This window comes from Oncorhynchus mykiss, chromosome 3 (assembly GCF_057628025.1).
Source record: "Oncorhynchus mykiss isolate SJ-2025 chromosome 3, ASM5762802v1, whole genome shotgun sequence".
In the NCBI taxonomy this organism is placed as follows: Eukaryota; Metazoa; Chordata; class Actinopteri; order Salmoniformes; family Salmonidae; genus Oncorhynchus; species Oncorhynchus mykiss.
Window position 1 is genome coordinate 2,507,446 of NC_143024.1, and position 144,179 is coordinate 2,651,624.

Below are 144,179 nucleotides of genomic sequence, written 5' to 3' on the forward strand. Positions count from 1 at the left end.
TCAGCTATAGAACCAGCTATAGAACCAGCTATAGAGTCAGCTATAGAACCAGCTATAGAACCAGCTATAGAACCAGCTATAGAACCAGCTATAGAGCCAGCTATGTAGTGATGTGTCAAATCAAATACAGAAAAAGTCTTAAATAAATCATATCTAAGGTTTTTGTGTTTTTTTTATTATTATTTATGATTTATTTTAAATACAATTCTCAAGTATTTTCCTTTTACTGCATCACTTGAATGTTGTATTAGGGAGTAATTAGCGATCGTATATGTGGGCAATAACAGAGCTGTAGTGTGTAGACCCCCCCCAAAAAAAAAACATTTTAATTAGCAAAAACTGAACTCTGGCTATGGTTTCATTAGTATGATCGACATTAATCAATTGTTTAGGGGATAGACTACAATATATGGGATCATTTGGGTTAATGTAAATTAATGGATTAATGGATTAATGGAATAATGGAATATCATCCGTATTTATTTATTTGTAAATCCAGAACACATTAAGAGCATCCTGTTTATCTGTAAATCCAGAACACATTATGAGCATCCTGTTTATCTGTAAATCCAGAACACATTATGAGCATCCTGTTTATCTGTAAATCCAGAACACATTTTGAGCATCCTGTTTATCTGTAAATCTAGAACACATTATGAGCATCCTGTTTATCTGTAAATCCAGAACACATTATGAGCATCCTGTTTATCTGTAAATCCAGAACACATTATGAGCATCCTGTTTATCTGTAAATCCAGAACACATTATGAGCATCCTGTTTATCTGTAAATCCAGAACACATTATGAGCATCCTGTTTATCTGTAAATCCAGAACACATTATGAGCATCCTGTTTATCTGTAAATCCAGAACACATTATGAGCATCCTGTTTATCTGTAAATCCAGAACACATTATGAGCATCCTGTTTATCTGTAAATCCAGAACACATTATGAGCATCCTGTTTATCTGTAAATCCAGAACACATTATGAGCATCCTGTTTATCTGTAAATCCAGAACACATTATGAGCATCCTGTGCTGCTTCTATTTATTCCGTGTCCAGGATTTTCTTCAAATAAAAACTATAATCTGTATTCATAATGCTGTTTCATTGCGTTTCCTACGTCCTTAATAAAACTCCCTTCAGACCGTTCCCAGAGACCCACATCGTGAGATAAGACGTACGGTATTGTGTGGATGTTTTGGAGTCTAGTTCATCCTATATGAGTACGAAGGTAGGTGAATATCAGGTGCATAATCAGTGGTGGCTAGTGGGAGGGGCTATAGGAGGACGGGTTCATTGAAATGTCTGGAATGGAATGAATGTAACAGATCAAACATGTGGTTTCCATATGCTGGATGTGCTAATTACCATCCAGTGAGCACTTCCTCCTATAGCTTCCCCCACCAGCCTCCTCTGATGCATATCGCGTTATAATCTTTGGTACCGATCGTTAGAGAAAGTAGCATAGCACTTTATCACCGCCAGCTGGTCAAAGAAAATACCAATCTGTAGTGTATTATATTATCCGCTAGAGGGAAGCAGACACCATTAAATCACAGAGAGAGCCGTCAGCACCTCGCGACATATTGACAAGGAACTGCCACCTGCGTCATAGTAGCCCGGAAGTAAAACCGCACCGGGAGTCAGATTTGAAATGGTGTATATTGAATACATGTAGCAGGGTGTTTTTGTTGTTGTTGTTGTGGCGGTGAAGTAAAATGATGTTGTTGCTCACCAGTGTTCTCTAAAGAAGAAACAACGATACAATGGAGTCTAACAACACAGCTTGCAAACTGCACAGACGTGAGGTTTGTTTCTCTATAGAAACACTGGTCCTCTAAACATTTTTATTCCAGGTTTCATATCATATTTATGGGCATATCGGATGGTCTGCTCCTCCTCTAATAGTAACGCCAAACCAGGGTCACTATAAGATTGAAATGGGGGGAAACTATGAAATAGCTCCCAATAGCGTCTGATGTATATGTTTAGTTGTATTAAATGAATGGTGGCCACGAACCTTCCCGGAAGTACATTTAAATGCGATTTTATCCACGTATTCAAATGTATTTCGTTTAAAATGTGGCTTCCAGTGTGGTTCAACTTTCTGGGTTATAGTGACGCATCTGGCAATGCCTTCTCTGCATGTTCTCAAGCTCATCGTGCTTTCTGGAAAACCGGGGAACTCGGAAACATACGACGTGCAATCGTGACGTCAGTGAGTTCCCGATTTAGAATTGGACGACGGTTTGAAAAGATTTTCCCTTGTCTGGAGATTTTTTTCTTATTTTCTCCCGGAGTTCCCATTTTGTCGCGAACGTCGGAATTCGGAGATTTTCGAGTTCCCAGTTGATGTGAACGCGGCATCAAAGTACAAACCCTCCGATGTGACGTCACCAATACGAGGCGTCCAACTTTTTTTCATGGCCATGCAAACTAACACGAGTTGGCAACACTCAAATGTGTCACTTTTGTGAAGCCACATGTTTTATGTCCTGTTGAAGTGTGTTTCCCCTCCCAGTTTCCGAAGAATTGGCTCTTTTGACGAAGACGTGTCGCGTTCAAGCCACAGTGACGTTTCGTAAGTTTTCAGAATTTCAACTGGTGAGTCTGGATTTTAGTTTTCTCCGACCGAGCTAACATTAGCACGCTCTTTTCATTTGAACATTTGTCAACAAGCTATTTTATTTGTCAACAATCAAAACACAGGTAACTGAAGTTATTTTATTTCCATGATAACTCACAATTTTGAGTAACGTTATTGATTTCTAAAGATCCATAACATCTGGCTACTTGCTAACGGTACTAGCTGGCTGGCTAACTAAATACTGTAAACGTTAGCCAGCTATGCTTATTATGTCCAACACGTTGTTCCAAGCCGCTCTGTTCAGTATGTGATATGGGTAAGTTAGAGCAGAGTTAGTTAACAGGTTGAGTAGTGGAGACACATTCACATCGGTAAATAACAGGCTGTTAAGGCCAGTGTTGACAGTGAGTCTGCAGACTGTCCAAACACACATCCAGTCACCAACAGGTTGAGTAGTGGAGACACATGGGTAAATAACAGGCTGTTAAGGCCAGTGTTGACAGTGAGTCTGCAGACTGTCCAAACACACATCCAGTCACCAACAGGTTGAGTAGTGGAGACACATGGGTAAATAACAGGCTGTTAAGGCCAGTGTTGACAGTGAGTCTGCAGACTGTCCAAACACACATCCAGTCACCAACAGGTTGAGTAGTGGAGACACATGGGTAAATAACAGGCTGTTAAGGCCAGTGTTGACAGTGAGTCTGCAGACTGTCCAAACACACATCCAGTCACCAACAGGTTGAGTAGTGGAGACACATGGGTAAATAACAGGCTGTTAAGGCCAGTGTTGACGGTGAGTCTGCAGACTGTCCAAACACACATCCAGTCACCAACAGGTTGAGTAGTGGAGACACATGGGTAAATAACAGGCTGTTAAGGCCAGTGTTGACAGTGAGTCTGCAGACTGTCCAAACACACATCCAGTCACCAACAGGTTGAGTAGTGGAGACACATGGGTAAATAACAGGCTGTTAAGGCCAGTGTTGACAGTGAGTCTGCAGACTGTCCAAACACACATCCAGTCACCAACAGGTTGAGTAGTGGAGACACATGGGTAAATAACAGGCTGTTAAGGCCAGTGTTGACGGTGAGTCTGCAGACTGTCCAAACACACATCCAGTCACCAACAGGTTGAGTAGTGGAGACACATGGGTAAATAACAGGCTGTTAAGGCCAGTGTTGACAGTGAGTCTGCAGACTGTCCAACCACACATCCAGTCACCAACAGGTTGAGTAGTGGAGACACATGGGTAAATAACAGGCTGTTAAGGCCAGTGTTGACAGTGAGTCTGCAGACTGTCCAACCACACATCCAGTCACCAACAGGTGGTTGTGACTGAACAGTTCAGATAGCGTTATTTATTACCAAGTTGGCAGTGTTATAAAGTACTTAACTAACAATACTTTAAAGTACAAGTACTTCTTGGCTAAGTAGTTTTTTGCGCGCGGGGGGGGGGGATATCTGTACTTTAATTGTATATTTTTTTACAACTTTTACTCCACTAACGTTACATTCCTAAAGAAATTAATGTACTTTTTACTACTTTTTACTCCGTCATTTTTGAGTGCTTATTAGCAGGACAAGAAAACGGTCCATTTCCTGCAGTTATCAGGAAAACGTCCCTGGTCATCCTGTCTCTGATCTGGAGGACTCACTAAACATTTGTAAATGATGTTGGACTGGGCTCCTGGATATCTGTAAATAACTTCGGACCGTCCGGTTTGTTTAATATAAGGAACGTTTTTATTTATCCTTAAACCAGTTAAGAACAAATTCTTATTTTCAATGACGGTCTAGGAACAGTGGGTTAACTGGTCTAGGAACAGTGGGTTAACTGGTCTCTAGGAACAGTGGGGTTAACTGGTCTAGGAACAGTGGGTTAACTGGTCTAGGAACAGTGGGTTAACTGGTCTCTAGGAACAGTGGGTTAACTGGTCTAGGAACAGTGGGGTTAACTGGTCTAGGAACAGTGGGTTAACTGGTCTAGGAACAGTGGGTTAACTGGTCTCTAGGAACAGTGGGTTAACTGGTCTAGGAACAGTGGGTTAACTGGTCTAGGAACAGTGGGTTAACTGGTCTAGGAACAGTGGGTTAACTGGTCTAGGAACAGTGGGTTAACTGGTCTAGGAACAGTGGGTTAACTGGTCTAGGAACAGTGGGTTAACTGGTCTAGGAACAGTGGGTTAACTGGTCTAGGAACAGTGGGTTAACTGGTCTAGGAACAGTGGGTTAACTGGTCTAGGAACAGTGGGTTAACTGGTCTAGGAACAGTGGGGTTAACTGGTCTAGGAACAGTGGGTTAACTGGTCTAGGAACAGTGGGTTAACTGGTCTGTTCAGGGGCAGAACGACAGATTTTTACATTGTCAGCTCTGGGGTTTGAACTTGCAACCTTCCGGTTACTAGTCCAACGCTCTAACCATCAGGCTACCCTGCAGCCTCTACACTCTAACCACTAGGCTACCCTGCCGCCTCTACACTCTAACCATCAGGCTACCCTGCAGCCTCTACACTCTAACCACTAGGCTACCCTGCCTCCTCTACACTCTAACCACTAGGCTACCCTGCCTCCTCTACACTCTAACCACTAGGCTACCCTGCCTCCTCTACACTCTAACCACTAGGCTACCCTGCCCCCTCTACACTCTAACCACTAGGCTACCCTGCCGCCTCTACACTCTAACCACTAGGCTACCCTGCCACCTCTACACTCTAACCACTAGGCTACCCTGCCACCTCTACACTCTAACCACTAGGCTACCCTGCCTCCTCTACACTCTAACCACTAGGCTACCCTGCCCCCTCTACACTCTAACCACTAGGCTACCCTGCCACCTCTACACTCTAACCACTAGGCTACCCTGCCGCCTCTACACTCTAACCACTAGGCTACCCTGCCTCCTCTACACTCTAACCACTAGGCTACCCTGCCTCCTCTACACTCTAACCACTAGGCTGCCCTGCCGCCCCTACACTCTAACCACTAGGCTACCCTGCCTCCTCTACACTCTAACCACTAGGCCGCCCTGCCACCTCTACACTCTAACCACTAGGCTACCCTGCCACCTCTACACTCTAACCACTAGGCTGCCCTGCCCCCTCTACACTCTAACCACTAGGCTACCCTGCCTCCTCTACACTCTAACCACTAGGCTACCCTGCCACCTCTACACTCTAACCACTAGGCTGCCCTGCCCCCTCTACACTCTAACCACTAGGCTACCCTGCCTCCTCTACACTCTAACCACTAGGCTACCCTGCCTCCTCTACACTCTAACCACTAGGCTGCCCTGCCTCCTCTACACTCTAACCACTAGGCTGCCCTGCCTCCTCTACACTCTAACCACTAGGCTACCCTGCCACCTCTACATTCTAACCACTAGGCTGCCCTGCCTCCTCTACACTCTAACCACTAGGCTGCCCTGCCTCCTCTACACTCTAACCACTAGGCTACCCTGCCTCCTCTACACTCTAACCACTAGGCTGCCCTGCCTCCTCTACACTCTAACCACTAGGCTACCCTGCCGTCCCAGGGTAGTCTAATACCTCTCTTCCTGATACTTAAGTATATTTTAAAACAAATACTTTTTGGACATTTACTCAATTAGTTTTTTACTGAGTGACTTTTAATTGAGACATTTTCTATTAAGGTTACTGTTACTCAAGGACGTGTTCCACCACGGCAGGTTGTTGTTAGAGGGTTGACACATGATTTGATGATAACCTGTTAAAAGTCAAACTGGGGTTGTCTGCAAAGATGTCAACCACTTGGGCCTTTTAATTTGGGCTAGTCTCGTTCCCAGACACTTCCGCCCAGGCGCAGTTAGCCCTGGGGGACAAGGTTATAGTCAATATAATAGATAGTCTTTGGTTCTAGCTAGCTAAATGCTTAATATGCCATGTTGTTCTCATAGCAGAGTGTACTGTAGTGGTGTCCCACCTGGTTGTCTAAGCAGATGGAGACAGTAGGTACTGGGATGGGTCATTATCCACCTGGTTGTTTAACTCTAAGCAGATGGAGACAGTAGGTACTGGGATGGGTCATTATCCACCTGGTTGTCTAAGCAGATGGAGACAGTAGGTACTGGGATGGGTCATTATCCACCTGGTTGTTTAACTCTAAGCAGAGGGAGACAGTAGGGGCTGGGATGGGTCATTATCCACCTGGTTGTTTAACTCTAAGCAGATGGAGACAGTAGGTACTGGGATGGGTCATTATCCACCTGGTTGTTTAACTCTAAGCAGAGGGAGACAGTAGGGGCTGGGATGGGTCATTATCCACCTGGTTGTTTAACTCTAAGCAGATGGAGACAGTAGGTACTGGGATGGGTCATTATCCACCTGGTTGTTTAACTCTAAGCAGATGGAGACAGTAGAGACTGGGATGGGTCATTATCCACCTGGTTGTCTAAGCAGAGGGAGACAGTAGGTACTGGGATGGTTCGTTATCCACCTGGTTGTTTAACTCTAAGCAGATGGAGACAGTAGGGGCTGGGATGGGTCATTATCCACCTGGTTGTTTAACTCTAAGCAGAGGGAGACAGTAGGGGCTGGGATGGTTCGTTATCCACCTGGTTGTTTAACTCTAAGCAGAGGGAGACAGTAGGGGCTGGGATGGGTCATTATCCACCTGGTTGTCTAAGCAGATGGAGACAGTAGGGGCTGGGATGGGTCATTATCCACCTGGTTGTTTAACTCTAAGCAGATGGAGACAGTAGGTACTGGGATGGTTCGTTATCCACCTGGTTGTTTAACTCTAAGCAGAGGGAGACAGTAGGGGCTGGGATGGTTCATTATCCACCTGGTTGTCTAAGCAGAGGGAGACAGTAGGGACTGGGATGGGTCATTATCCACCTGGTTGTCTAAGCAGAGGGAGACAGTAGGGACTGGGATGGGTCATTATCCACCTGGTTGTCTAAGAAGATGGAGACAGTAGGGACTGGGATGGTTCGTTATCCACCTGGTTGTCTAAGCAGAGGGAGACAGTAGGGACTGGGATGGGTCATTATCCACCTGGTTGTCTAAGCAGAGGGAGACAGTAGGGACTGGGATGGGTCATTATCCACCTGGTTGTCTAAGCAGATGGAGACAGTAGGGACTGGGATGGGTCATTATCCACCTGGTTGTCTAAGCAGATGGAGACAGTAGGTACTGGGATGGTTAGTTATCCACCTGGTTGTCTAACTCTAAGCAGAGGGAGACAGTAGGGACTGGGATGGGTCGTTATCCACCTGGTTGTTTAACTCTAAGCAGATGGAGACAGTAGGGGCTGGGATGGGTCATTATCCACCTGGTTGTCTAACTCTAAGCAGAGGGAGACAGTAGGGACTGGGATGGGTCATTATCCACCTGGTTGTCTAAGCAGAGGGAGACAGTAGGGACTGGGATGGGTCATTATCCACCTGGTTGTCTAAGCAGATGGAGACAGTAGGGGCTGGGATGGTTCATTATTTAACAGGAGTGTTTTAAAAGGGTGACATCCCAAATGCACACTATTCCCTATGTAGTGCACTACTTTTGGCCAGGCTCAGGTCAGTAGTGCTCTATTTATAATAGGGTGCCACCTGGGACACAGGCAGGGTGTCACCTCGGATTGTATGCTGCCAGATCTCATCTGTTTCTCTGTTTCATTAGACACACAGGTGTCCAGCCATCTGCTCCTCAACACCAGTCAGCTACAGTGATACCTCTCTGCCTGTCACCTCTAAGCAGTGTCACCACAGGGCATCAGTCAGCTACAGTGATACCTCTCTTCCTGTCACCTCTAAGCAGTGTCACCACAGGGCACCAGTCAGCTACAGTGATACCTCTAAGCAGTGTCACCACAGGGCATCAGTCAGCTACAAACTAGTATAGGCTCACCTATCTTTTCTTGCCGTTGCTGTGATTTTTGACTGGGGTTGGTTGGTTAATGAAAACATTCTTGGCAACTGCTTTCGTCCGTCTTGCGCCGGTCCAAGAATTTCACCTCTAGCGGCACAATATGAATGCCCCCGGCTGTCCCTGTCCTCCTGTCTTCCTGTCCTCCTGTCCACAATACGAATGCCCCTGGCCGTCCCTGTCCTCCTGTCCACAATACGAATGTCCCCGGCCGTCCCTGTCCTCCTGAATTTCACCTCTAGCGGCACAATACGAATGCCCCTGGCCGTCCCTGTCCTCCTGTCCTCCTGTCGTAGCCTGACCCGGCCTGACGGGGTTATTGGTAACTTATCATTATCAGTCTGCCTGACAGGGTTATTGGTAACTTATCAGTCTGCCTGACGGGGTTATTGGTAACTTATCATTATCAGTCTGCCTGACAGGGTTATTGGTAACTTATCAGTCTGCCTGACAGGGTTATTGGTAACTTATCATTATCAGTCTGCCTGACAGGGTTATTGGTAACTTATCAGTCTGCCTGACGGGGTTATTGGTAACTTATCATTATCAGTCTGCCTGACAGGGTCATTAGTAACTTACCAGTCTGCCTGACAGGGTTATTGGTAACTTATCATTATCGGTCTGCCTGGCAGGGTTATTGGTAACTTATCATTATCAGTCTGCCTGACGAGGATCAGTGGTAACTTATCAGTCTGCCCGACGAGGGTCATTGGTAACTTATCAGTCTGCCTGACAGGGTTATTGGTAACTTATCATTATCGGTCTGCCTGACAGGGTTATTGGTAACTTATCAGTCTGCCTGACAGGGTCATTGGTAACTTAGTCTGCCTGACAGGGTTATTGGTAGTTTATCAGTCTGCCTCACAGGGTTATTGGTAACTTATCAGTCTGCCTGACAGGGTTATTGGTAACTTATCAGTCTGCCTGACAGGGTTATTGGTAGCTTATCAGTCTGCCTGACAGGGTTATTGGTAGCTTATCAGTCTGCCTGACAGGGTCATTGGTATCTTATCAGTCTGCCTGACAGGATTATTGGTAACTTATCAGTCTGCCTGACAGGGTTATTGGTAGTTTATCAGTCTGCCTGACAGGGTTATTGGTAGCTTATCAGTCTGCCTGACAGGGTCATTGGTATCTTATCAGTCTGCCTGACAGGATTATTGGTAACTTATCAGTCTGCCTGACAGGGTCATTATCATCTCCCCTGCAGTCCCAGAGAAGACCCATCTCTCCTGCAGTCCCAGAGAAGACCCGTCTCTCCTGCAGTCCCAGAGAGAAGACCCATCTCCCCTGAAGACCCATCTCCCCTGCAGTCCCAGAGAGAAGACCCATCTCCCCTGAAGACCCATCTCCCCTGCAGTCCCAGAGAGAAGACCCATCTCCCCTGCAGTCCCAGAGAGAAGACCCATCTCCCCTGCAGTCCCAGAGAGAAGACCCATCTCTCCTGCAGTCCCAGAGAGAAGACCCATCTCCCCTGAAGACCCATCTCCCCTGCAGTCCCAGAGAGAAGACCCATCTCCCCTGCAGTCCCAGAGAGAAGACCCATCTCCCCTGCAGTCCCAGAGAGAAGACCCATCTCCCCTGCAGTCCCAGAGAGAAGACCCATCTCCCCTGCAGTCCCAGAGAGAAGACCCATCTCCCCTGCAGTCCTGACGGTATCCCAGAGTTCCACCAGGTAAGGAGAAGACCCAGATCTGTTGACCACCAAGCTGTGGGTTTGGCCCGTCTCTCCTCTGAGACTCTACGACTTCGCTGTTAGAAATATATTCTGATACTGTGTGTTGTTCTGCTGCGGAGGCTGGACATTTCTAGTCCACTGTGTTCTTCAAACCGCACATCTGTCATTTAGGTTCCCCATCAGCCTGTTGTCCTGATCTATAACCAGCAGACTGTAGACTTCATCATTTAGGTTCCCCATCAGCCTGTTGTCCTGATCTATAACCAGCAGACTGTAGACTTCATCATTTAGGTTACCCATCAGCCTGTTGTCCTGATCTATAACCAGCAGACTGTAGACTTCATCATTTAGGTTACCCATCAGCCTGTTGTCCTGATCTATAACCAGCAGACTGTAGACTTCATCATTTAGGTTCCCCATCAGCCTGTTGTCCTGATCTATAACCAGCAGACTGTAGACTTCATCATTTAGGTTACCCATCAGCTTGTTGTCCTGATCTATAACCAGCAGACTGTAGACTTCATCATTTAGGTTCCCCATCAGCCTGTTGTCCTGATCTATAACCAGCAGACTGTAGACTTCATCATTTAGGTTCCCCATCAGCATGTTGTCCTGATCTATAACCAGCAGACTGTAGACTTCATCATTTAGGTTACCCATCAGCCTGTTGTCCTGATCTATAACCAGCAGACTGTAGACTTCATCATTTAGGTTACCCATCAGCCTGATCTATAACCAGCAGACTGTAGACTTCATCATTTAGGTTACTCATCAGCCTGTTGTCCTGATCTATAACCAGCAGACTGTAGACTTCATCATTTAGGTTACCCATCAGCCTGTTGTCCTGATCTATAACCAGCAGACTGTAGACTTCATCATTTAGGTTACTCATCAGCATGTTGTCCTGATCTATAACCAGCAGACTGTAGACTTCATCATTTAGGTTCCCCATCAGCATGTTGTCCTGATCTATAACCAGCAGACTGTAGACTTCATCATTTAGGTTACTCATCAGCCTGTTGTCCTGATCTATAACCAGCAGACTGTAGACTTAATCATTTAGGTTACCCATCAGCCTGATCTATAAACAGCAGACTGTAGACTTCATCATTTAGGTTACTCATCAATCAGCCTGTTGTCCTGATCTATAACCAGCAGACTGTAGACTCCCGACTCTGTGTGAGACACCGGGTCACTGGGCCTCTTAGCTGAACAGTGTGAGAGACCGGGTCACTGGGCCTCTTAGCTGAACGGTGTGAGAGACAGGGACACTGGGCCTCTTAGCTGAATGGTGTGAGAGACTGGGCCTCTTAGCTGAACGGTGTGAGACACCGGGACACTGGGCCTCTTAGCTGAATGGTGTGAGAGACCGGGTCACTGGGCCTCTTAGCTGAACGGTGTGAGAGACGGGGACACTGGGCCTCTTAGCCTAACGGTGTGAGAGACCGGGACACTGGGCCTCTTAGCTAAACGGTGTGAGAGACCGGGTCACTGGGCCTCTTAGCTAAACGGTGTGAGAGACCGGGACACTGGGCCTCTTAGCTGAACGGTGTAAGAGACCGGGACACTGGGCCTCTTAGCTGAACGGTGTGAGAGACCGGGACACTGGGCCTCTTAGCTGAACGGTGTGAGAGACCGGGTCACTGGGCCTCTTAGCTGAACGGTGTGAGAGACCGGGTCACTGGGCCTCTTAGCTGAACGGTGTGAGAGACCGGGTCACTGGGCCTCTTAGCTAAACGGTGTGAGAGGCAGGGACACTGGGCCTCTTCGCTGAACGGTGTGAGACACCGGGACACTGGGCCTCTTAGCTGAATGGTGTGAGAGACCGGGTCACTGGGCCTCTTAGCTGAACGGTGTGAGAGGCGGGGACACTGGGCCTCTTAGCCTAACGGTGTGAGAGACCGGGACACTGGGCCTCTTAGCTAAACGGTGTGAGAGACCGGGTCACTGGGCCTCTTAGCTAAACGGTGTGAGAGACCGGGACACTGGGCCTCTTAGCTGAACGGTGTAAGAGACCGGGACACTGGGCCTCTTAGCTGAACGGTGTGAGAGACCGGGACACTGGGCCTCTTAGCTAAACGGTGTGAGAGACCGGGACACTGGGCCTCTTAGCTAAACGGTGTCAGAGACCGGGTCACTGGGCCTCTTAGCTGAACGGTGTGAGAGACCGGGACACTGGGCCTCTTAGCTAAACGGTGTGAGAGACCGGGTCACTGGGCCTCTTAGCTAAACGGTGTGAGAGACCGGGACACTGGGCCTCTTAGCCTAACGGTGTGAGAGACCGGGACACTGGGCCTCTTAGCTAAACGGTGTGAGAGACCGGGTCACTGGGCCTCTTAGCTAAACGGTGTGAGAGACCGGGTCACTGGGCCTCTTAGCTAAACGGTGTGAGAGACCGGGACACTGGGCCTCTTAGCTGAACGGTGTGAGAGACCGGGACACTGGGCCTCTTAGCTGAACGGTGTGAGAGACCGGGTCACTGGGCCTCTTAGCTAAACGGTGTGAGAGACCGGGTCACTGGGGCCTCTTAGCTGAACGGTGTGAGAGACCGGGACACTGGGCCTCTTAGCTAAACGGTGTCAGAGACCGGGACACTGGGCCTCTTAGCTGAACGGTGTCAGAGACCGGGTCACTGGGCCTCTTAGCTGAACGGTGTCAGAGACCGGGACACTGGGCCTCTTAGCTGAACGGTGTGAGAGACCGGGACACTGGGCCTCTTAGCTAAACGGTGTGAGAGACCGGGACACTGGGCCTCTTAGCTAAACGGTGTGAGAGACCGGGACACTGACGTCAAAACACCGGCTAGCGGAAGGATAACTGCCAACACACTCTACTTTTCCACTGCGTCTTTTGGTTGTTTGTTAGTTGTCTCATAAACAGATACATTTATAGTGTTAGAGAGGGTATCGTTCTCATAGATCCATCCCTGTTGTGTGGGAGGAGCTGGGGAGGATTACAGCTGCTCTAGTGACTGGTGTAACAAGGAGCTGGGGAGGATTACAGCAGCTCTAGTGACTGGTGTAACAAGGAGCTGGGGAGGATTACAGCTGCTCTAGTGACTGGTGTAACAAGGAGCTGGGGAGGATTACAGCTGCTCTAGTGACTGGTGTAACAAGGAGCTGGGGAGGATTACAGCTGCTCTAGTGACTGGTGTAACAAGGAGCTGGGGAGGATTACAGCTGCTCTAGTGACTGGTGTAACAAGGAGCTGGGGAGGATTACAGCTGCTCTAGTGACTGGTGTAACAAGGAGCTGGGGAGGATTACAGCTGCTCTAGTGACTGGTGTAACAAGGAGCTGGGGAGGATTACAGCTGCTCTAGTGACTGGTGTAACAAGGAGCTGGGGAGGATTACAGCTGCTTTAGTGACTGGTGTAACAAGGAGCTGGGGAGGACAAATAGCTGGGGAGGATTACAGCTGCTCTAGTGACTGGTGTAACAAGGAGCTGGGGAGGACAAAGAGCTGGGGAGGATTACAGCTGCTCTAGTGACTGGTGTAACAAGGAGCTGGGAGGATTACAGCTGCTCTAGTGACTGGTGTAACGAGGAGCTGGGAGGATTACAGCTGCTCTAGTGACTGGTGTAACAAGGAGCTGGGGAGGATTACAGCCGCTGTAGTGACTGGTGTAACAAGGAGCTGGGGAGGATTATAGCTGCTCTAGTGACTGGTGTAACAAGGAGCTGGGGAGGATTACAGCTGCTCTAGTGACTGGTGTAACAAGGAGCTGGGGAGGATTACAGCTGCTCTAGTGACTGGTGTAACAAGGAGCTGGGGAGGATTACAGCTGCTCTAGTGACTGGTGTAACAAGGAGCTGGGGAGGATTACAGCTGCTCTAGTGACTGGTGTAACAAGGAGCTGGGGAGGATTATAGCTGCTCTAGTGGCTGGTGTAACAAGGAGCTGGGGAGGACAAAGAGCTGGGGAGGATTACAGCTGCTTTAGTGACTGGTGTAACAAGGAGCTGGGGAGGACAAAGAGCTGGGGAGGATTACAGCTGCTCTAGTGACTGGTGTAACAAGGAGCTGGGGAGGACAAAGAGCTGGGGAGGATTACAGCTGCTCTAGTGACTGGTGTAACAAGGAGCTGGGGAGGATTACAGCTGCTCTAGTGACTGGTTGTAACAAGGAGCTGGGGAGGATTACAGCCGCTCTAGTGACTGGTGTAACAATGAGCTGGGGAGGATTACAGCTGCTCTAGTGACTGGTGTAACAAGGAGCTGGGGAGGACAAAGAGCTGGGGAGGATTACAGCTGCTCTAGTGACTGGTTGTAACAAGGAGCTGGGGCGGGTTACAGCTGCTCTAGTGACTGGTGTAACAAGGAGCTGGGAGGATTACAGCTGCTCTAGTGACTGGTGTAACAAGGAGCTGGGGAGGATTACAGCTGCTCTAGTGACTGGTGTAACAAGGAGCTGGGGAGGATTATAGCTGCTCTAGTGACGGGTGTAACAAGGAGCTGGGGAGGATTACAGCTGCTCTAGTGACTGGTTGTAACAAGGAGCTGGGGAGGATTACAGCTGCTCTAGTGACTGGTGTAACAAGGAGCTGGGGAGGATTATAGCTGCTCTAGTGACTGGTGTAACAAGGAGCTGGGGAGGATTACAGCTGCTCTAGTGACTGGTGTAACAAGGAGCTGGGGAGGATTACAGCTGCTCTAGTGACTGGTGTAACAAGGAGCTGGGGAGGATTACAGCTGCTCTAGTGACTGGTGTAACAAGGAGCTGGGGAGGATTATAGCTGCTCTAGTGACTGGTGTAACAAGGAGCTGGGGAGGATTACAGCTGCTCTAGTGACTGGTTGTAACAAGGAGCTGGGGAGGATTACAGCTGCTCTAGTGACTGGTGTAACAAGGAGCTGGGGAGGATTACAGCTGCTCTAGTGACTGGTGTAACAAGGAGCTGGGGAGGATTACAGCTGCTCTAGTGACTGGTGTAACAAGGAGCTGGGGAGGATTACAGCTGCTCTAGTGACTGGTGTAACAAGGAGCTGGGAGGATTACAGCTGCTCTAGTGACTGGTGTAACAAGGAGCTGGGGAGGATTACAGCTGCTCTAGTGACTGGTTGTAACAAGGAGCTGGGGAGGATTACAGCTGCTCTAGTGACTGGTGTAACAAGGAGCTGGGGAGGATTACAGCTGCTCTAGTGACTGGTGTAACAAGGAGCTGGGGAGGATTACAGCTGCTCTAGTGACTGGTGTAACAAGGAGCTGGGGAGGATTACAGCTGCTCTAGTGACTGGTGTAACAAGGAGCTGGGGAGGATTACAGCTGCTCTAGTGACTGGTGTAACAAGGAGCTGGGAGGATTACAGCTGCTCTAGTGACTGGTGTAACAAGGAGCTGGGGAGGTATTATAATATATATATATATATATATATATATATATATATATATATATATATATATATATATATATATATATATATATATATATATATATATATATATATAATTTTTTGCATACATTTTTAATAATTCACTTTATTTTTGATTTTACTGGACTGATGGTGCATCTGATGGCCAGTCTCAGTGGAGGGAAAGAGCAGCAGACAGGGTCTTCCTCTCAACATCCCTCCATTCTCCCTTTCCACCAATGACGCTGGCCATGTTAGGGTCCGCCTCTCAACATCCCTCCATTCTCCCTTTCCACCAATGACGCTGGCCATGTTAGGGTCTTCCCCTCAACATCCCTCCATTCTCCCTTTCCACCAATGACGCTGGCCATGTTAGGGTCCGCCTCTCAACATCCCTCCATTCTCCCTTTCCACCAATGACGCTGGCCATGTTAGGGTCCGCCTCTCAACATCCCTCCATTCTCCCTTTCCACCAATGACGCTGGCCATGTTACGGTCCGCCTCTCAACATCCCTCCATTCTCCCTTTCCACCAATGACGCTGGCCATGTTAGGGTCCGCCTCTCAACATCCCTCCATTCTCCCTTTCCTCCAATGATGCTGGCTGAGTGGAAGAAGGACGAAGGCACGTGTTGACAGCTCTGAGTGGGAGGAGGACGAAGGCACGTGTTGACAGCTCTGAGTGGGAGGAGGACGAAGGCACGTGTTGACAGCTCTGAGTGGGAGGAGGACGAAGGCACGTGTTGACAGCTCTGAGTGGAAGAAGGACGAAGGCACGTGTTGACAGCTCTGAGTGGAAGAATCTCACAGATTCAACTTACTGCGGATACGGTAATCTGAGCCATCCGATTGGCCAGCGGGAGGCCAATAGAGCACTTGATTTAGTTATGCGGGCCCGCCAGGAGGGCAGAGTTTGTACCTTCAGACACATAAAATTATTCAAAATGTGAACCGGTTGCCTCCCCGGCGCGCAGGGCAGTTTAAATCAGGTGCACCTACCGCCAACAGCCCCAGAGGAATGAAAAAGGAAACCGCACACTGGTCTTGATGGTATCACTGGTCTTGATGGTATCACTGGTCTTGATGGTATCACTGGTCTTGATGGTGTCACTGGTCTTGATGGTATCACTGGTCTTGATGGTATCACTGGTCTTGATGGAGTCACTGGTCTTGAAGGTGTCACTGGTCTTGATGGTATCACTGGTCTTGATGGTATCACTGGTCTTGATGGTGTCACTGGTCTTGATGGTGTCACTGGTCTTGATGGTATCACTGGTCTTGATGGTATCACTGGTCTTGATGGTATCACTGGTCTTGATGGTGTCACTGGTCTTGATGGAGTCACTGGTCTTGATGGTGTCACTGGTCTTGATGGAGTCACTGGTCTTGATGGTATCACTGGTCTTGATGGTGTCACTGGTCTTGATGGTGTCACTGGTCTTGATGGTATCACTGGTCTTGATGGTATCACTGGTCTTGATGGTATCACTGGTCTTGATGGTGTCACTGGTCTTGATGGTGTCACTGGTCTTGATGGTATCACTGGTCTTGATGGTATCACTGGTCTTGATGGTATCACTGGTCTTGATGGTGTCACTGGTCTTGATGGTGTCACTGGTCTTGATGGTATCACTGGTCTTGATGGTATCACTGGTCTTGATGGTATCACTGGTCTTGATGGTATCACTGGTCTTGATGGTATCACTGGTCTTGATGGTGTCACTGGTCTTGATAGTGTCACTGGTCTTTAATAAGCTTTACGTATCGGCCTCACGGCCTTCGTCAGAAATGTTGTGATTTAAAAAAAATAAATGTGCACCCTTATATAGACCTAGCCCCGCCCACATCCGTTCCACTCATCGAAAGGGGTTGGAGGCCAAGGAGAAACGCATAAGTGCTTCCAAATATAACAATCTACATTTCATAAATATTCAACTAAAGTGTGTACATAAGACGTATTAAACACGTCTGTAAAAAACACAATGAGGACGAAGCCCCAGAGGAATAAAATAGAAATAGATACACAAGGCTTTACCATTTTTGTTGAGTTTTTTTAATAAAAAAGTTAGACGATCCACTAGGGAATGTCTTGGCGATGGACCAGTTGGTGACCACTGCTCCATAGAATCCAGCAGCACATTCATCCAGAACGTTCTAGAGCTTTCACTTCTCTCTGACATTCTCTATTCGCCCACGGAGCTCTCGCTGCTTAGCAACAGCCGCCAGATAGAGTTCCGTCCAGGCACGGCGGTTATGAGCTTCTCCTTGTGTTATTGTGTTTGTATAATAAACATATAGGCTGGTCCTGCTGTGGAAATAGTCACACTGAGCTTTCAGAGGTTCCTTCTCAGACTCTGTAGAGTTAAAGGGTTGAGTTATGACATAATGGACTGATGGGGGGGAAAAAAGAGTTGATAGGTCAGAAGGAAGGACAAGAAGAATTTAAACGCTGCTTAGGTTATGTATTAAATTATTATTTGACCTTTATTTAACCAAGAAGGGCTCATTGAGATTTAAAATCTCTTTTTTCAAGAGCGTCCTGGCCAAGATAGGCAGCACCAAGTCATTACAAAAAAATTTACAGACAGACAACATGAAAAACTACAAGTAATCTAGTAAAAACCATAGAATTCACAAGAGTATAAAACAGCAAATTAAAAACATTGACAGGTCAGGGAATCAGCCTCAAGATCATTCATCAGTGATTTAAAAACACCAATCGGGACAAGTTCTTCCAGTTTAAAAGTATTTTGTGAGGCGTTCCAAGACGATGGTGCAGAGGACATAAAAGCCCTTTTACCAAATTCAGTTGGGACATTTGGAACAGTCAGCAGGATAAAGTCCTGAGAAACGAAGAGACGACCCACCACATCTCTGAACAATAAAAACGCCCAAATAAAAAGGTAGTAAACCCCAAATGGCTTATGTGTGATATATTAGGAAAAGTATGCCACCAATATTACAGCGTACTTCCTGCCTGAATTTAGTCATCCAGTAGTTAAACTATTCATGGGTTGCATGTTTCCTCATAGTGTTGTTTTGGACTGATGCCCGACTGAGCCATTCATTCTACTCATCGTCAATGAGCGCTGATGAAGATTTCATTTAAAAGTGTATTACTTGGACTTTTTTTTTTTTACTTTACCTTTATTTAACCAAGCAAGTCAGTTAAGAACAAATTCTTATTTTCTATGACGGCCTAAGAACAGTGGGTTAACTGCCTGTTCAGGGGCAGAACGACAGATTTGTACCTTGTCAGCACGGGGATTTGAACTTGCAACCTTTCGGTTACTAGTCCAACACTCTAACCACTAGGCTACCCTGCCGCCTCTACACTCTAACCACTAGGCTACCCTGCCGCCTCTACACTCTAACCACTAGGCTACCCTGCCGCCTCTACACTCTAACCACTAGGCTACCCTGCCGCCTCTACACTCTAACCACTAGGCTACCCTGCCGCCTCTACACTCTAACCACTAGGCTACCCTGCCGCCTCTACACTCTAACCACTAGGCTACCCTGCCGCCTCTACACTCTAACCACTAGGCTACCCTGCCGCCTCTACACTCTAACCACTAGGCTACCCTGCCGCCTCTACACTCTAACCACTAGGCTACCCTGCCGCCTCTACACTCTAACCACTAGGCTACCCTGCCGCCTCTACACTCTAACCACTAGGCTACCCTGCCGCCTCTACACTCTAACCACTAGGCTACCCTGCCGCCTCTACACTCTAACCACTAGGCTACCCTGCCACCTCTACACTCTAACCACTAGGCTACCCTGCCGCCTCTACACTCTACACTTGAGGAGAGGCAACCAGATTGACTTTAGGTACAGTATAACGTTAGTTACCTAGCAAAGATTGAGGAGAGGCAACCAGATTGACTTTAGGTACAGTATAACGTTAGTTACCTAGCGAAGATTGAGGAGAGGCAACCAGATTGACTTTAGGTACAGTATAACGTTAGTTACCTAGCGAAGATTGAGGAAAGGCAACCAGATTGACTTTAGGTACAGTATAACGTTAGTTACCTAGCGAAGATTGAGGAAAGGCAACCAGATTGACTTTAGGTACAGTATAACGTTAGTTACCTAGCGAAGATTGAGGAAAGGCAACCAGATTGACTTTAGGTACAGTATAACGTTAGTTACCTAGCGAAGATTGAGGAGAGGCAACCAGATTGACTTTAGGTACAGTATAACGTTAGTTACCTAGCGAAGATTGAGGAAAGGCAACCAGATTGACTTTAGGTACAGTATAACGTTAGTTACCTAGCGAAGATTGAGGAGAGGCAACCAGATTGACTTTAGATGCAGTATAACGTTAGTTACCTAGCGAAGATTGAGGAGAGGCAACCAGATTGACTTTAGGTACAGTATAACGTTAGTTACCTAGCGAAGATTGAGGAAAGGCAACCAGATTGACTTTAGGTACAGTATAACGTTAGTTACCTAGCGAAGATTGAGGAAAGGCAACCAGATTGACTTTAGATGCAGTATAACGTTAGTTACCTAGCGAAGATTGAGGAGAGGCAACCAGATTGACTTTAGGTACAGTATAACGTTAGTTACCTAGCGAAGATTGAGGAAAGGCAACCAGATTGACTTTAGGTACAGTATAACGTTAGTTACCTAGCGAAGATTGAGGAAAGGCAACCAGATTGACTTTAGGTACAGTATAACGTTAGTTACCTAGCCTATGATACAGTGCATTCGGGAAATATTCAGACCCCTTGACTTTTTCCACATTTTATGTTAGTCTTATTTGAAAATTGATTAAATATATAATATTATCAGCAATCTACACACAAGACCTCATAATGACATAAACAGGCACCTAAAGACTCTCAGACCAGAAACAAGATTCTCTGGTCTGATGAAACCAAGATTGAACTCTTTGGTCTGAATGCTAAGCGTCATGTCTGGAGGAAACCTGGCACCACCCGTACGGTGAAGCATGGTGGTGGCAGCATCATGCTGTGGGGATGTTTTTCAGTGGCAGGGACTGGGAGACTAGTCAGGATTGAGGCAAAGATGAACAGAGGAAAGATGAAGTGAGCAAAGTACAGAGATCCTTGATCCACAGCGCTCAGGACCTCAGACTGGGACGAAGGTTCACCTTCCAACAGGACAACAACCCTAAGCACCAAGGCAACGCAGGAGTGGCTTCGGTACAAGCCTCCGAATGTCCTTGAGTGGCTCAGCCAGAGGCTGGACTTGAACCCGATCTAAACATCTCTGGAGAGACCTGAAAATAGCTGTGCAGCGACGCTCCCCATCCAACCTAACAGAGCTTGAGAGGATCTTCAGAGAAGAATGGGAGAAACTCCCCAGATACAGGTGTGCCAAGCTTGTAGCGTCATACCCAAGAAGACCAGAGGCTGTAATCGCTGCCAAAGGTGCTTCAACAAAGTACTGAATAAAGGGTCTGAATACTTATGTAAATGTGATATATATATATATTTTTTTTCTAAAAACCTCTTTTTGCTTTGTCATTATGGGGTATTAAATGATTTGATCAATTTCATGGTCCCGGGCCAAGCTTCGGCCCACGGACCCTTGTGGTCCTGGCCAAGCACACGTGAAGCCATAGCCTGTTGTTCCTGGCTGGGATAGACTGTAGCTGGGATAGACTGTAGCTGGGAGGATCTTGCTCCTGGCTGGGATAGACTATAGCTGGGAGGATCTTGTTCCTGGCTGGGATAGACTGTTTTGGGTGCTATCTAGTGCCCTATATAGGGAAGAGGGTGCTGTTTGGGATGCTAGCTGTGTTTGTCGGCCTCTTGGTGACCGATCCCATACAACAGCTGCTTAGCATCACTAGGAGGCCTGTGGAGCCCGGTCAGTCCTCGTCCTGAGCCTGCAGCCTCTCCCCCACACACACTGCAGCACTTAAAGACTCTCCAAATGCTGCACAGAGCCCAGGTCAAAGGTCAAACGCCATCAGATTCCATCTCCCCTTCTCTCCATATACAGTATGACAGTCTGCTTGGGAGTGCTTTGAGTTCACTGGTATGTAACAGACTAGACCGGGGGGGTAAACTACACCTGTAACAGACTAGACCAGGGGGGTAAACTACACCTGTAACAGACTAGACCGGGGAGGTAAACTACACCTGTAACAGACTAGACCAGGGGGGGTAAACTACACCTGTAACAGACTAGACTAGGGGGGGTAAACTACACCTGTAACAGACTAGACCAGGGGGGGTAAACTACACCTGTAACAGACTAGACCGGGGGGGTAAACTACACCTGTAACAGACTAGACCAGGGGGGGGGTAAACTACACCTGTAACAGACTAGAGCGGGGGGGGGTTAAACTACACCTGTAACAGACTAGACCAGGGGGGGTAAACTACACCTGTAACAGACTAGACCAGGGGGGGTAAACCACACCTGTAACAGACTAGACCAGGGGGGGTAAACTACACCTGTAACAGACTAGACCTGGGGGGGGTAAACCACACCTGTAACAGACTAGACCAGGGGGGGTAAACTACACCTGTAACAGACTAGACCAGGGGGGGTAAACTACACCTGTAACAGACTAGACCAGGGGGGGGTAAACCACACCTGTAATAGACTAGACCAGGGGGGGTAAACTACACCTGTAACAGACTAGACCGGGGGGGTAAACTACACCTGTAACAGACTAGACCGGGGGGGGGGGGGGGGTTTAACTACACCTGTAACAGACTAGACCAGGGGGGGTAAACTACACCTGTAACAGACTAGACCAGGGGGGGGGGGGTAAACTACACCTGTAACAGACTAGACCGGGGGGGGGGGGGTAAACTACACCTGTAACAGACTAGACCAGGGGGGGGTTAACTACACCTGTAACAGACTAGACCAGGGGGGGGGGGGTAAACTACACCTGTAACAGACTAGACCTGGGGCGGGTTAACTACACCTGTAACAGACTAGACCAGGGGGGGTAAACTACACCTGTAACAGACTAGACCGGGGGGGGGGGGGTAAACTACACCTGTAACAGACTAGACCTGGGGGGGGTTAACTACACCTGTAACAGACTAGACCAGGGGGGTAAACTACACCTGTAACAGACTAGACCAGGGGGGGGGGGGGGTAAACTACACCTGTAACGGACTAGTACAGGGGGGGTAAACTACACCTTTAACAGACTAGACCGGGGGGGGATAAACTACACCTGTAACAGACTAGACTGGGGGGGGTAAACTACACCTGTAACAGACTAGACTGGGGGGGGGGGGTAAACTACACCTGTAACAGACTAGACCAGGGGGGGGGGGGGGTAAACTACACCTGTAACAGACTAGACCAGGGGGGGTAAACTACACCTGTAACAGACTAGACCGGGGGGGGATAAACTACACCTGTAACAGACTAGACTGGGGGGGGTAAACTACACCTGTAACAGACTAGACTGGGGGGGGTAAACTACAGCTGTAACAGACTAGACCAGGGGGGGGTAAACTACAGCTGTAACAGACTAGACTGGGGGGGGTAAACTACACCTGTAACAGACTAGACTGGGGGGGGTAAACTACAGCTGTAACAGACTAGACCAGGGGGGGGTAAACTACAGCTGTAACAGACTAGACCAGGGGGGGGGTAAACTACACCTGTAACAGACTAGACTGGGGGGGGGGGGTAAACTACACCTGTAACAGACTAGACTGGGGGGGGGGGTAAACTACACCTGTAACAGACTAGACTGGGGGGGGGGGGGGGTAAACTACACCTGTAACAGACTAGACTGGGGGGGGGGGTAAACTACACCTGTAACAGACTAGACTGGGGGGGGGGGGTTAACTACACCTGTAACAGACTAGACCAGGGGGGGTAAACTACACCTGTAACAGACTAGACCAGGGGGGGTAAACTACACCTGTAACAGACTAGACCAGGGGGGGTAAACTACACCTGTAACAGACTAGACCAGGGGGGGTAAACTACACCTGTAACAGACTAGACCAGGGGGGGTAAACTACACCTGTAACAGACTAGACCAGGGGGGGTAAACTACACCTGTAACAGACTAGACCAGGGGGGGTAAACTACACCTGTAACAGACTAGACCAGGGGGGGTAAACTACACCTGTAACAGACTAGACCGGGGGGGGGGGGGGTTAACTACACCTGTAACAGACTAGACCAGGGGGGGTAAACTACACCTGTAACAGACTAGACCGGGGGGGGGGGGGGGTTAACTACACCTGTAACAGACTAGACTGGGGGGGGTAAACTACACCTGTAACAGACTAGACTGGGGGGGGGGGGGGGTTAACTACACCTGTAACAGACTAGACTGGGGGGGGTAAACTACACCTGTAACAGACTAGACTGGGGGGGGGGGGGGTTAACTACACCTGTAACAGACTAGACTGGGGGGGGGGGGGGTTAACTACACCTGTAACAGACTAGACTGGGGGGGGGGGGGGTAAACTACACCTGTAACAGACTAGACTGGGGGGGGGGGGGGGGTTAACTACACCTGTAACAGACTAGACTGGGGGGGGGGGGGGTTAACTACACCTGTAACAGACTAGACTGGGGGGGGGGGGGGGTTAACTACACCTGTAACAGACTAGACTGGGGGGGGGGTTAACTACACCTGTAACAGACTAGACTGGGGGGGGGGGGGGGTTAACTACACCTGTAACAGACTAGACTGGGGGGGGGGGGGTAAACTACACCTGTAACAGACTAGACCGGGGGGGTAAACTACACCTGTAACAGACTAGACCGGGGGGGTAAACTACACCTGTAACAGACTAGACTGGGGGGGGGGGGTAAACTACACCTGTAACAGACTAGACCAGGGGGGTAAACTACACCTGTAACAGACTAGACCGGGGGGGTAAACTACACCTGTAACAGACTAGACCAGGGGGGTAAACTACACCTGTAACAGACTAGACCGGGGGGGTAAACTACACCTGTAACAGACTAGACCGGGGGGGGGGGGGGGGTTTAACTACACCTGTAACAGACTAGACCAGGGGGGGTAAACTACACCTGTAACAGACTAGACCAGGGGGGGGGGGGTAAACTACACCTGTAACAGACTAGACCGGGGGGGGGGGGGTAAACTACACCTGTAACAGACTAGACCAGGGGGGGGTTAACTACACCTGTAACAGACTAGACCAGGGGGGGGGGGGGTAAACTACACCTGTAACAGACTAGACCTGGGGCGGGTTAACTACACCTGTAACAGACTAGACCAGGGGGGGTAAACTACACCTGTAACAGACTAGACCGGGGGGGGGGGGTAAACTACACCTGTAACAGACTAGACCTGGGGGGGGTTAACTACACCTGTAACAGACTAGACCAGGGGGGTAAACTACACCTGTAACAGACTAGACCAGGGGGGGGGGGGGGTAAACTACACCTGTAACGGACTAGTACAGGGGGGGTAAACTACACCTTTAACAGACTAGACCGGGGGGGGATAAACTACACCTGTAACAGACTAGACTGGGGGGGGTAAACTACACCTGTAACAGACTAGACTGGGGGGGGGGGGTAAACTACACCTGTAACAGACTAGACCAGGGGGGGGGGGGGTAAACTACACCTGTAACAGACTAGACCAGGGGGGGTAAACTACACCTGTAACAGACTAGACCGGGGGGGGATAAACTACACCTGTAACAGACTAGACTGGGGGGGGTAAACTACACCTGTAACAGACTAGACTGGGGGGGGTAAACTACAGCTGTAACAGACTAGACCAGGGGGGGGTAAACTACAGCTGTAACAGACTAGACTGGGGGGGGTAAACTACACCTGTAACAGACTAGACTGGGGGGGGTAAACTACAGCTGTAACAGACTAGACCAGGGGGGGGTAAACTACAGCTGTAACAGACTAGACCAGGGGGGGGGTAAACTACACCTGTAACAGACTAGACTGGGGGGGGGGGGGTAAACTACACCTGTAACAGACTAGACTGGGGGGGGGGGGTAAACTACACCTGTAACAGACTAGACTGGGGGGGGGGGGGGGTAAACTACACCTGTAACAGACTAGACTGGGGGGGGGGGTAAACTACACCTGTAACAGACTAGACTGGGGGGGGGGGGTTAACTACACCTGTAACAGACTAGACCAGGGGGGGTAAACTACACCTGTAACAGACTAGACCAGGGGGGGTAAACTACACCTGTAACAGACTAGACCAGGGGGGGTAAACTACACCTGTAACAGACTAGACCAGGGGGGGTAAACTACACCTGTAACAGACTAGACCAGGGGGGGTAAACTACACCTGTAACAGACTAGACCAGGGGGGGTAAACTACACCTGTAACAGACTAGACCAGGGGGGGTAAACTACACCTGTAACAGACTAGACCAGGGGGGGTAAACTACACCTGTAACAGACTAGACCGGGGGGGGGGGGGGGTTAACTACACCTGTAACAGACTAGACCAGGGGGGGGTAAACTACACCTGTAACAGACTAGACCGGGGGGGGGGGGGGGGGTTAACTACACCTGTAACAGACTAGACTGGGGGGGGTAAACTACACCTGTAACAGACTAGACTGGGGGGGGGGGGGGGTTAACTACACCTGTAACAGACTAGACTGGGGGGGGTAAACTACACCTGTAACAGACTAGACTGGGGGGGGGGGGGGGTTAACTACACCTGTAACAGACTAGACTGGGGGGGGGGGGGGGTTAACTACACCTGTAACAGACTAGACTGGGGGGGGGGGGGGTAAACTACACCTGTAACAGACTAGACTGGGGGGGGGGGGGGGGGGTTAACTACACCTGTAACAGACTAGACTGGGGGGGGGGGGGGGGTTAACTACACCTGTAACAGACTAGACTGGGGGGGGGGGGGGGTTAACTACACCTGTAACAGACTAGACTGGGGGGGGGGGGGGGTTAACTACACCTGTAACAGACTAGACTGGGGGGGGGGGGGGGTTAACTACACCTGTAACAGACTAGACTGGGGGGGGGGGGTAAACTACACCTGTAACAGACTAGACCGGGGGGGTAAACTACACCTGTAACAGACTAGACCGGGGGGGTAAACTACACCTGTAACAGACTAGACTGGGGGGGGGGGGTAAACTACACCTGTAACAGACTAGACCAGGGGGGTAAACTACACCTGTAACAGACTAGACCGGGGGGGTAAACTACACCTGTAACAGACTAGACCAGGGGGGTAAACTACACCTGTAACAGACTAGACCAGGGGGGGTAAACTACACCTGTAACAGACTAGACCGGGGGGGTAAACTACACCTGTAACTTTGATGTATGGATAGAAAATGTAGTGGCTAAGCTGCAACAGCCTGTGACTCTGAGCCAAGTTTCCAGAGACGTGTTCCTCAGCTCATCAGATACAGTATCAGTCTCCTCTCCTGTAGATGGACGTTCTGTTCCTCATCAGATACAGTATCAGTCTCCTCTCCTGTAGATGGACGTCTGTTCCTCAGCTCATCAGATACAGTATCAGTCTCCTCTCCTGTAGATGGACGTTCTGTTCCTCATCAGATACAGTATCAGTCTCCTCTCCTGTAGATGGACGTCTGTTCCTCAGCTCATCAGATACAGTATCAGTCTCCTCTCCTGTAGATGGTCGTTCTGTTCCTCATCAGATACAGTATCAGTCTCCTCTCCTGTAGATGGACGTTCTGTTCCTCATCAGATACAGTATCAGTCTCCTCTCCTGTAGATGGATGTTCTGTTCCTCAGCTCATCAGATACAGTATCAGTCTCCTCTCCTGTAGATGGACGTCTGTTCCTCAGCTCATCAGATACAGTATCAGTCTCCTCTCCTGTAGATGGACGTTCTGTTCCTCAGCTCATCAGATACAGCATCAGTCTCCTCTCCTGTAGATGGTCGTTCTGTTCCTCATCAGATACAGTATCAGTCTCCTCTCCTGTAGATGGACGTCTGTTCCTCAGCTCATCAGATACAGTATCAGTCTCCTCTCCTGTAGATGGACGTCTGTTCCTCAGCTCATCAGATACAGTATCAGTCTCCTCTCCTGTAGATGGACGTCTGTTCCTCAGCTCATCAGATACAGCATCAGTCTCCTCTCCTGTTGATGGTCGTTCTGTTCCTCAGCTCATCAGATACAGTATCAGCCTCCTCTCCTGTAGATGGTCGTCTGTTCCTCAGCTCATCAGATACAGTATCAGTCTCCTCTCCTGTAGATGGACGTCTGTTCCTCATCAGATACAGTATCAGTCTCCTCTCCTGTAGATGGTCGTTCTGTTCCTCAGCTCATCAGATACAGCATCAGTCTCCTCTCCTGTAGATGGTCGTTCTGTTCCTCAGCTCATCAGATACAGCATCAGTCTCCTCTCCTGTTGATGGTCGTTCTGTTCCTCATCAGATACAGTATCAGTCTCCTCTCCTGTAGATGGACGTCTGTTCCTCAGCTCATCAGATACAGTATCAGTCTCCTCTCCTGTAGATGGACGTTCTGTTCCTCATCAGATACAGTATCAGTCTCCTCTCCTGTAGATGGACGTCTGTTCCTCAGCTCATCAGATACAGTATCAGTCTCCTCTCCTGTAGATGGACGTTCTGTTCCTCATCAGATACAGTATCAGTCTCCTCTCCTGTAGATGGACGTCTGTTCCTCAGCTCATCAGATACAGTATCAGTCTACTCTCCTGTAGATGGTCGTTCTGTTCCTCATCAGATACAGTATCAGCCTCCTCTCCTGTAGATGGACGTCTGTTCCTCAGCTCATCAGATACAGTATCAGTCTACTCTCCTGTAGATGGTCGTTCTGTTCCTCATCAGATACAGTATCAGCCTCCTCTCCTGTAGATGGACGTCTGTTCCTCAGCTCATCAGATACAGTATCAGTCTACTCTCCTGTAGATGGACGTTCTGTTCCTCAGCTCATCAGATACAGTATCAGTCTACTCTCCTGTAGATGGACGTTATGTTCCTCAGCTCATCAGATACAGTATCAGTCTACTCTCCTGTAGATGGTCGTTCTGTTCCTCATCAGATACAGTATCAGTCTCCTCTCCTGTAGATGGTCGTTCTGTTCCTCATCAGATACAGTATCAGTCTCCTCTCCTGTTGATGGTCGTTCTGTTCCTCATCAGATACAGTATCAGTCTCCTCTCCTGTTGATGGTCGTTCTGTTCCTCATCAGATACAGTATCAGTCTCCTCTCCTGTAGATGGTCGTTCTGTTCCTCATCAGATATAGTATCAGTCTCCTCTCCTGTAGATGGTCGTTCTGTTCCTCATCAGATACAGTATCAGTCTCCTCTCCTGTAGATGGTCGTTCTGTTCCTCATCAGATACAGTATCAGTCTCCTCTCCTGTAGATGGACGTTCTGTTCCTCATCAGATACAGTATCAGTCTCCTCTCCTGTAGATGGTCGTTCTGTTCCTCATCAGATACAGTATCAGTCTCCTCTCCTGTTGATGGTCGTTCTGTTCCTCATCAGATACAGTATCAGTCTCCTCTCCTGTTGATGGTCGTTCTGTTCCTCATCAGATACAGTATCAGTCTCCTCTCCTGTAGATGGTCGTTCTGTTCCTCATCAGATATAGTATCAGTCTCCTCTCCTGTAGATGGTCGTTCTGTTCCTCATCAGATACAGTATCAGTCTCCTCTCCTGTAGATGGTCGTTCTGTTCCTCATCAGATACAGTATCAGGCTCCTCTCCTGTAGATGGTCGTTCTGTTCCTCATCAGATAAAGTATCAGCCTCCTCTCCTGTTGATGGACGTTCTGTTCCTCATCAGATACAGTATCAGCCTCCTCTCCTGTTGATGGTCGTTCTGTTCCTCATCAGATACAGTATCAGTCTCCTCTCCTGTAGATGGACGTCTGTTCCTCAGCTCATCAGATACAGTATCAGTCTCCTCTCCTGTAGATGGACGTTCTGTTCCTCATCAGATACAGTATCAGTCTCCTCTCCTGTAGATGGTCGTTCTGTTCCCCATCAGATACAGTATCAGTCTCCTCTCCTGTAGATGGAGGTTCTGTTCCTCATCAGATACAGTATCAGTCTCCTCTCCTGTAGATGGACGTTCTGTTATGTGTTCCTCATCAGATACAGTATCAGTCTCCTCTCCTGTTGATGGTCGTTCTGTTCCTCATCAGATACAGTATCAGTCTCCTCTCCTGTTGATGATCGTTCTGTTCCTCATCAGATACAGTATCAGTCTCCTCTCCTGTAGATGGTCGTTCTGTTCCTCATCAGATACAGTATCAGTCTCCTCTCCTGTTGATGGACGTCTGTTCCTCATCAGATACAGCATCAGTCTCCTCTCCTGTAGATGGACGTTCTGTTCCTCATCAGATACAGTATCAGCCTCCTCTCCTGTAGATGGACGTTCTGTTCCTCAGCTCATCAGATACAGTATCAGTCTCCTCTCCTGTTGATGGACGTCTGTTCCTCATCAGATACAGTATCAGTCTCCTCTCCTGTAGATGGACGTTCTGTTCCTCATCAGATACAGTATCAGTCTCCTCTCCTGTAGATGGACGTTCTGTTCCTCATCAGATACAGTATCAGTCTCCTCTCCTGTAGATGGACGTCTGTTCCTCAGCTCATCAGATACAGTATCAGTCTCCTCTCCTGTAGATGGACGTTCTGTTCCTCATCAGATACAGTATCAGTCTCCTCTCCTGTAGATGGACGTCTGTTCCTCAGCTCATCAGATACAGTATCAGTCTACTCTCCTGTAGATGGTCGTTCTGTTCCTCATCAGATACAGTATCAGCCTCCTCTCCTGTAGATGGACGTCTGTTCCTCAGCTCATCAGATACAGTATCAGTCTACTCTCCTGTAGATGGTCGTTCTGTTCCTCATCAGATACAGTATCAGCCTCCTCTCCTGTAGATGGACGTCTGTTCCTCAGCTCATCAGATACAGTATCAGTCTCCTCTCCTGTAGATGGACGTTCTGTTCCTCAGCTCATCAGATACAGTATCAGTCTACTCTCCTGTAGATGGACGTTCTGTTCCTCAGCTCATCAGATACAGTATCAGTCTACTCTCCTGTAGATGGTCGTTCTGTTCCTCATCAGATACAGTATCAGTCTCCTCTCCTGTAGATGGTCGTTCTGTTCCTCATCAGATACAGTATCAGTCTCCTCTCCTGTTGATGGTCGTTCTGTTCCTCATCAGATACAGTATCAGTCTCCTCTCCTGTTGATGGTCGTTCTGTTCCTCATCAGATACAGTATCAGTCTCCTCTCCTGTAGATGGTCGTTCTGTTCCTCATCAGATACAGTATCAGTCTCCTCTCCTGTTGATGGTCGTTCTGTTCCTCATCAGATACAGTATCAGTCTCCTCTCCTGTTGATGGTCGTTCTGTTCCTCATCAGATACAGTATCAGTCTCCTCTCCTGTAGATGGTCGTTCTGTTCCTCATCAGATATAGTATCAGTCTCCTCTCCTGTAGATGGTCGTTCTGTTCCTCATCAGATACAGTATCAGTCTCCTCTCCTGTAGATGGTCGTTCTGTTCCTCATCAGATACAGTATCAGTCTCCTCTCCTGTAGATGGACGTTCTGTTCCTCATCAGATACAGTATCAGTCTCCTCTCCTGTAGATGGTCGTTCTGTTCCTCATCAGATACAGTATCAGTCTCCTCTCCTGTTGATGGTCGTTCTGTTCCTCATCAGATACAGTATCAGTCTCCTCTCCTGTTGATGGTCGTTCTGTTCCTCATCAGATACAGTATCAGTCTCCTCTCCTGTAGATGATCGTTCTGTTCCTCATCAGATATAGTATCAGTCTCCTCTCCTGTAGATGGTCGTTCTGTTCCTCATCAGATACAGTATCAGTCTCCTCTCCTGTAGATGGTCGTTCTGTTCCTCATCAGATACAGTATCAGGCTCCTCTCCTGTAGATGGTCGTTCTGTTCCTCATCAGATAAAGTATCAGCCTCCTCTCCTGTTGATGGACGTTCTGTTCCTCATCAGATACAGTATCAGCCTCCTCTCCTGTTGATGGTCGTTCTGTTCCTCATCAGATACAGTATCAGTCTCCTCTCCTGTAGATGGACGTCTGTTCCTCAGCTCATCAGATACAGTATCAGTCTCCTCTCCTGTAGATGGACGTTCTGTTCCTCATCAGATACAGTATCAGTCTCCTCTCCTGTAGATGGTCGTTCTGTTCCCCATCAGATACAGTATCAGTCTCCTCTCCTGTAGATGGAGGTTCTGTTCCTCATCAGATACAGTATCAGTCTCCTCTCCTGTAGATGGACGTTCTGTTATGTGTTCCTCATCAGATACAGTATCAGTCTCCTCTCCTGTTGATGGTCGTTCTGTTCCTCATCAGATACAGTATCAGTCTCCTCTCCTGTTGATGATCGTTCTGTTCCTCATCAGATACAGTATCAGTCTCCTCTCCTGTAGATGGTCGTTCTGTTCCTCATCAGATACAGTATCAGTCTCCTCTCCTGTTGATGGACGTCTGTTCCTCATCAGATACAGCATCAGTCTCCTCTCCTGTAGATGGACGTTCTGTTCCTCATCAGATACAGTATCAGCCTCCTCTCCTGTAGATGGACGTTCTGTTCCTCAGCTCATCAGATACAGTATCAGTCTCCTCTCCTGTTGATGGACGTCTGTTCCTCATCAGATACAGTATCAGTCTCCTCTCCTGTAGATGGACGTTCTGTTCCTCATCAGATACAGTATCAGTCTCCTCTCCTGTAGATGGACGTTCTGTTCCTCATCAGATACAGTATCAGTCTCCTCTCCTGTAGATGGACGTTCTGTTCCTCAGCTCATCAGATACAGTATCAGTCTCCTCTCCTGTTGATGGACGTCTGTTCCTCATCAGATACAGTATCAGTCTCCTCTCCTGTAGATGGACGTTCTGTTCCTCATCAGATACAGTATCAGTCTCCTCTCCTGTAGATGGTCGTTCTGTTCCTCATCAGATACAGTATTAGTCTCCTCTCCTGTTGATGGACGTCTGTTCCTCATCAGATACAGTATCAGTCTCCTCTCCTGTAGATGGACGTTCTGTTCCTCATCAGATACAGTATCAGTCTCCTCTCCTGTAGATGGACGTTCTGTTCCTCAGCTCATCAGATACAGTATCAGTCTCCTCTCCTGTTGATGGACGTTCTGTTCCTCATCAGATACAGTATCAGTCTCCTCTCCTGTTGATGGACGTCTGTTCCTCATCAGATACAGTATCAGTCTCCTCTCCTGTAGATGGACGTTCTGTTCCTCATCAGATACAGTATCAGTCTCCTCTCCTGTAGATGGTCGTTCTGTTCCTCATCAGATACAGTATCATTCTCCTCTCCTGTTGATAGACGTTCTGTTTCTCATCAGATATAGTATCAGTCTCCTCTCCTGTAGATGGACGTTCTGTTCCTCAGCTCATCAGATACAGTATCAGTCTCCTCTCCTGTTGATGGACGTCTGTTCCTCATCAGATACAGTATCAGTCTCCTCTCCTGTAGATGGACGTTCTGTTCCTCATCAGATACAGTATCAGTCTCCTCTCCTGTTGATGGACGTTCTGTTCCTCATCAGATACAGTATCAGTCTCCTCTCCTGTAGATGGACGTTCTGTTCCTCATCAGATACAGTATCAGTCTCCTCTCCTGTAGATGGATGTTCTGTTCCTCATCAGATACAGTATCAGTCTCCTCTCCTGTAGATGGACGTTCTGTTCCTCATCAGATACAGTATCAGTCTCCTCTCCTGTAGATGGACATCTGTTCCTCATCAGATACAGTATCAGTCTCCTCTCCTGTAGATGGACGTTCTATTCCTTAGCTCATCAGATACAGTATCAGTCTCCTCTCCTGTTGATGGTCGTTCTGTTCTCAGAACATGAGCCGTTGGTTTCCAAATGTTGTCTTGCAGTTTGACCCGGTTTGTGTTAGAATGTTTTCTCAGTCGTGACTCACGCAGACACTCGCATTCAGATTTCGTTGCGAACTTCAATCATGGATGGAGTGATTCTTCACTTCACTGTGTGTGACAGCTCCGTACTGTACATAATAGACTGTGTGTGTGTGTGTGACAGCTCCGTACTGTACATAATAGACAGTGCACCACATGGAGAGTAGGAGTGCTGACAGCAGCCTGGAGCGATGGATCCAGTGGGAGGAGAATCGTGAAGGTCTGCAAGTAATATGGAGGGGGGGAGATGGAAAGAGACTGAAAGAGAGGGATGGAGGAAGAAGGAGATGGAGGGGGGAGGCAGATGGAGGGGGGGGGGATGGAAAGAGAGGGATGGAGGAAGAAGGAAAGAGACTGAAAGAGAGCAGATGTAGGTGTCTACACGACTGGTGCCAAGCTGAGGCCCGTCCAGTCTGTTTCTGTGTCTACACGACTGGTGCCAAGCTGAGGCCCGTCCAGTCTGTTTCTGTGTCTACACGACTGGTGCCAAGCTGAGGCCCGTCCAGTCTGTTTCTGTGTCTTCACGACTGGTGCCAAGCTGAGGCCCGTCCAGTCTGTTTCTGTGTCTTCACGACACCCACACTGCACGACTGGTGTCTCACGTCCTCTACAACAGAGTGGTGAGACTGGTGTCTCACGTCCTCTACAACAGAGTGGTGAGACTGGTGTCTCACGTCCTCTACAACAGAGTGGTGAGACTGGTGTCTCACGTCCTCTACAACAGCTCTACAACAGAGTGGTGAGACTGGTGTCTCACGTCCTCTACAACAGAGTGGTGAGACTGGTGTCTCACGTCCTCTACAGCAGAGTGGTGAGACTGGTGTCTCACGTCCTCTACAACAGAGTGGTGAGACTGGTATCTCACGTCCTCTACAACAGAGTGCTGAGACTGGTGTCTCACGTCCTCTACAACAGAGTGGTGTCTCACGTCCTCTACAACAGAGTGCTGAGACTGGTGTCTCACGTCCTCTACTACAGACTGGTGTCTCACGTCCTCTACAACAGAGTGGTGAGACTGGTGTCTCACGTCCTCTACAACAGAGTGCTGAGACTGGTGTCTCACGTCCTCTACAACAGACTGGTGTCTCACGTCCTCTACAACAGAGTGGTGTCTCACGTCCTCTACAACAGAGTGCTGAGACTGGTGTCTCACGTCCTCTACAACAGACTGGTGTCTCACGTCCTCTACAACAGAGTGGTGTCTCACGTCCTCTACAACAGAGTGGTGTCTCGTGTCCTCTACAACAGAGTGCTGAGACTGGCGTCTCACGTCCTCTGAGTAGCTATGATATATCTACCCCAGAGAGGGACGAGTCCTGTTGTCTACCCCAGAGAGGGACGAGTCCTGTTGTCTACCCCAGAGAGGGACGAGTCCTGTTGTCTACCCCAGAGAGGGACGAGTCCTGTTGTCTACCCCAGAGAGGGACGAGTCCTGTTATCCTATTCTGCCATCTCTCTAATCATGACCACGTTGGAAGTAATCGATGATTGGTAATCAATGATTTGTAATCGATGATGTGGTAAACGGCTGTAACTCCTCTGATTCTTATTGCAGCCTTTTCTCTGCATCTTTCTCCAGTTTATTTGAAGCTCTGATTTCCTGTTTTCTCCTGCTCCTACCTGTTGCACGCACACCGTGCGTTACCATGGTATCGGTCTTGTGCGTTACCATGGTATCGGTCCGTGCGTTACCATGGTATCGGTCTTGTGCGTTACCATGGTATCGGTCCGTGCGTTACCATGGTATCGGTTGGTTCCGTTATTTATTTATTTTTTATGTATGACTCTGGGGATAAATGTTACATTCCGTACAGGGCTGATGGTTCAGGAAACCTCCCTTAGCAGGCTGAATGTTACAGGGCTGATGGTTCAGGAAACCTCTCTTAGCAGGCTGAATGTTACAGGGCTGATGGTTCAGGAAACCTCTCTTAGCATGCTGAATGTTACAGGGCTGATGGTTTAGGAAACCTCTCTTAGCAGGCTGAATGTTAGTCTGTACAGGGCTGATGGTTCAGGAAACCTCTCTTAGCAGGCTGAATGTTACAGGGCTGATGGATCAGGAAACCTCTCTTAGCAGGCTGGATGTTACAGGGCTGATGGATCAGGAAACCTCTCTTAGCAGGCTGAATGTTAGTCTGTACAGGGCTGATGGTTCAGGAAACCTCTCTTAGCAGGCTGAATGTTACAGGGCTGATGGTTCAGGAAACCTCTCTTAGCAGGCTGAATGTTACAGGGCTGATGGTTCAGGAAACCTCTCTTAGCAGGCTGAATGTTACAGGGCTGATGGATCAGGAAACCTCTCTTAGCAGGCTGGATGTTACAGGGCTGATGGATCAGGAAACCTCTCTTAGCAGGCTGAATGTTAGTCTGTACAGGGCTGATGGTTTAGGAAACCTCTCTTAGCAGGCTGAATGTTACAGGGCTGATGGTTCAGGAAACCTCTCTTAGCAGGCTGAATGTTACAGGGCTGATGGTTCAGGAAACCTCTCTTAGCAGGCTGAATGTTACAGGGCTGATGGTTTAGGAAACCTCTCTTAGCAGGCTGAATTTTACAGGGCTGATGGTTCAGGAAACCTCTCTTAGCAAGCTGAATGTTAGTCCGTACAGGGCTGATTGTTCAGGAAACCTCTCTTAGCAGGCTGAATGTTACAGGGCTGATGGTTCAAGAAACCTCTCTTAGCAGGATGAATTTTACAGGGCTGATGGTTCAGGAAACCTCTCTTAGCAGGCTGAATGTTACAGGGCTGATGGTTCAGGAAACCTCTCTTAGCAGGCTGAATGTTACAGGGCTGATGGTTCAGGAAACCTCTCTTAGCAGGCTGAATGTTACAGGGCTGATGGTTCAGGAAACCTCTCTTAGCAGGCTGAATGTTACAGGGCTGATGGTTTAGGAAACCTCTCTTAGCAGGCTGAATGTTACAGGGCTGATGGTTCAGGAAACCTCTCTTAGTAGGCTGAATGTTACAGGGCTGATGGTTCAGGAAACCTCTCTTAGCAGGGCTGAATGTTACAGGGCTGATGGTTCAAGAAACCTCTCTTAGCAGGCTGAATGTTACAGGGCTGATGGTTCAGTAAACCATTCTTAGCAGGCTGAATGTTACAGGGCTGATGGTTCAGGAAACCTCTCTTAGCAGGCTGAATGTTAGTCCGTACAGGGCTGATGGTTCAGGAAACCTCTCTTAGCAGGCTGAATGTTACAGGGCTGATGGTTCAGGAAACCTCTCTTAGCAGGCTGAATGTTACAGGGCTGATGGTTCAGGAAACCTCTCTTAGCAGGCTGAATGTTACAGGGCTGATGGTTCAGGAAACCTCTCTTAGCAGGCTGAATGTTACAGGGCTGATGGTTCAGGAAACCTCTCTTAGCAGGCTGAATGTTACAGGGCTGATGGTTTAGGAAACCTCTCTTAGCATGCTGAATGTTACAGGGCTGATGGTTCAGGAAACCTCTCTTAGCAGGCTGAATGTTACAGGGCTGATGGTTTAGGAAACCTCTCTTAGCAGGCTGAATGTTACAGGGCTGATGGTTTAGGAAACCTCTCTTAGCAGGCTGAATGTTACAGGGCTGGTGGTTCAGGAAACCTCCCTGTCTTTCTGTCTGTTTTTATTCTAGTTAAAGGAAGCGGTGTGTGAAATATATCCTGTTGAGACCTATTCTTCATCCTGATCCAAATGGCTCCCTCTTCCCTTTATAGTGCACTACTTTAGACCAGAGCCCTATGGGAATAGGTCTTTATAGTGCACTACTTTAGACCAGAGCCCTATGGGAATAGGTCTTTATAGTGCACTACTTTAGACCAGAGCCCTATGGGAATAGGTCTTTATAGTGCACTACTTTAGACCAGAGCCCTATGGGAATAGGTCTTTATAGTGCACTACTTTAGACCAGAGCCCTATGGGAATAGGTCTTTATAGTGCACTACTTTAGACCAGAGCCCTATGGGAATAGGTCTTTATAGTGCACTACTTTAGACCAGAGCCCTATGGGAATAGGTCTTTATAGTGCACTACTTTAGACCAGAGCCCTATGGGAATAGGTCTTTATAGTGCACTACTTTAGACCAGAGCCCTATGGGAATAGGTCTTTATAGTGCACTACTTTAGACCAGAGCCCTATGGGAATAGGTCTTTATAGTGCACTACTTTAGACCAGAGCCCTATGGGAATAGGTCTTTATAGTGCACTACTTTAGACCAGAGCCCTATGGGAATAGGTCTTTATAGTGCACTACTTTAGACCAGAGCCCTATGGGAATAGGTCTTTATAGTGCACTACTTTAGACCAGAGCCCTATGGGAATAGGTCTTTATAGTGCACTTCTTTAGACCAGGGTAGAAGGGAATAGGTCTTTATAGTGCACTACTTTAGACCAGAGCCCTATGGGAATAGGGCTTTATAGTGCACTACTTTAGACCAGGGTAGAAGGGAGTAGGGTTCAATTTGGGAAACACGCTGGGTTTTATTCACTGCAACACGATAAACATCGAGGCCCTGAGACAAGCCAGCCCCCCCTTCAGCTACATAACAGGATATATCACTATGGAGACCAGCCCCCCCCCCCCCAGCTACATAACAGGAGATATCACTATGGAGACCAGCCCCCCCAGCTACATACCAGGAGATATCACTATGGAGACCAGCCCCCCCACCCAGCTACATACCAGGAGATATCACTATGGAGACCAGCCCCCCCAGCTACATACCAGGAGATATCACTATGGAGACCAGCCCCCCCAGCTACATACCAGGAGATATCACTATGGAGACCAGCCCCCCCCAGCTACATACCAGGAGATATCACTATGGAGACCAGCCCCCCCCAGCTACATACCAGGAGATATCACTATGGAGACCAGCCCCCCCCGCTACATACCAGGAGATATCACTATGGAGACCAGCCCCCACAGCTACATACCAGGAGATATCACTATGGAGACCAGCCCCCCCAGCTACATACCAGGAGATATCACTATGGAGACCAGCCCCCCCAGCTACATACCAGGAGATATCACTATGGAGACCAGCCCCCCCAGCTACATACCAGGAAATAAAACACTACAAACCAGTCCCCCCCACAGCTACATACCAGGAAATATCACACTACAGACCAGCCCCCCCATCTACATACCAGGAGATATCACACTACAGACCAGCCCCCCCCCCCCCCCAGCTACATACCAGGAGATATCACACTGCAGACCAGCCCCCCCCCCCCCCAGCTACATACCAGGAGATATCACTATGCAGACCATCTGCTGTAATCTCTACAGTAACCTTTAGTCTGGATCTGCTGTAATCTCTACAGTAAGATCTACTGTAATCTCTATAGTAAGATCTGCTGTAATTTCTACAGTATGATCTGCTGTAATCTCTACAGTAAAATCTGCTGTAATCTCTACAGTAACCTCCAGTCTGTATCTGCTGTAATCTCTACAGTAAAATCTGCTGTAATCTCTACAGTAACCTTCAGTCTGTATCTGCTGTAATCTCTACCGTAAAATCTGCTGTAATCTCTACAGTAAGATCTGCTGTAATCTCTACAGTAACCTTCAGTCTGGATCTGCTGTAATCTCTACAGTAAAATCTGCTGTAATTTCTACAGTATGATCTGCTGTAATTTCTACAGTATGATCTGCTGTAATCTCTACAGTAAAATCTGCTGTAATCTCTACAGTAAAATCTGCTGTAATCTCTACAGTAACCTCCAGTCTGTATCTGCTGTAATCTCTACCGTAAAATCTGCTGTAATCTCTACAGTAACCTTCAGTCTGTATCTGCTGTAATCTCTACAGTAAAATCTGCTGTAATCTCTACAGTAAAATCTGCTGTAATCTCTACAGTAACCTCCAGTCTGTATCTGCTGTAATCTCTACAGTAAAATCTGCTGTAATCTCTACAGTAACCTTCAGTCTGTATCTGCTGTAATCTCTACCGTAAAATCTGCTGTAATCTCTACAGTAAGATCTGCTGTAATCTCTACAGTAACCTTCAGTCTGGATCTGCTGTAATCTCTACAGTAAAATCTGCTGTAATCTCTACAGTAAGATCTGCTGTAATCTCTACAGTAACCTTTATTGTGAAGTCTTCCCTGAAGAGGACAATACCAGATTATGGCTGATGTTTTCAATATCTTTTAATAATCTCACATTCTTGGCACTCAAATATCCCTTTTATACCAAGCTGCTATTGTGAACAGCAGGGTGTATAAACCTCCGTCTCTCACACTTCTGGTTTCTGGATGCAGGAAATGCCAGTTAATCAGTGAGAACATTCTATCGTTCAGTGTCTTACCGCGACTTGGACAGAGACACAGCTACCTGCTAGGACTGAGACGGACAGCGCTGCCTGCCAGCTGAAGCAGGCAGATAGAACGACAAGCGTGTCTTGGCAACAGGCTGGGGGAGACGGGCTTAGCGATGAGGGCGTTAGAGGGCACAACGGCCCTGCCAGTCCTTGCCACCCAACCCAGCAGCAGTCCGTGGCATATGAGACCAGTAGAACGTCACAGGTTGTAACGTCCTGTTGTGTCACTGTGCCAGACCTCTCTCTCTCTCTCTGCCCTCCCTGTCTCTCCAATCCCTCCCTCAGAGGTTATATTCACCAATCACCACCGTAGGTTCTCCGTGTCTCTCCCATTCAGACTACAGACCTATACTGCATGCTGGGATATGAAAGCAAACAGCGTGGGTGACCTAGCTTGGAGAAACAGGAGATGTCTCCATCTCTCTCTAATAGCTCTACTTAATCTCTCCCTCTCTCGCACTGCGGTTCCCACTGTCTCTAGCCTTTATCTCTCTGCGGTTCCCACTGTCTCTAGCCTTTATCTCTCTCTGCAGTTCCCACTGTCTTTAGCCTGTATCTCTCTGCAGTTCCCACTGTCTCTAGCCTTTATCTCTCTCTGCGGTTCCCACTGTCTCTAGCGTTTATCTCTCTCTGCAGTTCCCACTGTCTCTAGCCTGTATCTCTCTGCAGTTCCCACTGTCTCTAGCCTGTATCTCTCTGCAGTTCCCACTGTCTCTAGCCTTTATCTCTCTCTGCAGTTCCCACTGTCTCTAGCCTGTATCTCTCTGCAGTTCCCACTGTCTCTAGCCTTTATCTCTCTCTGCGGTTCCCACTGTCTCTAGCGTTTATCTCTCTCTGCAGTTCCCACTGTCTCTAGCCTGTATCTCTCTGCAGTTCCCACTGTCTCTAGCCTTTATCTCTCTCTGCAGTTCCCACTGTCTCTAGCCTTTATCTCTCTGCAGTTCCCACTGTCTCTAGCCTGTATCTCTCTGCAGTTCCCACTGTCTCTAGCCTTTATCTCTCTCTGCGGTTCCCACTGTCTCTAGCGTTTATCTCTCTCTGCAGTTCCCACTGTCTCTAGCCTTTATCTCTCTCTGCAGTTCCCACTGTCTCTAGCCTTTATCTCTCTGCAGTTCCCACTGTCTCTAGCCTGTATCTCTCTGCAGTTCCCACTGTCTCTAGCCTTTATCTCTCTCTGCGGTTCCCACTGTCTCTAGCGTTTATCTCTCTCTGCAGTTCCCACTGTCTCTAGCCTGTTTCTCTCTGCAGTTCCCACTGTCTCTAGCCTTTATCTCTCTCTGCAGTTCCCACTGTCTCTAGCCTTTATCTCTCTCTGCAGTTCCCACTGTCTCTAGTCTTTATCTCTCTCTGCAGTTCCCACTGCCTCTAGCCTTTATCTCTCTGCAGTTCCCACTGTCTCTAGCCTTTATCCCTCTGCAGTTCCCACTGTCTCTAGCCTTTATCTCTCTCTGCAGTTCCCACTGTCTCTAGCCTTTATCTCTCTCTGCAGTTCCCACTGTCTCTAGCCTTTATCTCTCTGCAGTTCCCACTGCCTCTAGCCTTTATCTCTCTCTGCAGTTCCCACTGTCTCTAGCCTTTATCTCTCTCTGCAGTTCCCACTGTCTCTAGCCTTTATCTCTCTGCAGTTCCCACTGTCTCTAGCCTTTATCTCTCTGCAGTTCCCACTGTCTCTAGCCTTTATCTCTCTCTGCAGTTCCCACTGTCTCTAGCCTTTACCTCTCTCTGCAGTTCCCTCTGTCTCTAGCCTTTATCTCTCTCTGCAGTTCCCACTGTCTCTAGCCTGTATCTCTCTGCAGTTCCCACTGTCTCTAGCCTTTATCTCTCTCTGCAGTTCCCACTGTCTCTAGCCTTTATCTCTCTCTGCAGTTCCCACTGTCTCTAGCCTTTATCTCTCTCTGCAGTTCCCACTGTCTCTAGCCTTTATCTCTCTCTGCGGTTCCCACTGTCTCTAGTCTTTATCTCTCTCTGCAGTTCCCTCTGTCTCTAGTCTTTATCTCTCTGCGGTTTCCACTGTCTCTAGCCTTTATCTCTCTGCAGTTCCCACTGTCTCTAGTCTTTATCTCTCTCTGCAGTTCCCACTGTCTCTAGTCTTTATCTCTCTCTCTCTGCGGTTTCCACTGTCTCTAGTCTTTATCTCTCTCTCTCTGCGGTTTCCACTGTCTCTAGCCTTTATCTCTCTCTGCAGTTCCCACTGTCTCTGGATCTTCAGATCCATTTAATCCCAGCAGCAGCCCTGCTCTGCCTGGTCCGGGAGCTCCGCTCTGCCTGGTCCGGGAGCCCCGCTCTGCCTGGTCCGGGAGCCCCGCTCTGCCTGGTCCGGGAGCCCCGCTCTGCCTGGTCCGGGAGCCCCGCTCTGCCTGGTCCGGGAGCCCCGCTCTGCCTGGTCCGGGAGCCCCGCTCTGCCTGGTCCGGGATCCCCTCTCTGCCTGGTCCGGGAGCCCCGCTCTGCCTGGTCCAGGAGCCCCGCTCTGCCTGGTCCGGGAGCCCCGCTCTGCCTGGTCCGGGAGCCCCGCTCTGCCTGGTCCGGGAGCCCCTCTCTGCCTGGTCCGGGAGCCCCTCTCTGCCTGGTCCGGGATCCCCTCTCTGCCTGGTCCGGGAGCCCCTCTCTGCCTGGTCCTATTTCTGTCCAGCTGTTCCAGCAGAGTAGAGGAAGCTCTCTCATTTGTCCTAGTATGGCCTTTAACAAGCATTTTCCCTCCTTTTTTCTCTCTCTCCTTCCTCACCCCTCTGCCCTGGCCCCATTCCCTCTATTCAGCAGGCCAACAGATGCTATTCTTCTATTCAAATCACTTATATGGAAGTAGCGGTTCTATAGTTGTCCCTATACACAGTCTCTGGGTAGGGGGATGGGGACAGAGAGGGGGGTTGACCCCAAAATATCCCCCCGCCTGAAGTGCCATCACTCTTTTGTTTTGTGTATTATTTGAATGCAGCGTGTCCCAGAAACCCCTGAGCCAACAACACCAACATGTATCTGTCTGGGGTAGACAACACCAACATGTAGCTGTCTGGGGTAGACAACACCAACATGTAGCTGTCTGGGGTAGACAACACCAACATGTAGCTGTCTGGGGTAGACAACACCAACATGTATCTGTCTGGGGTAGACAACACCAACATGTAGCTGTCTGGGGTAGACAACACCAACATGTAGCTGTCTGGGGTAGACAACACCAACATGTATCTGTCTGGGGTAGACAACACCAACATTTATCTGTCTGGGGTAGACAACACCAACATTTATCTGTCTGGGGTAGACAACACCAACATGTATCTGTCTGGGGTAGACAACATGTATCTGTCTGGGGTAGACAACACCAACATGTAGCTGTCTGGGGTAGACAACACCAACATGTATCTGTCTGGGGTAGACAACACCAACATGTAGCTGTCTGGGGTAGACAACACCAACATGTAGCTGTCTGGGGTAGACAACACCAACATGTAGCTGTCTGGGGTAGACAACACCAACATGTAGCTGTCTGGGGTAGACAACACCAACATGTAGCTGTCTGGGGTAGACAACACCAACATGTAGCTGTCTGGGGTAGACAACACCAACATGTAGCTGTCTGGGGTAGACAACACCAACATGTAGCTGTCTGGGGTAGACAACACCAACATGTAGCTGTCTGGGGTAGACAACACCAACATGTAGCTGTCTGGGGTAGACAACACCAACATGTAGCTGTCTGGGGTAGACAACACCAACATGTAGCTGTCTGGGGTAGACAACACCAACATGTAGCTGTCTGGGGTAGACAACACCAACATGTAGCTGTCTGGGGTAGACAACACCAACATGTAGCTGTCTGGGGTAGACAACACCAACATGTAGCTGTCTGGGGTAGACAACACCAACATGTAGCTGTCTGGGGTAGACAACATGTAGCTGTCTGGGGAAGACAACACCAACATGTAGCTGTCTGGGGTAGACAACACCAACATGTATCTGTCTGGGGTAGACAACACCAACATGTAGCTGTCTGGGGTAGACAACACCAACATGTAGCTGTCTGGGGTAGACAACACCAACATGTAGCTGTCTGGGGTAGACAACACCAACATGTAGCTGTCTGGGGTAGACAACACCAACATGTATCTGTCTGGGGTAGACAACACCAACATGTATCTGTCTGGGGTAGACAACATGTATCTGTCTGGGGTAGACAACATGTAGCTGTCTGGGGTAGACAACACCAACATGTAGCTGTCTGGGGTAGACAACACCAACATGTAGCTGTCTGGGGTAGACAACACCAACATGTAGCTGTCTGGGGTAGACAACACCAACATGTAGCTGTCTGGGGTAGACAACACCAACATGTATCTGTCTGGGGTAGACAACACCAACATGTATCTGTCTGGGGTAGACAACACCAACATGTAGCTGTCTGGGGTAGACAACACCAACATGTAGCTGTCTGGGGTAGACAACACCAACATGTAGCTGTCTGGGGTAGACAACACCAACATGTAGCTGTCTGGGGTAGACAACACCAACATGTAGCTGTCTGGGGTAGACAACACCAACATGTAGCTGTCTGGGGTAGACAACACCAACATGTAGCTGTCTGGGGTAGACAACACCAACATGTATCTGTCTGGGGTAGACAACACCAACATGTAGCTGTCTGGGGTAGACAACACCAACATGTATCTGTCTGGGGTAGACAACACCAACATGTAGCTGTCTGGGGTAGACAACACCAACATGTAGCTGTCTGGGGTAGACAACACCAACATACAGTATTTGTTTTAGAAAGCCAATCGGAGGACGAGATCCTTGTGGTTTTAGAACGCCAATCGGAGGACGAGATCCCTGTGGTTTTAGAAAGCCAATCGGAGGACGAGATCCCTGTGGTTTTAGAAAGCCAATCGGAGGACGAGATCCCTGTGGTTTTAGAAAGCCAATCGGAGGACGAGATCCCTGTAGTTTTAGAAAGCTAATCGGAGGACGAGATCCCTGTGGTTTTAGAAAGCCAATCGGAGGACGAGATCCCTGTGGTTTTAGAAAGCCAATCGGAGGACGAGATCCCTGTGGTTTTAGAACGCCAATCGGAGGACGAGATCCCTGTGGTATTAGAAAGCCAATCGGAGGACGAGATCCCTGTGGTTTTAGAAAGCCAATCGGAGGACGAGATCCCTGTGGTTTTAGAACTCCAATCGGAGGACGAGATCCCTGTGGTTTTAGAAAGCCAATCGGAGGCTGTAGTTCAGTCATGTCCCAACCCCTCACCAGGACCGGTGTCTAGCAGCAGTACCTCTACATGAACAGTGTTGGACTGTAGTTCAGTCATGTCCCAGGACCAGACCAGTGTCTAGCAGCAGTACCTCTACATGAACAGTGTTGGGTCTGTAGTTCAGTCATGTCCCAGGACCAGACCGGTGTCTAGCAGCAGTACCTCTACATGAATAGCCAGTGTTGGACTGTAGTTCAGGCATGTCCCAGGACCAGACCGGTGTCTAGCAGCAGTACCTCTACATGAACAGTGTTGGGCTGTAGTTCAGGTATGTCCCAGGACCAGACCGGTGTCTAGCAGCAGTACATCTACATGAATAGCCAGTGTTGGGCTGTAGTTCAGGCATGTCCCAGGACCAGACCAGTGTCTGGCAGCAGTACCTCTACATGAATAGCCAGTGTTGGGTCTGTAGTTCAGGTATGTCCCAGGACCAGACCGGTGTCTGGCAGCAGTACCTCTACATGAACAGTGTTGGGCTGTAGTTCAGGTATGTCCCAGGACCAGACCGGTGTCTGGCAGCAGTACCTCTACATGAACAGTGTTGGGCTGTAGTTCAGGTATGTCCCAGGACCAGACCGGTGTCTGGCAGCAGTACCTCTACATGAATAGCCAGTGTTGGGTCTGTAGTTCAGGCATGTCCCAGGACCAGACCGGTGTCTAGCAGCAGTACCTCTACATGAACAGCCAGTGTTGGGCTGTAGTTCAGTCATGTCCCAGGACCAGACCGGTGTCTGGCAGCAGTACCTCTACATGAATAGCCAGTGTTGGGCTGTAGTTCAGTCATGTCCCAGGACCAGACCGGTGTCTAGCAGCAGTACCTCTACATGAACAGTGTTGGGTCTGTAGTTCAGGTATGTCCCAGGACCAGACCAGTGTCTAGCAGCAGTACCTCTACATGAATAGCCAGTGTTGGGCTGTAGTTCAGTCATGTCCCAGGACCAGACCGGTGTCTAGCAGCAGTACCTCTACATGAATAGTGTTGGGCTGTAGTTCAGTCATGTCCCAGGACCAGACCGGTGTCTAGCAGCAGTACCTCTACATGAACAGTGTTGGGCTGTAGTTCAGTCATGTCCCAGGACCAGACCGGTGTCTAGCAGCAGTACCTCTACATGAATAGCCAGTGTTGGGCTGTAGTTCAGTCATGTCCCAGGACCAGACCGGTGTCTAGCAGCAGTACCTCTACATGAATAGTGTTGGGCTGTAGTTCAGGCATGTCCCAGGACCAGACCAGTGTCTAGCAGCAGTACCTCTACATGAACAGCCAGTGTTGGGTCTGTAGTTCAGGTATGTCCCAGGACCAGACCGGTGTCTAGCAGCAGTACCTCTACATGAATAGTGTTGGGCTGTAGTTCAGTCATGTCCCAGGACCAGACCAGTGTCTAGCAGCAGTACCTCTACATGAACAGTGTTGGGCTGTAGTTCAGGTATGTCCCAGGACCAGACCAGTGTCTAGCAGCAGTACCTCTACATGAACAGCCAGTGTTGGGCTGTAGTTCAGTCATGTCCCAGGACCAGACCGGTGTCTAGCAGCAGTACCTCTACATGAATAGCCAGTGTTGGGTCTGTAGTTCAGGTATGTCCCAGGACCAGACCGGTGTCTAGCAGCAGTACCTCTACATGAATAGCCAGTGTTGGGCTGTAGTTCAGGTATGTCCCAGGACCAGACCGGTGTCTAGCAGCAGTACCTCTACATGAACAGTGTTGGGTCTGTAGTTCAGTCATGTCCCAGGACCAGACCAGTGTCTAGCAGCAGTACCTCTACATGAACAGCCAGTGTTGGGCTGTAGTTCAGTCATGTCCCAGGACCAGACCGGTGTCTAGCAGCAGTACCTCTACATGAACAGTGTTGGGCTGTAGTTCAGTCATGTCCCAGGACCAGACCAGTGTCTAGCAGCAGTACCTCTACATGAACAGTGTTGGGTCTGTAGTTCAGTCATGTCCCAGGACCAGACCAGTGTCTAGCAGCAGTACCTCTACATGAACAGTGTTGGGCTGTAGTTCAGTCATGTCCCAGGACCAGACCGGTGTCTAGCAGCAGTACCTCTACATGAACAGTGTTGGGTCTGTAGTTCAGGTATGTCCCAGGACCAGACCAGTGTCTAGCAGCAGTACCTCTACATGAATAGCCAGTGTTGGGTCTGTAGTTCAGGCATGTCCCAGGACCAGACCAGTGTCTAGCAGCAGTACCTCTACATGAATAGCCAGTGTTGGGCTGTAGTTCAGTCATGTCCCAGGACCAGACCAGTGTCTGGCAGCAGTACCTCTACATGAATAGTGTTGGGTCTGTAGTTCAGTCATGTCCCAGGACCAGACCGGTGTCTAGCAGCAGTACCTCTACATGAATAGCCAGTGTTGGGCTGTAGTTCAGGCATGTCCCAGGACCAGACCGGTGTCTAGCAGCAGTACCTCTACATGAATAGCCAGTGTTGGGCTGTAGTTCAGGCATGTCCCAGGACCAGACCAGTGTCTAGCAGCAGTACCTCTACATGAATAGCCAGTGTTGGGCTGTAGTTCAGTCATGTCCCAGGACCAGACCGGTGTCTAGCAGCAGTACCTCTACATGAATAGCCAGTGTTGGGCTGTAGTTCAGTCATGTCCCAGGACCAGACCAGTGTCTAGCAGCAGTACCTCTACATGAATAGCCAGTGTTGGGCTGTAGTTCAGTCATGTCCCAGGACCAGACCAGTGTCTGGCAGCAGTACCTCTACATGAACAGTGTTGGGCTGTAGTTCAGGCATGTCCCGACCCCTCACCCCTCAGCTGAGAAGATCAGACTGCGTGTGGTTCAGTAGTTAGCTGAGAAGATCAGACTGCGTGTGGTTCCGTAGTTAGCTGAGAAGATCAGACTGCGTGTGGTTCCGTAGTTAGCTGAGAAGATCAGACTGCGTGTGGTTCAGTAGTTAGCTGAGAAGATCAGACTGCGTGTGGTTCCGTAGTTAGCTGAGAAGATCAGACTGCGTGTGGTTCAGTAGTTAGCCGAGAAGATCAAACTGCGTGTGGTTCAGTAGTTAGCCGAGAAGATCAGACTGCGTGTTGTTCAGTAGTTAGCTGAGAAGATCAGACTGCGTGTGGTTCAGTAGTTAGCCGAGAAGATCAAACTGCGTGTGGTTCAGTAGTTAGCTGAGAAGATCAGACTGCGTGTGGTTCAGTAGTTAGCCGAGAAGATCAGACTGCGTGTGGTTCAGTAGTTCGCTGAGAAGATCAGACTGCGTGTGGTTCAGTAGTGAGCTGAGAAGATCAGACTGCGTGTGGTTCAGTAGTTAGCCGAGAAGATCAGACTGCGTGTTGTTCAGTAGTTAGCTGAGAAGATCAGACTGCGTGTGGTTCAGTAGTTAGCTGAGAAGATCAGACTGCGTGTGGTTCAGTAGTTAGCTGAGAAGATCAGACTGCGTGTGGTTCAGTAGTTAGCCGAGAAGATCAGACTGCGTGTGGTTCAGTAGTTAGCTGAGAAGATCAGACTGCGTGTGGTTCAGTAGTTAGCTGAGAAGATCAGACTGCGTGTGGTTCAGTAGTTAGCTGAGAAGATCAGACTGCGTATAGTATGGAAAATGGAGTGACCTAAACCCAAACCCCCTTCCCTCTTTTTCCAGGTGACTCAGCTCTGTTGTCCAGTTTAAAAGGAGACCTTTGAAACTCTGCAGGGTTGATGTTAACACGTGTCTGTCGTCTCTCTGTGCTGCTGACAAGACTTGTAGAGTGTATTTCCCAGCCCTGGCTGCTGCTGTGTTATAGACGACCTATTGAAAACGCTTTCAGCAGTAGCTCCCGCCCCTCCCTGTGTTCTACTGTTACCAGGGCAACGCCTTTCATAGAACCGTGTCATGTGACCCCACCGGGGGTTTGACGTCAGAGAGGAGAGGAGGCAGAGTTTGGGTGAACAGCTTTGCTCAGACATTTCAGTTAGCAGCTGTGGGGGCTTGTGAGAGTCTCTTCTTCTTCTTGGGTGTTGGGAAGTCGCTAGTTGTTGTCACTTCTGCCTGGTGTCTCGTCGAGCCTCTTTCTCTGTTCTGTCAGCTAGATCCTCTCCTGTTGTCACTGCTGCCTGTAGCTGACACTCTGCAAACATAGGACCTGTTGGATTATGGACTGTTAACAGACCTACGTTACTACACACCAGGTGAGGTAAGATCTCTGGTCTTGTCTTTTTGTGTGAGAAACCGGTTGTTTCTGTTTTAAATGATTTGCTATATTATTTTAATCTCGGCAACACACACTTCTCATATGGCTTTTGCAATGTTGTGAGAGCTGCAGGATTGACCACAGGCAACAGTCGGCAGAACATTTGCATTGTGTTGGTTTGAGTAAGGAACTGTGAAGGGTTATGAAATGTTACTTTCCCATGAGTCCAGAGACTGAGGAGTTAGAATACTGTTAGAGGGGGTTAGAATACTGTTAGAGGGGGTTAGAATACTGTTAGAGGGGGTTAGAATACTGTTAGAGGGGGTTAGAATACTGTTAGAGGGGGTTAGAATACTGTTAGAGGGGGTTAGAGTACTGTTGGTTAGAGGGTTGTAGAATACTGTTGGATAGAGGGGATTAGAATACTGTTAGAGGGGGTTAGAATACTGTTGGATAAAGGGGGTTAGAGTACTGTTGGTTAGAGGGGGTTAGAATACTGTTAGAGGGGGTTAGAATACTGTTAGAGGGGGTTAGAATACTGTTAGAGGGGGTTAGAATACTGTTAGAGGGGGTTAGAGTACTGTTGGTTAGAGGGGGTTAGAGTACTGTTGGTTAGAGGGGGTTAGAATACTGTTAGAGGGGGTTAGAATAGTGTTAGAGGGGGTTAGAGTACTGTTGGTTAGAGGGGGTTAGAATACTGTTGGTTAGAGGGGGTTAGAATACTGTTGGTTAGAGGGGGTTAGAATACTGTTTGTTAGAGGGGGTTAGAATACTGTTGGTTAGAGGGGGTTAGAATACTGTTAGAGGGGGTTAGAATACTGTTGGAGGGGGTTAGAATACTGTTGGAGGGGGTTAGAATACTGTTGGAGGGGGTTAGAATACTGTTGGAGGGGGTTAGAATACTGTTGGAGGGGGTTAGAATACTGTTGGAGGGGGTGTTAGAGGGGGTTAGAATACTGTTGGAGGGGGTTAGAATACTGTTGGAGGGGGTTAGAATACTGTTTGAGGGGGTTAGAATACTGTTGGAGGGGGTGTTAGAGGGGGTTAGAATACTGTTATAGGGGGTTAGAATACTGTTAGAGGGGGTTAGAATACTGTTAGAGGGGTTTAGAGTACTGTTGGTTAGAGGGGTTTAGAGTACTGTTGGTTAGAGGGGGTTAGAATACTGTTGGTTAGAGGGGGTTAGAATACTGTTGGTTAGAGGGGGTTAGAATACTGTGAGATAGAGGGGGTTAGAATACTGTTGGATAGAGGGGGTTAGAATACTGTTGGATAGAGGGGGGTTAGAATACTGTTGGATAGAGGGGGTTAGAATACTGTTGGATAGAGGGGGTTAGAATACTGTTGGATAGAGGGGGTTAGAATACTGTTGGATAGAGGGGGGTTAGGATACTGTTGGATATAGGGGGGTTAGAATACTGTTGGATAAAGGGGGTTAGAATGCTGTTGGATAGAGGGGGTTAGAATAATGTTGGATATAGGGGGGTTAGAATACTGTTGGATAGAGGGGGGTTATAATACTGTTGGAGGGGGTTAGAATACTGTTGGAGGGGGTTAGAATACTGTTGGAGGGGGTTAGAATACTGTTGGAGGGGGTTAGAATACTGTTGGAGGGGGTTAGAATACTGTTGGAGGGGGTTAGAATACTGTTGGAGGGGGTTAGAATACTGTTGGTTAGAGGGGGTTAGAATACTGTCGGTCCGAGGGGGTTAGAATACTGTCGGTCCGAGGGGGTTAGAATACTGTCGGTCCGAGGGGGTTAGAATACTGTCGGTCCGAGGGGGTTAGAATACTGTCGGTTAGAAGGGGTTAGAATACTGTTGGTTAGAAGGGGTTAGAATACTGTCGGTCCGAGGGGGTTAGAATACTGTCGGTTAGAGGGGGTTAGAATACTGTCGGTCCGAGGGGGTTAGAATACTGTCGGTTAGAGGGGGTTAGAATACTGTCGGTTAGAGGGGGTTAGAATACTGTCGGTTAGAAGGGGTTAGAATACTGTTGGATAGAGGTGGTTAGAATACTGTTTGGTAGAGGGGGTTAGAATACTGTTAGAGGGGGTTAGAATACTGTTGGATAGAGGGGGTTAGAATACTGTTAGAAGGGGTTAGAATACTGTTGGATAGATGGGGTTAGAATACTGTTGGATAGAGGGGGTTAGAATACTGTTGGTTAGAGGGGGTTAGAATACTGTTGGAAAGAGGGGGTTAGGGTTAGAAGTAATGTAGGAGTGTAATGCTGTGGTGTATGAGTAATGCTCCTGGAGGACTGTGGTGTAGGAGTAATGCTCCTGGAGGGCTGTGGTGTAGGAGTAATGCTCCTGGAGGACTGTGGTGTAGGAGTAATGCTCTTGGAGGACTGTGGTGTAGGAGTAATGCTCCTGGAGGGCTGTGGTGCAGGAGTAATGCTCCTGGAGGGCTGTGGTGCAGGAGTAATGCTCCTGGAGGACTGTGGTGTAGGAGTAATGCCCCTGGAGGACTGTGGTGTAGGAGTAATGCTCCTGGAGGGCTGTGGTGCAGGAGTAATGTTCCTGGAGGACTGTGGTGTAGGAGTAATGCCCCTGGAGGACTGTGGTGTGGGAGTAATGCTCCTGGAGGACTGTGGTGTGGGAGTAATGCTCCTGGAGGACTGTGGTGTAGGAGTAATGCTCCTGGAGGACTGTGGTGTAGGAGTAATGCTCCTGGAGGACTGTGGTGTAGGAGTAATGCTCCTGGAGGACTGTGGTGTAGGAGTAATGCCCCTGGAGGACTGTGGTGTAGGAGTAATGGAGGGATTGAGGTTAGAGGGGGGAGTACAGGGGGCAAGCAGCTGCCTCAGAGGAGGGAATGGGGTTTTAAGTGGGTGTGGGGAGGAAGAGAGGGAGGGAGGGAGAGAATCCAACAGCCTGTGGGGACCAGAGATAAAGAGGGGGGGGGTTACATATCTCCCCTACAGACACGACATGGGGCTGGGGTTAGAGAGAGAGGGGGGGGGGGGGTTACATATCTCCTCTACAGACACGACATGGGGCTGGGGTTAGAGAGAGAGGGGGGGGGGGGGGTTACATATCTCCCCTACAGACACGACATGGGGCTGGGGTTAGAGAGAGAGGGGGGGGGTTACATATCTCCTCTACAGACACGACATGGGGCTGGGGTTAGAGAGAGAGGGAGGGAGAATCCAACAGCCTGTAGGGACCAGAGATAAAGAGGGGGGGGGGGGGGTTACATATCTCCTCTACAGACACGACATGGGGCTGGGGTTAGAGAGAGGGGGGGGGGGGGGGGAAGACATGTTCTCTTCTCCCTCGCTTTATCTTTTCCTCTTGTTCTCCATCTCTGTTGTAGTCAACTTAGTACAGCAGTTTAGGATGTAGACTGATGAGCTGGGTCCATTACTCTGATGATGAGGTAGTTTAGGATGTAGACTGATGAGCTGGGTCCATTACTCTGATGATGAGGTAGTTTAGGATGTAGACTGGGTCCATTACTCTGATGAGGTAGTTTAGGATGTAGACTGATGAGCTGGGTCCATTTCTCTGATGAGGTAGTTTAGGATGTAGACTGGGTCCATTACTCTGATGATGAGGTAGTTTAGGATGTAGACTGATGAGCTGGGTCCATTACTCTGATGATGAGGTAGTTTAGGATGTAGACTGATGGGCTGGGTCCATTCCTCTATGATGATGAGGTAGTTTAGGATGTAGACTGATGAGCTGGGTCCATTACTCTGATGATGAGGTAGTTTAGGATGTAGACTGATGGGCTGGGTCCATTCCTCTATGATGATGAGGTAGTTTAGGATGTAGACTGATGAGCTGGGTCCATTACTCTACACTGCACTGAGGCTAGGTAACACGGTCACCACCGATAAATCCATGATTATCGAAAACTTCAACAAGCATTTCTCAACGGCTGGCCATGCCTTCCGCCTGGCTACTCCAACCTCGTCCAACAGCTCCCCCCCCCCCGCAGCTACTCGCCCAAGCCTCTCCAGGTTCTCCTTTACCCAAATCCAGATAGCAGATGTTCTGAAAGAGCTGCAAAACCTGGACCCGTACAAATCAGCTGGGCTTGACAATCTGGACCCTCTATTCCTGAAACTATCCGCCGCCATTGTCGCAACCCCTATTACCAGCCTGTTCAACCTCTCTTTCATATCGTCTGAGATCCCCAAGGATTGGAAAGCTGCCGCAGTCATCCCCCTCTTCAAAGGGGGCGACACCCTGGACCCAAACTGTTACAGACCAATATCCATCCTGCCCTGCCTATCTAAGGTCTTCGAAAGCCAAGTCAACAAACAGATCACTGACCATCTTGAATCCCACCGTACCTTCTCCGCTGTGCAATCTGGTTTCCGAGCCGGTCACGGGTGTACCTCAGCCACGCTCAAGGTACTAAACGATATCATAACCGCCATCGATAAAAGACAGTACTGTGCAGCCGTCTTCATAGACCTTGCCAAGGCTTTCGACTCTGTCAATCACCGTATTCTTATCGGCAGACTCAGTAGCCTCGGTTTTTCGGATGACTGCCTTGCCTGGTTCACCAATTACTTTGCAGACAGAGTTCAGTGTGTCAAATCGGAGGGCATGCTGTCCGGTCCTCTGGCAATCTCTATGGGGGTGCCACAGGGTTCAATTCTCGGGCCGACTCTTTTCTCTGTATATATCAATGATGTTTCTCATGCTGCGGGCGATTCCCTGATCCACCTCTATGCAGACGACACCATTCTATATACTTCCGGCCCGTCCTTGGACACTGTGCTATCTAACCTCCAAACGAGCTTCAATGCCATACAGCACTCCTTCCGTGGCCTCCAACTGCTCTTAAACGCTAGTAAAACCAAATGCATGCTTTTCAACCGTTCGCTGCCTGCACCCGCACGCCTGACCAGCATCACCACCCTGGATGGTTCCGACCTTGAATATGTGGACATCTATAAGTACCTAGGTGTCTGGCTAGACTCTAAACTCTCCTTCCAGACCCATATCAAACATCTCCAATCGAAAATCAAATCAAGAGTCGGCTTTCTATTCCGCAACAAAGCCTCCTTCACTCACGCCGCCAAACTTACCCTAGTAAAACTGACTATCCTACCGATCCTCGACTTCGGCGATGTCATCTACAAAATTGCTTCCAACACTCTACTCAGCAAACTGGATGCAGTCTATCACAGTGCCATCCGTTTTGTCACTAAAGCACCTTATACCACCCACCACTGCGACTTGTATGCTCTAGTCGGCTGGCCCTCGCTACATATTCGTCGCCAGACCCACTGGCTCCAGGTCATCTACAAGTCCATGCTAGGTAAAGCTCCGCCTTATCTCAGTTCACTGGTTACGATGGCAACACCCATCCGTAGCACGCGCTCCAGCAGGTGTATCTCACTGATCATCCCTAAAGCCAACACCTCATTTGGCCGCCTTTCGTTCCAGTTCTCTGCTGCCTGTGATTGGAACGAATTGCAAAAATCGCTGAAGTTGGAGACTTTTATCTCCCTCACCAACTTCAAACATCTGCTATCTGAGCAGCTAACCGATCGCTGCAGCTGTACATAGTCTATTGGTAAATAGCCCACCCATTTTCACCTACCTCATCCCCATACTGTTTTTATTTATTTATTTTTCTGCTCTTTTGCACACCAATATCTCTATCTCTACCTTTACATAACCATCTGATCATTTATCACTCCAGTGTTAATCTGCATAATTGTAATTATTTGCCTACCTTCTCATGCCTTTTGCACACAATGTATATATAGACTCCCCTTTTTTCTACTGTGTTATTGACTTGTTAATTGTTTACTCCATGTGTAACTCTGTGTTGTCTGTTCACACTGCTATGCCTTATCTTGGCCAGGTCGCAGTTGCAAATGAGAACTTGTTCTCAACTAGCCTACCTGGTTAAATAAAGGTGAAATAAAAATAAAAAATAAAATAAATACTCTGATGATGAGGTAGTTTAGGATGTAGACTGATGAGCTGGGTCCATTACTATGATGAGGTAGTTTAGGATGTAGACTGGGTCCATTACTATGATGAGGTAGTTTAGGATATAGACTGATGAGCTGGGTCCATTACTCTGATGAGGTAGTTTAGGATGTAGACTGGGTCCATTACTCTGATGATGAGGTAGTTTAGGATGTAGACTGATGAGCTGGGTCCATTACTCTGATGATGAGGTAGTTTAGGATGTAGACTGATGAGCTGGGTCCATTACTCTGATGAGGTAGTTTAGGATATAGACTGGGTCCATTACTCTGATGATGAGGCAGTTTAGGATATAGACTGATGAGCTGGGTCCATTACTCTGATGATGAGGTAGTTTAGGATATAGACTGGGTCCATTACTCTGATGATGAGGCAGTTTAGGATATAGACTGATGAGCTGGGTCCATTACTCTGATGAGGTAGTTTAGGATGTAGACTGATGAGCTGGGTCCATTACTCTGATGAGGTAGTTTAGGATGTAGACTGATGAGCTGGGACCATTACTCTGATGATGAGGTAGTTTAGGATATAGACTGATGAGCTGGGTCCATTCCTCTATGATGATGAGGTAGTTTCGGATGTAGACTGTTGACCTGGGGTCTAATCCTCTGAGATGATATTGAAGTAGTTTAGGATGTAGACTGAGTCCATTCCTCTAGGATGAGGTAGTTTAGGATGTAGACTGATGAGCTGGGTCCATTACTCTATGATGATGAGGTAGTTTCGGATGTAGACTGATGAGCTGGGTCCATTACTCTGATGAGGTAGTTTAGAATGTAGACTGATAAACTGGGTCCATTACTCTGATGATGAGGTAGTTTAGGATATAGACTGATGAGCTGGGTCCATTCCTCTATGATGATGAGGTAGTTTCGGATGTAGACTGTTGACCTGGGGTCTAATCCTCTGAGATGATATTGAAGTAGTTTAGGATGTAGACTGAGTCCATTCCTCTATGATGAGGTAGTTTAGGATGTAGACTGATGAGCTGGGTCCATTACTCTATGATGATGAGGTAGTTTCGGATGTAGACTGATGAGCTGGGTCCATTACTCTGATGATGAGGTAGTTTAGAATGTAGACTGATAAACTGGGTCCATTACTCTGATGATGAGGTAGTTTAGGATATAGACTGATGAGCTGGGTCCATTACTCTGATGAGGTAGTTTAGAATGTAGACTGATAAACTGGGTTCATTCCTCTGATGAGGTAGTTTAGAATGTAGACTGATAAACTGGGTTCATTCCTCTGATGAGGTAGTTTAGGATGTAGACTGATGAGCTGGGACCATTACTCTGATGATGAGGTAGTTTAGGATATAGACTGATGAGCTGGGTCCATTCCTCTGATGAGGTAGTTTAGGATGTAGACTGATAAACTGGGTTCATTCCTCTGATGAGGTAGTTTAGGATGTAGACTGATGAGCTGGGTCCATTACTCTGATGATGAGGTAGTTTCGGATGTAGACTGATGAGCTGGGTCCATTACTCTGATGATGAGGTAGTTTAGGATATAGACTGATGAGCTGGGTCCATTACTCTGATGAGGTAGTTTAGAATGTAGACTGATAAACTGGGTCCATTACTCTGATGATGAGGTAGTTTAGGATATAGACTGATGAGCTGGGTCCATTCCTCTGATGAGGTAGTTTAGGATGTAGACTGATAAACTGGGTTCATTCCTCTGATGAGGTAGTTTAGGATGTAGACTGATGAGCTGGGTCCATTACTCTGATGATGAGGTAGTTTCGGATGTAGACTGATGAGCTGGGTCCATTACTCTGATGATGAGGTAGTTTAGGATATAGACTGATGAGCTGGGTCCATTACTCTGATGAGGTAGTTTAGAATGTAGACTGATAAACTGGGTCCATTACTCTGATGATGAGGTAGTTTAGGATATAGACTGATGAGCTGGGTCCATTCCTCTGATGAGGTAGTTTAGAATGTAGACTGATAAACTGGGTTCATTCCTCTGATGAGGTAGTTTAGAATGTAGACTGATAAACTGGGTTCATTCCTCTGATGAGGTAGTTTAGGATGTAGACTGATGAGCTGGGACCATTACTCTGATGATGAGGTAGTTTAGGATATAGACTGATGAGCTGGGTCCATTCCTCTGATGAGGTAGTTTAGGATGTAGACTGATAAACTGGGTTCATTCCTCTGATGAGGTAGTTTAGGATGTAGACTGATGAGCTGGGACCATTACTCTGATGATGAGGCAGTTTAGGATGTAGACTGATGAGCTGGGACCATTACTCTGATGATGAGGTAGTTTAGGATGTAGACTGATGAGCTGGGACCATTACTCTGATGATGAGGTAGTTTAGGATATAGACTGATGAGCTGGGTCCATTCCTCTGATGAGGTAGTTTAGGATGTAGACTGATAAACTGGGTTCATTCCTCTGATGAGGTAGTTTAGGATGTAGACTGTTGACCTGGGGTCTAATCCTCTGAGATGATATTGAGGTAGTTTAGGATGTAGACTGTTGACCTGGGGTCTAATCCTCTGAGATGATATTGAGGTAGTTTAGGATGTAGACTGTTGACCTGGGGTCTAATCCTCTGAGATGATATTGAGGTAGTTTAGGATGTAGACTGTTGACCTGGGGTCTAATCCTCTGAGATGATATTGAGGTAGTTTAGGATGTAGACTGTTGACCTGGGGTCTAATCCTCTGAGATTACGTTGAGGTCATTTAGGATGTAGACTGATGAGTTGGGTCCATTCCTCTGAGGTAGTTAAGGATGTAGACTGATGAGGTGGGTCCATTACTCTGATGAGGTAGTTTAGGATGTAGACTGATGAGCTGGTTCCATTCCTCTATGATATTGAGGTAGTTTAGGATGTAGACTGTTGACCTGGGGTCTAATCCTCTGAGATGACGTTGAGGTAGTTTGAGATGATAATGATGATAATCCTCAGCTAAAAGCCCTCATCTCCCAGTGGAATGTAATGCTGCTGTTTCTCTATGGGTAATGCACGTCCGTGATGATGACATGTCACTGTCCAGCTGTCTGTGTGTCGCTGTCTGGACGACACAGGAACGTGTGAGCTCACCTCATTGAAGTGTATGTTTCCCACAAGACGTTTTTAAAGAGGGTTACTTAGATGGACAGTAAACAACGGTTGACTAACGACGGGAGAAACAAGTGACACTTTTGGTCGGTTCATCTCTTTCATTCCAGTTTAACCAGCTCCAAATGTGTTGATTTGTAATGGGCCACTCACTGCAGTCACAACGGAGCCTCTCTTCCTGTTGTGAAACCTGGCTGTGGAAATACAAGCTCTCTGTCTCTGCACCGCACCGGCATGAAGAGGCCCTTTGGAGGGAGAAGCAAAGGGGTTAACTTGGAGATTGGTCTCTCTCTATCTCAGTCTCTCTGTATGCATCTCTTTCTCTGTATGTATCTCTGTCTGTATCTGGGGCGGCAGGTAGCCTAGTGGTTAGAGCGTTGGACTTGTAACCGAAAGGTTGCTAGATCAAATCCCCGAGTTGACAAGGTACAAATCTGTTGTTCTGCCCCTGAACAAGGTATTTAACCCACTGTTCCTAGACCAGTTAACCCACTGTTCCTAGACCAGTTAACCCCACTGTTCCTAGACCAGTTAACCCCACTGTTCCTAGACCAGTTAACCCCACTGTTCCTAGACCAGTTAACCCACTGTTCCTAGACCAGTTAACCCACTGTTCCTAGACCAGTTAACCCACTGTTCCTAGACCAGGTAACCCACTGTTCCTAGACCAGTTAACCCACTGTTCCTAGGCCGTCATTGTAAATAAGAATTTGTCCTTGGTAAAAAATAAATGTTTTTTTTTATCTCTGTCTGTCACTCAATTGAATTAAGTTCAATTCTATTAGCTTTATTGGCATGCCGTAACAATGTACAGTCAAATGTTTGGACCACCTTCTCATTCAAGGGTTTTTCTTTATTTCTACTATTTTCTACATTGTAGAATAATAGTGAAGACATCAAAACTATGAAATAACACATATGGAATCATGTAGTTACCAAAAAAGTTCAACAATTCAAAATATCTGTTTATACTTGAGATTCTTCAAAGGAGCCACCCTTTGCCTTGATGACAGCTTTGTCATCAAAACAATAACTGCACTTTGATCAATGAGCATGGAGGACATGGTTGGTCTGTCAGACACTGTCCCTCATCCTATAGCAGGCAGCAACGTAGTGCTCTACCAACCCACATAGAGGACATGGTTGGTCTGTCAGACACTGTCCATCTTATGACAGGCAGCTATGTAGTGCTCTGCCAACCCACAGCTCTGTGCGTCCTCCCCCAACAGGACGGGTAGCCTGTCCCTCCCCCAACAGGACGGGTAGCCTGTCCCTCCCCCAACAGGACGGGTAGCCTGTCCCTCCCCCAACAGGACGGGTATCCTATCCCTCCCCCAACAGGACGGGTATCCTATCCCTCCCCCAACAGGACAGGTATCCTATCCCTCCCCCAACAGGACGGGTAGCCTGTCCCTCCCCCAACAGGACGGGTAGCCTATCCCTCCCCCAACAGGACGGGTAGCCTATCCCTCCCCCAACAGGACGGGTAGCCTGTCCCTCCCCCAACAGGACGGGTAGCCTGTCCCTCCCCCAACAGGACGGGTAGCCTGTCCCTCCCCCAACAGGACGGGTAGCCTATCCCTCCCCCAACAGGACGGGTAGCCTATCCCTCCCCCAACAGGAGGGGTAGCCTATCCCTCCCCCAACAGGAGGGGTAGCCTATCCCTCCCCCAACAGGAGGGGTAGCCTATCCCTCCCCCAACAGGACGGGTAGCCTATCCCTCCCCCAACAGGACGGGTAGCCTATCCCTCCCCCAACAGGACGGGTAGCCTATCCCTCCCCCAACAGGACGGGTAGCCTGTCCCTCCCCCAACAGGACGGGTAGCCTGTCCCTCCCCCAACAGGACGGGTAGCCTATCACTCCCCCAACAGGACGGGTAGCCTGTCCCTCCCCCAACAGGACGGGTAGCCTGTCCCTCCCCCAACAGGACGGGTAGCCTATCCCTCCCCCAACAGGACGGGTAGCCTATCCCTCCCCCAACAGGACGGGTAGCCTGTCTTCATTCATCAAGGTCTTTGAAACCTTGAGGAAGGGTTTCAAATTTGGGGAAATTACACTCTAATTGATTCATTTAAAAAATATCAAAAATAAACATTTTGTCAGGAAATGCATCTCTGTCTCGGGTTGTGCTGTGGTTACACAGCCTTTCCTCTACAGGGAGCCAGGTTTTCCCGTGTCTTCCCTTCTCAATAGCAAGGCTGTGCTCATTGAGCCTGTACTTTGTCAAGGTTTAATGTTTTGTTCTGCTAGATTGATGCCTTCTTCACTGAGAGTGGATGTGCTATCCAGAAAGTTATCTAAGAGTATTATAATATTTTGGTTCCAGGTTGCTTTCTGGTATTTCTCTGTGCTGTTTTGGTCCCATCTGTATGAATCTCCATCTGTATGAATCTCCATCTGTATTAATCTGTATGGATATTAATCTGTATGGATCTCCATCTGTATGAATCTGTATGGATCTCCATCTGTATGAATCTGTATGGATCTCCATCTGTATGAATCTCCATCTGTATGAATCTGTATGAATCTCCATCTGTATGAATCTCCATCTGTAGTAATCTGTATGAATCTGTATGAATCTCCATCTATATGAATCTCCATCTGTATGAATCTCCATCTGTATGAATCTGTACGACTCTCCATCTGTATGAATCTCCATCTGTATGAATCTCCATCTGTATGAATGTATGAATCTCCATCTATATGAATCTCCATCTGTATGAATCTGTATGAATCTCCATCTGTATGAATCTTCATCTGTATGAATATGTATGAATCTCCATCTGTATGAATCTGTATGGACCTCCATCTGTATGAATCTGTATGGACCTCCATCTGTATGAATCTGTATGGATCTCCATCTGTATGAATCTGTATGGATCTCCATCTGTATGAATCTGTATGAATCTACATCTGTATGAATCTGTATGAATCTCCTGATGTTGTACATCTTACTGGGCTGTGATGTTGTACAGCTGACTGGTCTGTGAATGTGTGATGTTGTTCAGCTGACTGGGCTGTGATGTTGTACAGCTGACTGGGCTGTGATGTTGTACAGCTGACTGGGCTGTGGTGTTGTACAGCTTACTGGGCTGTGGTGTTGTACAGCTTACTGGGCTGTGGTGTTGTACAGCTGACTGGGCTGTGGTGTTGTACAGCAGACTGGGCTGTGGTGTTGTACAGCTGACTGGGCTGTGAATGTCTGATGTTGTACAGCTGACTGGGCTGTGGTGTTGTACAGCTGACTGGGCTGTGAATGTCTGATGTTGTACAGCTGACTGGGCTGTGGTGTTGTACAGCTGACTGGGCTGTGAATGTCTGATGTTGTACAGCTGACTGGGCTGTGAATGTCTGATGTTGTACAGCTCACTGGGCTGTGAATGTCTGATGTTGTACAGCTCACTGGGCTGTGGTGTTGTACAGCTGACTGGGCTGTGAATATCTGGTTGTTTCCATGTCTGTTCTTTTTGAGGAACAAGGTGATTTGTCTGTGATCAGACGAGCTGTTAGTGGCTTGACGGTGAATGAGCTGAGAGAGACAGGGTCAGTGTCTGTAATAACATCACCATTGTGCTGTTGCCAAGAGGTGAGCAGTAGGTGAATCTCCCCAATCTTACCCTCCCCACAATGACTCACTCTCTTTACCCCCCCACAATGACTCACTCTCCATACCCTCCCCACAATGACTCTTTATCCCCCCCACAATGACTCTTTACCCCTCCCACAATGACTCACTCTCTTTACCCCTCCACAATGACTCACTCTCTTTACCCCCCCACAATGACTCACTCTCTTTACCCCCCCACAATGACTCACTCTCCATACCCTCCCCACAATGACTCTTTATCCCCCCCCACAATGACTCTTTACCCCTCCCACAATGACTCACTCTCTTTACCCCTCCACAATGACTCACTCTCTTTACCCCCCCACAATGACTCTCTCTTTACCCCCCCACAATGACTCACTCTCTTTACCCCCCCACAATGACTCTCTCTTTACCCCCCCACAATGACTCTCTCTTTACCCCCCCACAATGACTCTCTCTTTACCCCTCCACAATGACTCTCTCTTTACCCCCCCACAATGACTCTCTCTTTACCCCCCCACAATGACTCACTCTCTTTACCCTCCCCACAATGACTCTTTACCCCTCCCACAATGACTCACTCTCTTTACCCCCCCACAATGACTCTCTCTTTACCCCCCCACAATGACTCACTCTCTTTACCCTCCCCACAATGACTCACTCTCTTTACCCCTCCACAATGACTCACTCTCTTTACTCCCCCACAATGACTCTCTCTTTACCCCCCCACAATGACTCTCTCTTTACCCCCCCCCCACAATGACTCTCTCTTTACCCCCCCACAATGACTCTCTCTTTACCCCTCCCACAATGACTCACTCTCTTTACCCCCCCACAATGACTCACTCTCTTTACCCTCCCCACAATGACTCACTCTCATTGATTCTCCCCTGTCTGGGGAGATAGGGGTGTGTGTCAGTGGGTTGGGGCTCTGTGTGTGTGTGTGTGTGTGTGTGTTTGTGTGTGTGCTCAGCTGGGTTGGTCTAGCATGCGCTGGCCAGCGGGGAGTTGTCCTCTCAGAGGAAAGATGACACAAGTTTTGTCAGAGCTACAGAGGAGCAGCAGGGAGGGACACAGGCCAGTGGGCTGGTCCTGAAGCTGATCAGAGAGACTAACAGCAGGGAGGGACACAGGCCAGTCAGCTGATCAGAGAGACTAACAGCAGGGAGGGACACAGGCCAGTCAGCTGATCAGAGAGACTAACAGCAGGGAGGGACACAGGCCAGTGGGCTGGTCCTGAAGCTGATCAGAGAGACTAACAGCAGGGAGGGACACAGGCCAATTGGCTGGTCCTGAAGCTGATCAGAGAGACTAACTGCAGGGAGGGACACAGGCCAGTCAGCTGATCAGAGAGACTAACAGCAGGGAGGGACACAGGCCAGTCAGCTGATCAGAGAGACTAACAGCAGGGAGGGACACAGGCCAGTCAGCTGATCAGAGAGACGAACAGCAGGGAGGGACACAGGCCAGTCAGCTGGTCCTGAAGCTGATCAGAGAGACTAACAGCAGGGAGGGACACAGGCCAGTGGTCTGGTCCTGAAGCTGATCAGAGAGACTAACAGCAGGGAGGGACACAGGCCAGTCAACTGGTCCTGAAGCTGATCAGAGAGACTAACAGCAGGGAGGGACACAGGCCAGTCGGCTGATCAGAGAGACTTACAGCAGGGAGGGACACAGGCCAGTCAGCTGATCAGAGAGACTAACAGCAGGGAGGGACACAGGCCAGTCGGCTGATCAGAGAGACTTACAGCAGGGAGGGACACAGGCCAGTCAGCTGATCAGAGAGACTAACAGCAGGGAGGGACACAGGCCAGTCAGCTGATCAGAGAGACTAACAGCAAGGTGGGACACAGGCCAGTGGGCTAGTCCTGAAGCTGATCAGGGAGACTAACAGCAGGGAGGGACACAGGCCAGTGGGCTGGTCCTGAAGCTGATCAGAGAGACTAACAGCAGGGAGGGACACAGGCCAGTCAGCTGGTCCTGAAGCTGATCAGAGAGACTAACAGCAGGGAGGGACACAGGCCAGTCAGCTGATTAGAGAGACTAACAGCAGGGAGGGACACAGGCCAGTCAGCTGATCAGAGAGACTAACAGCAGGGAGGGACACAGGCCAGTCAGCTGATCAGAGAGACGAACAGCAGGGAGGGACACAGGCCAGTCAGCTGGTCCTGAAGCTGATCAGAGAGACTAACAGCAGGGAGGGACACAGGCCAGTGGTCTGGTCCTGAAGCTGATCAGAGAGACTAACAGCAGGGAGGGACACAGGCCAGTCAACTGGTCCTGAAGCTGATCAGAGAGACTAACAGCAGGGAGGGACACAGGCCAGTCGGCTGATCAGAGAGACTTACAGCAGGGAGGGACACAGGCCAGTCAGCTGATCAGAGAGACTAACAGCAGGGAGGGACACAGGCCAGTCGGCTGATCAGAGAGACTTACAGCAGGGAGGGACACAGGCCAGTCAGCTGATCAGAGAGACTAACAGCAGGGAGGGACACAGGCCAGTCAGCTGATCAGAGAGACTAACAGCAGGGAGGGACACAGGCCAGTGGGCTGGTCCTGAAGCTGATCAGGGAGACTAACAGCAGGGAGGGACACAGGCCAGTGGGCTGGTCCTGAAGCTGATCAGAGAGACTAACAGCAGGGAGGGACACAGGCCAGTCGGCTGGTCCTGAAGCTGATCAGAGAGACTAACAGCAGGGAGGGACACAGGCCAGTCGGCTGATCAGAGAGACTAACAGCAGGGAGGGACACAGGCCAGTCAGCTGATTAGAGAGACTAACAGCAGGGAGGGACACAGGCCAGTCAGCTGATCAGAGAGACTAACAGCAGGGAGGGACACAGGCCAGTGGTCTGGTCCTGAAGCTGATCAGAGAGACTAACAGCAGGGAGGGACACAGGCCAGTCAACTGGTCCTGAAGCTGATCAGAGAGACTAACAGCAGGGAGGGACACAGGCCAGTCGGCTGATCAGAGAGACTTACAGCAGGGAGGGACACAGGCCAGTCAGCTGATCAGAGAGACTAACAGCAGGGAGGGACACAGGCCAGTCGGCTGATCAGAGAGACTTACAGCAGGGAGGGACACAGCCCAGTCAGCTGATCAGAGAGACTAACAGCAGGGAGGGACACAGGCCAGTCAGCTGATCAGAGAGACTAACAGCAGGGAGGGACACAGGCCAGTGGGCTGGTCCTGAAGCTGATCAGGGAGACTAACAGCAGGGAGGGACACAGGCCAGTGGGCTGGTCCTGAAGCTGATCAGAGAGACTAACAGCAGGGAGGGACACAGGCCAGTCGGCTGGTCCTGAAGCTGATCAGAGAGACTAACAGCAGGGAGGGACACAGGCCAGTCGGCTGATCAGAGAGACTAACAGCAGGGAGGGACACAGGCCAGTCAGCTGATTAGAGAGACTAACAGCAGGGAGGGACACAGGCCAGTCAGCTGATCAGAGAGACGAACAGCAGGGAGGGACACAGGCCAGTGGGCTGATCCTGAAGCTGATCAGAGAGACTAACAGCAGGGAGGGACACAGGCCAGTGGGCTGGTCCTGAAGCTGATCAGAGAGACTAACAGCGGGGAGGGACACAGGCCAGTGGGCTGGTCCTGAAGCTGATCAGAGACTGAAAACCACAGAGAGAGAAACAAGCTGCCTGGTCCTAAAGCTGAGAGACACAGAGAGACCAGTCAGAAATGGTTTAGGACTTGTCTCCCTGATCAGAGGGAGGAGATTACCATGGTGACACAAGGCTGCCATTGTGTTATATCAGTCCTCTGTCCTCAGCCAGAATACACACATCTCATAGACCAACCTCGGTGTGTGTTTGTGTGTTTGTGTGTTTGTGTGTGTGTGTGTGTGTGTGTGTGTGTGTGTGTCGTTCCAGGTGGGTGGTTAATGCGTAGGTGGAAGTAGATAGCTCGTGTCTCTCTGTGAATCCGATATCTCTTGACGGTTTTTCCCTGCTTTCTTCTCCAGTTTAATTTAACATGACAGTCACAGTCCCCAGAGGAGGAGTACTGATCCCCTCTGATACGTCTCTGTGTGTCCGGCGCTGTACTAAGACTGGATGTAAAGACATTGACCATCTCTCCTAATGGTGTCAGTTTACCATCTCTCTTAATGGTGTCAGTTGACCATCTCTCCTAATGGTGTCAGTTTACCATCTCTCCTAATGGTGTCAGTTTACCATCTCTCCTAATGGTGTCAGTTTACCATCTCTCCTAATGGTGTCAGTTGACCATCTCTCCTAATGGTGTCAGTTGACCATCTCTCCTAATGGTGTCAGTTGACCATCTCTCCTAATGGTGTCAGTTGACCATCTCTCCTAATGGTGTCAGTTGACCATCTCTCCTAATGGTGTCAGTTTACCATCTCTCCTAATGGTGTCAGTTGACCATCTCTCCTAATGGTGTCAGTTGACCATCTCTCCTAATGGTGTCAGTTTACCATCTCTCCTAATGGTGTCAGTTTACCATCTCTCCTAATGGTGTCAGTTGACCATCTCTCCTAATGGTGTCAGTTTACCATCTCTCCTAATGGTGTCAGTTTACCATCTCTCCTAATGGTGTCAGTTGACCATCTCTCCTAATGGTGTCAGTTGACCATCTCTCCTAATGGTGTCAGTTGACCATCTCTCCTAATGGTGTCAGTTGACCATCTATCCTAATGGTGTCAGTTTACCATCTCTCCTAATGGTGTCAGTTTACCATCTCTCCTAATGGTGTCAGTTTACCATCTCTCCTAATGGTGTCAGTTGACCATCTCTCCTAATGGTGTCAGTTGACCATCTCTCCTAATGGTGTCAGTTTACCATCTCTCCTAATGGTGTCAGTTTACCATCTCTCCTAATGGTGTCAGTTGACCATCTCTCCTAATGGTGTCAGTTTACCATCTCTCCTAATGGTGTCAGTTTACCATCTCTCCTAATGTTGTCAGTTTACCATCTCTCCTAATGGTGTCAGTTTACCATCTCTCCTAATGGTGTCAGTTTACCATCTCTCCTAATGGTGTCAGTTTACCATCTCTCCTAATGGTGTCAATTTACCATCTCTCCTAATGGTGTCAGTTTACCATCTCTCCTAATGGTGTCAGTTTACCATCTCTCCTAATGGTGTCAGTTTACCATCTCTCCTAATGGTGTCAGTTTACCATCTCTCCTAATGGTGTCAGTTGACCATCTCTCCTAATGGTGTCAGTTGACGATCTCTCCTAATGGTGTCAGTTTACCATCTCTCCTAATGGTGTCAGTTTACCATCTCTCCTAATGTTGTCAGTTTACCATCTCTCCTAATGTTGTCAGTTTACCATCTCTCCTAATGGTGTCAGTTTACCATCTCTCCTAATGGTGTCAGTTTACCATCTCTCCTAATGGTGTCAGTTTACCATCTCTCCTAATGGTGTCAGTTTACCATCTCTCCTAATGGTGTCAGTTTACCATCTCTCCTAATGTTGTCAGTTTACCATCTCTCCTAATGTTGTCAGTTTACCATCTCTCCTAATGGTGTCAGTTTACCATCTCTCCTAATGGTGTCAGTTTACCATCTCTCCTAATGGTGTCAGTTGACCATCTCTCCTAATGGTGTCAGTTGACCATCTCTCCTAATGGTGTCAGTTGACCATCTCTCACTAATGGTGTCAGTTGACCATCCCCCCTAATGGTGTCAGTTGACCATCTCTCCTAATGGTGTCAGTTGACCATCTCTCCTAATGGTGTCAGTTTACCATCTCTCCTAATGGTGTCAGTTTACCATCTCTCCTAATGGTGTCAGTTTACCATCTCTCCTAATGGTGTCAGTTGACCATCTATCCTAATGGTGTCAGTTTACCATCTCTCCTAATGGTGTCAGTTTACCATCTCTCCTAATGGTGTCAGTTGACCATCTCTCCTAATGGTGTCAGTTGACCATCTCTCCTAATGGTGTCAGTTGACCATCTCTCCTAATGGTGTCAGTTGACCATCTCTCACTAATGGTGTCAGTTGACCATCCCCCCTAATGGTGTCAGTTGACCATCTCTCCTAATGGTGTCAGTTGACCATCTCTCCTAATGGTGTCAGTTTACCATCTCTCCTAATGGTGTCAGTTTACCATCTCTCCTAATGGTGTCAGTTTACCATCTCTCCTAATGGTGTCAGTTGACCATCTCTCCTAATGGTGTCAGTTGACCATCTCTCCTAATGGTGTCAGTTGACCATCTCTCCTAATGGTGTCAGTTTACCATCTCTCCTAATGGTGTCAGTTTACCATCTCTCCTAATGGTGTCAGTTGACCATCTCTCCTAATGGTGTCAGTTTACCATCTCTCCTAATGGTGTCAGTTTACCATCTCTCCTAATGTTGTCAGTTTACCATCTCTCCTAATGGTGTCAGTTTACCATCTCTCCTAATGGTGTCAGTTTACCATCTCTCCTAATGGTGTCAGTTTACCATCTCTCCTAATGGTGTCAATTTACCATCTCTCCTAATGGTGTCAGTTTACCATCTCTCCTAATGGTGTCAGTTTACCATCTCTCCTAATGGTGTCAGTTTACCATCTCTCCTAATGGTGTCAGTTTACCATCTCTCCTAATGGTGTCAGTTGACCATCTCTCCTAATGGTGTCAGTTGACCATCTCTCCTAATGGTGTCAGTTTACCATCTCTCCTAATGGTGTCAGTTTACCATCTCTCCTAATGTTGTCAGTTTACCATCTCTCCTAATGTTGTCAGTTTACCATCTCTCCTAATGGTGTCAGTTTACCATCTCTCCTAATGGTGTCAGTTTACCATCTCTCCTAATGGTGTCAGTTTACCATCTCTCCTAATGGTGTCAGTTTACCATCTCTCCTAATGGTGTCAGTTTACCATCTCTCCTAATGTTGTCAGTTTACCATCTCTCCTAATGTTGTCAGTTTACCATCTCTCCTAATGGTGTCAGTTTACCATCTCTCCTAATGGTGTCAGTTTACCATCTCTCCTAATGGTGTCAGTTGACCATCTCTCCTAATGGTGTCAGTTGACCATCTCTCCTAATGGTGTCAGTTGACCATCTCTCCTAATGGTGTCAGTTGACCATCTCTCACTAATGGTGTCAGTTGACCATCCCCCCTAATGGTGTCAGTTGACCATCTCTCCTAATGGTGTCAGTTGACCATCTCTCCTAATGGTGTCAGTTTACCATCTCTCCTAATGGTGTCAGTTTACCATCTCTCCTAATGGTGTCAGTTTACCATCTCTCCTAATGGTGTCAGTTTACCATCTATCCTAATGGTGTCAGTTTACCATCTCTCCTAATGGTGTCAGTTTACCATCTCTCCTAATGGTGTCAGTTTACCATCTCTCCTAATGGTGTCAGTTTACCATCTCTCCTAATGGTGTCAGTTTACCATCTCTCCTAATGGTGTCAGTTTACCATCTCTCCTAATGGTGTCAGTTTACCATCTCTCCTAATGGTGTCAGTTGACCATCTCTCCTAATGGTGTCAGTTGACCAACTCTCCTAATGGTGTCAGTTGACCATCTCTCCTAATGGTGTCAGTTGACCATCTCTCCTAATGGTGTCAGTTTACCATCTCTCCTAATGGTGTCAGTTTACCATCTCTCCTAATGGTGTCAGTTTACCATCTCTCCTAATGGTGTCAGTTTACCATCTCTCCTAATGGTGTCAGTTTACCATCTCTCCTAATGGTGTCAGTTTACCATCTCTCCTAATGGTGTCAGTTTACCATCTCTCCTAATGGTGTCAGTTGACCATCTCTCCTAATGGTGTCAGTTGACCATCTCTCCTAATGGTGTCAGTTGACCATCTCTCCTAATGGTGTCAGTTTACCATCTCTCCTAATGGTAGCATCCAGCGTTGTATCACCGCAGAAAGACATTCACAACACCAACCCTGACCGCTCTTCAGCTCAACTTGAGCTGAAACTAAGACAGGTTTATGGGAAATACTGATTTTAGGTTGTTTTGAGGTTCACCAGAGGCACTCTGTGAATCACCCACTCTCTCTGAAAACACTCTCCCGTGATTGGACCTGAAATAATGGCAGCTTTTTCGAGGCCGCGGGTTCGGTCCAGAATGCCGCCCCTGTGGGGCCCTGGTCAGAATACATGCAGTAAATGACATATAAGGATGCAGCCTCACAGAGTTGAACCTTGCAACACTATCAGTGGAAGCAGCTGTTGTTTGGGGGGTGATATGGAAGAGGGGTTATTTGTTCAGCAGAGAGGACTCTGGCTGTGGTACATGTCTGAATGCTGTTGTCTGCTCTGCTTTCTGTGTTCTGAAAAGCAGCTCTCGCTGTCACGATGACTAGAGGCTTTAGATGGTTCCTTCTGAACAGAACCACTTCCACCGTTCCCTCCAGAATTATTATTCTGAACCGGTTCCTTCTGAACAGAACCACTTCCACTGTTCCCTCCAGAATTATTATTCTGAACCGGTTCCTTCTGAACGGAACCACATCCACTGTTCCCTCCAGAATTATTATTCTGAACCGGTTCCTTCTGAACGGAACCACTTCCACTGTTCCCTCCAGAATTATTATTCTGAACCGGTTCCTTCTGAACGGAACCACTTCCACAGTTCCCACCAGAATTATTATTCTGAACCGGTTCCTTCTGAACGGAACCACTTCCACAGTTCCCACCAGAATTATTATTCTGAACCGGTTCCTTCTGAACGGAACCACTTCCACTGTTCCCTCCAGAATTATTATTCTGAACCGGTTCCTTCTGAACGGAACCACTTCCACCGTTCCCACCAGAATTATTATTCTGAACCGGTTCCTTCTGAACGGAACTACTTCCACCGTTCCCACCAGAATTATTATTCTGAACCGGTTCCTTCTGAACGGAACCACTTCCACTGTTCCCACCAGAAAAATAAAGTTCTTGACCGGTTTGAAAACCAGGGTGTTCTGTCTGCTACAACACAGAGACTACAGCTGTAGAGTCTGACCTCAGCCTATCCTCAGCCTCAGCCTATCCTCAGCCTATCCTCAGCCTCAGCCTATCCTCAGCCTATCCTCAGCCTATCCTCAGCCTCAGCGTATCCTCAGCCTCAGCCTATCCTCAGCCTCAGCCTATCCTCAGCCTATCCTCAGCCTCAGCCTATCCTCAGCCTCAGCCTCAGCCTATCCTCAGCCTATCCTCAGCCTATCCTCAGCCTATCCTCAGCCTCAGCCTAGCCTCAGCCTATCCTCAGCCTATCCTCAGCCTCAGCCTAGCCTCAGCCTATCCTCAGCCTATCCTCAGCCTCAGCCTAGCCTCAGCGTATCCTCAGCCTATCCTCAGCCTATCCTCAGCCTCAGCCTATCCTCAGCCTATCCTCAGCCTAGCCTCAGCCTATCCTCAGCCTATCCTCAGCCTAGCCTCAGCCTAGCCTCAGCCTAGCCTCAGCCTGGCCTCAGCCTATCCTCAGCCTATCCTCAGCCTCAGCCTGGCCTCAGCCTAGCCTCAGCCTATCCTCAGCCTATCCTCAGCCTCAGCCTGGCCTCAGCCTAGCCTCAGCCTATCCTCAGCCTCAGCCTAGCCTCAGCGTATCCTCAGCCTATCCTCAGCCTATCCTCAGCCTCAGCCTATCCTCAGCCTAGCCTTAGCCTATCCTCAGCCTATCCTCAGCCTCAGCCTATCCTCAGCCTCAGCCTATCCTCAGCCTAGCCTCAGCCTATCCTCAGCCTCAGCCTATCCTCAGCCTAGCCTCAGCGTATCCTCAGCCTATCCTCAGCCTATCCTCAGCCTCAGCCTATCCTCAGCCTAGCCTCAGCCTATCCTCAGCCTATCCTCAGCCTCAGCCTATCCTCAGCCTCAGCCTATCCTCAGCCTCAGCCTATCCTCAGCCTAGCCTCAGCCTATCCTCAGCCTCAGCCTATCCTCAGCCTATCCTCAGCCTATCCTCAGCCTAGCCTCAGCCTAGCCTCAGCCTATCCTCAGCCTCAGCCTATCCTCAGCCTAGCCTCAGCCTATCCTCAGCCTATCCTCAGCCTCAGCCTATCCTCAGCCTCAGCCTATCCTCAGCCTCAGCCTATCCTCAGCCTATCCTCAGCCTATCCTCAGCCTCAGCCTAGCCTCAGCCTATCCTCAGCCTATCCTCAGCCTATCCTCAGCCTATCCTCAGCCTAGCCTCAGCCTATCCTCAGCCTATCCTCAGCCTCAGCCTAGCCTCAGCCTATCCTCAGCCTATCCTCAGCCTCAGCCTATCCTCAGCCTCAGCCTATCCTCAGCCTCAGCCTATCCTCAGCCTATCCTCAGCCTCAGCCTATCCTCAGCCTATCCTCAGCCTCAGCCTAGCCTCAGCCTATCCTCAGCCTATCCTCAGCCTCAGCCTAGCCTCAGCGTATCCTCAGCCTATCCTCAGCCTCAGCCTATCCTCAGCCTCAGCCTATCCTCAGCCTATCCTCAGCCTATCCTCAGCCTATCCTCAGCCTAGCCTCAGCCTAGCCTCAGCCTGGCCTCAGCCTATCCTCAGCCTATCCTCAGCCTATCCTCAGCCTCAGCCTGGCCTCAGCCTAGCCTCAGCCTATCCTCAGCCTATCCTCAGCCTCAGCCTAGCCTCAGCGTATCCTCAGCCTATCCTCAGCCTCAGCCTCAGCCTATCCTCAGCCTCAGCCTATCCTCAGCCTAGCCTCAGCCTATCCTCAGCCTATCCTCAGCCTCAGCCTCAGCCTATCCTCAGCCTCAGCCTATCCTCAGCCTAGCCTCAGCCTCAGCCTATCCTCAGCCTCAGCCTATCCTCAGCCTAGCCTCAGCCTATCCTCAGCCTATCCTCAGCCTATCCTCAGCCTCAGCCTCAGCCTATCCTCAGCCTCAGCCTATCCTCAGCCTATCCTTAGCCTCAGCCTCAGCCTATCCTCAGCCTCAGCCTATCCTCAGCCTAGCCTCAGCCTATCCTCAGCCTCAGCCTAGCCTCAGCCTATCCTCAGCCTAGCCTCAGCCTATCCTCAGCCTAGCCTCAGCCTATCCTCAGCCTAGCCTCAGCCTATCCTCAGCCTATCCTCAGCCTCAGCCTATCCTCAGCCTATCCTCAGCCTATCCTCAGCCTCAGCCTATCCTCAGCCTATCCTCAGCCTCAGCCTATCCTCAGCCTATCCTCAGCCTAGCCTCAGCCTATCCTCAGCCTCAGCCTATCCTCAGCCTATCCTCAGCCTCAGCCTATCCTCAGCCTATCCTCAGCCTATCCTCAGCCTCAGCCTATCCTCAGCCTATCCTCAGCCTATCCTCAGCCTCAGCCTCAGCCTATCCTCAGCCTATCCTCAGCCTAGCCTCAGCCTATCCTCAGCCTCAGCCTATCCTCAGCCTATCCTCAGCCTCAGCCTATCCTCAGCCTATCCTCAGCCTATCCTCAGCCTAGCCTCAGCCTATCCTCAGCCTATCCACAGATAATCCATTATATTGACCAGACCCTCCATTGGCCGCTCTAACAATGCAAAGTAATGGAAGGCAGTCAGGAGGAGGCCAGGTCAGGTGGGACCGTTCTAGCCAATGAGGCTGATTACGCGTGTGATGGCAGGAACAACTCCCAGATAGTGTTGGGATGTCACGTGTCCTACGTATACCAGTACACTGATAACAACCTAATCACTACGGAACAACTCCCAGATAGTGTTGGGATGCCACGTGTCCTACGTATACCAGTACACTGATAACAACCTAATCACTACAGAACAACTCCCAGATAGTGTTGGGATGTCACGTGTCCTACGTATACCAGTACACTGATAACAACCTAATCACTACGGAACAACTCCCAGATAGTGTTGGGATGCCACGTGTCCTACGTATACCAGTACACTCATAACAACCTAATCACTATGGAACAACTCCCAGATAGTGTTGGGATGTCACAACCTAATCACTACGGAACAACTCCCAGATAGTGTTGGGATGTCACAACCTAATCACTACGGAACAACTCCCAGATAGTGTTGGGATGCCACAACCTAATCACTACGGAACAACTCCCAGATAGTGTAGGGATGCCACAACCTAATCACTACGGAACAACTCCCAGATAGTGTTGGGATGCCACGTGTCCTACGTATACCAGTACACTCATAACAACCTAATCACTACGGAACAACTCCCAGATAGTGTTGGGATGCCACAACCTAATCACTACGGAACAACTCCCAGATAGTGTAGGGATGCCACAACCTAATCACTACGGAACAACTCCCAGATAGTGTTGGGATGCCACGTGTCCTACGTATACCAGTACACTCATAACAACCTAATCACTACGGAACAACTCCCAGATAGTGTTGGGATGCCACAACCTAATCACTACGGAACAACTCCCAGATAGTGTTGGGATGCCACAACCTAATCACTACGGAACAACTCCCAGATAGTGTTGGGATGTCACGTGTCCTACGTATACCAGTACACTCATAACAACCTAATCACTACGGAACAACTCCCAGATAGTGTTGGGATGCCACAACCTAATCACTACGGAACAACTCCCAGATAGTGTTGGGATGTCACGTGTCCTACGTATACCAGTACACTCATAACAACCTAATCACTACAGAACAACTCCCAGATAGTGTTGGGATGTCACGTGTCCTACGTATACCAGTACACTCATAACAACCTAATCACTACGGAACAACTCCCAGATAGTGTTGGGATGCCACAACCTAATCACTACGGAACAACTCCCAGATAGTGTTGGGATGTCACGTGTCCTACGTATACCAGTACACTCATAACAACCTAATCACTACGGAACAACTCCCAGATAGTGTTGGGATGCCACGTGTCCTACGTATACCAGTACACTGATAACAACCTAATCACTATGGAACAACTCCCAGATAGTGTTGGGATGTCACGTGTCCTACGTATACCAGTACACTGATAACAACCTAATCACTACGGAACAACTCCCAGATAGTGTTGGGATGCCACGTGTCCTACGTATACCAGTACACTGATAACAACCTAATCACTACGGAACAACTCCCAGATAGTGTTGGGATGCCACGTGTCCTACGTATACCAGTACACTGATAACAACCTAATCACTACGGAACAACTCCCAGATAGTGTTGGGATGCCACAACCTAATCACTACGGAACAACTCCCAGATAGTGTTGGGATGTCACAACCTAATCACTACGGAACAACTCCCAGATAGTGTTGGGATGCCACAACCTAATCACTACGGAACAACTCCCAGATAGTGTTGGGATGCCACGTGTCCTACGTATACCAGTACACTCATAACAACCTAATCACTACGGAACAACTCCCAGATAGTGTTGGGATGTCACAACCTAATCACTACGGAACAACTCCCAGATAGTGTAGGGATGTCACAACCTAATCACTACGGAACAACTCCCAGATAGTGTTGGGATGCCACAACCTAATCACTACGGAACAACTCCCAGATAGTGTTGGGATGCCACAACCTAATCACTACGGAACAACTCCCAGATAGTGTTGGGATGTCACGTGTCCTACGTATATCAGTACACTGATAACAACCTAATCACTACGGAACAACTCCCAGATAGTGTTGGGATGCCACGTGTCCTACGTATACCAGTACACTGATAACAACCTAATCACTATGGAACAACTCCCAGATAGTGTTGGGATGTCACGTGTCCTACGTATACCAGTACACTGATAACAACCTAATCACTACGGAACAACTCCCAGATAGTGTTGGGATGCCACGTGTCCTACGTATACCAGTACACTCATAACAACCTAATCACTACGGAACAACTCCCAGATAGTGTTGGGATGCCACAACCTAATCACTACGGAACAACTCCCAGATAGTGTTGGGATGCCACAACCTAATCACTACGGAACAACTCCCAGATAGTGTTGGGATGTCACAACCTAATCACTACAGAACAACTCCCAGATAGTGTTGGGATGTCACGTGTCCTACGTATACCAGTACACTGATAACAACCTAATCACTACGGAACAACTCCCAGATAGTGTTGGGATGCCACGTGTCCTACGTATACCAGTACACTGATAACAACCTAATCACTACAGAACAACTCCCAGATAGTGTTGGGATGCCACGTGTCCTACGTATACCAGTACACTGATAACAACCTAATCACTACGGAACAACTCCCAGATAGTGTTGGGATGTCACGTGTCCTACGTATATCAGTACACTGATAACAACCTAATCACTACGGAACAACTCCCAGATAGTGTTGGGATGCCACGTGTCCTACGTATACCAGTACACTGATAACAACCTAATCACTACGGAACAACTCCCAGATAGTGTTGGGATGTCACGTGTCCTACGTATATCAGTACACTGATAACAACCTAATCACTACGGAACAACTCCCAGATAGTGTTGGGATGCCACGTGTCCTACGTATACCAGTACACTGATAACAACCTAATCACTACAGAACAACTCCCAGATAGTGTTGGGATGCCACGTGTCCTACGTATACCAGTACACTGATAACAACCTAATCACTACGGAACAACTCCCAGATAGTGTTGGGATGCCACGTGTCCTACGTATACCAGTACACTCATAACAACCTAATCACTACGGAACAACTCCCAGATAGTGTTGGGATGTCACAACCTAATCACTACGGAACAACTCCCAGATAGTGTTGGGATGCCACAACCTAATCACTACGGAACAACTCCCAGATAGTGTTGGGATGTGACGTGTCCTACGTATACCAGTACACTGATAACAACCTAATCACTACGGAACAACTCCCAGATAGTGTTGGGATGCCACGTGTCCTACGTATACCAGTACACTCATAACAACCTAATCACTACGGAACAACTCCCAGATAGTGTTGGGATGCCACGTGTCCTACGTATACCAGTACACTGATAACAACCTAATCACTACGGAACAACTCCCAGATAGTGTTGGGATGCCACAACCTAATCACTACGGAACAACTCCCAGATAGTGTTGGGATGCCACAACCTAATCACTACGGAACAACTCCCAGATAGTGTTGGGATGTCACAACCTAATCACTACGGAACAACTCCCAGATAGTGTTGGGATGCCACAACCTAATCACTACGGAACAACTCCCAGATAGTGTTGGGATGCCACAACCTAATCACTACGGAACAACTCCCAGATAGTGTAGGGATGTCACAACCTAATCACTACGGAACAACTCCCAGATAGTGTTGGGATGTCACGTGTCCTACGTATACCAGTACACTGATAACAACCTAATCACTACGGAACAACTCCCAGATAGTGTTGGGATGTCACGTGTCCTACGTATACCAGTACACTCATAACAACCTAATCACTACGGAACAACTCCCAGATAGTGTTGGGATGCCACAACCTAATCACTACGGAACAACTCCCAGATAGTGTTGGGATGCCACGTGTCCTACGTATACCAGTACACTCATAACAACCTAATCACTACGGAACAACTCCCAGATAGTGTTGGGATGCCACAACCTAATCACTACGGAACAACTCCCAGATAGTGTTGGGATGCCACAACCTAATCACTACGGAACAACTCCCAGATAGTGTTGGGATGCCACAACCTAATCACTACGGAACAACTCCCAGATAGTGTTGGGATGTCACGTGTCCTACGTATACCAGTACACTGATAACAACCTAATCACTACGGAACAACTCCCAGATAGTGTTGGGATGCCACAACCTAATCACTACGGAACAACTCCCAGATAGTGTTGGGATGCCACGTGTCCTACGTATACCAGTACACTCATAACAACCTAATCACTACGGAACAACTCCCAGATAGTGTTGGGATGTCACAACCTAATCACTACGGAACAACTCCCAGATAGTGTTGGGATGTCACAACCTAATCACTACGGAACAACTCCCAGATAGTGTTGGGATGTCACGTGTCCTACGTATACCAGTACACTCATAACAACCTAATCACTACGGAACAACTCCCAGATAGTGTTGGGATGCCACAACCTAATCACTACGGAACAACTCCCAGATAGTGTAGGGATGTCACAACCTAATCACTATGGAACAACTCCCAGATAGTGTTGGGATGTCACGTGTCCTACGTATACCAGTACACTGATAACAACCTAATCACTACGGAACAACTCCCAGATAGTGTTGGGATGCCACGTGTCCTACGTATACCAGTACACTGATAACAACCTAATCACTACAGAACAACTCCCAGATAGTGTTGGGATGCCACAACCTAATCACTACGGAACAACTCCCAGATAGTGTTGGGATGTCACGTGTCCTACGTATACCAGTACACTCATAACAACCTAATCACTACGGACCTTCTATTCCATCAGAGAAGTCACACGTCCCAAATTAACCTTTTCTTCTGTTAAGTAAATTCGACACTCATTGATCTCCATAGAAAAACCCCTTGCTTGGTGAGCGTTGATGACCTGTGACCTCTCTGGGGTTGTTTCACTTCCCCCGGACTCATAGACTGTCACCGGTTTTAGTATAATGTTTGCATAGAACCATAGGAACCTCTGCATAGAACCATAGGAACCTCATTTAGCCTCTGTGGAAGGACTTGAGTTTGCATAGAACCATAGGAACCTCTGCTCCCCTGAGGGAATTATCAGGCGTGCTGATTGGATCCCAGTCAGCTCCCCTGAGGGAATTATCACCACTCAGAGTGGGTCATCGTGCTGGGTCATCCGTTCTGTCTTAACCTGCTGGGAAGCCCTGAGAGAGTGGTGTGAATAATTATCAGGGTGGCAGTCTGGTCAGAGTTAAACAACTGTCTGTTACTACGAGGCATTGTGTTGAGAGAGAGAACCATGCCGGTCCCAGTCTGTATCTGTGTCTACGAGGCATTGTGTTGAGAGAGAACCATGCCGGTCCCTGTCTGTTACTACGAGGCATTGTGTTGAGAGAGAACCATGCCGGTCCCAGTCTGTGTCTGTGTCTACGAAGCATTGTGTTGAGAGAGAACCATGCCGGTCCCTGTCTGTTACTACGAGGCATTGTGTTGAGAGAGAACCATGCCAGTCCCTGTCTGTTACTACGAGGCATTGTGTTGAGAGAGAACCATGCCAGTCCCTGTCTGTTACTACGAGGCATTGTGTTGAGAGAGAACCATGCCAGTCCCTGTCTGTTACTACGAGGCATTGTGTTGAGAGAGAACCATGCCGGTCCCTGTCTGTTACTACGAGGCATTGTGTTGAGAGAGAACCATGCCAGTCTCTGTCTGTTACTACGAGGCATTGTGTTGAGAGAGAACCATGCCGGTCCCTGTCTGTTACTACGAGGCATTGTGTTGAGAGAGAACCATGCCAGTCCCTGTCTGTTACTACGAGGCATTGTGTTGAGAGAGAACCATGCCAGTCCCTGTCTGTTACTACGAGGCATTGTGTTGAGAGAGAACCATGCCAGTCCCTGTCTGTTACTACGAGGCATTGTGTTGAGAGAGAACCATGCCGGTCCCTGTCTGTTACTACGAGGCATTGTGTTGAGAGAGAACCATGCCAGTCTCTGTCTGTTACTACGAGGCATTGTGTTGAGAGAGAACCATGCCAGTCCCTGTCTGTGTCTGTTACTACGAGGCATTGTGTTGAGAGAGAACCATGCCAGTCCCTGTCTGTGTCTACAGCTGATTGTCCACATTAGGCCTGTCCTGCTCCTCCAGAGTTACTGTATCAGGAAGTCAGGACGATGAAGACCTGATGAAGACATCTGACTGCTGCTCTGTTTCAGAGGAGGATGAAGATGAAGACCTGATGAAGACATCTGCTGCTCTGTTTCAGAGGAGGATGAAGACCTGATGAAGACATCTGACTGCTGCTCTGTCATGGAAACATTTCAGGAGCCATGTTTGAATGTTTCCCTCCGTTTCAGAAAGGAGTGGTCTATGGCTGTATTCAGATGGTATGATAACAGCGGTAGACGAGTCAGCTCGACCCCTGACTTCCTGTTTCCTTGTCCTGATGCTACTTTCTCTTTGTTTGTTATTTTCCATTATGTCATATCCTGTTGCTATATTTCTGTCTGACCACAGGAAGTGGGGCTGTGTTCGTTTGGACCCCAGGGCTGTAGGGCATGTCCCTGGAGCCCCTCTTTATACCAGCATGGGTATGCTGCTGCAGTACACTCAACTAATGAGTTGGAGAGGGCTGGCTGTCTGTCCTGACGAGTTGGAGAGGGCTGTCTGTCTGTCCTGGTGAGTTGGAGAGGGCTGTCTGTCTGTCCTGATGAGTTGGAGAGGGCTGGCTGTCTGTCCTGATGAGTTGGAGAGGGCTGGCTGTCTGTCCTGATGAGTTGGAGAGGGCTGGCTGTCTGTCCTGATGAGTTGGAGAGGGCTGGCTGTCTGTCCTGATGAGTTGGAGAGGGCTGGCTGTCTGTCCTGATGAGTTGGAGAGGGCTGTTTGTCTGTCCTGATGAGTTGGAGAGGGCTGTCTGTCTGTCCTGATGAGTTGGAGAGGGCTGTCTGGCTGTCCCTCTCCTCTCCTCTCTGCCGAGCCCTGGGAGGGGTTAGACATTCCTCCTTCCTGCCAATTGCCTGCTGATGGATTTAAGGAACCTCACAAGGGAACCAACACATTAGTCACGCCCCCCTCCCCCCCTCCTGTAGACTGCAGAGGCTCCTCCAAACACACTGACCCCCAGCCCTCCTGTAGACTGCAGAGGCTCCTCCAAACACACTGACCCCCAGCCCTCCTGCAGGCACACTGACCCCCAGCCCTCCTGTAGACTGCAGAGGCTCCTCCAAACACACTGACCCCCAGCCCTCCTGTAGACTGCAGAGGCTCCTCCAAACACACTGACCCCCAGCCCTCCTGCAGGCACACTGACCCCCAGCCCTCCTGTAGACTGCAGAGGCTCCTGCAGGCACACTGACCCCCAGCCCTCCTGTAGACTGCAGAGGCTCCTGCAGGCACACTGACCCCCAGCCCTCCTGTAGACTGCAGCGGCTCCTCCAAACACACTGACCCCCAGCCCTCCTGCAGACTGCAGAGGCTCCTGCAGGCACACTGACCCCCAGCCCTCCTGTAGACTGCAGAGGCTTCTCCAAACACACTGACCCCCAGCCCTCCTGCAGACTGCAGAGGCTCCTGCAGGCACACTGACCCCCAGCCCTCCTGTAGACTGCAGAGGCTCCTGCAGGCACACTGATCCCCAACCCTCCTGCAGACTGCAGAGGCTCCTGCAGGCACACTGACCCCCAGCCCTCCTGTAGACTGCAGAGGCTCCTCCAAACACACTGACCCCCAGCCCTCCTGTAGACTGCAGAGGCTCCTGCAGGCACACTGACCCCCAGCCCTCCTGTAGACTGCAGCGGCTCCTCCAAACACACTGACCCCCAGCCCTCCTGTAGACTGCAGAGGCTCCTGCAGGCACACTGACCCCCAGCCCTCCTGTAGACTGCAGAGGCTCCTCCAAACACACTGACCCCCAGCCCTCCTCTAAACACACTGACCCCCAGCCCTCCTGCAGGCACACTGATCCCCAGCCCTCCTGTAGACTGCAGAGGCTCCTCCAAACACACTGACCTCCTCCTACATGATGCAGCCACTAGTCTGACCAGTACAGTGATTTCCTGCATGTGAGGAGAGGGAGGGGGGGGGGGGGGGGTACCTCGTGTATTTGAAGGCGGTAACACGTGTATTTGACCCAGGACTGGTACAGAACCTCCTGCAAAACTGTTGCTCTTTTACGCTCCAGAAATAGCTACTTTGGTCAACAAATACCTTGTGGTGTAATCTGGCAGTAATCCAGCGACAACGTTGTGAGGTTTCTAGTTTTAGTTGGATGATTCGTTGAGGAAAATGTATTTTCTTTTTGATATTTTCTTTCCTCGTTTGATTTATTGTTGTTCCTCTTCTTCTGTATCAATAACAGGCTGGTTGTGCGTGCCGAGTCTGTTGCCGCGGCAACGTGACGAAGGAGCAGGCCCCTTTTTAGAGACACGGCTGAACGGAACGCCGTTAGAACCTGTAGCGGGCTCATCGAGCAGAAGCTGTTCTAGGAGAGGCATCAAACCGAACATGTTGTTAGACAATAGGCTGAAGCCATGTTGGAGGGAGTGACGCGTGTCTGTTCTGATGGGACTCCTTTTACACACTGAATCAGATCCTTTAGTTGTTGACTCCTTTTACACACTGAATCAGATCCTCTAGTTGTTGACTCCTTTCTCCTTTTAAACACTGATTCAGATTCTCTAGTTGTTGACTCCTTTTACACACTGATTCAGATCCTCTAGTTGTTGACTCCTTTTAAACACTGATTCAGATCCTCCAGTTGTTGACTCCTTTTAAACACTGATTCAGATCCTCCAGTTGTTGACTCCTTTTCAACACTGATTCAGATCCTCTAGTTGTTGACTCCTTTCTCTTTTTAAACAGTCAGATCCTCTAGTTGTTGACTCCTTTTCAACACTGATTCAGATCCTTTAGTTGTTGAACCCCTCCCAATGGGCCAGTCTCTGGCAAACACCCAACTCAGGCTACTTACCTGCTAGTGGCAGGGGATTGTCAGGCCACTTACCTGCTAGTGGTGGGTGTAGTGAAATGCTTGTGTTTCTAGCTCCAACAGTAGTATCTAACTAAATGCTTGTGTTTCTAGCTCCAACAGTAGTATCTAACTAAATGCTTGTGTTTCTAGCTCCAACAGTAGTATCTAACTAAATGCTTGTGTTCCTAGCTCCAACAGTGCAGTAATATCTAACTAAATGCCTGTGTTCCTAGCTCCAACAGTACAGTAGTATCTAACTAAATGCTTGTGTTTCTAGCTCCAACAGTAGTATCTAACTAAATGCTTGTGTTTCTAGCTCCAACAGTGCAGTAATATCTAACTAAATGCCTGTGTTCCTAGCTCCAACAGTGCAGTAATATCTAACTAAATGCTTGTGTTTCTAGCTCCAACAGTAATATCTAACTAAATGCTTGTGTTCCTAGCTCCAACAGTGCAGTAATATCTAACTAAATGCTTGTGTTCCTAGCTCCAACAGTGCAGTAATATCTAACTAAATGCTTGTGTTTCTAGCTCCAACAGTAGTATCTAACTAAATGCTTGTGTTTCTAGCTCCAACAGTAGTATCTAACTAAATGCTTGTGTTTCTAGCTCCAACAGTGCAGTAGTATCTAACTAAATGCTTGTGTTCCTAGCTCCAACAGTGCAGTAATATCTAACTAAATGCTTGAGTTCCCAGCTCCAACAGTGCAGTAATATCTAACTAAATGCCTGTGTTTCTAGCTCCAACAGTGCAGTAATATCTAACTAAATGCCTGTGTTCCTAGCTCCAACAGTGCAGTAATATCTAACTAAATGCTTGTGTTCCTAGCTCCAACAGTGCAGTAATATCTAACTAAATGCTTGTGTTTCTAGCTCCAACAGTAATATCTAACTAAATGCTTGTGTTTCTAGCTCCAACAGTAATATCTAACTAAATGCTTGTGTTCCTAGCTCCAACAGTGCAGTAATATCTAACTAAATGCTTGTGTTCCTAGCTCCAACAGTGCAGTAATATCTAACTAAATGCTTGTGTTTCTAGCTCCAACAGTAATATCTAACTAAATGCTTGTGTTCCTAGCTCCAACAGTGCAATAATATCTAACTAAATGCTTGTGTTCCTAGCTCCAACAGTGCAGTAGTATCTAACTAAATGCTTGTGTTCCTAGCTCCAACAGTGTAGTAATATCTAACTAAATGCTTGTGTTCCTAGCTCCAATAGTGCAGTAATATCTAACTAAATGCTTGTGTTCCTAGCTCCAACAGTGCAGTAGTATCTATCTAAATGCTTGTGTTTCTAGCTCCAACAGTGCAGTGATATCTAACTAAATGCTTGTGTTCCCAGCTCCAACAGTGCAGTAATATCTAACTAAATGCTTGTGTTCCTAGCTCCAACAGTGCAGTAATATCTAACTAAATGCTTGTGTTCCTAGCTCCAACAGTGCAGTAGTATCTAACTAAATGCTTGTGTTCCTAGCTCCAACAGTGCTCCAACAGTGCAGTAATATCTAACTAAATGCTTGTGTTCCTAGCTCCAACAGTGCAGTAATATCTAACTAAATGCTTGTGTTTCTAGCTCCAACAGTGCAGTAATATCTAACTAAATGCTTGAGTTCCCAGCTCCAACAGTGCAGTAATATCTAACTAAATGCTTGTGTTCCTAGCTCCAACAGTACAGTAGTATCTAACTAAATGCTTGTGTTCTTAGCTCCAACAGTACAGTAGTATCTAACTAAATGCTTGTGTTCTTAGCTCCAACAGTACAGTAGTATCTAACTAAATGCTTGTGTTCCTAGCTCCAACAGTAATATCTAACTAAATGCTTGTGTTTCTAGCTCCAACAGTACAGTAGTATCTAACTAAATGCTTGTGTTCCTAGCTCCAACAGTGCTCCAACAGTGCAGTAATATCTAACTAAATGCTTGTGTTTCTAGCTCCAACAGTGCAGTAATATCTAACTAAATGCTTGTTTCTAGCTCCAACAGTACAGTAATATCTAACTAAATGCTTGTGTTCTTAGCTCCAACAGTGCAGTAGTATCTAACTAAATGCTTGTGTTTCTAGCTCCAACAGTGCAGTAATATCTAACTAAATGCCTGTGTTCCTAGCTCCAACAGTGCAGTAGTATCTAACTAAATACCTGTGTTCCTAGCTCCAACAGTGCAGTAGTATCTAACTAAATGCTTGTGTTCCTAGCTCCAACAGTGCAGTAGTATCTAACTAAATGCTTGTGTTCCTAGCTCCAATAGTGCAGTAATATCTAACTAAATGCTTGTGTTTCTAGCTCCAACAGTACAGTAGTATCTAACTAAATGCTTGTGTTCCTAGCTCCAATAGTGCAGTAGTATCTAACTAAATGCTTGTGTTCCTAGCTCCAACAGTGCAGTAATATCTAACTAAATGCTTGAGTTCCTAGCTCCAACAGTAGTATCTAACTAAATGCTTGTGTTCCTAGCTCCAACAGTGCAGTAATATCTAACTAAATGCTTGTGTTCCTAGCTCCAACAGTGCAGTAGTATCTAACTAAATGTGTGTGTTTCTAGCTCCAACAGTGCAGTAGTATCTAACTAAATGCTTGTGTTCCTAGCTCCAACAGTACAGTAGTATCTAAATGCTTGTGTTCCTAGCTCCAACAGTGCAGTAATATCTAACTAAATGCTTGAGTTCCCAGCTCCAACAGTGCAGTAGTATCTAACTAAATGCTTGTGTTCCTAGCTCCAACAGTGCAGTAATATCTAACTAAATGCTTGAGTTCCCAGCTCCAACAGTGCAGTAATATCTAACTAAATGCTTGTGTTTCTAGCTCCAACAGTGCAGTAGTATCTAACTAAATGCTTGTGTTTCTAGCTCCAACAGTGCAGTAGTATCTAACTAAATGCTTGTGTTCTTAGCTCCAACAGTACAGTAGTATCTAACAATTCACAACAATTCACACATCTAAAAGTAAAAGAATGGAATTGTAAAAATATATGAATATTAGGACCAGCAATGTCAGTGGCATTGACTAAAATACAGTAGACTGTAATACAGTGGGTTAGGCAGGGTGGGTTAGGCAGGGTGGGTTAGGCAGGGTGGGTTAGGCGGGGTGGGTTAGGCGGGGTGGTTTAGGCAGGGTGGGTTAGGCAGGGTGGGTTAGGCAGGGTGGGTTAGGCAGGGTGGGTTAGGCAGGGTGGGTTAGGCAGGGTGGGTTAGGCAGGGTGGTTTAGGCAGGGTGGTTTAGGCAGGGTGGGTTAGGCAGGGTGGGTTAGGCAGGGTGGGTTAGGCAGGGTGGGTTAGGCAGGGTGGGTTAGGCAGGGTGGGTTAGACAGGGTGGGTTAGGCAGGGTGGTTTAGGCAGGGTGGGTTAGGCAGGGTGGGTTAGACAGGGTGGGTTAGGCAGGGTGGTTTAGGCAGGGTTTGGGTAGGGTGGTTTAGGCAGGGTTGGGGTACAGTAGTCTGTAATACAGTGGTTTAGGCAGGGTGGGTTAGGCAGGGTGGTTTAGGCAGGGTGGGTTAGGCAGGGTGGTTTAGGCAGGGTTTGGGTAGGGTGGTTTAGGCAGGGTTGGGGTACAGTAGTCTGTAATACAGTGGTTTAGGCAGGGTTGGGGTACAGTAGAGTGGGCCTGGGGAGTGTCTTGCTCCTCTTCCTCCTGCTCCTCCTCTTCGTCCTCCCTCTCCTCTTCCCTCTCCTCGGCCTCCTCCTCTTCGTCCTCCTCCTCTTTCTCCCGCTCCTCCTCTTCCTCCTGCTTGTCCTCTTTCACCTCCTCCCTCTCCTCCTCTTTCTCCTCCTCCCTCTCCTCCTCTTTCTATTCCTCCCTCTCGTCCTCTTCGTCCTTTCCCCTCTCCTCCTCCTCATCTTCTATGTGAGTGTTTACAGCTTATCCCAGAGTGGCAGGCATAACAGAAACCCCTGAGCGGAGTCCCCACATCCGGTTTTCAGGGGAAACGGAAGCTGAAGATACCGTCCCTGAAAACCAGATACATCCGGTTATTTCTGAGTCTTAAGGGAGCAGGACATTCCCCACAGAGCAGCTGTCGTAGTAGGGGAGGTGGGGGGGGGGGGGGGCAGGTCATTCCCCCACAGAGCAGCTGTCGTAGTAGGGGAGGTGGGGGGTAGCAGGTCATTCCCCCACAGAGCAGCTGTCGTAGTGGGGGGGGGGGAAGCAGGTCATTCCCCCACAGAGCAGCTGTCGTAGTAGGAGAGGGGGGGGTGGGGGGGGAGCAGGTCATTGTTGTAGCCGGTCTACGTGTTGTAGCCAGTAAGCATGTTGTAGCCGGTCTACGTGTTGTAGCCGGTCTACGTGTTGTAGCCGGTCTACGTGTTGTAGCCGGTCTACGTGTTGTAGCCAGTAAGCATGTTGTAGCCGCTCTACGTGTTGTAGCCGGTCTACGTGTTGTAGCCGGTCTACGTGTTGTAGCCGGTAAGCATGTTGTAGCCGGTCTACGTGTTGTAGCCGGTCTATGTGTTGTAGCCGGTCTACGTGTTGTAGCCGGTCTACGTGTTGTAGCCGGTCTACGTGTTGTAGCCGGTAAGCATGTTGTAGCCGGTCTACGTGTTGTAGCCGGTCTACGTGTTGTAGCCGGTAAGCGTGTTGTAGCCGGTAAGCGTGTTGTAGCCGGTAAGCATGTTGTAGCCGGTCTACGTGTTGTAGCCGGTCTACGTGTTGTAGCCGGTCTACGTGTTGTAGCCAGTAAGCATGTTGTAGCCGGTCTACGTGTTGTAGCCGGTCTACGTGTTGTAGCCGGTCTACGTGTTGTAGCCGGTAAGCATGTTGTAGCCGGTCTACGTGTTGTAGCCGGTAAGCATGTTGTAGCCGGTCTACGTGTTGTAGCCGGTCTATGTGTTGTAGCCGGTCTACGTGTTGTAGCCGGTAAGCATGTTGTAGCCGGTCTACGTGTTGTAGCCGGTCTACGTGTTGTAGCCGGTCTACGTGTTGTAGCCGGTAAGCATGTTGTAGCCGGTCTACGTGTTGTAGCCAGTAAGCATGTTGTAGCCGGTCTACGTGTTGTAGCCGGTCTACGTGTTGTAGCCGATAAACGTGTTGTAGCAATGGCTTTTTCCTAAAGGGGCGTCTCCTTGTGATACGCTCTGGCTTTCACCGGGCTGTTGTCACCGTGCTATTGTCACCGTGCTGTTGTCACCGTGCTGTTGTGGTGATGTCACCGTGCTGTTGTCACCATGCTATTGTCACCGGGCTGTGGTCACCGTGCTGTTGTCACCGGGCTGTTGTCACCGTGCTGTTGTCACCGTGCTGTTGTGGTGATGTCACCGTGCTGTTGTCACCGTGCTGTTGTCACCGTGCTGTTGTGGTGATGTCACCGTGCTGTTGTCACCGTGCTGTTGTCACCGTGTCACCGTGCTGTTGTCACCGTGCTGTTGTCACCATGTCACCGTGCTGTTGTCACCGTGCTGTTGTCACCGTGCTGTTGTGGTGATGTCACCGTGCTGTTGTCACCGTGCTGTTGTCACCGTGTCACCGTGCTGTTGTCACCGTGCTGTTGTCACCATGTCACCGTGCTGTTGTCACCGTGCTGTTGTGGTGATGTCACCGTGCTGTTGTCACCGTGCTGTTGTGGTGATGTCACCGTGCTGTTGTCACCGTGCTGTTGTCACCGTGCTGTTGTGGTGATGTCACCGTGCTGTTGTCACTGTGCTGTTGTGGTGATGTCACCGTGCTGTTGTCACCGTGCTGTTTCTTACCTGGACCTGTATCATCCTCTCCTCAGCTGTGGAGGCAGTGTTGTGGCTTGGGTCCTTCATATGATCTATAGGCTGTCCTTTTAGCCAGGCTAAAGCCAGCTATCCCCACCCCCCCTCTCAGGTCAATCACACACACCCCACTAACCACCAGCCCCCCCCCCCCTCTCTCAGGTCAATCACACACACCCCACTAACCACCAGCTCTCACTCTTCTCCCCTCACTCTCTCAGGTCAATCACACACACCCCACTAACCGTCAGCCCTCACTCTCTCAGGTCAATCACACACACACACACACACACACACACACACCCCATTAACCACCAGCCCCCCCCCCCCCCCCCCCCCCCCCCCTCTCTCAGGTCAATCACACACACCCCACTAACCACCAGGCCCCCCCCCCCCTCTCTCAGGTCAATCACACACACCCCACTAACCATCAGCCCTCACTCTTCTCCCCTCACTCTTCTCCGTTCCCTCCTTTCTCCTCCCATACCCCCTCCCTCCCTTCTCTCCATATCTCCTCCGTTCCCTACATATCTCCTTCCTTCCCTCCTTTCTCCTTCCATACCCCCTCCCTCCATATCTCCTCCCTCCCATCTCTCCATTTTTCCTCCCTCCGTCTCCCCTCTCTCTCAGGGTGTTTTTACAGCTTATCAATGGTCTCTAGTCTGTGCTGGAGGTTTCCATGGCAACTACTGAGAGAACCAGGCGGCAGTTTAAAGGTCTCCAGAATGCTGAGTGTCTCTCTCTAGGGGAGGTGGAGAGATCCTAACGGGTGTCCTGTCTCTCTAGGGGAGGTGGAGAGATCCTAACGGGTGTCCTGTCTCTCTAGGGGAGGTGGAGAGATCCTAACGGGTGTCCTGTCTCTCTAGGGGAGGTGGAGAGATCCTAACGGGTGTCTTGTCTCTCTAGGGGAGGTGGAGAGATCCTAACGGGTGTCCTGTCTCTCTAGGGGAGGTGGAGAGATCCTAACGGGTGTCTTGTCTCTCTAGGGGAGGTGGAGAGATCCTAACGGGTGTCTTGTCTCTCTAGGGGAGGTGGAGAGATCCTAACGGGTGTCCTGTCTCTCTAGGGGAGGTGGAGAGATCCTAACGGGTGTCCTGTGTGATGGACAGCATGTCTCCTGTCTCTGTCCATGTCTCCTCTCCTGTCTCTGTCCATGTCTCCTCTCCTGTCTCTGTCCATGTCTCCTCTCCTGTCTCTGTCCATGTCTCCTCTCCTGTCTCTGTCCATGTCTCCTCTCCTGTCTCTGTCCATGTCTCCTCTCCCTGTCCATGTCTCCTCTCCCTGTCCATGTCTCCTCTCCCTGTCCATGTCTCCTCTCCCTGTCCATGTCTCCTCTCCTGTCTCTGTGTCCACATACTTTCGTATGTATAATTTGTTTCCCATGCCAATAAAGACCTTTTGAATGGAGTTGAATTGAGAGAGACCTGACCTCACAGAGAGAGACCTGACCTCAGAGAGAGAGACCTGACCTCACAGAGAGAGAGACCTGACCTCACAGAGAGAGAGACCTGACCTCACAGAGAGAGAGACCTGACCTCACAGAGAGAGAGACCTGACCTCACAGATAGCGAGACCTGACCTCACAGATAGAGAGACCTGACCTCACAGAGAGAGAGAGCTGACCTCACAGAGAGAGAGACCTGACCTCACAGAGAGAGAGACCTGACCTCACAGAGAGAGACACCTGACCTCACAGAGAGAGACACCTGACCTCACAGAGAGAGAGAGGGAGGGGGGGGAACTCACTTCCTGTTGCAGTAATTGTCAGAGAGGGCCTCCCGAGTGGCTCAGTGGTCTTAAGACATCGCTGTGCCTCTAGAGATTCTGGGTTTGAGTCCAGCGGGCCGCGAGCAGGAAACCCATGGGGCGGCGCACAATTGGCCCAGCGTCGTCCTGGTTAGGGGAGGGTTTGGCCCAGCGTCGTCCGGGTTAGGGGAGGGTTTGGCCCAGCGTCGTCCGGGTTAGGGGAGGGTTTGGCCCAGCGTCGTCTGGGTTAGGGGAGGGTTTGGCCCAGCGTCGTCTGGGTTAGGGGAGGGTTTGGCCCAGCGTCGTCCTGGTTAGGGGAGGGTTTGGCCCAGCGTCGTCTGGGTTAGGGGAGGGTTTGGCCCAGTGTCGTCCGGGTTAGGGGAGGGTTTGGCCCAGTGTCGTCCGGGTTAGGGGAGGGTTTGGCCCAGCGTCGTCCGGGGTTAGGGGAGGGTTTGGCCCAGCGTCGACCGGGGTTAGGGGAGGGTTTGGCCCAGCGTCGTCCGGGTTAGGGGAGGGTTTGGCCCAGCGTCGTCCGGGTTAGGGGAGGGTTTGGCCCAGCGTCGTCCGGGTTAGGGGAGGGTTTGGCCCAGCGTCGTCCGGGTTAGGGGAGGGTTTGGCCCAGCGTCGTCCGGGTTAGGGGAGGGTTTGGCCCAGCGTCGTCCGGGTTAGGGGAGGGTTTGGCCCAGCGTCGTCCGGGTTAGGGGAGGGTTTGGCCCAGCGTCGTCTGGGTTAGGGGAGGGTTTGGCCCAGCGTCGTCCGGGGTTAGGGGAGGGTTTGGCCCAGCGTCGTCCGGGTTAGGGGAGGGTTTGGCCCAGCGTCGTCCGGGTTAGGGGAGGGTTTGGCCCAGCGTCGTCCGGGTTAGGGGAGGGTTTGGCCCAGCGTCGTCTGGGTTAGGGGAGGGTTTGGCCCAGCGTCGTCCTGGTTAGGGGAGGGTTTGGCCCAGCGTCGTCCAGGTTAGGGGAGGGTTTGGCCCAGTGTCGTCCGGGTTAGGGGAGGGTTTGGCCCAGTGTCGTCCGGGTTAGGGGAGGGTTTGGCCCAGCGTCGTCTGGGTTAGGGGAGGGTTTGGCCCAGCGTCATCCAGGTTAGGGGAGGGTTTGGCCCAGCGTCGTCCGGGTTAGGGGAGGGTTTGGCCCAGCGTCGTCCGGGTTAGGGGAGGGTTTGGCCCAGCGTCGTCCGGGTTAGGGGAGGGTTTGGCCCAGCGTCATCCGGGTTAGGGGAGGGTTTGGCCCAGCGTCATCCAGGTTAGGGGAGGGTTTGGCCCAGCGTCGTCCGGGTTAGGGGAGGGTTTGACCCAGCGTCGTCCGGGTTAGGGGAGGGTTTGGCCCAGCGTCGTCCGGGTTAGGGGAGGGTTTGGCCCAGTGTCGTCCGGGTTAGGGGAGGGTTTGGCCCAGCGTCGTCCGGGTTAGGGGAGGGTTTGGCCCAGCGTTGTCTGGGTTAGGGGAGGGTTTGGCCCAGCGTCGTCTGGGTTAGGGGAGGGTTTGGCCCAGCGTCGTCCGGGTTAGGGGAGGGTTTGGCCCAGCGTCATCCGGGTTAGGGGAGGGTTTGGCCCAGCGTCATCCGGGTTAGGGGAGGGTTTGGCCCAGCGTCGTCCGGGTTAGGGGAGGGTTTGGCCCAGCGTTGTCTGGGTTAGGGGAGGGTTTGGCCCAGCGTTGTCTGGGTTAGGGGAGGGTTTGGCCGGCAGGAATGTCCTTTTCCCATCGCGCACTAACTAGCGACTGTTGGCGGGCCGGGCACGCTGACACGGTCGCCAGGTGTACGGTATTTCCTCCGACACATTGGTGCGGCTGGCTTCCGGATTAAGTGGGCATTGTGTCAAGAAGCTTGGTTCGGTTGTGATTCGGAGAACGCACGGCTCTCGACTTTCGCCTCTCCCGAGTCCGTACTGGAGTTGCAGCGATGAGACAAGACTGTAACTACTACCAATTGGATACCACGAAAAAGGGTCTATTTTTTTTTAAAAGTAGGAAACGTCAGAGACGTTGTGATATGAGACAGACTTTCCGGCCGCTGAGAGTTGGATGAACACATTCTCCTGAGGACAGACTCCTCTACTCCGCAGCTGTCTGGTACATACAGTTGGAAGTCGGAAGTTTACATTCACCTTCAGACAGTTTTTCACAATTCCTGACATATTATCCTAGTAAAAATTCCCTGTCTTAGGTCAGTTAGGCTCACCACTTTATTTTAAGAATGTGGAATGTGGTCCCATGGTGTTTAGACTTGCGTAACTATTGTTTGTACAGATGAACGTGGTACCTTCAGGAAATTGAATGAACCAGACGTGTGGAGGTCTACAGTTCTTTTTCTGAGGTCTTGGCTGATTTCTTTTGATTTGTCAAGCAATGAGGCACTGAGTTTGAAGGTAGGCCTTGAAATACATCCACAGGTGCACCTCCAATTGACTCAAATTATGTCAATTAGCCTATCAGAAGCTTCTAAAGCCATGACATAATTTTCTGGAATTTTCCAATCTGTTTAAAGGCACAGTCAACTTAGTTTATGTAAACTTCTGACCCACTGGAATTGTGATACAGTGGATTATAAATTAAATAATCTGTCTGTAAACAATTCTTGGAAAAATTACTCTTGTGTAATGCACAAAGTAGATGTCCTAACCGACTTGCCAAAACTATAGTTTGTTAACAAGAAATATGTGGAGTGGTTGAAAAACGAGTTTAAATGACTCCAACCTAAGTGTATGCAAACTACATTCAAGCCTTTCTCTAGAGCTGCACTGTGTAAGGCCTCAGCTTAGACGCTCTACCAGCCCTTCTCTAGAGCTGCACTGTGTAAGGCCTCAGCTTAGACGCTCTACCAGCCCTTCTCTAGAGCTGCACTGTGTAAGGCCTCAGCTTAGACGATCTACCAGCCCTTCTCTAGAGCTGCACTGTGTAAGGCCTCAGCTTAGACGATCTACCAGCCCTTCTCTAGAGCTGCACTGTGTAAGGCCTCAGCTTAGACGCTCTACCAGCCCTTCTCTAGAGCTGCACTGTGTAAGGCCTCAGCTTAGACGCTCTACCAGCCCTTCTCTAGAGCTGCACTGTGTAAGGCCTCAGCTTAGACGATCTACCAGCCCTTCTCTAGAGCTGCACTGTGTAAGGCCTCAGCTTAGACGCTCTACCAGCCTTTCTCTAGAGCTGCACTGTGTAAGGCCTCAGCTTAGACGCTCTACCAGCCCTTCTCTAGAGCTGCACTGTGTAAGGCCTCAGCTCTGTCTGGTACATAGTAGACGATCTACCAGCCCTTCTCTAGAGCTGTACTGTGTAAGGCTTCAGCTCTGTCTGGTACATAATAGACGATCTACCAGCCCTTCTCTAGAGCTGCACTGTGTAAGGCCTCAGCTCTGTCTGGTACATAGTAGACGTTCTACCAGCCCTTCTCTAGAGCTGCACTGTGTAAGGCCTCAGCTCTGTCTGGTACATAGTAGACGATCTACCAGCCCTTCTCTAGAGCTGTACTGTGTAAGGCCTCAGCTCTCTGGTACATAGTAGACGATCTACCAGCCCTTCTCTAGAGCTGCACTGTGTAAGGCCTCAGCTCTGTCTGGTACATAGTAGACGATCTACCAGCCCTTCTCTAGAGCTGCACTGTGTAAGGCCTCAGCTCTGTCTGGTACATAGTAGACGATCTACCAGCCCTTCTCTAGAGCTGCACTGTGTAAGGCTTCAGCTCTGTCTGGTACATAGTAGACGTTCTACCAGCCCTTCTCTAGAGCTGCACTGTGTAAGGCCTCAGCTTAGACGTTCTACCAGCCCTTCTCTAGAGCTGTACTGTGTAAGGCCTCAGCTTAGACGCTCTACCAGCCCTTCTCTAGAGCTGTACTGTGTAAGGCCCGTCTCCATCCGGAAACCACTTAGGAACTTGATGAAGTTGGGTTTGGTGCGGACCTTAGTGTGTCTTGTTTCTCTTGAGCGGTAAAGGACCTATGAGCTTTGTGAAGTTGAGTTTGTTATGAAGTGGTGTCTTGCACTGAAGTGGTGGATTTTGTGAATTTGAGGAGGAAGGAGCCAGGTAGCTTTTAGTGGTGACTTATGACTCATCGCTCTGTCAACTGTTATAGTTCCGTAGTATGACTCATCGCTCTGTCAACTGTTATAGTTCTGTAGTATGACTCATCGCTCTGTCAGCTGTTATAGTTCTGTAGTATGACTCATCGCTCTGTCAACTGTTATAGTTCTGTAGTATGACTCATCGCTCTGTCAACTGTTATAGTTCTGTAGTATGACTCATCGCTCTGTCAACTGTTATAGTTCTGTAGTATGACTCATCGCTCTGTCAACTGTTATAGTTCTGTAGTATGACTCATCGCTCTGTCAACTGTTATAGTTCTGTAGTATGACTCATCTCTCTGTCAACTGTTATAGTTCTGTAGTATGACTTATCACTCTGTCAACTGTTATAGTTCTGTAGTATGACTCATCGCTCTGTCAACTGTTATAGTTCTGTAGTATGACTCATCGCTCTGTCAACTGTTATAGTTCTGTAGTATGACTCATCGCTCTGTCAACTGTTATAGTTCTGTAGTATGACTCATCGCTCTGTCAACTGTTATAGTTCCGTAGTATGACTCATCGCTCTGTCAACTGTTATAGTTCTGTAGTATGACTCATCGCTCTGTCAACTGTTATAGTTCTGTAGTATGACTCATCACTCTGTCAACTGTTATAGTTCTGTAGTATGACTCATCACTCTGTCAACTGTTATAGTTCTGTAGTATGACTCATCACTCTGTCAACTGTTATAGTTCTGTAGTATGACTCATCACTCTGTCAACTGTTATAGTTCTGTAGTATGACTCATCACTCTGTCAACTGTTATAGTTCTGTAGTATGACTCATCGCTCTGTCGACTGTTATAGTTCTGTAATATGACTCATCGCTCTGTCAACTGTTATAGTTCTGTAGTATGACTCATCGCTCTGTCAACTGTTATAGTTCTGTAGTATGACTCATCGCTCTGTCAACTGTTATAGTTCTGTAGTATGACTCATCGCTCTGTCAACTGTTATAGTTCTGTAGTATGACTCATCGCTCTGTCAACTGTTATAGTTCTGTAGTATGACTCATCGCTCTGTCAACTGTTATAGTTCTGTAGTATGACTCATCGCTCTGTCAACTGTTAGAATTCTGTAGTATGACTCATCGCTCTGTCAACTGTTATAGTTCTGTAGTATGACCCATCGCTCTGTCAACTGTTATAGTTCTGTAGTATGTCCCATGGACATATTTGTGTCTGTCTGTCTGCATGGAATATTCCATCACTTCAGACAGAACAATGTGTTTGGTTACATTGAGCATGTGAAGACTCCTGGACACAGTGATGTACACTTCTCCCTCGTTCCACAATGAGGGTACCTTAGAAGGATACAGGCGGTTTTGTTGCATAGCAGTAGAGAGATACTGTTCTGTCTGCTTACTTTGCTGCTCTGATAACTAAGTAGTCTTCTAATGAAGCTTTCTGTGATATGCAAACAACCAAACATACGTTGTGGGTCCTTTTTCTTCTCCTGTGTCTTGTAGGATGTGCATCTCTAATTTCTCTGTACAGCCGTCAACATACAGCCAACATGTTGTTCTTTCTGTTAGCTGTTATCATCATGGTCTTCAGTACTAGTGGACATCTTCCTCTCCTTTTCTCAGCTTCTGTTTCCCCTCTCTCTCTCTCTCTTCCAGCTGTTACTATAGTAACCACCAGTCATGGGGAAGCAGAACAGCAAACTCCGCCCTGAGGTGATGCAGGATCTGCTGGAGAGCACGGACTTCACAGAGCATGAGATTCAGGAGTGGTATAAGGGCTTCCTGAGGGACTGCCCCAGCGGGAACCTCTCCATGGAGGAGTTTAAGAAGATCTACGGTAACTTCTTCCCTTACGGAGACGCCTCCAAGTTCGCAGAGCACGTCTTCCGCACCTTCGACGCCAACGGGGACGGGACGATAGACTTCCGGGAGTTCATCATCGCGCTTAGCGTCACGTCGCGGGGCAAGCTGGAGCAGAAATTGAAGTGGGCCTTCAGCATGTACGACCTGGACGGGAACGGATACATCAGCAAGTCTGAGATGCTGGAGATCGTACAGGTGAGGCAGGAACAGAGAGCTGGGATTTGTAGTTCTGGTGTGAGTTATTTGTAGGCACGATATGCACGACCTGGATGGGAACAGATGCATGAGCATGTCTGAGATGCTGGAGCTCCCATCCCGCTGGCAGACAGTCCCAGACCAGTTAGAGCTGCCTGCCCGCTGGGAGACAGTCCCAGACCAGTCCTAGCTCCCATCCCGCTGGCAGACAGTCCCAGACCAGTTAGAGCTGCCAGCCCGCTGGGAGACAGTCCCAGACCAGTCCTAGCTCCCAGCCCGCTGGGAGACAGTCCCAGACCAGTCCGTGTTCCAAGTCCCAGACCAGTCCGAGTTCCCAGTCCCAGACCAGTCCGAGTTCCCAGTCCCAGACCAGTCCTAGCTCCCAGTCCCAGACCAGTCCTAGCTCCCAGCCCTCTGGCAGACAGTCCCAGACCAGTTTGAGCTCCCAGCCCGCTGGCAGACAGTCCCAGACCAGTCCTAGCTCCCAGCCCGCTGGCAGACAGTCCCAGACCAGTCCTAGCTCAGTCCTAGCTCCGTCCCCGACCAGTCCTAGCTCCGTCCTAGCTCCCAGTCCCAGACCAGTCCTAGCTCCCAGTCCCAGACCAGATCCGAGCTCCCAGCCCGCTGGCAGACAGTCCCAGACCAGTCCTAGCTCCCAGTCCCAGACCAGTCCTAGCTCCCAGTCCCAGACCAGTCATAGCTCCCAGTCCCAGACCAGTCATAGCTCCCAGTCCTAGCTCCGTCCCAGACCAGTCCTAGCTCCCAGTCCCAGACCAGTCCGAGCTCCCAGCTCGCTGGCAGACAGTCCCTCTGCTACATGTACTGTTTCAACAGGTCATTTACTCTAAAGACTTTCCTATGGCCATGTATCTAGCAGAGAAAGACTTAGAGAAAAATAATTGACTAAGGATTCAAGTATTTCTTGACAATGTCATTATCACTGGCAAAGCCGTAGTCTGGACCATATTCCTCCAATAGAACCTTCCAGACCATATTCCTCCAATAGAACATTCCAGACCATATTCCTCCAATAGAACATTCCAGACCATATTCCTCCAATAGAACATTCCAGACCATATTCCTCCAATAGAACCTTCCAGACCTTATTCCTCCAATAGAACCTTCCAGACCATATTCCTCCAATAGAACCTTCCAGACCGTGTTGCAGAGCCGTAGTCTGGACCATATTCCTCCAATAGAACCTTCCAGACCATATTCCTCCAATAGAACCTTCCAGACCATATTCCTCCAATAGAACCTTCCAGACCATATTCCTCCAAAAGAACATTCCAGGCCATATTCCTCCAATAGAACATTCCAGGCCATATTCCTCCAATAGAACATTCCAGACCATATTCCTCCAATAGAACCTTCCAGACCTTATTCCTCCAATAGAACCTTCCAGACCATATTCCTCCAATAGAACCTTCCAGACCATATTCCTCCAATAGAACCTTCCAGACCGTGTTGCAAAGCCGTAGTCTGGATCATATTCCTCCAATAGAACCTTCCAGACCGTGTTGCAGAGCCGTAGTCTGGACCATATTCCTCCAATAGAACCTTCCAGACCGTGTTGCAGAGCCGTAGTCTGGACCATATTCCTCCAATAGAACCTTCCAGACCATATTCCTCCAATAGAACCTTCCAGACCATATTCCTCCAATAGAACCTTCCAGACCGCGTTGCAGAGCCGTAGTCTGGACCATATTCCTCCAATAGAACCTTCCAGACCTTATTCCTCCAATAGAACCTTCCAGACCATATTCCTCCAATAGAACCTTCCAGACTGTTGCAGAGCCGTAGTCTGGACCATATTCCTCCAATAGAACCTTCCAGACCGTGTTGCAGAGCCGTAGTCTGGACCATATTCCTCCAATAGAACCTTCCAGACCATATTCCTCCAATAGAACCTTCCAGACCGTGTTGCAAAGCCGTAGTCTGGATCATATTCCTCCAATAGAACCTTCCAGACCATATTCCTCCAATAGAACCTTCCAGACCATATTCCTCCAATAGAACCTTCCAGACCGTGTTGCAGAGCCATAGTCTGGACCATATTCCTCCAATAGAACCTTCTAGACTGTGTTGCAGAGCCGTAGTCTGGACCATATTCCTCCAATAGAACCTTCCAGACCATATTCCTCCAATAGAACCTTCTAGACCATATTCCTCCAATAGAACCTTCCAGACCATATTCCTCCAATAGAACCTTCCAGACCATATTCCTCCAATAGAACCTTCCAGACCGTGTTGCAAAGCCGTAGTCTGCATCATATTCCTCCAATAGAACCTTCCAGACCATATTCCTCCAATAGAACCTTCCAGACCATTATTCCTCCAATAGAACCTTCCAGACCATATTCCTCCAATAGAACCTTCCAGACCGTGTTGCAGAGCCGTAGTCTGGACCATATTCCTCCAATAGAACCTTCCAGACCGTATTCCTCCAATAGAACCTTCCGGACCATATTCCTCCAATAGAACCTTCCAGACCATATTCCTCCAATAGAACCTTCCAGACCGTGTTGCAGAGCCGTAGTCTGGACCATATTCCTCCAATAGAACATTCCAGACCATATTCCTCCAATAGAACCTTCCAGACTGTGTTGCAGAGCCGTAGTCTGGACCATATTCCTCCAATAGAACCTTCCAGACCATATTCCTCCAATAGAACCTTCCAGACCATATTCCTCCAATAGAACCTTCCAGACCGTGTTGCAGAGCCGTAGTCTGGACCATATTCCTCCAATAGAACCTTCCAGACCATATTCCTCCAATAGAACCTTCCAGACTGTGTTGCAGAGCCGTAGTCTGGACCATAATCCTCCAATAGAACATTCCAGACCATATTCCTCCAATAGAACCTTCCAGACCATATTCCTCCAATAGAACCTTCCAGACCGTGTTGCAGAGTGAAGATCTCATTTTATCATCATGGAACATTTAGAGATTCATTGTTATTTGTAGACATCTATACTGAACAAAAATATTATCGCTCCATTTTTTTTATTTTTTTTTTACATTTCTGGGATCTTTTATTTCAGCTCATGAGACCAACACTTTACATGTTGTGTTTATATTTTTGTTCAGGGTATAAGATGGTGTCTGTGTGTTTAATTCTCCATGTGATCTATAAGATGGTGTCTGTGTGTTTAATTCTCCAGGATGTCTGTGTGTTTAATTCTCCATGTGATCTATAAGATGGTGTCTGTGTGTTTAATTCTCCAGGTGATCTATAAGATGGTGTCTGTGTGTTTAATTCTCCAGGTGATCTATAAGATGGTGTCTGTGTGTTTAATTCTCCAGGATGTCTGTGTGTTTAATTCTCCAGGTGATCTATAAGATGGTGTCTGTGTGTTTAATTCTCCAGGTGATCTATAAGATGGTGTCTGTGTGTTTAATTCTCCAGGTGATCTATAAGATGGTGTCTGTGTGTTTAATTCTCCAGGTGGTCTATAAGATGGTGTCTGTGTGTTTAATTCTCCAGGTGATCTATAAGATGGTGTCTGTGTGTTTAATTCTCCAGGATGTCTGTGTGTTTAATTCTCCAGGTGATCTATAAGATGGTGTCTGTGTGTTTATTCTCCAGGCGATCTATAAGATGGTGTCGTCTGTGATGAAGATGCCAGAGGATGAGTCTACTCCAGAGAAGAGAACAGAGAAGATCTTCAGACAGATGGACACCAACAGAGACGGTACATCTCATCTCATACACACATTACAGCCTACAGTGGCAGCCGATAGAGGGAGTGTACTGGTATAGGGTATACCGTGTTAGTGTACTCGTATAGGGTATACCGTGTTAGTGTACTGGTATAGGGTATACCGTGTTAGTGTACTGGTGTAGGGTATACCGTGTTAGTGTACTGGTGTAGGGTATACCGTGTTAGTGTACTGGTATAGGGTATACCGTGTTAGTGTACTGGTATAGGGTATACCGTGTTAGTGTACTGGTATAGGGTATACCGTGTTAGTGTACTGGTATAGGGTATACCGTGTTAGTTTACTGGTATAGGGTATACCGTGTTAGTGTGTTGGTATAGGGTATACCGTGTTAGTGTACTGGTATAGGGTATACTGTGTTAGTGTACTGGTATAGGGTATACCGTGTTAGTGTATTGGTATAGGGTATACCGTGTTAGTGTACTGGTATAGGGTATACCGTGTTAGTGTGTTGGTATAGGGTATACCGTGTTAGTGTACTGGTATAGGGTATACTGTGTTAGTGTACTGGTATAGGGTATACCGTGTTAGTGTACTGGTATAGGGTATACTGTGTTAGTGTACTGGTATAGGGTATACCGTGTTAGTGTACTGGTATAGGGTATACCGTGTTAGTTTACTGGTATAGGGTATAGGGTATACCGTGTTAGTGTACTGGTATAGGGTATACCGTGTTAGTGTACTGGTATAGGGTATACCGTGTTAGTGTACTGGTATAGGGAATAGGGTATACCGTGTTAGTGTACTGGTATAGGGTATACCGTGTTAGTGTACTGGTATAGGGTATACCGTGTTAGTGTACTGGTATAGGGTATACCGTGTTAGTGTACTGGTATAGGGTATACCGTGTTAGTGTACTGGTATAGGGTATAACGTGTTAGTGTACTGGTATAGGGTATACCGTGTTAGTGTACTGGTATAGGGTATACCGTGTTAGTGTACTGGTATAGGGTATACCGTGTTAGTGTACTGGTATAGGGTATAGGGTATACCGTGTTAGTGTACTGGTATAGGGTATACCGTGTTAGTGTACTGGTATAGGGTATACCGTGTTAGTGTACTGGTATAGGGTATAACGTGTTAGTGTACTGGTATAGGGTATACCGTGTTAGTGTACTGGTATAGGGTATAGGGTATACCGTGTTAGTGTACTGGTATAGGGTATACCGTGTTAGTGTACTGGTATAGGGTATACCGTGTTAGTGTACTGGTATAGGGTATAGGGTATACCGTGTTAGTGTACTGGTATAGGGTATACCGTGTTAGTGTACTGGTATAGGGTATACCGTGTTAGTGTACTGGTATAGGGTATACCGTGTTAGTGTACTGGTATAGGGTATACCGTGTTAGTGTACTGGTATAGGGTATACCGTGTTAGTGTACTGGTATAGGGTATAGGGTATACTGTGTTAGTGTACTGGTATAGGGTATAAGGTATACCGTGTTAGTGTACTGGTATAGGGTATAGGGTATACCGTGTTAGTGTACTGGTATAGGGTATACCGTGTTAGTGTACTGGTATAGGGTATACTGTGTTAGTGTACTGGTATAGGGTATACCGTGTTAGTGTACTGGTATAGGGTATACCGTGTTAGTGTACTGGTATAGGGTATACCGTGTTAGTTTACTGGTATAGGGTATAGGGTATACCGTGTTAGTGTACTGGTATAGGGTATACCGTGTTAGTGTACTGGTATAGGGTATACCGTGTTAGTGTACTGGTATAGGGTATACCGTGTTAGTGTACTGGTATAGGGTATACCGTGTTAGTGTACTGGTATAGGGTATAACGTGTTAGTGTACTGGTATAGGGTATACCGTGTTAGTGTACTGGTATAGGGTATACCGTGTTAGTGTACTGGTATAGGGTATACCGTGTTAGTGTACTGGTATAGGGTATACCGTGTTAGTGTACTGGTATAGGGTATACCGTGTTAGTGTACTGGTATAGGGTATAACATGTTAGTGTACTGGTATAGGGTATAGGGTATACCGTGTTAGTGTACTGGTATAGGGTATACCGTGTTAGTGTACTGGTATAGGGTATACCGTGTTAGTGTACTGGTATAGGGTATACCGTGTTAGTGTACTGGTATAGGGTATACCGTGTTAGTGTACTGGTATAGGGTATACCGTGTTAGTGTACTGGTATAGGGTATACCGTGTTAGTGTATTGGTATAGGGTATACCGTGTTAGTGTACTGGTATAGGGTATAACGTGTTAGTGTACTGGTATAGGGTATACCGTGTTAGTGTACTGGTATAGGGAATAGGGTATACCGTGTTAGTGTACTGGTATAGGGTATACCGTGTTAGTGTACTGGTATAGGGTATACTGTGTTAGTGTACTGGTATAGGGTATAGGGTATACCGTGTTAGTGTACTGGTATAGGGTATACCGTGTTAGTGTTACCGGATGTACACTAACTATGCTTGTATAACTCTACATCCGGTAACTACTAACTATGCTTGTATAACTCTACATCCGGTAACTACTAGCTATGCTTGTATAACTCTACATCCGGTAACTACTAGCTATGCTTGTATAACTCTACATTCGGTAACTACTAACTATGCTTGTTTAACTCTACATCCGGTAACTTCTAGCTATGCTTGTATATCTTTACATCCGGTAACTACTAGCTATGCTTGTATATCTTTACATCCGGTAACTACTAACTATGCTTGTATAACTCTACATCCGGTAACTTCTAGCTATGCTTGTATATCTTTACATCCGGTAACTACTAGCTATGCTTGTATATCTTTACATCCGGTAACTACTAACTATGCTTGTATATCTTTACATCCGGTAACTACTAACTATGCTTGTATAACTTTATGAGAGGGATTTGTTTGTCTTTGCAATTCGTTTATGTACTTTTTCGCTTGTTAGCATTTAGCTAACAGCGTCAATGTGATTTTGCTATTAGTTTGTGGTAATTTGGTTAGCATTCTGGTAATAGGGGCCCAGTGGGCTTTTCAGCGCCCCCTTCTGTGCTAAACCGGTAATACCCTAAATCCTGGGATGAGAAGGATGGTATGACGATATGAACATGTGGATACTGTGTTACCACCTGTTAATAATCCCACATCTGACTACTAGGGTTACCTGTTAATAATCCCACATCTGACTACTAGGGTTACCTGTTAATAATCCCACCTGTTAATAATCCCACCTGTTAATAATCCCACATCTGACTACTAGGGTTACCACATGTTAATAATCCCACCTGTTAATAATCCCACCTGTTAATAATCCCACATCTGACTACTAGGGTTACCTGTTAATAATCCCACATCTGACTACTAGGGTTACCTGTTAATAATCCCACCTGTTAATAATCCCACCTGTTAATAATCCCACATCTGACTACTAGGGTTACCACATGTTAATAATCCCACCTGTTAATAATCCCACCTGTTAATAATCCCACATCTGACTACTAGGGTTACCACCTGTTAATAATCCCACATCTGACTACTAGGGTTACCACCTGTTAATAATCCCACATCTGACTTCTAGGGTTACCACCTGTTAATAATCCCACATCTGACTACTAGGGTTACCACCTGTTAATAATCCCACCTGTTAATAATCCCACAACTGACTACTAGGGTTACCACCTGTTAATAATCCCACATCTGACTACTAGGGTTACCACATGTTAATAATCCCACCTGTTAATAATCCCACATCTGACTACTAGGGTTACCACTTGTTAATAATCCCACATCTGACTACTAGGGTTACCACGTGTTAATAATCCCACATCTGACTACTAGGGTTACCACCTGTTAATAATCCCACATCTGACTTCTAGGACTACAACCTGTTAATAATCCCACATTTTACTACTAGGGTTACCACATGTTAATAATCCCACATGATTTCTAGGGTTACCACATGTTAATAATCCCACCTGTTAATAATCCCACATCTGACTACTAGGGTTACCACATGTTAATAATCCCACCTGTTAATAATCCCACATCTGACTACTAGGGTTACCACCTGTTAATAATCCCACATCTGACTACTAGGGTTACCACCTGTTAATAATCCCACATCTGACTTCTAGGGTTACCACCTGTTAATAATCCCACCTGTTAATAATCCCACCTGTTAATAATCCCACATCTGACTTCTAGGGTTACCACCTGTTAATATTCCCACCTGTTAATAATCCCATATCTGATTTCTAGGGTTACCACCTGTTAATAATCCCACCTGTTAATAATCCCACATCTGACTACTAGGGTTACCAGCTGTTAATAATCCCACATCTGACTTCTAGGGTTACCACCTGTTAATAATCCCACCTGTTAATAATCCCACATCTGACTACTAGGGTTACCACCTGTTAATAATCCCACATCTGACTTCTAGGGTTACCACCTGTTAATAATCCCACCTGTTAATAATCCCACCTGTTAATAATCCCACATCTGACTTCTAGGGTTACCACCTGTTAATAATCCCACCTGTTAATAATCCCACATCTGACTACTAGGGTTACCACCTGTTAATAATCCCACATCTGACTTCTAGGGTTACCACCTGTTAATAATCCCACCTGTTAATAATCCCACATCTGACTTCTAGGGTTACCACATGTTAATAATCCCACCTGTTAATAATCCCACATCTGACTACTAGGGTTACCACCTGTTAATAATCCCACATCTGACTACTAGGGTTACCACCTGTTAATAATCCCACATCTGACTTCTAGGGTTACCACCTGTTAATAATCCCACCTGTTAATAATCCCACCTGTTAATAATCCCACATCTGACTTCTAGGGTTACCACCTGTTAATATTCCCACCTGTTAATAATCCCATATCTGATTTCTAGGGTTACCACCTGTTAATAATCCCACCTGTTAATAATCCCACATCTGACTACTAGGGTTACCAGCTGTTAATAATCCCACATCTGACTTCTAGGGTTACCACCTGTTAATAATCCCACCTGTTAATAATCCCACATCTGACTACTAGGGTTACCACCTGTTAATAATCCCACATCTGACTTCTAGGGTTACCACCTGTTAATAATCCCACCTGTTAATAATCCCACCTGTTAATAATCCCACATCTGACTTCTAGGGTTACCACCTGTTAATAATCCCACCTGTTAATAATCCCACATCTGACTACTAGGGTTACCACCTGTTAATAATCCCACATCTGACTTCTAGGGTTACCACCTGTTAATAATCCCACCTGTTAATAATCCCACATCTGACTTCTAGGGTTACCACCTGTCAATAATCCCACCTGTTAATAATCCCACATCTGACTACTAGGGTTACCACCTGTTAATAATCCCACATCTGACTACTAGGGTTACCACCTGTTAATAATCCCACATCTGATTTCTAGGGTTTCCACCAGTTGGGGACCTACTTACTCAATGGTTTTCAGATTGTTGTCCAAACGTCGAGGTCTCTATTTGATAATGATATATACTCATGTCTAGTGTTTCTCCAGGTAAACTGTCTCTAAGGGGGTTCATTAAAGGTTAATCTAACCTGACTGTCTCCTGTTGTGTTTCTCCAGGTAAACTGTCTCTAAGGGGGTTCATTAAAGGTTAATCTAACCTGACTGTCTCCTGTTGTGTTTCTCCAGGTAAACTGTCTCTGGAAGAGTTCATTAAAGGTTAATCTAACCTGACTGTCTCCTGTTGTGTTTCTCCAGGTAAACTGTCTCTAAGGGGGTTCATTACAGGTTAATCTAACCTGACTGTCTCCTGTTGTGTTTCTCTAGGTAAACTGTCTCTGGAAGAGTTCATTAAAGGTTAATCTAACCTGACTGTCTCCTGTTGTGTTTCTCCAGGTAAACTGTCTCTAAGGGGGTTCATTACAGGTTAATCTAACCTGACTGTCTCCTGTTGTGTTTCTCCAGGTAAACTGTCTCTGGAAGAGTTCATTAAAGGTTAATCTAACCTGACTGTCTCCTGTTGTGTTTCTCCAGGTAAACTGTCTCTGGAAGAGTTCATTACAGGTTAATCTAACCTGACTGTCTCCTGTTGTGTTTCTCCAGGTAAACTGTCTCTAAGGGGGTTCATTAAAGGTTAATCTAACCTGACTGTCTCCTGTTGTGTTTCTCCAGGTAAACTGTCTCTAAGGGGGTTCATTAAAGGTGAATCTAACCTGACTGTCTCCTGTTGTGTTTCTCCAGGTAAACTGTCTCTGGAAGAGTTCATTAAAGGGGCTAAAAGTGACCCCTCCATCGTGCGTCTGTTACAGTGTGACCCCAGCAGCGCTGGGCAGTTCTAAACCGCCCTACCTTGGGGGTCAAGACAATGTGAGGCTACACTCTATTCATTTAGGTTTCCTGTTCGTTTCATTCCTGTGTATGTCTCACCCCTTAGTGTGAGATCGAAGACCCCCTCGTGCTGTGTGGATCACTAACCAGTCTGTTACCTCCACCAACCTCCACTAACCAGTCTGTTACCTCCACTAACCAGTCTGTTACGTCCACCAACCTCCACTAACCAGTCTGTTACATCCACCAACCTCCACTAACCAGTCTGTTACATCCACCAACCTCCACTAACCAGTCTGTTACATCCGCCAACCTCCACTAACCAGTCTGTTACATCCACCAACCTCCACTAACCAGTCTGTTACATCCACCAACCTCCACTAACCAGTCTGTTACATCCACCACCCTCCACTAACCAGTCTGTTACATCCACCAACCTCCACTAACCAGTCTGTTACATCCACCAACCTCCACTAACCAGTCTGTTACATCCACCAACCAGTCTGTTACCTCCACTAACCAGTCTGATACATCCACCAACCAGTCTGTTACCTCCACTAACCAGTCTGTTACATCCCCCAACCTCCACTAACCAGTCTGTTACATCCACCACCCTCCACTAACCAGTCTCTTACATCCACCAACCTCCACTAACCAGTCTGTTACATCCACCACCCTCCACTAACCAGTCTGATACATCCACCAACCTCCACTAACCAGTCTGTTACATCCACCAACCAGTCTGTTACCTCCACCAACCTCCACTAACCAGTCTGTTACATCCACCAACCAGTCTGTTACCTCCACCAACCTCCACTAACCAGTCTGTTACATCCACCAACCTCCACTAACCAGTCTGTTACATCCACCACCCTCCACTAACCAGTCTGTTACCTCCACCAACCTCCACTAACCAGTCTGTTAAATCCACTAACCTCCACTAACCAGTCTGTTACCTCCACCAACCTCCACTAACCAGTCTGTTACCTCCACCAACCTCCACTAACCAGTCTGTTACATCCACCAACCTCCACTAACCAGTCTGTTACATCCACCAACCAGTCTGTTACCTCCACTAACCAGTCTGATACATCCACCAACCAGTCTGTTACCTCCACTAACCAGTCTGTTACATCCCCCAACCTCCACTAACCAGTCTGTTACATCCACCACCCTCCACTAACCAGTCTCTTACATCCACCAACCTCCACTAACCAGTCTGTTACATCCACCACCCTCCACTAACCAGTCTGATACATCCACCAACCTCCACTAACCAGTCTGTTACATCCACCAACCAGTCTGTTACCTCCACCAACCTCCACTAACCAGTCTGTTACATCCACCAACCTCCACTAACCAGTCTGTTACATCCACCACCCTCCACTAACCAGTCTGTTACCTCCACCAACCTCCACTAACCAGTCTGTTAAATCCACTAACCTCCACTAACCAGTCTGTTACCTCCACCAACCTCCACTAACCAGTCTGTTACATCCACCAACTTCCACTAACCAGTCTGTTACATCCACAAACCTCCACTAACCAGTCTGTTACCTCCACTAACCAGTCTGTTACGTCCACCAACCTCCACTAACCAGTCTGTTACGTCCACCAACCTCCACTAACCAGTCTGTTACATCCACCAACTTCCACTAACCAGTCTGTTACATCCACCAACCTCCACTAACCAGTCTGTTATATCCACCAACCTCCACTAACCAGTCTGTTACATCCACCAACCTCCACTAACCAGTCTGTTACATCCACCAACCTCCACTAACCAGTCTGTTACCTCCACCAACCTCCACTAACCAGTCTGTTACATCCACTAACCTCCACTAACCAGTCTGTTACATCCACCAACATCCACTAACCAGTCTGTTACATCCACCAACCTCCACTAACCAGTCTGTTACATCCACCAACCTCCACTAACCAGTCTGTTACATCCACTAACCAGTCTGTTACGTCCACCAACCTCCACTAACCAGTCTGTTACCTCCACCAACCTCCACTAACCAGTCTGTTACCTCCACTAACCAGTCTGTTACATCCACCAACCTCCACTAACCAGTCTGTTACATCCACTAACCTCCACTAACCAGTCTGTTACCTCCACTAACCAGTCTGTTACATCAACCAACCTCCACTAACCAGTCTGATACATCCACCAACCTCCACTAACCAGTCTGTTACCTCCACTAACCAGTCTGTTACATCCACCATCCTCCACTAACCAGTCTGTTACATCCACCAACCTCCACTAACCAGCCTGTTACCTCCACTAACCAGTCTGTTACGTCCACCAACCTCCACTAACCAGTCTGTTACATCCACTAACCAGTCTGTTACATCCACCAACCTCCACTAACCAGTCTGTTACATCCACCAACCTCCACTAACCAGTCTGTTACACCCACCACCCTCCACTAACCAGTCTTTTACCTCCACTAACCAGTCTGTTACGTCCACCAACCTCCACTAACCAGTCTTTTACCTCCACTAACCAGTCTGTTACCTCCACTAACCAGTCTGTTACATCCACCAACCTCCACTAACCAGTCTGTTACATCCACCAACCTCCACTAACCAGTCTGTTACATCCACCAACCTCCACTAACCAGTCTGTTACATCCACCAACCAGTCTGTTACATCCACCAACCTCCACTAACCAGTCTGTTACATCCACCAACTTCCACTAACCAGTCTGTTACATCCACCAACCTCCACTAACCAGTCTGTTATATCCACCAACCTCCACTAACCAGTCTGTTACATCCACCAACCTCCACTAACCAGTCTGTTACATCCACCAACCTCCACTAACCAGTCTGTTACCTCCACCAACCTCCACTAACCAGTCTGTTACATCCACTAACCTCCACTAACCAGTCTGTTACATCCACCAACATCCACTAACCAGTCTGTTACATCCACCAACCTCCACTAACCAGTCTGTTACATCCACCAACCTCCACTAACCAGTCTGTTACATCCACTAACCAGTCTGTTACGTCCACCAACCTCCACTAACCAGTCTGTTACCTCCACCAACCTCCACTAACCAGTCTGTTACCTCCACTAACCAGTCTGTTACATCCACCAACCTCCACTAACCAGTCTGTTACATCCACTAACCTCCACTAACCAGTCTGTTACCTCCACTAACCAGTCTGTTACATCAACCAACCTCCACTAACCAGTCTGATACATCCACCAACCTCCACTAACCAGTCTGTTACCTCCACTAACCAGTCTGTTACATCCACCATCCTCCACTAACCAGTCTGTTACATCCACCAACCTCCACTAACCAGCCTGTTACCTCCACTAACCAGTCTGTTACGTCCACCAACCTCCACTAACCAGTCTGTTACATCCACTAACCAGTCTGTTACATCCACCAACCTCCACTAACCAGTCTGTTACATCCACCAACCTCCACTAACCAGTCTGTTACACCCACCACCCTCCACTAACCAGTCTTTTACCTCCACTAACCAGTCTGTTACGTCCACCAACCTCCACTAACCAGTCTTTTACCTCCACTAACCAGTCTGTTACCTCCACTAACCAGTCTGTTACATCCACCAACCTCCACTAACCAGTCTGTTACATCCACCAACCTCCACTAACCAGTCTGTTACATCCACCAACCTCCACTAACCAGTCTGTTACATCCACCAACCAGTCTGTTACATCCACCAACCTCCACTAACCAGTCTGTTACATCCACCAACCTCCACTAACCAGTCTGTTACATCCACCAACCTCCACTAACCAGTCTCTTACATCCACCAACCTCCACTAACCAGTCTCTTACATCCACCAACCTCCACTAACCAGTCTGTTACATCCACCAACCTCCACTAACCAGTCTCTTACATCCACCAACCTCCACTAACCAGTCTGTTACATCCACCAACCTCCACTAACCAGTCTGTTACATCCACCAACCTCCACTAACCAGTCTGTTACATCCACTAACCTCCACTAACCAGTCTGTTACATCCACCACCCTCCACTAACCAGTCTGTTACGTCCACCAACCTCCACTAACCAGTCTGTTACATCCACCAACCTCCACTAACCAGTCTGTTACATCCACCAACCAGTCTGTTACATCCACCAACCTCCACTAACCAGTCTGTTACATCCACCAACCTCCACTAACCAGTCTGTTACATCCACCAACCTCCACTAACCAGTCTCTTACATCCACCAACCTCCACTAACCAGTCTCTTACATCCACCAACCTCCACTAACCAGTCTGTTACATCCACCAACCTCCACTAACCAGTCTCTTACATCCACCAACCTCCACTAACCAGTCTGTTACATCCACCAACCTCCACTAACCAGTCTGTTACATCCACCAACCTCCACTAACCAGTCTGTTACATCCACTAACCTCCACTAACCAGTCTGTTACATCCACCACCCTCCACTAACCAGTCTGTTACGTCCACCAACCTCCACTAACCAGTCTGTTACATCCACCAACCTCCACTAACCAGTCTCTTACATCCACCAACCTCCACTAACCAGTCTGTTACATCCACCAACCTCCACTAACCAGTCTCTTACATCCACCAACCTCCACTAACCAGTCTGTTACATCCACCAACCTCCACTAACCAGTCTCTTACATCCACCAACCTCCACTAACTAGTCTGTTACATCCACCAACCTCCACTAACCAGTCTGTTACGTCCACCAACCTCCACTAACCAGTCTGTTACGTCCACCAACCAGTCTGTTACGTCCACCAACCTCCACTAACCAGTCTGTTACATCCACTAACCTCCACTAACCAGTCTGTTACATCCACCAACCTCCACTAACCAGTCTGTTACCTCCACTAACCAGTCTGTTACCTCCACTAACCAGTCTGTTACGTCCACCAACCTCCACTAGCCAGTCTGTTACCTCCACTAACCAGTCTGTTACCTCCACTAACCAGTCTGTTACGTCCACCAACCTCCACTAACCAGTCTGTTACCTCCACTAACCAGTCTGTTACGTCCACCAACCAGTCTGTTACGTCCACCAACCTCCACTAACCAGTCTGTTACATCCACTAACCTCCACTAACCAGTCTGTTACATCCACCAACCTCCACTAACCAGTCTGTTACCTCCACTAACCAGTCTGTTACCTCCACTAACCAGTCTGTTACGTCCACCAACCTCCACTAGCCAGTCTGTTACCTCCACTAACCAGTCTGTTACCTCCACTAACCAGTCTGTTACGTCCACCAACCTCCACTAACCAGTCTGTTACCTCCACTAACCAGTCTGTTACATCCACCAACCTCCACTAACCAGTCTGTTACATCCACCAACCTCCACTAACCAGTCTCTTACATCCACCAACCTCCACTAACCAGTCTCTTACATCCACCAACCTCCACTAACCAGTCTGTTACATCCACCAACCTCCACTAACCAGTCTCTTACATCCACCAACCTCCACTAACCAGTCTCTTACATCCACCAACCTCCACTAACCAGTCTCTTACATCCACCAACCTCCACTAACCAGTCTGTTACATCCACCAACCTCCACTAACCAGTCTGTTACATCCACCAACCTCCACTAACCAGTCTGTTACATCCACCAACCTCCACTAACCAGTCTGTTACATCCACCAACCTCCACTAACCAGTCTGTTACATCCACCAACCTCCACTAACCAGTCTGTTACGTCCACCAACCAGTCTGTTACGTCCACCAACCTCCACTAACCAGTCTGTTACATCCACCAACCTCCACTAACCAGTCTGTTACATCCACTAACTTCCACTAACCAGTCTGTTACCTCCACTAACCAGTCTGTTACATCCACTAACCAGTCTGTTACATCCACTAACCAGTCTGTTACATCCACCAACCTCCACTAACCAGTCTGTTACCTCCACTAACCAGTCTGTTACCTCCACCAACCAGTCTGTTACCTCCACTAACCAGTCTGTTACATCCACCAACCTCCACTAACCAGTCTGTTACCTCCACCAACCAGTCTGTTACATCCACCAACCAGTCTGTTACCTCCACTAACCAGTCTTTGTCATTCTATTTCCAGTGTTTATTTGGGTGAATCCAAATAGCCCCTCCCCCCCTCCACCTTTGGAGCAAACTGATGAAGAAGACAAGCCTTCAAATGATGACACTGAAGACAACGGGCCAATGAGAGCCAGCCATGTTCTCCAGACTCCTCCTCCTCTAACCACTCCCAGCAGCAACCTGACAACATCTCCAGGCTCTCATGATCCCAGTCATGATGTGATCCAGTCCACTCGCCGTGTATTCGATAAGTCCTAGGGTTTACATCCCAAATCACACCCTATTCCCTGTATAGCAGTACCTTAAGCCCGGTAGGCCCTGGTCTGCAGTAGTGCACTACGTAGGGAATAGGATGCAGTTTGAGATGTATACCATCCTGTTTTAAGGCTGTAAACTGGACTCTCTGTTTGGTTCTCAACGCTCCGTACTGGACACACCCACTGCCCTCAACTAGGTCCTCCTAGCTCTTGTGTGTATCGTAAACAGTTAGAGAGAGGGAATGAGAGAGAGAGAAAGAGAGGGAATGAGAGAGAGAGAGGGAATGAGAGAGAGAGAGAGAGAGAGGGAATGAGAGAGAGAGAGAGAGGGAATGAGAGAGAGAGGGAATGAGAGAGAGGGAATGAGAGAGAGAGAGGGAATGAGAGAGAGAGAGGGAGGGAATGAGAGAGAGAGAGAATGAGAGAGAGAGGGAATGAGAGAGAGGGAATGAGAGAGAGAGAGAGAGGGAATGAGAGAGAGAGAGGGAGGGAATGAGAGAGAGAGGGGGGGGGAATGAGAGAGAGAGAGGGAATGAGAGAGAATTGTTTTGAGTTATTTTACTGTTAGTATGTGGATGTATATGTGGGTGTGTTTTTCAAGCTTGATACACTTGTGTTTTAGTTGTAATATTTTGAATTGATATTTGTGCTGGTATTTTTCAGACTCAAGTTAAATATGGGGTCTCCATATCGTACTATGCAGATACTGTTAAAGGCCTTTAGTGATGGTTTGAAGTACCTCTAGTGAATTAAAGGAAGAGGACTGTCCCCAGGGGAAGTGTCCCAAAGGGCACCCTATTCCCTATATAGTGCACTACTGCAGACCAGGGCCCTATTCCCTATATAGATCATTACTGCAGAACAGGGCCCTATTCCCTATATAGATCACTACTTTAGACCAGGGCCCTATTCCCTATATAGTGCACTACTGCAGACTACAGAGACCAGAGCTCTATGGGCCCTGGTCTATAGTAGTGCACTATATAGGGAATAGGGTGGGTTCTGGTCTAAAGTAGTGCACTATATAGGGGATAGGGTGGGTTCTGGTCTAAAGTAGTGCACTATATAGGGGATAGGGTGGGTTCTGGTCTGCAGTAGTGCACTATATAGGGGATAGGGTGGGTTCTGGTCTAAAGTAGTGCACTATATAGGGGATAGGGTGGGTTCTGGTCTAAAGTAGTGCACTATATAGGGGATAGGGTGGGTTCTGGTCTAAAGTAGTGCACTATATAGGGGATAGGGTGGGTTCTGGTCTAAAGTAGTGCACTATATAGGGGATAGGGTGGGTTCTGGTCTAAAGTAGTGCACTATATAGGGGACAGGGTGGGTTCTGGTCTGCAGTAGTGCACTATATAGGGGATAGGGTGGGTTCTGGTCTAAAGTAGTGCACTATATAGGGAATAGGGTGGGTTCTGGTCTGCCGTAGTGCACTATATAGGGAATAGGGCCCTTTTGGGACACTTCCTGTCACAGATAATGTGGTTATTGATGTTAACTACGTGGTTATTTTTGACATGTTTCTCTTAAATACTTTTGTTTTGTAAAAAAAATTTTTTTTAAAGACTTTAAAATGGAAATGTGCATTTAAAATGTTAGAATGATCCTTTAAGCAGATCCTTCAAGACATTTGTTCACAGCCTTCGGTTATGGGCTGTTAATAAGTTGAACGAGATCCCTCTCCTAAAAGTAGGAAACAGAAAGGTTGAACACGTTTCAATCTGGGGGGAGGGGTTTATTTTAAAAGGAGGGGCTTGTGGCCTCCCGCCCAGTGATGTTGTGAAGAGAAACAACGGCACATTTCATTTTAGATGTTTCGACTGGGGCATGTTGAACACGTTTCAATCTGGGGGGGAGGGGTTTATTTTAAAAGGAGGGGCTTGTGGCCTCCCGCCCAGTGATGTTGTGAAGAGAAACAACGGCACATTTCATTTTAGATGTTTCGACTGGGGCATGTTGAACACGTTTCAATCTGGGGGGGAGGGGTTTATTTTAAAAGGAGGGGCTTTGTTTTGGAGCAGGTTCCTGTTCGTATGGTGCATGTGTGTGTTCATGTGCTGATGGTTTTCAGTGGTGATGGACGAGCTTGTGGCCTCCCGCCCAGTGATGTTGTGAAAGTCACTGTGTTATTACGGAGAACCAACTTTTTCCTCTGGTTTGTCGACAGCAGCAAAGCTTTGTAGAGACAGCAGCTCCTATGACCAGCTCAAGCCTTGCCACTGACCAATGGCAGGGTAGCCTAGTGGTTAGAGCGTGGGACTAGTAACCGGAAGGTTGCAAGTTCAAACCCCCGAGCTGACAAGGTACAAATCTGTCGTTCTGCCCCTGAACCCACTGTTCCTAGGCCGCAACCCCTTCGCGATAGCGCAACCCCTTCGCGACAGCGCAACCCCATAGCGACAACGCAACCCCATAGTGACAGCACAACCCCATAGCGACAACGCAACCCCATAGCGACAAAGCAAAAACAGGTTTTTAGACATTTTTAAAACTGTATTCAGACCCTTTACTCAGTACTTTGTTGTAGAACCTTTGGCAGCGATTACAGCCTCTGGTCTTCTTGGGTATGATGCTACAAGCTTGGCACACCTGTATTTGGGGAGTTTCTCCCATTCTTCTCTGCAGATCCTCTCAGGCTCTGTCAGGTTGGATGGGGAGTGTCGCTGCACAGATATTTTCAGGTCTCTCCAGAGATGTTCGATCGGGTTCAAGTCCAGGCTCTCGCTGAGCTCGTCAAGGACAGTCACTTGTCCCGAAGACCCTCCTACGCTGTCTTGTCTGTGTGCTTAGGGTTGTTGTCCTGTTGGAAGGTGAAACTTCATCCCAGTCTGAGGTCCTGAGCGCTGTGGAGCAGGTTTTCATCAAGGATCTCTCTGTACTTTGCTCTGTTCATCTTTCCCTCCATTCTGACTAGTCTCCCAGTCCCTGCCACTGAAAAACATCCCTACAGCATGATACTGCCACCACCATGCTTCACTGTAAGGATGGTGCCAGGTTTCCTCCAGACATGACGCTTGGCATTCAGGCCAAAGAGTTCAATCTTGGTTTCGTCAGACCAGAGAATCTTGTTTCTCATTTTCTCAGAGTCCTTTTGGCAAACTCAAAGCGGGCTGTCATGTGCCTTTTACTGAAAAGTGGCTTCCGTCTGGCCTCTCTACCATAAAGGCCTCATTGGTGGAGTGCTGCAGAGATGGGAGAACCTTCCAGAAGGACAAACTATAGTTTGTTAACAGGACATTTGTGGAGTGGTTGAAAAATGAGTTTTAATGACTCTGTGTGTGTGTGTGTCTATATATTACAAAAGTATGTGGACACCCCTTCAAATTAGTGGATTTGTCTATTTCAGCAACACTGTTGCTGACAGGTGTATAAAATCGAGCACACAGCCATGCAATCTCCATAGACAAACATTGACAGTTGAATGACCTTACTGAAGCGCTTTCAACGTGGCACCGTCACAGGATGCCACCTTTCCAACAAGCCAGTTCGGCAAATTTCTGCCCTGATAGAGCTTCCCCTGTCAACTGTAAGTGCTGTTATTGTGAAGTGGAAACGTCTAGGAGCAACAACGGCTCAGCCACGAAGTGGTAGGCAACACAAGCTCACAGAACGGGAAATAATCTGTCCTCGGTTGCAACCCTCCACTACCGAGTTCCAAACTGCCTCTGGAAGCAACATCAGCACAATAACTGTTCGCCGAGAGCCTCATGAAATGGGTTTCCATGGCCGAGCAGCCGCACACAAGCCTCAGATCACCACGCCTAATACCAGGCGTCGGCTAGAGTGGTGTAAAGCTCCCCGCCATCCAGCACTCTGGATCAGTGGAAACACGTTCTCTGGAGTGATGAATCACGCTTCACCATCTGGTAGACCGAAGAACGAATCTGGGTTTGGCGGATGCCAGGAGGACACTACCTGCCCCAATGCATAGTGCCAACTGTAAAGTTTGGTGGAGGAGGAATAATGGTCTGGGGCTGTTTTTCATGGTTCCGGCCCCTTAATTCCAGTGAAGGGAAATCTTAACACTACAGCATACAATGACATTATAGATGATTCTGTGCTTCCAACTTTGTGGCAACAGTTTGGGGAAGGCCCTTTCCTGTTTCAGCATGACAATGCCCCCGTGCACAAAGCGAGGTCCATACAGAAATGGTTTGTCGAGATCGGTGTGGAAGAACTTGACTGGCCTGCACAGAGTCCTGATCTCAACTCCATCGAAAACCATGGGGATGAATTGGAACACAAACTGCGAGCCAGGCCTAATCGCCCAACATCAGGGCCCGACCTCACTAATGCTCTTGTGGCTGAATAGGCTCAAGTCCCCGCAGCAATGTTCCAACATCTAGTGGAAAGCCTTCCCAGAAGAGTGGAGGCTGTTATAGCAGCAAAGGGGGGGAACCAACTCCATATTGATGCCAATGATTTTTGGAATGAGATGTTTGACTCGCAGGAGTCCACTTATTTTTGGTCATGTAGTGCACACACACACACACACACACACACACACACACACACACACACAGAGTATGTAACGTATAGTGTAGATGACATGAGTCTCCATATATACACTACATACAATATTGGACATCCCCTCAGAGCTCACAGGCGTTCTCCACCCCCCCCCCCCCCCAGCGTTCAGTCCTGCACCAGTTCCTGGATCAGTTATACCGTACCAGTTGCTCAGTCAGGAACCCCATTAAACCGACCCTTCCGTCTCCTGTTAATTGAATGTAACTGAGGCCCCAGATCAGGGCCTAAAACCAGTTGCTCAGTCAGGAACCCCATTAAACCGACCCTTCCGTCTCCTGTTAATTGAATGTAACTGAGGCCCCAGATCAGGGCCTAAAACCAGTTGCTCAGTCAGGAACCCCATTAAACCGACCCTTCCATCTCCTGTTAATTGAATGTAACTGAGGCCCCAGATCAGGGCCTAAACCAGTTGCTCAGTCAGGAACCCCATTAAACCGACCCTTCCATCTCCTGTTAATTGAATGTAACTGAGGCCCCAGATCAGGGCCTAAACCAGTTGCTCAGTCAGGAACCCCATTAAACCGACCCTTCCATCTCCTGTTAATTGAATGTAACTGAGGCCCCAGATCAGGGCCTAAACCAGTTGCTCAGTCAGGAACCCCATTAAACCGACCCTTCCGTCTCCTGTTAATTGAATGTAACTGAGGCCCCAGATCAGGGCCTAAACCAGTTGCTCAGTCAGGAACCCCATTAAACCGACCCTTCCATCTCCTGTTAATTGAATGTAACTGAGGCCCCAGATCAGGGCCTAAACCAGTTGCTCAGTCAGGAACCCCATTAAACCGACCCTTCCATCTCCTGTTAATTGAATGTAACTGAGGCCCCAGATCAGGGCCTAAACCAGTTGCTCAGTCAGGAACCCCATTAAACCGACCCTTCCATCTCCTGTTAATTGAATGTAACTGAGGCCCCAGATCAGGGCCTAAACCAGTTGCTCAGTCAGGAACCCCATTAAACCGACCCTTCCGTCTCCTGTTAATTGAATGTAACTGAGGCCCCAGATCAGGGCCTAAAACCAGTTGCTCAGTCAGGAACCCCATTAAACCGACCCTTCCGTCTCCTGTTAATTGAATGTAACTGAGGCCCCAGATCAGGGCCTAAAACCAGTGGTTTCAGTTGGCTTCGTGTTCATTGGACAAATCTTGGAATGTTTTTATTTTTTTTCTAAAAACTGCTGTTTTGTAAAGAAAGTACATTTTAAAAAAAAAATAACTGAGGATCACAACTACTGCAATGATTTTCACATTGGAATGGCTTTTCAATGTATTTCTATATTGTTTTTAGCTGTCGGATGTAACATTTCTGTCAGAAATAAATAAACCGTGGTGTCATGTGGTCATGTGCCAAATAAACACACACAGTATTGTATACATTTATACTGTCAAATGATCTGTAGAACAAAATGTTTGTACTCCTTTGGATTTTTGTAGATTTTGTATTGGTGTCCTGTATTTAGTCTTGTAGTTGTTTTTACACAGGATTTTATTTTATTTTTTTTGGTCAACTTTAAAATGCAAGAATTAAAGCTGCGAGTTTTCTGCGCGAATTTTTCGGATATCGTGTCTTCTTTTTCCAAGTCTCGTGTTTGTTGGTTCCAACTACTCACTAATAACAGATAGGCCAGGGCCAAGAGTTTAGATGGGACATTGAGGTTCCTGCGTTATGATGCACACACACTAGGACGTTCTACGGCGGCCATATTGTCTCCCCATTAACATGACATAGAACGTTCTACGGCGGCCATATTGTCTCCCCCCATTAACATGACATAGAACGTTCTACGGCGGCCATATTGTCTCCCCCCATTAACATGACATAGAACATTCTACGGCGGCCATATTGTCTCCCCCCATTAACATGACATAGAACGTTCTACGGCGGCCATATTGTCTCCCCCCATTAACATGACATAGAACATTCTACGACGGCCATATTGTCTCCCCATTAACATGACATAGAACATTCTACGGCGGCCATATTGTCTCCCCATTAACATGACATGGAGAATATTTAAACAATGATACGGAACTGAATGTCTAGAATTACAACAATATAAAAAAACATAAAAGTTGGCCCGACTCTAAATATCTGACTCTGACTAGGATTTCATACAACACAGGAATCCCTCTCTTTTGAGAGGTCCTAGGATCTGTCTAAATGTGACTCTGACTAGGATTTCGTACAACACAGGAGGTCCTAGGATCTGTCTAAATGTGACTCTGACTAGGATTTCACACAACACAGGAGGTCCTAGGATCTGTCTAAATGACAGGAGGTCCTCTGTATTGAGAGGTCCTAGGATCTGTCTAAATGACAGGAGGTCCTCTGTATTGAGAGGTCCTAGGATCTGTCTAAATGTGACTGTCAGGAAGTCCTCTGTATTGAGAGGTCCTAGGATCTGTCTAAATGTGACTGTCAGGAAGTCCTCTGTATTGAGAGGTCCTAGGATCTGTCTAAATGTGACTGACAGGAAGTCCTCTGTATTGAGAGGTCCTAGGATCTGTCTAAATGACAGGAGGTCCTCTGTATTGAGAGGTCCTGGCAGCTCTTGAGGAGGAGAACATTACGGATCTATACTGTCCTTCTACTCTTCAGCCTCTGTAGAGAAGTCAGTCAGAAAGAGAAAACAGTCAGTCAGAGCCATATTCCCTATATAGTGCACTACTTTAGACCAGAGCCCAATTCCCTATATAGAGCACTACTTTAGACCAGAGCCCAATTCTCTATATAGTGCACTACTTTAGACCAGAGCCCAATTCCCTATATAGAGCACTACTTTAGACCAGAGCCCAATTCTCTATATAGTACACTACTGTAGACCAGAGCCCTATTCCCTATATAGTGCACTACTGTAGACCAGAGACCAGAGCCCTATTCCCTATATAGTGCACTACTGTAGACCAGAGACCAGAGCCCTATTCCCTATATAGTGCACTACTGTAGACCAGAGCCCTATTCCCTATATAGTGCACTACTGTAGACCAGAGACCAGAGCCCTATTCCCTATATAGTGCACTACTGTAGACCAGAGACCAGAGCCCTATTCCCTATATAGTGCACTACTTTAGACCAGGACCCTATTCTCTATATAGTACACTACTGTAGACCAGAGCCCTATTCCCTATATAGTGCACTACTGTAGACCAGAGACCAGAGCCCTATTCCCTATATAGTACACTACTGTAGACCAGAGCCCTATTCCCTATATAGTGCACTACTATAGACCAGAGACCAGAGCCCTATTCCCTATATAGTGCACTACTATAGACCAGAGACCAGAGCCCTATTCCCTATATAGTGCACTACTGTAGACCAGAGACCAGAGCCCTATTCCCTATATAGTACACTACTGTAGACCAGAGCCCTATTCCCTATATAGTGCACCATCCCTCCCTAGAAAAACACAACCTTCTGGAACAATCCTTGGATAGCTTTTCCCAATCCACTGATACATTGGTCTGAAAACTAAAGGCACAGAAAAACCCTAAATAACTTGATAATAGGAAATATATTTATTTCCACGACTACATTTAAAAAGCCATTTTGGACTGACCAATGTAGATATTTTCAAATAATTTACATCCAACTTAAACGTTTTATAAATGAGAGAATTTTAATATTTTGGACATCAGAGCCATCTTGAAGGGAATCCTATTTGAGTCAGAAAATAATATTCATATATAGGTCAGCTATATGCAGAGAGCCTATCCAACTGACTATCGCTTAGATAAATAAATATAAACTACTGGAGGTTTAAATATAAACTGATATTGATGGAGGGAACAAAACTAAACAGATTACAGTTAACAGGAATGTACGCTTAATCCAGTAGAAATGTAATGTTTAAGAATGTATTTTACAAGAGACAAAATTCACACATTCTACAGCACCACGGCAGAGTCGTGTCTGCAGAGTAAAACTACCCGATGACCCAATAATTCACCTCGTCTCTGCAGAGTTAAACTACCCAATGACCCGATAATTCACCTCGTCTCTGCAGAGTTAAACTACCCAATGACCCAATAAATCAACTCGTGTTGTTCACGCAACGGAAAGGTGAAATGCTATCAAAAAATGAAAAAGTGTGTGGGTGATGGAGAGAAACAAAATGGTGTCATTTGAGGCCATGTGGAAAGTGATACAGGCGCTGGAGAGAAGGGTGGAGGATAGTGGGTCTGGGGAGGAGTGATATAGCTGATAGGGGTGGGGATAGTGGGTCTGGGGAGGAGTGATATAGGGGTGGGGATAGTGGGTCTGGGGAGGAGTGATATAGCTGATAGGGGTGGGGATAGTGGGTCTGGGGAGGAGTGATATAGCTGATAGGGGTGGGGATAGTGGGTCTGGGGAGGAGTGATATAGCTGATAGAGGTGGGGATAGTGGGTCTGGGGAGTAGTGATATAGGGGTGGGGATAGTGGGTCTGGGGAGGAGTGATATAGCTGATAGGGGTGGGGATAGTGGGTCTGGGGAGGAGTGATATAGCTGATAGGGGTGGGGATAGTGGGTCTGGGGAGGAGTGATATAGGGGTGGGGGTGGGGATAGTGGGTCTGGGGAGGAGTGATATAGCCGATAGGGGTGTGGGATAGTGGATCTGGGGAGGAGTGATATAGGGGTGGGGGTGGGGATAGTGGGTCTGGGGAGGAGTGATATAGCCGATAGGGGTGTGGGATAGTGGATCTGGGGAGGAGTGATATAGCTGATAGGGGTAGGGGTAGTGGGTCTGGGGAGTAGTGATATAGCCGATAGGGGTGTGGGATAGTGGGTCTGGGGAGTAGTGATATAGCTGATAGGGGTAGGGGTAGTGGGTCTGGGGAGTAGTGATATAGCCGATAGGGGTGTGGGATAGTGGATCTGGGGAGGAGTGATATAGGGGTGGGGGTGGGGATAGTGGGTCTGGGGAGGAGTGATATAGCCGATAGGGGTGTGGGATAGTGGATCTGGGGAGGAGTGATATAGGGGTGGGGGTGGAGGATAGTGGGTCTGGGGAGGAGTGACATAGCTGATAGGAGTGGGATAGGGGAGATAGGGGAGATAGGGGGTCTGGGGAGGAGTGATATGGGTCTGGTGAGGAGTGATATAGCTGATAGGAGATAGTGGGTCTGGTAAGGAGTGATATAGCTGATAGGAGATAGGGGTGGAGATAGTGGGTCTGGTGAGGAGTGATATAGCTGATAGGAGATAGTGGGTCTGGTGAGGAGTGATATAGCTGATAGGAGATAGGGGTGGAGTTAGTGGGTCTGGTGAGGAGTGATATAGCTGATGGGAGATAGGGGTGGAGATAGTGATATAGGGGTGGGGATAGGGGAGATAGGGGAGATAGGGGTGGAGATAGTGATATAGGGGTGGGGATAGTTGGTCTGGGGAGGAGTGATATGGGTCTGGTGAGGAGCGATACAGTTGATGGGAGATAGGGGAGATAGGGGGTCTGGGGAGGAGTGATATAGGGGTGGGGATAGGGGAGATAGGGGAGATAGGGGAGATAGTGATATAGGAGTGGGGATAGGGGAGATAGGGGTGGGGATAGTGATATAGGGGTGGGGATAGGGGAGATAGGGGAGATAGGGGTGGGGATAGTGATATAGGGGTGGGGATAGGGGAGATAGGGGAGATAGGGGGTGGAGATAGGGGAGATAGGGGGTGGAGATAGTGGAGATAGGGGAGATAGGGGGTGGAGATAGGGGAGATAGGGGGTGGAGATAGGGGAGATAGTGGAGATAGGGGTGATAGGGGGTGACGATGTCGTTGTTTGTATCTGTATGTTTTTGTATTGTTGATGAAATAAAACCTATAAAACAACATGAATCAGTCTTATTGAGTGCTGCTACTAGAACAGCTGTTGACTGAACTCTGAAAGCAGCAGGGCTTCGAGGCCTCAGCTGTAATGGGCCATTTGGGACTCAGCATGTTGTTCAGTGTTGTTTCCTCTCAGTCACAGAGATGTGATTTCCTCTCAGTCACAGAGATGTGATTTCCTCTCAGTCACAGAGATGTGATTTCCTCTCAGTCACAGAGATGTGATTTCCTCTCAGTCACAGAGATGTGATTTCCTCTCAGTCACAGAGATGTGATTTCCTGTCAGTCACAGAGATGTGATTTCCTGTCAGTCACAGAGATGTGATTTCCTCTCAGTCACAGAGATGTGATTTCCTGTCAGTCACAGAGATGTGATTTCCTCTCAGTCACAGAGATGTGATTTCCTGTCAGTCACAGAGATGTGATTTCCTCTCAGTCACAGAGATGTGATTTCCTCTCAGTCACAGAGATGTGATTTCCTGTCAGTCACAGAGATGTGATTTCCTGTCAGTCACAGAGATGTGATTTCCTGTCAGTCACAGAGATGTGATTTCCTCTCAGTCACAGAGATGTGATTTCCTCTCAGTCACAGAGATGTGATTTCCTGTCGGTCACAGAGATGTGATTTCCTGTCAGTCACAGAGATAGCAGGAGCCCAGGCGAGATGGAGGTTGGGATCAGGAGCTATGGAGTTACCACAGGGTTATTTTGGTTGAGCCGATCACCACTGAGAACAACGCAGTAAATCCACCTTCTGGAGTGAGAGCCTTGGCGACCAGCATTGGCTCTGAGCTACGGACTCTGAGGTGTTGGTGCCGTCCAGTGAGGTTTGAGATGGGGCCCCTACTCCCTCACAAAGGGTCAGATCTCTGCCAGCGTGACCCGGAAGCAGTCCGCTGACCTCTCGATGGCCAGGATGAAGGTGTCCTCGTTGGAATAGTGCTCTATGATATTGTCATTCATGTTCACCAGGATCCTGAGGGAGAGAAGAAAAGGTTCCTGTTTCACAAGCAAAAAAAACAAACACTTTTGTACATAGTCCTGGATCTTCATCGATGGAATGACTCGCCCTCTGTTGTTCTGGTAGATGTTGGTCTTCATCGATGGAATGACTCGCCCTCTGTTGTTCTGGTAGATGTTGGTCTTCATCGATGGAATGACTCGCCCTCTGTTGTTCTGGTAGATGTTGGTCTTCATCGATGGAATGACTCGCCCTCTGTTGTTCTGGTAGATGTTGGTCTTCATCGATGGAATGACTCGCCCTCTGTTGTTCTGGTAGATGTTGGTCTTCATAGATGGAATGACTCGCCCTCTGTTGTTCTGGTAGATGTTGGTCTTCATCGATGGAATGACTCGCCCTCTGTTGTTCTGGTAGATGTTGGTCTCCTCACGGGGTACTGCATACTTCTCTGAGATCTGTGAGAACAGTTACAGAGGACGTCACATGTTTAATTACAGTTATCCAGGTTTCCAGTGTATCTGAACAGAAACAAGTAAAGTGTTGGTCCCGTGTGTCATGAGCTGAAATAAAAGATCCCAGAAATGTTCCATACGCACAAAAAGCACATTTCTCTCAAATCTTGTGCACAAAATTGTTTACATCCCTGTTATAGTAAGCATTTTATCCTTTGCCAAGATAATCCATCCACCTGACAGGTGTGGCACATCAAGAAGCTGATTAAACAGCATGATCATTACACAGGTGCACCTTGTGCTGGGGAAAATAAAAGGCCTCTCTAAAAATGTGTAGTTTTGTCACACAACACAATTTCACAGATGTCAAGTTTTGAGGGAACGTGAAATTGGCGTGCAGGAATGTCCACCAGAGGTGTTGCCAGATCATTTTATGTAAATTTCTCTACCATAAGCCGCCTCCAATGTCGTTTTAGAGAATTTGGCAGTACGTCCAACCGGCCTCACACCCGCAGACCACGTGTGTGGTGTGGTGTGGGCGAGCGGTTCGCTAATGTCAACGTTGTGAACAGAGTGCCCCATGGTGGCGGTGGGGTTGGGCAGGCATAAGCTACGGACAACGAACACAACTGCGTTTTATCAATGGCAATTTGACTGCACTGAGACACCACGTCTCCTGTCTACATCACTACAGACAAAAAGCCCATTGTCGTACAATTCATCCGCTGAGGGAGACGTGTCGCGCTGCCCGAGGCAAACGGTCACACCAGATACTGACTGGTGTTCTGATCCACACCAGATACTGACTGGTGTTCTGATCACACCAGATACTGACTGGTGTTCTGATCACACCAGATACTGACTGGTTTTCTGATCACACCAGATACTGACTGGTTTTCTGATCACACCAGATACTGACTGGTTTTCTGATCACACCAGATACTGACTGGTTTTCTGATCCACACCAGATACTGACTGGTTTTCTGATCCACACCAGATACTGACTGGTTCTCTGATCACACCAGATACTGACTGGTTTTCTGATCACACCAGATACTGACTGGTTCTCTGATCACACCAGATACTGACTGGTTTTCTGATCACACCAGATACTGACTGGTTCTCTGATCACACCAGATACTGACTGGTTTTCTGATCCACACCAGATACTGACTGGTTCTCTGATCAACACCAGATACTGACTGGTTTTCTGATCCACACCAGATACTGACTGGTTCTCTGATCAACACCAGATACTGACTGGTTTTCTGATCCACACCAGATACTGACTGGTTTTCTGATCCACACCAGATACGGACTGGGTTTCTGATCCACACCAGATACTGACTGGTTTTCTGATCCACACCAGATACTGACTGGTTTTCTGATCCACACCAGATACTGACTGGTTTTCTGATCCACACCAGATACTGACTGGTGTTCTGATCCACGTCCCTACCTTTTTAAATAAAGGTATCTGTGACCAGTCATGTGAAATCCCAAGATTACGGCCTAATTAATTAATTTCAATTGACTGATTTCCTCATATGAACTGTAACTCTGAAATATGTTTGAAATTGTTGCATGTTGCGTTTCGATATTTGTTGTAGTACTTACTGCTTCCAGCAAGGCTATCAGGGTGGGAGATGTCAGCATCAGGGCGTCAAACACCTCATCTGACTCCTTCCTCATGTACAGCAGGACTGTGGAGACAGGGAAGAGAGCTCGTATTATGGTCATCAGGGCTGAGTGACACCTCATCTGACTCCTTCCTCACGTACAGCAGGACTGTAGAGACAGGGAAGAGAGCTCGTATTATGGTCAACAGGGCTGAGTGACAGCTCATCTGACTCCTTCCTCACGTACAGCAGGACTGTGGAGACAGGGAATAGAGCTCGTATTATGGTCAACAGGGCTGAGTGACACCTCATCTGACTCCTTCCTCACGTACAGCAGGACTGTGGAGACAGGGAAGAGAGCTCGTAGTATGGTGAACAGGGCTGAGTGACACCTCATCTGACTCCTTCCTCACGTACAGCAGGACTGTGAAGACAGGGAATAGAGCTTGTATTATGGTCAACAGGGCTGAGTGACAGCTCATCTGACTCCTTCCTCACGTACAGCAGGACTGTAGAGACAGGGAAGAGAGCTCGTATTATGGTCAACAGGGCTGAGTGACACCTCATCTGACTCCTTCCTCACGTACAGCAGGACTGTGGAGACAGGGAAGAGAGCTCGTATTATGGTCATCAGGGCTGAGTGACACCTCATCTGACTCCTTCCTCACGTACAGCAGGACTGTGGAGACAGGGAAGAGAGCTCGTATTATGGTCATCAGGGCTGAGTGACACCTCATCTGACTCCTTCCTCACGTACAGCAGGACTGTGGAGACAGGGAATAGAGCTCGTATTATGGTCAACAGGGCTGAGTGACACCTCATCTGACTCCTTCCTCACGTACAGCAGGACTGTGGAGACAGGGAAGAGAGCTCGTATTATGGTCAACAGGGCTGAGTGACAGCTCATCTGACTCCTTCCTCACGTACAGCAGGACTGTGGAGACAGGGAATAGAGCTCGTATTATGGTCAACAGGGCTGAGTGACACCTCATCTGACTCCTTCCTCACGTACAGCAGGACTGTGGAGACAGGGAAGAGAGCTCGTAGTATGGTGAACAGGGCTGAGTGACACCTCATCTGACTCCTTCCTCACGTACAGCAGGACTGTGAAGACAGGGAATAGAGCTTGTATTATGGTCAACAGGGCTGAGTGACACCTCATCTGACTCCTTCCTCACGTACAGCAGGACTGTGGAGACAGGGAAGAGAGCTCGTATTATGGTCATCAGGGCTGAGTGACACCTCATCTGACTCCTTCCTCACGTACAGCAGGACTGTAGAGACAGGGAAGAGAGCTCGTATTATGGTCATCAGGGCTGAGTGACACCTCATCTGACTCCTTCCTCACGTACAGCAGGACTGTAGAGACAGGGAAGAGAGCTCGTATTATGGTCATCAGGGCTGAGTGACACCTCATCTGACTCCTTCCTCACGTACAGCAGGACTGTGGAGACAGGGAATAGAGCTCGTATTATGGTCAACAGGGCTGAGTGAAACAATTATTTTGTTGACTTACAGCAAACCAATTGAGATGTCATTTGAGTAGACTTGAAACAAACATGGGACATTTTCTTTATTACAGAGACGTGACTGATGTTCCCTGTAGACAGGAGACATGACTGATGTTCCCTGTAGACAGGAGACATGACTGATGTTCCCTGTAGACAGGAGACGTGACTGACGTTCCCTGTAGACAGGAGACATGACTGATGTTCCCTGTAGACAGGAGACATGACTGATGTTCCCTGTAGACAGGAGACATGACTGATGTTCCCTGTAGACAGGAGACATGACTGATGTTCCCTGTAGACAGGAGACATGACTGATGTTCCCTGTAGACAGGAGACATGACTGATGTTCCCTGTAGACAGGAGACGTGACTGATGTTCCCTGTAGACAGGAGACATGACTGATGTTCCCTGTAGACAGGAGACATGACTGATGTTCCCTGTAGACAGGAGACATGACTGATGTTCCCTGTAGACAGGAGACATGACTGATGTTCCCTGTAGTGATGTAGACAGGAGACATGACTGATGTTCCCTGTAGACAGGAGACATGACTGATGTTCCCTGTAGACAGGAGACATGACTGATGTTCCCTGTAGACAGGAGACATGACTGATGTTCCCTGTAGACAGGAGACATGACTGATGTTCCCTGTAGACAGGAGACATGACTGATGTTCCCTGTAGACAGGAGACATGACTGATGTTCCCTGTAGACAGGAGACATGACTGATGTTCCCTGTAGTGATGTAGACAGGAGACATGACTGATGTTCCCTGTAGACAGGAGACATGACTGATGTTCCCTGTAGACAGGAGACATGACTGACGTTCCCTGTAGACCGGAGACGTGACTGATGTTCCCTGTAGACAGGAGACGTGACTGATGTTCCCTGTAGACAGGAGACATGACTGATGTTCCCTGTAGACAGGAGACATGACTGATGTTCCCTGTAGACAGGAGACATGACTGATGTTCCCTGTAGACAGGAGACATGACTGATGTTCCCTGTAGACAGGAGACATGACTGATGTTCCCTGTAGACAGGAGACATGACTGATGTTCCCTGTAGACAGGAGACATGACTGATGTTCCCTGTAGACAGGAGACGTGACTGATGTTCCCTGTAGACAGGAGACATGACTGATGTTCCCTGTAGACAGGAGACATGACTGATGTTCCCTGTAGACAGGAGACATGACTGATGTTCCCTGTAGACAGGAGACGTGACTGATGTTCCCTGTAGACAGGAGACATGACTGATGTTCCCTGTAGTGATGTAGACAGGAGACGTGACTGATGTTCCCTGTAGACAGGAGACATGACTGATGTTCCCTGTAGACAGGAGACATGACTGATGTTCCCTGTAGACAGGAGACATGACTGATGTTCCCTGTAGACAGGAGACGTGACTGATGTTCCCTGTAGACAGGAGACGTGACTGATGTTCCCTGTAGACAGGAGACATGACTGATGTTCCCTGTAGACAGGAGACGTGACTGATGTTCCCTGTAGACAGGAGACATGACTGATGTTCCCTGTAGACAGGAGACGTGACTGATGTTCCCTGTAGACAGGAGACATGACTGATGTTCCCTGTAGACAGGAGACATGACTGATGTTCCCTGTAGTGATGTAGACAGGAGACATGACTGATGTTCCCTGTAGACAGGAGACATGACTGATGTTCCCTGTAGACAGGAGACATGACTGATGTTCCCTGTAGACAGGAGACATGACTGATGTTCCCTGTAGACAGGAGACATGACTGATGTTCCCTGTAGACAGGAGACATGACTGATGTTCCCTGTAGACAGGAGACATGACTGATGTTCCCTGTAGACAGGAGACATGACTGATGTTCCCTGTAGTGATGTAGACAGGAGACATGACTGATGTTCCCTGTAGACAGGAGACATGACTGATGTTCCCTGTAGACAGGAGACATGACTGATGTTCCCTGTAGACAGGAGACATGACTGATGTTCCCTGTAGTGATGTAGACAGGAGACGTGACTGATGTTCCCTGTAGTGATGTAGACAGGAGACATGACTGATGTTCCCTGTAGACAGGAGACATGACTGATGTTCCCTGTAGTGATGTAGACAGGAGACATGACTGATGTTCCCTGTAGACAGGAGACATGACTGATGTTCCCTGTAGACAGGAGACATGACTGATGTTCCCTGTAGTGGTGTAGACAGGAGACATGACTGATGTTCCCTGTAGACAGGAGACATGACTGATGTTCCCTGTAGACAGGAGACATGACTGATGTTCCCTGTAGACAGGAGACATGACTGATGTTCCCTGTAGACAGGAGACATGACTGATGTTCCCTGTAGACAGGAGACATGACTGATGTTCCCTGTAGACAGGAGACATGACTGATGTTCCCTGTAGACAGGAGACGTGACTGATGTTCCCTGTAGACAGGAGACATGACTGATGTTCCCTGTAGACAGGAGACATGACTGATGTTCCCTGTAGACAGGAGACATGACTGATGTTCCCTGTAGACAGGAGACATGACTGATGTTCCCTGTAGACAGGAGACATGACTGATGTTCCCTGTAGACAGGAGACATGACTGATGTTCCCTGTAGACAGGAGACGTGACTGATGTTCCCTGTAGACAGGAGACGTGACTGATGTTCCCTGTAGTTATGTAGACAGGAGACATGACTGATGTTCCCTGTAGACAGGAGACATGACTGATGTTCCCTGTAGACAGGAGACATGACTGATGTTCCCTGTAGACAGGAGACGTGACTGATGTTCCCTGTAGACAGGAGACATGACTGATGTTCCCTGTAGACAGGAGACGTGACTGATGTTCCCTGTAGACAGGAGACATGACTGATGTTCCCTGTAGACAGGAGACATGACTGATGTTCCCTGTAGACAGGAGACATGACTGATGTTCCCTGTAGACAGGAGACATGACTGATGTTCCCTGTAGACAGGAGACATGACTGATGTTCCCTGTAGACAGGAGACATGACTGATGTTCCCTGTAGACAGGAGACGTGACTGATGTTCCCTGTAGACAGGAGACATGACTGATGTTCCCTGTAGACAGGAGACGTGACTGATGTTCCCTGTAGACAGGAGACGTGACTGATGTTCCCTGTAGACAGGAGACATGACTGATGTTCCCTGTAGTGATGTAGACAGGAGACATGACTGATGTTCCCTGTAGACAGGAGACATGACTGATGTTCCCTGTAGACAGGAGACATGACTGATGTTCCCTGTAGACAGGAGACATGACTGATGTTCCCTGTAGACAGGAGACATGACTGATGTTCCCTGTAGTGATGTAGACAGGAGACATGACTGATGTTCCCTGTAGACAGGAGACATGACTGATGTTCCCTGTAGACAGGAGACATGACTGATGTTCCCTGTAGACAGGAGACATGACTGATGTTCCCTGTAGTGATGTAGACAGGAGACATGACTGATGTTCCCTGTAGACAGGAGACGTGACTGATGTTCCCTGTAGACAGGAGACATGACTGATGTTCCCTGTAGTGATGTAGACAGGAGACATGACTGATGTTCCCTGTAGTGGTGTAGACAGGAGAGAGATGAGGAAGTTCTGATAACCACCCACCTCTCTTCCTGGTTTCTGGTTTGAAGTGTTTGGCAGGAGGCGGACAGACATGTTCCTCAGCAGGTCGTGACACCCTCTTCATCACGACACCCCTGACACACAGGATTACATCAAAGTGGGAACAACGACGAATAGGAACCCATTTAAGGGTTTAAACAGCAGCCAATCAGCAGCTCTAACTCCTCATCAGTCCTTTTAACGTTGTAAATGAAGACCCAACTAGTGAGAAATAGTCACAGCATTGAGGAGGATTTCATTACATGCTGTTTAAATAGAGACCTACATCAGAACATGGCCATTATGTCACCATGGAAACATGGCCATTATGTCACCATGGAAACACATAGGAGCTTATCGAAGCAGCCACTGGAATGTGTGGAATAAATATTCTTCCTACCCTCTCTCCTACCCTCCCCTCCTACCCTCTCTCCTACCCTCCCCTCCTACCCTCTCTCCTACCCTCTTCTCCTACCCTCTCTCCTACCCTCTCTCCTACCCTCTTCTCCTACCCTCTCTCCTACCCTCTTCTCCTACCCTCTCTCCTACCCTCTCTCCTACCCTCTTCTCCTACCCTCTCTCCTACCCTCCTCTCCTAACCTCTCTCCTACCCTCTTCTCCTACCCTCTCCTCCTACTCTCATCTCCTACCCTCTTCTCCTGCCCTCTCTCCTACCCTCTTCTCTTGCCCTCTCTCCTACCCTCTTCTCCTACCCTCTCTCCTACCCTCTCTCCTGCCCTCTCTCCTACCCTCTTCTCCTGCCCTCTCTCCTACCCTCTTCTCCTACCCTCTTCTCCTGCCTTCTCTCTTACCCTCTCTCCTACCCTCTTCTCCTACCCGACATCTTATTCAAATGTGTTCACGTACACCCCCAGGAAGACAGCTGTTTTTACATTTTCTGTCAAGCGAACACTTAGATGAGGTCATTGTCACGTTTTCATAGGTTGATAGTGTTTGGGAATGACTTAGAGTAAGGTATTTGTCCAGTACACAACACACCTTTATCTGCTATAACAACACTATCTGCTAGAACACTTTATCTGCTATAACAACACTTTATCTGCTACAACACTTTATCTGCTATAACAACACTTTATCTGCTATAACACTTTATCTGCTATAACATCACTTGATCTACTATAACACTTTATCTGCTATAACAACACTTTATCTGCTATAACAACACTTTATCTGCTATAACACTTTATCTGCTATAACACTTTATCTGCTATAACACTTTATCTGCTATAACAACACTTTATCTGCTATAACAACACTTTATCTGCTATAATAACACAACACTTTATCTGCTATAACACACCTTTATCTGCTATAACAACACTTTATCTGCTATAACACTTTATCTGCTATAACACTTTATCTGCTATAACAACACTTTATCTGCTATAACAACACTTTATCTGCTATAACAACACTTTATCTGCTATAATAACACTATCTGCTATAACACTTTATCTGCTATAACACTTTATCTGCTATAACACACCTTTATCTGCTATAACAACACTTTATCTGCTATAACACACCTTTATCTGCTATAACACTTTATCTGCTATAACAACACTTTATCTGCTATAACAACACTTTATCTGCTATAATAACACTTTATCTGCTATAACACTGTATCTGCTATAACACTATCTGCTATAATAACACTTTATCTGCTATAACACACCTTTATCTTCTATAACACTATCTGCTATAATAACACAACACTTTATCTGCTATAACACTTTATCTGCTATAACAACACTTTATCTGCTATAACACTTTATCTGCTATAACACTTTATCTGCTATAACACTTTATCTGCTATAACACACCTTTATCTGCTATAACAACACTTTATCTGCTATAACACTTTATCTGCTATAACACACCTTTATCTGCTATAACAACACTTTATCTGCTATAACACTTTATCTGCTATAACACACCTTTATCTGCTATAACAACACTTTATCTGCTATAACACTTTATCTGCTATAACAACACTTTATCTGCTATAATAACACTTTATCTGCTATAACACTTTATCTGCTATAACACACCTTTATCTGCTATAACAACACTTTATCTGCTATAAGAACACTTTATCTGCTAGAACACTTTATCTGCTATAACAACACTTTATCTGCTACAACACTTTATCTGCTATAACAACACTTTATCTGCTACAACACTTTATCTGCTATAACAACACTTGATCTACTATAACACTTTATCTGCTATAACAACACTTTATCTGCTATAACAACACTTTATCTGCTATAACACACCTTTATCTGCTATAACAACACTTTATCTGCTATAACACTTTATCTGCTATAACACTTTATCTGCTATAACAACACTTTATCTGCTATAACAACACTTTATCTGCTATAACAACACTTTATCTGCTATAATAACACTATCTGCTATAACACTTTATCTGCTATAACACTTTATCTGCTATAACACACCTTTATCTGCTATAACAACACTTTATCTGCTATAACACACCTTTATCTGCTATAACACTTTATCTGCTATAACAACACTTTATCTGCTATAACAACACTTTATCTGCTATAATAACACTTTATCTGCTATAACACTGTATCTGCTATAACACTTTATCTGCTATAATAACACTTTATCTGCTATAACACACCTTTATCTTCTATAACACTATCTGCTATAATAACACAACACTTTATCTGCTATAACACTTTATCTGCTATAACAACACTTTATTTGCTATAACACTTTATCTGCTATAACAACACTTTATCTGCTATAATAACACTTTATCTGCTATAACACTTTATCTGCTATAACACACCTTTATCTGCTATAACAACACTTTATCTGCTATAACACTTTATCTGCTATAACAACACTTTATCTGCTATAATAACACTTTATCTGCTATAACACTTTATCTGCTATAACAACACTTGATCTGCTATAATAACACTTTATCTGCTATAACACTTTATCTGCTATAACACACCTTTATCTGCTATAACAACACTTTATCTGCTATAATAACACTTTATCTGCTATAACACTTTATCTGCTATAACAACACTTTATCTGCTATAACAACACTTTATCTGCTATAACAACACTTTATCTGCTATAACAACACTTTATCTGCTATAATAACACTATCTGCTATAACACTTTATCTGCTATAACACTTTATCTGCTATAACACACCTTAATCTGCTATAACAACACTTTATCTGCTATAACACACCTTTATCTGCTATAACACTTTATCTGCTATAACAACACTTTATCTGCTATAACAACACTTTATCTGCCATAATAACACTTTATCTGCTATAACACTGTATCTGCTATAACACTTTATCTGCTATAATAACACTTTATCTGCTATAACACACCTTTATCTTCTATAACACTTTATCTGCTATAATAACACAACACTTTATCTGCTATAACACTATCTGCTATAACAACACTTTATCTGCTATAACACTTTATCTGCTATAACAACACTTTATCTGCTATAATAACACTTTATCTGCTATAACACTTTATCTGCTATAACACACCTTTATCTGCTATAACACTTTATCTGCTATAACAACACTTTATCTGCTATAATAACACTTTATCTGCTATAACACTTTATCTGCTATAACACACCTTTATCTGCTATAACAACACTTTATCTGCTATAATAACACTTTATCTGCTATAACACTTTATCTGCTATAACAACACTTTATCTGCTATAACAACACTTTATCTGCTATAACAACACTTTATCTGCTATAACAACACTTTATCTGCTATAATAACACTATCTGCTATAACACTTTATCTGCTATAACACTTTATCTGCTATAACACACCTTTATCTGCTATAACAACACTTTATCTGCTATAACACACCTTTATCTGCTATAACACGTTATCTGCTATAACAACACTTTATCTGCTATAACAACACTTTATCTGCTATAATAACACTTTATCTGCTATAACACTGTATCTGCTATAACACTTTATCTGCTATAATAACACTTTATCTGCTATAACACACCTTTATCTTCTATAACACTTTATCTGCTATAATAACACAACACTTTATCTGCTATAACACTTTATCTGCTATAACAACACTTTATCTGCTATAACACTTTATCTGCTATAACAACACTTTATCTGCTATAATAACACTTTATCTGCTATAACACTTTATCTGCTATAACACACCTTTATCTGCTATAACAACACTTTATCTGCTATAACACTTTATCTGCTATAACAACACTTTATCTGCTATAATAACACTTTATCTGCTATAACACTTTATCTGCTATAACACACCTTTATCTGCTATAACAACACTTTATCTGCTATAATAACACTATCTGCTATAACACTTTATCTGCTATAACAACACTTTATCTGCTATAACAACACTTTATCTGCTATAACAACACTTTATCTGCTATAACAACACTTTATCTGCTACAACACTTTATCTGCTATAACAACACTTTATCTGCTATAACAACACTTTATCTGCTACAACACTTTATCTGCTATAACAACACTTTATCTGCTATAACAACACTTTATCTGCTATAACACTTTATCTGCTATAACAACACTTTATCTGCTACAACACTTTATCTGCTAGAACACTTTATCTGCTATAACAACACTTTATCTGCTACAACACTTTATCTGCTATAACAACACTTTATCTGCTATAACAACACTTTATCTGCTATAACAACACTTTATCTGCTATAACAACACTTTATCTGCTATAACATTTTATCTGCTATAACAACACGTTATCTGCTATAACAACACTTTATCTGCTATAACACTTTATCTGCTATAACAACACTTTATCTGCTATAACAACACTTTATCTGCTACAACACTTTATCTGCTATAACAACACTTTATCTGCTATAACAACACTTTATCTGCTATAACACTTTATCTGCTATAACACTTTATCTGCTATAACAACACTTTATCTGCTATAATAACACTATCTGTTATAACACTTTATCTGCTATAATAACACTTTATCTGCTATAACACTTTATCTGCTATAACACACCTTTATCTGCTATAACAACACTTTATCTGCTATAACATTTTATCTGCTATAACAACACGTGATCTGCTATAACAACACTTTATCTGCTATAACAACACTTTATCTGCTACAACACTTTATCTGCTATAACAACACTTTATCTGCTATAATAACACTTTATCTGCTATAACACTTTATCTGCTATAACACTTTATCTGCTATAACAACACTTTATCTGCTATAATAACACTTTATCTGCTATAATAACACTATCTGCTATAACACTTTATCTGCTATAACAACACTTTATCTGCTATAACAACACTTTATCTGCTATAACAACACTTTATCTGCTATAACAACACTTTATCTGCTACAACACTTTATCTGCTATAACAACACTTTATCTGCTATAACAACACTTTATCTGCTACAACACTTTATCTGCTATAACAACACTTTATCTGCTATAACAACACTTTATCTGCTATAACACTTTATCTGCTATAACAACACTTTATCTGCTACAACACTTTATCTGCTAGAACACTTTATCTGCTATAACAACACTTTATCTGCTACAACACTTTATCTGCTATAACAACACTTTATCTGCTATAACAACACTTTATCTGCTATAACAACACTTTATCTGCTATAACAACACTTTATCTGCTATAACATTTTATCTGCTATAACAACACGTTATCTGCTATAACAACACTTTATCTGCTATAACACTTTATCTGCTATAACAACACTTTATCTGCTATAACAACACTTTATCTGCTACAACACTTTATCTGCTATAACAACACTTTATCTGCTATAACAACACTTTATCTGCTATAACACTTTATCTGCTATAACACTTTATCTGCTATAACAACACTTTATCTGCTATAATAACACTATCTGTTATAACACTTTATCTGCTATAATAACACTTTATCTGCTATAACACTTTATCTGCTATAACACACCTTTATCTGCTATAACAACACTTTATCTGCTATAACATTTTATCTGCTATAACAACACGTGATCTGCTATAACAACACTTTATCTGCTATAACAACACTTTATCTGCTACAACACTTTATCTGCTATAACAACACTTTATCTGCTATAATAACACTTTATCTGCTATAACACTTTATCTGCTATAACACTTTATCTGCTATAACAACACTTTATCTGCTATAATAACACTTTATCTGCTATAACACTTTATCTGCTATAACACACCTTTATCTGCTATAACAACACTTTATCTGCTATAATAACACTTTATCTGCTATAACACTTTATCTGCTATAACACACCTTTATCTGCTATAACAACACTATCTGCTATAATAACACTTTATCTGCTATAACACTTTATCTGCTATAACACACCTTTATCTGCTATAACAACACTTTATCTGCTTTAACAACACTTTATCTGCTATAACAACACTTTATCTGCTATAATAACACTTTATCTGCTATAACACACCTTTATCTGCTATAACAACACTTTATCTGCTATAATAACACTTTATCTGCTATAAAACTTTATCTGCTATAACACACCTTTATCTGCTATAACAACACTTTATCTGCTATAACAACACTTTATCTGCTATAACAACACTTTATCTGCTATAACAACACTTTATCTTCTATAACACTTTATCTGCTATAACAACACTTTATCTGCTATAACAACACTTTATCTGCTATAACAACACTTTATCTGCTATAACAACACTTTATCTGCTATAACACTTTATCTGCTATAACAACACTTTATCTGCTATAACACACCTTTATCTGCTATAACAACACTTTATCTGCTATAATAACACTTTATCTGCTATAACACTTTATCTGACTGTATAGGGGCTGTATAGGGACTGTATAAGGGCTGTATAGGGGCTGTATAGGGACTGTATAGAGAGACAGATTGTCTCATGGATGGGAGGGAGACAGATTGTCACCTGGATGGGAGGGGGACAGATTGTCTCATGGATGGGAGGGAGACAGATTGTCTCATAGATGGTAGGGAGACAGATTGTCACCTGGATGGGAGGGGGACAGATTGTCACCTGGATGGGAGGGTGACAGATTGTCTCATGAATGGGAGGGAGACAGATTGTCTCATGGATGGGAAGGAGAAAGATTGTCTCCTGGATGGGAGGGAGACAGATTGTCTCATGGATGGTAGGGAGACAGATTGTCTCATGGATGGGAGGGAGACAGATTGTCACCTGGATGGGAGGGGGACAGATTGTCTCATGGATGGGAGGGGGACAGATTGTCTCATGGATGGGAGGGAGACAGATTGTCTCATGGATGGTAGGGAGACAGATTGTCTCCTAGATGGGAGGGAGACAGATTGTCTCCTAGATGGGAGGGAGACAGATTGTATCCTAGATGGGAGGTAGACAGATTGTCTCCTAGATGGGAGGGAGACAGATTGTCTCCTGGGTGGTAGGGAGACAGATTGTCTCATGGATGGTAGGGAGACAGATTGTCTCATGGGTGGGAGGGAGACAGAGGAGATATAGAATACTCTCTATCACCTCAGACTCAGGGGGAGGGGTTCTCACACTTCACTGGTCTGAAAGGAAATTACTGGAGAGAGAAATGACTGGCACAGATTCATAGAGTTGTATGAAGCAGATTCATTATGTCCGTCTCAGTGTCTTCCAGTACTCTGCCAAAATAACTTTGATGAATGATGTTGCCAGTCCTAAACTCTGCCCTAGAGAGGTGTGACCCAACTGTGTGTCTGTCTGTAGGCTACACAGGGCCTGGTGTTTAGGGGGTTACACAGGGCCTAGTGTTTAGGTCACACAGGGCCTGGTGTTTAGGTTACACAGGGCCTAGTGTTTAGGGGGTTACACAGGGCCTAGTGTTTAGGTTACACAGGGCCTGGTGTTTAGGGGGTTACACAGGGCCTAGTGTTTAGGTCACACAGGGCCTAGTGTTTAGGTTACACAGGGCCTAGTGTTTAGGGGGTTACACAGGGCCTAGTGTTTAGGGAGTTACACAGGGCCTAGTGTTTAGGTTACACAGGGCCTAGTGTTTAGGTTACACAGGGCCTAGTGTTTAGGAGGTTACACGGGGCCTAGTGTTTAGAAGGTTACACGGAGCCTGGTGTTTAGAGATCTATACCTGTGTTTCCTGATGCACATGGTGGGTGGGCCTCAGGCCTTAGCCCAACCTGGACCCAACCTGGACTCAGGGGTAGATTTGTTATGCTTCATATCGTATCTATTCATTTGTGGATGTCCATCATCCATTTAGTAGGATATGTTCTGAATTACAATTCGTATGTTATGTTATGATATATTATGAGCATTTAGCTAGTCTGGTAGGCTAGCGTCACTTGGCAGCTCACGGCTGGGTCTCCCTGTTTTTTTTTTTTTTTTTTCGTTTATTTACCCCTTTTTCTCCCCAATTTCGTGGTATCCAATTGTTGTAGTAGCTACTATCTTGTCTCATCGCTACAACTCCCGTACGGGCTCGGGAGAGACGAAGGTTGAAAGTCGTACGTCCTCCGATACACAACCCAACCAACACTGCTTCTTAACACAGCGCACATCCAACCCGGAAGCCAGCCGCACCAATGCGCCGGAGGAAACACCGTGCACCTGGCCACCTTGGTTAGCGCACACTGCGCCCAGCCCGCCACAGGAGTCGCTGGTGCGCGATGAGACAAGGACACCCCTACCGACCAAGCCCTCCCTAACCCGGGCGATGCTAGGCCAATTGTGCGTCGCCCCACGGACCTCCCGGTCGCGGCCGGTTACGACAGAGCCTGGGCGCGAACCCAGACTCTGATGGCACAGCTGGCGCTGCAGTACAGCGCCCTTAACCACTGCGCCACCCGGGAGGCTGGGTCTCCCTTTGTAATCCGTGATAGTTTGCACGTCCTGCCACATCCGACGAGAGTCAGAGTCGGTGTAGTAGGATTCGATCTTAGTCCTGTATTGATGCTTTGCCTGTTTGATGGTTCGTCGGAGGGCATAGCGGGATTTCTTATCAGCGTCTGGATTTGTGTCCCGCTCCTTTAAAGCGGCAGCTCTATGGCCTTTAACTTGGTGCGGATGTTGCCTGTAATCCATGGCTTCTGGTTGGGATATGTACGTACGGTCACTCTGGGGTTGACGTCTTCGATGTTAACGGTGGAATCCCGCAACATATTCCAGTCTATGCTAGCGAAACAGTCCTGTAGCTTAGCATCCACTTCATTGAACCACTTCCATATTAAATGGTACTTCCTGTTTGAGTTTTTGCTTGTAAGCAGGAATCAGGACGTTAAAGTTATGGTCAGATTTGCCAAATTGAGTGCGAGGGAGAGATTTCTACGCATTTCTGTGTTTGGAGTAAAGGTGGTCTCAAGTTTTTTCGCCTCTAATTGCACAGGTGACGTGTTGGTTGAAATGAGGTAAATACCTAAAAAAAAATGGTATTTCTGTTTTCTTGCGTCAAAAACACCAGCCACTAGGAGCTCACTTCTGGATGAGCCTTTTCTCATTCGCTTATGGCCTTATACAGCTCGTCCAATTAGATCTTAGTGCCAGCATCACTTTATGGTGGTAAGTAGACAGCTACGAAAGTCTACAGCTTATCATGAGATACTCTACCTCAGGCGAGCAGCACCTCGAGACTTCCTTAATATTAGAGCTCACACACCAGCTGTTGTTAACAAAGAGACACACACACACCTCCTCCGTTGAGCTTACCTGACGTTGCCGTTCTGTCCTGCCGATGCGTAGAGAAACCCAGCTAGATGTATATTATCCATGTCCTTATTCAGACACGACTTCAACAAAAACAAGATATTCCAGTTCATTTTTCTGTTTCCGAGTCTCTGGGATTAAGGTCCTGGTCCAGGGTGAGTAGTACGTCCTGTTCCTCCGACTCGTTGAAGTAGGGCCAGTTGTAAATGAGAACTTGTTCTCACCTGGCCTACCTGGTTAAATAAAGGGTTAGGGTGTTATATATATATATATATATATATATATATATATATATATATATATACATATATATATATATATATAAATACCTGGTTAAATAAAGGTGAAATTAAAAAATTATTGACCAATAGCCTGCATCTTTAGGGATGCTCTGAGCCAGGATGCTGCCGATGGTAGATCAGTTAGATCCTAACACAAGGTGAGACATCCTAACATGAGCGAATCACAGTGTGTAAATGCTTTTACGTCTGAGCCAGAGAGTTTTGATACTACAGTAAGTGGATGGACAGGACCGCTCTCTGGGGGGATGACAAGTTGTTTTCAGGGATATTCTGCCACCTAGTGGAACATATTTGTACTACATTTCTGAGAATTGATTAAAGGGAAGGAAAACGGATTTCAGGACATGGGCCGATTGGCCGTTTGGCAATTCTGCCAAATGTTAGAGGGCCTGGACCATCTTGGACTGAGGTGGGCTGGACCATCTTGGACTGAGGTGGGCTGATTGGCCGTTGTCAGAGGGCCTGGACCATCTTGGACTGAGGTGGGCTGGACCATCTTGGACTGAGGTGGGCTGGACCATCTTGGACTGAGGTGGGCTGGACCATCTTGGACTGAGGTGGGCTGGACCATCTTGGACTGAGGTGGGCTGGACCATCTTGGACTGAGGTGGGCTGGACCATCTTGGACTGAGGTGGGCTGGTCGAAAAATATATATATATTTGGTTTAAAAAAAAGTTGTATTAAGGATTTTTGCGCAATTTCTCTGTTCTCTGTAATAATAATCTGTATTGAGCATTTGGCTGACCAATGGTGGCCGAGCTGAGGTGGTACTGAGGTGGCTGACCATTGGTGCCTGACCATTGGTGGCCGAGCTGAGGTGGTACTGAGGTGGCTGACCAATGGTGGCCGAGCTGAGGTGGTACTGAGGTGGCTGACCATTGGTGCCTGACCATTGGTGGCCGAGCTGAGGTGGCTGACCATTGGTGGCTGACCATTGGTGGCCGAGCTGAGGTGGCTGACCAATGGTGGCCGAGCTGAGGTGGCTGACCATTGGTGGCTGACCATTGGTGGCCGAGCTGAGGTGGCTGACCAATGGTGGCCGAGCTGAGGTGGTGCAAATTCACATTCGAAGTCAAAAGCACATCATCAAAAAGTTGAGAGACCAACAAAAGGAAGTTTGAGGCCAAAGCTGATAAATGTGTGAAATTAACCGATTGATTTGTTTCTGCTGGTCCAGTGTCTGTGTCTGTGTCTGTGTCAGTGTCAGTGTCTGTGCCTGTGCCTGTGCCTGTGTCTGTGTCTGTGTCTGTGTCTGTGTCTGTGTCTGTGTCTGTGTCTGTGCCTGTGCCTGTGCCTGTGTCTGTGTCTGTGTCTGTGTCTGTGTCTGTGTCTGTGCCTGTGTCTGTGTCTGTGCCTGTGCCTGTGTCTGTGCCTGTGCCTGTGCCTGTGCCTGTGCCTGTGCCTGTGCCTGTGCCTGTGCCTGTGCCTGTGTCTGTGCCTGTGCCTGTGCCTGTGCCTGTGTCTGTGCCTGTGTCTGTGCCCGTGAGAAAAAGACAGATCAGTTGCTGTGGTGCAGTGGAGGTAGGGAGGAGAACAGAGAAAGACACTCGCGCACACTGACACAGATCATGTAGCCCAGGGCTGGCGTTGTATTTGTATTGATTTAACCTTTATGTAACCTTCATTTAACCAGGCAAGTCAGTTAAGAACAAATTATTATTTACAATGACGGCCTACCAAAATGGCAAAAGGCCTCCTGCGGGGACGGGGGATTAAACAATAAAATATAGGACAAAACACACATCAACATTAAGAGAACACATGGGATCAACACAACATGAAAACACACATCAACACTACATAAAGAGAACACATGGGAGCAACACTTGAAAACACAGCATAGTAGCAACACAACATGTCAGCAACACAACATGTCAGCAACACAACATGTCAGCAACACAAAGCATGGTACAAACACATGAATCTCAGTCTCATCAGTCCAGCGAATGGGTTTCTGAATCTCAGTCTCTTCAGCCCAGCGAATGGGTTTCTGAATCTCAGTCTCTTCAGTCCAGCGAATGGGTTTCTGAATCTCAGTCTCTTCAGTCCAGCGAATGGGTTTCTGAATCTCAGTCTCTTCAGCCCAGCGAATGGGTTTCTGAATCTCAGTCTCATCAGCCCAGCGAATGGGTTTCTGAATCTCAGTCTCTTCAGTCCAGCGAATGGGTTTCTGAATCTCAGTCTCTTCAGTCCAGCGAATGGGTTTCTGAATCTCAGTCTCTTCAGCCCAGCGAATGGGTTTCTGAATCTCAGTCTCTTCAGCCCAGCGAATGGGTTTCTGAATCTCAGTCTCTTCAGCCCAGCGAATGGGTTTCTGAATCTCAGTCTCTTCAGTCCAGCAAATGGGTTTTTGAATCTCAGTCTCTTCAGCCCAGCAAATACAGGACTAAGATCGAATCCTACTACACCAGCTCTGACGCTCGTCGGATGTGGCAGGGCTTGTGAACTATTATGGGCTACAAAGGGAAGCACAGCCGCGAGCTGCCCAGTGACACGAGCCTACCAGATGAGCTAAATCACTTCTATGCTCGCTTCGAGGCAAGCAACACTGAGGCATGCATGAGAGCATCAGCTGTTCCGGACGACTGTGTGAGTAAGACCTTTAAACAGCTCAACATTCACAAGGCTGCAAGGCCAGACAGATTACCAGGAAGTGTACTCCGAGCATGCTCTGACCAACTGGCAAGTGCCTTCACTGACATTTTCAAATCAAATCAAATGTATTTATATAGCCCTTCGTACATCAGCTGATATCTCAAAGTGCTGTACAGAAACCCAGCCTAAAACCCCCAAACAGCAAGCAATGCAGATGTAGAAGCACGGTGGCTATGAAAAACTCCCTAGAAAGGCCAGAACCTAGGAAGAAACCCAGAGAGGAACCAGGCTATGAGGGGTGGCCAGTCCTCTTCTGGTTATGCTGGGTGGAGATTATAACAGAACATGGACAAGATGTTTAAATGTTCATAAATGACCAGCATGGTCAAATAATAATAATCACAGTGGTTGTCGAGGGTGCAACAAGTCAGCACAGCCAGGTGGACTGGGGACAACAAGGAGTCATCATGTCAGGTAGTCCTGAGGCATGGTCCTAGGGCTCAGGTCCTCCGAGAGAGAGAGAGAAAGAAAGAAAGAAAGAAAGAAAGAAAGAAAGAAAGAAAGAAAGAAAGAAAGAAAGAAAGAGGGGGGGCCCGTCAGGAAGTCCAGGATCAAGTTGCAGATGGAGGTGTTTAGTCCCAGGGTCCTTAGCTTAGCTCAATTTTTCAGTTTTTGATTTGTTAAAAAAGTTTGAAATATCCAATAAATGTCGTTCCACTTCATGATTGTGTCCCACTTGTTGTTGATTCTTCACAAAAAAATACAGTTTTATATCTTTATGTTTGAAGCCTGAAATGTGGCAAAAGGTTGCAAAGTTCAAGGGGGCCGAATACTTTCGCAAGGCACTGTAACACACTAGATAACACTACATAACACTACATAACGCTACATAACACACTAGATAACACTACATAACACTACATAACACACTAGATAACACTACATAACACTACATAACACACTAGATAACACTACATAACACACTAGATAACACTACATAACACACTAGATAACACTACAT

The 144,179-nt window shown here is 47.5% G+C and overlaps 1 protein-coding gene across 14 annotated transcripts; it reads left to right on the forward strand.

Moving 5' to 3' along the window:
- Window positions 1–1,616: 1,616 nt before the first annotated feature.
- On the forward strand, window positions 1,617–112,483 carry LOC110518716 (neurocalcin-delta A). 14 transcript variants are annotated; one of them, XM_090219312.1, is made up of 7 exons: window positions 1,641–2,609; window positions 9,686–10,150; window positions 48,942–49,045; window positions 95,218–95,619; window positions 99,209–99,314; window positions 105,531–105,656; window positions 111,708–112,483. In XM_090219312.1, the coding sequence occupies exons 4-6, from the start codon at window positions 95,242–95,244 to the stop codon at window positions 105,626–105,628; spliced, it is 582 nt and encodes a 193-aa protein (XP_090075438.1). In that variant the 5' UTR covers window positions 1,641–2,609; window positions 9,686–10,150; window positions 48,942–49,045; window positions 95,218–95,241; the 3' UTR covers window positions 105,629–105,656; window positions 111,708–112,483. The 14 variants fall into 14 exon arrangements, with proteins under 14 accessions (XP_090075453.1, XP_090075438.1, XP_090075443.1 ...); XM_090219317.1 differs by having other exon boundaries at window positions 48,942–49,040; XM_090219339.1 differs by having other exon boundaries at window positions 2,409–2,714; window positions 48,942–49,040.
- Window positions 112,484–144,179: the final 31,696 nt, after the last annotated feature.

Bases quoted from the DNA above. Each gene is read 5' to 3' on its own strand.
- LOC110518716 (XM_090219327.1), top strand. From the start codon at position 95,242: ATGGGGAAGCAGAACAGCAAACTCCGCCCTGAGGTGATGCAGGATCTG. The intron at 95,620-99,208 runs GTGAGGCAGGAA...TTTATTCTCCAG, and splicing joins AGATGCTGGAGATCGTACAG to GCGATCTATAAGATGGTGTC. The intron at 99,315-105,530 runs GTACATCTCATC...GTGTTTCTCCAG, and splicing joins GATGGACACCAACAGAGACG to GTAAACTGTCTCTGGAAGAG.